General features: G+C 47.9%; 5 protein-coding genes across 18 annotated transcripts; 2 read left to right on the forward strand and 3 right to left on the reverse strand.

Moving 5' to 3' along the window:
• Window positions 1-3,781: 3,781 nt before the first annotated feature.
• Window positions 3,782-43,679, reverse strand: MXRA7 (matrix remodeling associated 7). Of its 5 annotated transcripts, none has more exons than XM_081219303.1 (5): window positions 43,345-43,679; window positions 26,659-26,716; window positions 21,741-21,837; window positions 13,254-13,364; window positions 3,782-3,806 (listed from the first exon to the last, which is right to left on the reverse strand). In XM_081219303.1, exons 1-5 carry the CDS (start codon window positions 43,651-43,653, stop codon window positions 3,797-3,799), a joined length of 585 nt encoding a protein of 194 aa, XP_081075429.1. In that variant the 5' UTR covers window positions 43,654-43,679; the 3' UTR covers window positions 3,782-3,796. The 5 variants fall into 5 exon arrangements, with proteins under 5 accessions (XP_081075429.1, XP_081075428.1, XP_081075430.1 ...); XM_081219302.1 differs by lacking the exon at window positions 3,782-3,806 and adding an exon at window positions 12,057-12,195; XM_081219305.1 differs by lacking the exons at window positions 3,782-3,806; window positions 13,254-13,364 and adding exons at window positions 15,603-16,883; window positions 20,615-20,695.
• Window positions 43,680-45,221: 1,542 nt separating this feature from the next.
• On the reverse strand, window positions 45,222-55,848 carry JMJD6 (jumonji domain containing 6, arginine demethylase and lysine hydroxylase). Of its 4 annotated transcripts, none has more exons than XM_081218333.1 (7): window positions 55,474-55,810; window positions 54,575-54,963; window positions 53,839-54,125; window positions 52,821-52,956; window positions 51,416-51,554; window positions 50,506-50,633; window positions 45,222-48,855 (listed from the first exon to the last, which is right to left on the reverse strand). In XM_081218333.1, exons 1-7 carry the CDS (start codon window positions 55,600-55,602, stop codon window positions 48,819-48,821), a joined length of 1,245 nt encoding a protein of 414 aa, XP_081074459.1. In that variant the 5' UTR covers window positions 55,603-55,810; the 3' UTR covers window positions 45,222-48,818. The 4 variants fall into 4 exon arrangements, 3 of the variants coding, with proteins under 3 accessions (XP_081074459.1, XP_081074461.1, XP_081074460.1); XM_081218335.1 differs by lacking the exon at window positions 45,222-48,855 and adding an exon at window positions 52,262-52,350 and having other exon boundaries at window positions 50,216-50,633; window positions 52,859-52,956; window positions 55,474-55,848; XR_014013914.1 differs by lacking the exon at window positions 45,222-48,855 and adding an exon at window positions 52,262-52,355 and having other exon boundaries at window positions 50,516-50,633; window positions 55,474-55,815.
• Window positions 55,849-55,993: 145 nt separating this feature from the next.
• METTL23 (methyltransferase 23, arginine) lies at window positions 55,994-61,794 on the forward strand. Of its 2 annotated transcripts, none has more exons than XM_081218338.1 (5): window positions 55,994-56,091; window positions 59,654-59,758; window positions 60,767-61,004; window positions 61,090-61,174; window positions 61,335-61,794. In XM_081218338.1, the coding sequence occupies exons 2-5, from the start codon at window positions 59,675-59,677 to the stop codon at window positions 61,498-61,500; spliced, it is 573 nt and encodes a 190-aa protein (XP_081074464.1). In that variant the 5' UTR covers window positions 55,994-56,091; window positions 59,654-59,674; the 3' UTR covers window positions 61,501-61,794. The 2 variants fall into 2 exon arrangements, with proteins under 2 accessions (XP_081074464.1, XP_081074463.1); XM_081218337.1 differs by lacking the exon at window positions 55,994-56,091 and adding an exon at window positions 56,260-56,351.
• A 156-nt stretch (window positions 61,795-61,950) lies between these two features.
• SRSF2 (serine and arginine rich splicing factor 2) lies at window positions 61,951-65,125 on the reverse strand. 4 transcript variants are annotated; one of them, XR_014013915.1, is made up of 5 exons: window positions 64,546-65,125; window positions 64,017-64,327; window positions 63,635-63,738; window positions 62,897-63,005; window positions 61,951-62,390 (listed from the first exon to the last, which is right to left on the reverse strand). XR_014013915.1 is itself a non-coding variant. In XM_081218336.1 (3 exons), exons 1-2 carry the CDS (start codon window positions 64,905-64,907, stop codon window positions 64,024-64,026), a joined length of 666 nt encoding a protein of 221 aa, XP_081074462.1. In that variant the 5' UTR covers window positions 64,908-65,123; the 3' UTR covers window positions 61,951-63,005; window positions 64,017-64,023. The 4 variants fall into 4 exon arrangements, 1 of the variants encoding a protein (XP_081074462.1); XR_014013916.1 differs by having other exon boundaries at window positions 61,951-63,005; XR_014013917.1 differs by lacking the exon at window positions 63,635-63,738 and having other exon boundaries at window positions 64,546-65,123.
• Window positions 65,126-65,254: 129 nt separating this feature from the next.
• MFSD11 (major facilitator superfamily domain containing 11) lies at window positions 65,255-92,533 on the forward strand. 3 transcript variants are annotated; one of them, XM_081218330.1, is made up of 14 exons: window positions 65,255-65,772; window positions 66,057-66,227; window positions 66,720-66,775; window positions 68,273-68,380; window positions 69,290-69,369; window positions 69,491-69,587; window positions 70,641-70,699; window positions 71,246-71,390; window positions 75,513-75,553; window positions 80,984-81,049; window positions 82,533-82,658; window positions 87,686-87,860; window positions 88,587-88,722; window positions 89,633-92,533. In XM_081218330.1, the coding sequence occupies exons 2-14, from the start codon at window positions 66,132-66,134 to the stop codon at window positions 89,795-89,797; spliced, it is 1,350 nt and encodes a 449-aa protein (XP_081074456.1). In that variant the 5' UTR covers window positions 65,255-65,772; window positions 66,057-66,131; the 3' UTR covers window positions 89,798-92,533. The 3 variants fall into 3 exon arrangements, with proteins under 3 accessions (XP_081074456.1, XP_081074457.1, XP_081074458.1); XM_081218331.1 differs by lacking the exons at window positions 65,255-65,772; window positions 66,720-66,775 and having other exon boundaries at window positions 66,142-66,227; XM_081218332.1 differs by lacking the exons at window positions 65,255-65,772; window positions 66,057-66,227; window positions 66,720-66,775; window positions 68,273-68,380; window positions 70,641-70,699.
• Window positions 92,534-139,993: the final 47,460 nt, after the last annotated feature.

The following is a 139,993-nucleotide window of genomic DNA, read 5'->3' on the forward strand; positions in this document are numbered from 1 at the left end:
AACCCTAGTTCGTTTTCTAAGATCACAGCTTACCGTTCCTCAGGGCTTGGGAGGTCATCTACCATCCCACTGCCTCTCCTTTTGGAGGAATTACTGTCTGAGGGAAAGGTAGATGTACACCTTGGCCCACCGTCATGGTAACAAGTGCCGTCTAAAAGCAACATGACACAAGATCAAAGTTTTTGCTGGTGAATTCATTTACTTTACATTTATTGAGAAATTACTATATGCTGTACTCCTGGAGTGGGAACTGGAAACTGGTGTGTGACCGTGTGTCAGAAGACACGGGAGTCCACTGGAGGCACACAGGAGGGGGGTCTAACCAGCATGAGTGCAGAAAGGTTCCCCATGCCTTGTTCCCATCATGGCCAGCGAGACCCACAGAATAACATGGGACACAGACCCACAAAAGGCAGCACCAGGAAGGCTGAGGATGAGACTCAAGCAGAAAAACTCTACCCTGGCCACATCTAGCCCAGATGTCCACCAGTACCCAGAGAGGAAGGGTTGAAAATTAATGGCCAAATTGCAGGACACCTGCAATGTTAAAAATTGTTGTGTTGAAGGTGCCTTGTGGAGAGGTTTTCAGGGTTGAAGGAGACTTTTTTTTTTTTGGCCGTACCGTGTGGCTTGTAGGATCTTAGTTCCCTGACCAGGGATCGAACCCGGGCCCCCTGCATTGGGAGCACGGAGTCTTAACCACTGGACCACCAGGGAATTCCCAGGAGACTTATTTTAAACTGTATTTCCTCTACATCAAGCACCTTCGGCAGGTACAGTGATGAGCAGCACAGACCAAGTCCTGACCTCATGCTGGTTAACCTCCTGCAGCAGAGACTAGAGTCCATGAACAGATAGTGATCAGTGCTGTAAGGAAAAATGAAGGGCGTTGAGAGCTGTGATCAGGGACGGGCTCTCTGAGGAATAACCAGGTAAAAGAAGGAAGCAAGTCACGAGAAATCTATGGGCAGAAACTGGGCTGAGCCAGAAGAACAAAAATACAGGGCCCTGAGTCAGAAGCGCGCTCAGCACTTTTTAAGATGCATACAAAGGCCAGGGTGGCTGGAGCTGAGTACAAAGGGAAGGAGGGGGAAGGGTAGCTAAAAACAAAATCTCCTCCTGACCCAGAAAATCTCTCCACAAAGGCAGAAGAGAAAGAAAACAATTTCATTGTTGAATAAGCATTAAACCAGAATTTGACGTGCATCATAGGCAATCCACTAAGAGGTGGCAAAGACAGGAAGACATCCCACCCTTTTCTAGAGCCAAGCGGATACAACTTATTGCAAACATGTTCGCGAGAGAAACAGTAACTGGTCCTCAAGTAAGAGGACTAAGCAGCATCCTGTGTCACAGCACGCATCCTAACTTCCCTTGGTGGTTGGGGAGGCCATCTGTGTTCACTAATTGGCTTTATCCAAAGGTAAACAGGCGTAGGCTCCTGAGCTCCCGGAGAAGTTGGGAGGTGGGGTGCTCTCTTCCTTGATGGTGGCATTTCAAAGGGAGGCTTCCCAAGTCCTTGAGAAGGACATTCCCAGATCTGGCGAGAGGATTCTTTAGCTTTAAACAGATTCACATACATTTCAAAGAGACAGGGAAAGAACGTACAGGTTTTCTAAAGTAAATGCTCTAAGAAAAGGAAGGGGGAAGGACATCTCTTCCCTTACTTTCAACAGGAGAATTAAGCCTCTTATTCTTTCCTTGTATTTGCCCTTACCCTAGAAAACCAGAGTATACAGTTTATTCTAATTGTGATGAGAAGCCACAGGAGGTCTTGAGCTGGAGAGAGTTCTAAAGGTGCAGGGGGGTTGCTGGGTGGAGACTCAGCCCCCAGGTTTGGCCAGGGGGGGATGATGGGGGCTCCAGGAAGTTGAGGATGGTGCTGATTTCCTTCATGGTTTGTGCCATATAACCCGAGGGTCTGCTAAACACAGCACCTGTGGTGATAAGCATGTGTGTTTCTTTTCCTTGTTTGGCTGGAGCCCCCAACTGCTGTACAATGAGTGTCACGTGGTCATTAGAGAACACATCTGTCCTTCTTCCACGGTTCTGATTTTTCGGTTCTGATTTTTTCTCCAGGACAACCTCTCTCACACATCTCAAACTTCTCATAAAAGGTAGAAGTGGGGAGTTCCCTGGTGGTCCAGTGGTTAAGACTCTGTGCTCTCACTGCTGAGGGCCTGGGTTCAATCCCTGGTCAGGGAACTGAGATCCTGCAAGCTGAGTGGCGTGGCCAAAAGAAAAAAAAAAAAAAAGGTGGAAATGAAGTAAAGCTTTGGGAAACAAATTCTGAGGAGCTATTTTGTCGATGTCAAAAAAAATCACAAGCTCAGGGCCGGCAGAATAGGGAAATGCTAATAGGACTGTTGTGCAGCAAAGTCAAGCCAAGGCAGACTGTAACACCTGCTGTTGGCGACCAGGGGACAAGGCTTTGACTGTGCCCAGTGCCTGAAAAAGCAGGCAAACAGGTAGAGAGGACACTACCCAGATCAGAGGTTTTTTTTCCAGTTTCCCACCTGGGTCTTTTGTGCTGCATCGTCCTTTACATAACCGCTTCCCAGTAGAATACTCCATTTAAACAGCTCTCTGCAAAGAAGCAAACTAATTACATACAGTTTCTTTCACGCTTGTGGCATTGACTCACACATAGAATTAAAATTGACAGCACTTCCTTCCAGGCCAGGAGCTCATTCCTACCAGTTGAGATCCACCTGCTCCCGGAATTCAAGCTCCACTTGGGTGTGTCATTTGCTCTTGCTTGTTTTTGGCCATTTGGTAGGAGTGTTGGTGTTTATTTTAGAGCACTGCCCCTATCTCTGAGCAGTAGGCTGTTCAGAAACAAGAAGTTAATGGAATCTTTTCTCTGCATCTAAAGGAAGATTTATTATTTTTATTTATTTATTTATTTATTTGCAGTATGTGGGCCTCTCACTGTTGTGGCCTCTCCCGTTGCGGAGCACAGGCTCCGGACGCGCAGGCTCAGCAGCCATGGCTCACGGGCCCAGCCGCTCCACGGCATGTGGGATCTTCCTGGACCAGGGCATGAACCCGCGTCCCCTGCATCAGCAGGCGGACTCTCAACCACTGCGCCACCAGGGAAGCCCCTCCAATTCACTTTTTATTCCCATAATCTCCCAATCTCTCAATCGTGTGTGCCCTGTCTTTCTCTCTGTCTCTTTTTTTTAAATTAACGTATAGTTGATTTACAACGTTGTGTTAGTTTCTGCTGTATGGCAAAGTGATTCAGTTATACATATATATATATACATTCTTTTTTATATTCTTTTCCATTATGGTTTGTCACAGGATATTGAATATAGCTCCCTGTTCTCTACAGTAGGACCTTGCCATTTATCCATCCTATATACACTGTAATACTTTGCATCTGCTAACCCCAAACTCCCAATCCATCCCTCCTCCACCCCTATGACCCCGCTGGCAACCACAAGTCTGTTCTCTATGTCTGTGATTCTGTTTCTGTTTTGTAGATAGGTTCATTTGTGTCTTTTTTTTAGATTCCACATATAAGTGATCATATGGTATTTGTTTTTCATTTCTGACTTACTTCACTTAGTATGATAATCTCTAAGTCCATCCATGTTGCTGCAAATGGCACTATTTCATTCTATTTTATTGCTGCGTAGTATTCCACTGTATATATATACACCACATCTTTATCCATTCACCTGTTGATGGGCATTGAGGCTGTTTCCATGTCTTGGCAGTTTTAAGTGTAGAAGAGGAATGTTCCATGTCAGCTCTGTTCATCCCTCAGAACTTTCACCAGCATACAAGTTCAGAAACCACTAAAGATAGGAGAAACCAAGTAGGACTCATCTTCATGAATAAGTCATTTATGGAGCTGTACTATGTCTGAAACAGTTTTGCCCTATATCATCATTCATGTACTAGATGAAGCTCTTGTATCAGATAGGGCTCCTAAAGCTTCTGGAATCCACTAGTTCTTGGGTTGTTTATGAAACTAAAGCAGGTTAAGTCCCTCTACACCCCAATTAGAATTGACCTCTCTGTCCTTTGCACTCACATGTACCCTACCAAGATTTGATCAATAACACTTATCACATGTCTTATGTAATCTTTGCATCTATGCAGAGTCCACCCTGTCATCAGAGACCAGTAGTAGTAGATAGAACTAAACCCGGCCAGACCTGGGGCCCTCCCTGTCTTGGACACACAGCAGGTTAAATTAAGGGATCTGTTCCCCCTTAATTCCCCCTTAATTCCCACCCCAGCGGTTTCCATTTCAATTTGTTGCTCTCTACACCAGGGAAGCTAAGAAGTTGGGCCTTGAAAAGAGAGGGTGTGGGAGGTATCACAGAACCAGACCACACCCACCCGCAGTCTCCCGCATTCTCCCAGCAACCAGGGTCAGTGCCCCAGCTTGTTTCAGGGAGAGGAGCTGACGAAGCTCTGAGTCACGTGTGCAAGTGAAGTTTGAAACAGAGCTGACATGAGTCTTAACAGCCTAAAGTGTCTGAACCTGCCCAAGACATTGCAAGGGACAGGAAAGGCAGTTAGCCTAGAATGGTGGGAAGTGGTGCTTAGAAAATAGAGAACTGAGTTGAGGCTCAATGAAATGGCTGCACTTAGATTCTTGTCTGGACCACAGTTTCTGACCCCCAGCCTCCCCCCAGCCCACCCCCACCCGCTGCTCCTTTGATGCCCCCAATCTCCCTTCTCTCTGACACTTGCAGTTCTGTCCTGAGACAACCCTGGAGCATTTTCTGCTACCCTTCATTATGGGAAACATATAAGGCAAATGTGCAGGCTCCTTAGCATCCCAAGGGTAGGCAGCCTCTTCTTGTGTTTTTACTTCAGCCTTCCCGTTTCCCTGGGAGCTGTGGCCCCTGGGACAGTGGAATGGTAGGAACCCAGGACCCAGGACTGCGTATCACTTAAGAAGTTTGTTCTTTTAGATAATTCATAAGAACAAGATACAGGATTGCTGATAGTAGAACAGCCATATTCCCAATGAGTCAGAAGCCTGTCTAAGCACAAAGGGAAGGACTTTGCTAAGAACAATGACCTCCAGAGATGCACAGGTGGCCGGCCTGGGGCAAATTGACTCCTCTGTGCCACTGTGTGTATATATGGCTGCACTTCTGCTTTGCTCAATCACCTAATGTTTATGCAGGTGTTCTGACCCTTCCTTGACAGCCACCTGATGTTCCAGTTCTGCGTTTGCACCTCCAATAAATCAATAATGTTAGATAAGAAAAGACAAGTAAATCTCACAAGTCGTAAAATGAAAAAGGAGAAGGAAAGCAACTCAGGGATTATACTGGGTGAACCATACCCAAAGCCACGTCAGTGGAGAAGGGCCATACATTCCCCCTGATTTTCCCAGTCAGAAAAACTGATCCACAAAGGCCAGCCTGAAAATGCTGTTCCCCCAGACGCGGGGTCTGGGGCACAGTTGGGGGGCCAGTCCTGCCTCAGAGGGCACTACTCATCTACCCGTTACCCTCACTCACGCCTCGTCCCCATTAATGGTGTCATCAGAATTCAGTTCCCATCTCTGTGTCCCGTTTCCCACTGAAAGAAACCAGGGATCTTTAGAGAAATGGCCGTTAGGATACGGAATAGGGAAGGTACAGGTGAACTTGGGACATCTTGTTATGCCAGAAAGCAAGGAAGCTATCAAAGCCTGATCGCGTTAGAAGTTCACAGAGTCTACTAAATAACTGGTCTGTACTCTTCAAAAATGTCAAGGTTATGAAAGACCAGGAGACTTAGAAGCCATTCCAGACTGGGGAGACTAAAGAAAAAAGAGATTAAATGCAATGCTGAATCCTGGCCTTGATCCTGGAATAGAATTTTTTTTTTAAATAAAAGATTTGTTGGGACAACTGGCAAACCATGAATAAGGTCATAGATTAAATAATAGCATTGTATCAATGTTAACTTTCTGATATCAACCATTGTTCATGATTATTTAAGAGTACATCCTTGTTCTTAGGAAATACACACCATTGTATTTGTAGGTAAAGGAGCATTATGTGTGCACTTCACTCTCCAGTAGTTAAAAGGTTGTATATATGAAAGAGAAAATGAGTCAGCAAAAGGGGTGAAATGCAAACAACTGGGGAATCTGGATGAAGGGTCTATGAGAGTTCTTTGTCCTATTCTTGTAACTATTCTGTAAGTCAAACATTATTTCAAAATTTAAAAAATTACCAAAGGGAAAAAAGGCTCACAGGAGTCGATGTAAAAAATTTTCTTTCCTATTCAAACTATTTTAGTGAAATCATAGAACTGGTAAAGGAAAGTTCTTTACAGAATTCCAGTAATAAGTGCAGGAGAAATAATAGAATTAGAAAACCACCATCTTAGCAAACCCTAAGGCAATGCTCATCAATGAATGCTAAAACCATGAGGTGGGACCCTGGAGGGATCAGGCTGACACCACATGACTCCTCTGGCCAATCCTGGCACCACTAAACATGGCACTGGGACTTCCCTGGTGGTGCAGTGGTTAAGAATCCACCTGCCTGCCAATGCAGGGGACATGGGTTCCATCCCTGGTCCGGGAAGATCCCACATGCCGCGGAGCAGCTAAGCCCGGGTGCCACAACTACTGAGCCTGTGCGCTAGAGCCCACGAGCCACAACTACTGAGGCCTTGTGCCACAACTACTGAAGCCCGAGTGCCTAGAGCCCATGCTCCGCAACAAGAGAAACCACTGCAATGAGAAGCCCGCGCACCACAACAAAGAGTAGCTCCCGCTCGCCACAACTAGAGAAAGCCTGCATGCAGCCAAAAATAAATAAATAAATAAAATTATAAAATAATAATAATAAAAATAAACGTGGCACCACCTGTGAAGAGTTCTGGCCCAAACCAATGCAAATGAATATGATCAAGCCTTTGGAGCTAACCACCAGTTCACAGGAAACACAGCGTATAAAGGACTAGGGAAAACTATACCATGAGGACCCCACCTGCCAAATCCAGAAAGTGGAAGATTTTATAAAACATATGAACGACCTGGTTTCTCTATCAAATCAATGTCATTTTTTTAAAAATGGAGGGAAGACTATTATGTAATAAAAGAGACTTTGAGGCAAAATCACATGTGGTGTATAGCTCTTGTTTGGATTCTGATCTGAAAAAACCAACTACTTTAGATAATCAGAGATTAGATGATATTGAGGAATTATTAATTTTATTAAGGGGACAATGGCATGTGATTATTTTTTTTTCAAATGCTCTTATTAAAGATGCATATTGATGTACTTATGGGTAAAATGACATAATGTCTGTGTTTGGCTGAAAAAGACTGGCCAGGGGTGAGGGGAGGCAGTGAAATAAGATTGGCAAAACGTGGGTAATTGTTGAAACTGAGTGATAAGTACGGAGGGTTTTTTCTTTTTGTAATCTGTTTTGTTGAAGTATAGTTGATTTACAATGTTGTGTTAGTTTCTGGTGTACAGCAAGGTGATTCAGTTATACATATATATATATTTTTCATATTCTTTCCCATCATGGTTTATTACAGGATATTGAATATAGTTCCCCTTGCTAAACAAGTAGGACCTTGTTTATACTGAGGGTTTTATGACATGATTTACTCTACATTTGTATATGTTTGAAATTTTCCATAAAGAGCCTTAAAGAAAAAAAGCCTTTAAATCAAATCCTAGAAATCTATTACTAAGTTCTATAACTTGCTCACATAAAACAATAAATAAAGAAAAACTTAAAAACCTTAAGTGAAAAATTTGGGAAGTGCCGAGTCTTACTATTCCTCTGTCCATTCACCCGCAGTTGGGTTGTATTTAGATTATCATACACATGGGTCAGACCCTTTATAACCTGGGTTCAGTCTTCCACTGAACCTCAAATTAGAACCACACACAGAACCAGTCGACAGCCAAAAATCCCACAGTAATCACGAAATCATTTATAATAATTTGTATGCCTGCAAATTAAATTGGCTACATAAAATGAGTCCCTAATAATTAAAATAATTGTTCTGCAATTGCTTGTATTTCTTTTTTTTTTTTTTTTTTTTTTTTTTTTTTGCGGTACACGGGTCTCTCACTATTGTGGCCTCTCCCGTTGTGGAGCACAGGCCCCGGACGCGCAGGCTTAGCGGCCGTGGCTCACGGGCCTAGCCGCTCCGCGGCATGTGGGATCTTCCCAGACCGGGACACGAACCCACGTCCCCTGCATCGGCAGGTGGACTCTCAACCACTGCGCCACTAGGGAAGCCCTCCATGGGGTTTTGATTTACATTTCATTTGCCTGCTGAACATCTTTTCATGTGCTTATTGGCCATTTGTATGTCTTCTTTGCAGAAAAGTCTATTAAGATCCTTTCCACGTTTTTTTTTTAAATTGGATCATCAGTATTTTTTGAATCTTGTTTTCTTCTTCTGTAGGAGAACGTTATGTCCTTCACAGAGTTGTTGTGAAGATTCATGAGAGAGCGTTGGCAAGGCACACAGTTCTCTGCATTTAGCACTTGCTCCAAAAAGTTAGTGAACCTTCCTCTCATCTAGGCATTTAGCATTACATCATCCAGCATAGCGTTTTTGCTTGAAGACAGACTCAATAAATGTCTGAAAGGGTAAATGTGCCAATTCACACCATTCAATATTCAAATCTGAATCCTATGTGTTTTGTCCCTTTGCTCCCATTTCCTTCATTAAACCTTTTCATCCTGGAACAATTTTCTTAATTTCATTCCTCTTGCCAGCTGTCTCCTCTCCTGAAACTCAACTTACGGTATCATTGAAGCTGATTACAAGGGAACCAAAGACACCGCCTAACACTGTTCTGAGGTGAATATGATCAACCTTTGAAGAAGCTAAATAACTGACAACCTGTCAATATAACCTGTCCTCTGTTGGAGCGCTCAACAAAAAGTAATTAAGGTACATAAAGAGATGAGAGAAATGAAATTTACCAAAAAAACCCTGATTGCAGATGGATGGTTTTTAACAGTTCAGTAACCCCTGATGACCCAACCTGCTGTGGGGCATGGCTCTCTTTTTCATTTGTAGAGGACCCAGGCCACCATCAGGCCCAAAGACTCGATGTTGGTGGGAACCCTCTAAGGCTGTGGAGCCTCCAGTGGGCCGGATTTGGGTGTCGGAATGGAAACGATTTGATCACTCAGGCCAGGTGGTAGGTAAGTCCAACTTGATCTTCACACTTATTCAGCAGCTGCTTTAGCAAACCTCAGCTTAAGCGCCTCGGGCATAACGTGAAAGGGTGAGCACAGGTGTGGGAAAGTGTGACTCATTTCTCCTTGCACCTTCTTGAAGATCAGCCCAATACCAAAGACACCTTGGTGAGAATATATGGGTGCGTGCAGTTGCCTGATCAGAAGGATCTCCTGGATTTTGCCTTGGGTGCGGTGATAAGGGGAACGTGAATAACGGGGGTTTGGGGGTGTGTTGGATTCGGAGGTGGGACAGTGGTCTGGGAGTCTAGGGTGGGCTTGGGGAGTGCTGGGGGGAAGGTAGTGGTGGTGGTGGTTGGCTCCTGGGGTGCAGGGACCGGCTCGAATTCGTCTTCATATCTTGGGTCTAGCTCGGTGGGCGGCTCAGGCTTTGCTGTTTGCTAAGCTGTGGGAACCCGGCCTCGGTAGGGAAGTCAGAGACGGCCCCAGTCAAGACAGCTCGCCAGGCCGCACCCGGCTGCGGCGGGGAACTCGATTCGAGGAGAGACCTTTTGACTTGTGCCCAGAGGGGCTGGCAGCCGGCAGGGTCTGGGCTCCAAGGAAGCCCTGGGAGTTCGCACCCGGCCGAGAGCCCTACCCCCAACCAGCCCGCGGCTGCGTCCGCCGCGGAGGATCTAGGCAAGGCCGCGTGTGGGCGGGATGAGCCAGCTTGCACTCCTTATTGGACAAAGGCTCTTGTCAATCACTGAGGAAACCTGTCTGGACGCGACCGGACATCCGGAATTCCCACCTCAGAGGGAAGCGGGCTCGGGTGGAGGCGGGGAGCGATGGGAGGATGCGGTACCCAATGGCAATCAAGAGCTCCGCCTTCGCAATAGATTGGCAGGTGCTGGAACCACTGAGGTGCCGCTAAGGATATTGACAGTGGAGAATGATTGGTCCAATCTGCGGGTGCGTGGTTCTTCAGAGTATATAAAGTAGGCAATTAACACTTGGTTGAAATCGTGCTGCTGACGGAGGTCTACTTTTGTTGGCCTTTTGACTTCCACTAAGGCTCCTGAATTTGGTGAGCTTTCCCTGGAATTATCTAGGTTCCCTTCTCAATTCAGGATCAAGGGCTTGAGGATGACGGGTGCTGTACCCCAAATTATGGCCAGATAATCGGAAATGGGTGCTGTTCGGTGAATTAAACCTGAGATTAAATGTTTGGTGGTCAATAGAAAACAGGAAGAGACAGGAAGGGGCAGTTTACAGGGGGAAAAAAAATGCAAGGAGCCCCTAAACATTTGAATGGTTGTGCAAACTTTTACATAATAAGAAAAATGCAAATTAAAGTTTCATTGAGCTAACATTTTTGACCTATCAAATTGACAAAAATCCAAAATTTGACAAGGTTCTCTGTTAAGGACGATGCAGTGGCCCAGATGGTATCAATTTTTCTTCCTCCCGACACTTGTGAGCAAATGTTTCCTCTTGCTTTCAGCTTGCAGGGTAGGCTGTTATCTTATGGTCATCTGTTAAGTTCTCACATTGACTCCCGGGAACTTTTAAGAACAAGTTCTGAGCCTGCAGGTACATTTTTTTCGAAGGTGCTTTGATTTTCCTGACTAGTAGCAATACTGAGATCTGGTGGGACATACGGGTGTCAGTTGGAAATGGGTTTTGTTTTAAGAGGGCTCTTCTGGCCACTGGTGTGCCAGTGAAGCAGATGAAGTGACAGAAATCATATAAACAGAAGATGGAGCTTATCTGGAAATGGCATCAGAGCCGCCCAACAATTGTAGCAAGCCAGCAGTGCTTCCACAGAGCATCAAAGGCCCAGAACCTGGGCAACAGAACCACCACCCAGGAAGAGTGTCACATATTCTGGGCACTCCAGACACTGGCTTCCAAGTCCCCACCAGGTGACAGGTCCTGTCTACCCAGTACCCATCCCTCCCACCCCTTTCTCACAGAGCCCCAGTGAGGTCCAGTGGCCCCCTCCTCTGGATGGCTTAAGTGTTCAGGGGATGCCGGCCCCAGCCCCAGGCATCTCAGCCAACCATGGTGGTCCCATCTCCTTGCTAGTGATTGGTGAAGGCATGGACACATGACATTCTGGCCAATTGGGACCCAAAAGGGGAGGGTGCACCTGAATTGGTTCCCTCACTCCTAGGACACAAAGAAGAGATGGCCCTTTTCCTGCTCCTAGTTGTGATATCTGAACTCCTGCAGCCATCTTGCAACCCTGAGGAGAGCTGGTCTGTGACAAAAGCCCACAGTGCAAGGAAGACCAAGTTAAGAGAAATATAGCTTGGGCCCTGACCCTAATGGACCTACAGGCATTCTGCCTTTGGACTCCTCCCGTGCCCTAATTCTCCTTTTGTTTAAGACAATTGGAGTTTTCAGCTCTTTGCAGTTGGAACATCTTAGCTGAACCAAGTATAGAAAAGTTCCTTCAGTTTACTTTTCCCATAGCCATGAGAATTTTGACTCACATACCCACGAGTCATTCCTGTTTGTTTGGTATAATCAGAGAAGAAGAACTGGAAGAAGGAGGTGGAGAAAGAGATATAAAGTGGCTACAGGGCAGTGCATATTCTGCTGACATGCATTTAGGGGGCAGGGAGATAAAAAACAACCCGGGGGGTCCTTGGGACCTGAGAGAGGGAACAAACAATACTTAAATCATAACATTTTTAAAAAGCAGTAACAAAAAAGATAAAAATATTTTTTTAAAAAAGAAAAAAGAACTGACATTTGGATATAACAACAGACACACAGATCAGACCCTCCTGCTATGGATTGTCAGCAAAGAAGTGATGGGGGGAGGCCTGGGAAGAACCCTAACAAGCAAGAGACGATGAAAGGTTCACTGTGATCCCGTGATAATTATTAAATTGTGGTACGTAAAACACCACTGCTGCTTTTAATTTCGTGTGTTTAGTTTTATTTCAGCAAATAAAAAATATTCTCAAGAACTTTCTTAGGTTGTCCCTTTAGCGCAACCTCCTAAATTCAGCTTGCTATGAATTTTTCTGCCAGTGGGGTGATCAGATACAGGACCTGGGCAGAACGGAAGAATCGCTGTTATTTCCGTCGTCATGCACTCACTGACTCACTGAACTTTACTGATGTGCTAAGGTGGCCCAGACTCTCTGTGAGGTCATTTTGGCATTTTACTGAATGCTGACTTGTGAGGTTCTCTTTTCCTGCACACATGCCTGGCTTCTCCAAAGGACTTTATTTTTATGTATTTATTTTTGGCCGCACCACGGCTTGCAGCTTCTTAGTTTCCCGGCCAGGGATTGAACCCGCACCCTCAGCAGTGAAAGCGCCGAGTCCTAGCCACTGGACCACCAGGGAATTCCCCTCCACACGACTTTAATCTCTCTAAAGGTAGGACTGTGTTGTGTATTTTATTTCCATTGACAGTGTCTAGCACAGGTCTAGGTGTGTGATAAGCACTCATAGAAGTCTTAATTATATATAAAGTAAGTCTCACGCTTAAATAAGAGAAACTTAGAGGGTCTTAACTCTGATACTGTTGCTTTGGTCCAGGATCGAAGGTGAGTCTTTGAATCAGACTTTTTGCTTTTTAGGGATGCTCCCCTACTGCTTGCTTCCATACAGTTACAGAAGTGTCCAGAAATCCTTCTAAGGAAGAAGAAGGTGTAGTGTTATTAGACTGGATGCTCGGGCAGTGGGACCTGATACTCATCCCACAGCACCCCTAAATCCTTTCAACACCATGTGCTGGGGCTTCTGAGGCTTCGAGCCAGCCCTTCTGGGCTGCTGCCTGCTCAGGGTCTGCACGGAAGGTCTAATTTGGATCAGATGACAGCCTCGGAGGGGAGCCCATGTGACAGCTGGAAGCTCACCAGCAGGCAGAAGCCAAACAAGTCAGGGATTTTTCTTCTCTGAAGACAACAGTCCTGATTCCTATGACATGATATCTAAATTGCAAGAACCGAGCAACTCTGTATATGATCTACCTCTACATCTATGTATATGAGATAAACTGAAGCCTACAGAAGTCTGAGAATGGCGCGGGGTTGGGTCCCGGGGCCGGGGCAGAGTCACGGCCCCACCGTGGCGGCGTCTTGCCAGGCGGACGCACCTACATGTCGTAGAGCCGGAGCTGGTCTTGCACGTCGCCATCCGACATCTCGCCAAACGTCTCCTTGTTGTCCTTCATGAGCTTGAAGATGGCAGCCAGCTGTTCTTTCTGAACTCTGTCAAGAAGAAAGGATAAAGAGGAAAAAGATGCTCCCAAACCAGGGGAGAGAGAGAGAGAGAGAGGCCGTGCACATCCCGTGGAGTTGGGACACTCCTCACTCCTGTATTACTGCTTTGCTTTCCAGAATAAGAAGAAAATGAAACTAAAACAAAACCCACTCTTAACACAGGAGCTGATTTGGTCTAAAAAAAACTCAACTTGAGACTTCTACAAACTGGGGTTCTAAGTCTTGGGTTTACCCTGGAGATTTGGGGATCCCAAGTTATCATTCAGGTTCTCGGTGCTACAGTTTCCCTGTGGGCCTCCCTTTTTTTTTGGTCGTGCCGCACGGCCTGCAGGATCTTAGTTCCCGGACCAGAGATCAAACCCGGCTCCTCGGCAGTGAGAGCTTGGAGTCCTAACCACTGGACCGCCGGGGAATTCCCGGGCCTCTGTTTAATGTTGGACTACACACCTCCCAGGAGGCTACGAGGAAGCAGAGGTGCTCCATTGGGCGGCTAGAGAGCCTATGAAGAGACATGTTAGAAACAGCCTTCGTTTAGAGGGATGAGCCAAAAGTGGAGGAAGAAAAACACAATTGGCTGGGAAACGGGAGCATACAGATGTGTGCACAGGGTGCTTGGCCCAGGGGCAAGGGTGGGTGTGGGGTCTCGCTGCCCAGAGGAAGGGGCGCCTTTCCAGTTTGCACAAAGACACCTTATAGCCAGCAGGGGCCCTGGCCCTTTTACCAGGGAACAGGCTTGGCTGGAGATTGGCTTTATGTTCACACATGGGCCAGGGGGCCGGGGGGATGCTGGGAGTGATGTTCTGTTATCTCTCTGTGGCTGGACCACACCATCTAATCAGCACGGGACACCTCTCACAAGTGCAAACATGAAAGGGTGGGGTGAGGGCTTCCCTGGTGGCGCAGTGGTTGAGAATCTGCCTGCTAATGCACGGGACACGGGTTCGAGCCCTGGTCTGGGAGGATCCCACATGCCATGGAGCAACTAGGCCCGTGAGCCACAACTACTGAGCCTGCGCGTCTGGAGCCTGTGCTCCGCAACAAGAGAGGCCGCAACAGTGAGAGGCCCGTGCACCGCGATGAAGAGTGGCCCCCGCTTGCCACAACTAGAAAAAGCCCTCGCACAGGAACGAAGACCCAACACAGCAAAAATAAATAAATTGGGGCTTCCCTGGTGGCGCAGTGGTTGAGAGTCCGCCTGCCGATGCAGGGGACACGGGTTCGTGCCCCAGTCCAGGAGGATCCCACATGCCGCGGAGCAGCTAGGCCCGTGAGCCATGGCCACTGAGCCTGCGCGTCCGGAGCCTGTGCTCCACAACGGGAGAGGCCACAGCAGTGAGAGGCCCGCATACAGCAAAAAAATAAAAAATAAAAAAAATAAATTAATAAAACATCTTAAAAAAAAAAAAGAAAGGGTGGGGTGAGATTCTGCAGCCACGGTTTGCTTCTTGTTTGTTCTGTTGTGCTGTGCTCATCAGCGAGGCTGGGCGCTGTGTGCTGGCATGGGCTCCCCATTCGGTTTCAGGCTTCTGCAGTTCCCCCCTCCACACCGCCCTACTGGCTCGGCACGGGCCACCTTCAGAGGATGTAAACCAAATGGCAGGGTCTGCTCTGGTCCCTGCAGACCCACCAGGAGGCAGAGCTTCAGCACAGCCTCTGGCCACCCTGGCCCTGCAAGGCACAGCACTGCCCAACCAGCACCCCAACCCTGCCTAGAGGGGGATCCGATCGATGTCTGGTCTTACGCTTGTCCTAACATATTCCTTCTGCAGTAACCCCATATCTCCCAAACAGCAAGCAGTTGGTTTTCTGACTACAGCAGCATCTAGAAGCTGAAATACTGAAGTCTCAAATCCAACCCTCTCTTAGTCATGCTGGGAAAGTTATTTCTACAGTCTGCTTTCCTGTCCGGAGAAGGAGCCTGTGAGAAGTACGCGATACCCTACCACCTGAAGAAAGGAGTACTGTGAAATGACAGTCTGTGTGTTTAGCTCTTTGGAAGGAATCACAGTCCAGGTGTATGAGTGGGCACCCCCCCAAAGGAACACAAATCCTCTTGCGCGTCTCTTAATGGCCGTGGCGCTTGCATATTTTTACGAGGGTGGGCCTAGGACTTCGCACTCTGCTGGGGAGTAACAGGCACAAATTGAGAGAGAGCTCAAATTTTAATGGGTTCAAAAAGATGATTTTTTAAAAAAACAAAGCAAAACTGAAATAAACACACAGTAATCAAGACCATCTACTCAAAGTTTATTGGACCGAACAAAGGCTGAATACACAGATCCCAGCCATTGGGAGTATGTGAGGCGCCTCTAAGCCATGTTCAGAAAGTGTCCCGACAAACTTAATAACCTGGAAGGAGTCACCTATTTTTCAATCAGACCCCGGCGTGGACAAGGACATTGCTGTTGCTACTGCTGTGTGGGTCAGGCTACACAGCTCTGTGTGGCTGTTGCTTTGTTGCCTGTTCTGTCCTAAACCCGTGAACCTAAGGTATTAGACCCAGAGGAGAAGGTCCCTGGGAATGTACCATGCCCTAGGCTGACAGTGGACATTTCCCGGCCTTCCACTAAATAGAGGAAAAAAAATTTTTTTTCTATAAACTTACTGCTTTCAAAAAATGTTTTAACCAACACATCTAAAAACTGCAGGTTAGTTTGGTATAGTATAAATATTGTCAAATATAAAATTCCAAGAAATGAATCTGGGACTGATCTGATTATCTGGAGAAGTTCTAACTCATCTATGAAACCTAGGAAAAGGCAGAATCGAGACAGCTGTTTTAAGCGAACACTATCATTATTGCTTCTGCGAAAGCGAAGGTGGAGATTCCGCTGAGCTGGTAGGAACATCAATGAAAAGGCCTCTTAGCAACAAGCGGGCTGGATCCGAGCCTGCTCTCAACGGAGGGTAAGGGCAAGAGGAAGTCAACAGCTGGTTCTGGTTCTTTGTTGCCCACTCATCAATCATCGGGCTCTCACCCCACAGCCGAGCCAGCCGAAGACAGAGAGGGGAGCGGGCCCCAAGGGGAAGGAGGGCAGTCGACCAGCCAGCGAGCACAGGCAGCTCTCCCTCATTTGTCCATCACACCTCAAAGTCTTTCCTGGTTTGGCTTTGGTAATGAAAAGCAGGAGGGCTGGAATGAAACTATACCGATTTTAAAATGATGGCATTGCTGACACTGGTGATATCTCAGGTGCAAAGCGTGTGTGGACAGGAAGGTTGAGTAATAAGGAAAATAAAAGTCCAGGAAAACCCTTCAGCTTAACAAAGCAATCCAGGCAAACGGGGAGGAATGCCTCTACAGGGGAGCGCCACGGGCATTCGGGATCCTCCCAGCCAAGGAAAGTCCTGGATGGGGGCCTAGTCCCGGCAGATTTATGTAGGAAAATGTGCCCCAGGAGCCTGCTGGCTCCTCTCTGGGGGTTCCACTTTATCTCTCAAGTTTTAAGATGCCAAAAGGAAAAGCCTTTAGGAGGAGGCTAAGGATAACTTCATTATTCCTCGGTTCTGTAAAGAGAAATAAGGAGAAAAGATAATTTATTTCACTCATGCCATCTTACCAGTACTGCAGGAAAGGAAAGGGGGAAACGGGGTGAGGAAGGGGAACATCTGGAATTGCAGAAGCCAGCCCAGACGCTGGGATCCAGACCCAGGGGAGTTTGCCTCTCATCACCTGCTGCAGGAGAGCCCACTAACCAAAGCCAGCCCAAGACCCCGTTCCAAGTCTGCAAGGCCTACAGGGGCAGGTCAGGGCCCACCTGTAGGTAGTTTAGCAGGTAGGGTGGCATTGTAGGTAGTTGGACAGGGAGGGTCCTACACGGTGGTAGTTGAGCAGGTCAGGGCCCTCATTTAGGTAGTTGTACAGGTTGGGTCCCACATGTAGGAGCGAGGCAGGTCAGGTCCCACTTGCAGGTTGTTGGTCAGGGAGCATCCTCAGTAAGATAGCTGGGCAGGTCAGGGCCCACTTGTACATAGTTTAACAGGTAGGGTCCCACTGTAGGTAGTTAGGCAGGGGGTGTCAGACTTCAGGTAGTTGGGCAGGTAGGGTCCCAGAGTAAATACTTGGGTAGGGCAGGTCTCTCGTTTAGGTATCTGGGCAGTTCGGGTGCCCGTGCGGGTAGTTGAGCAGGTTGAAGCCCACCTGTAGGTAGTTGGCAGGGAGGGTCCCACTTACAGGTATTTGGGCAGTTCGAGTCTCACATGTGGGTGGTTAGGCAGGGAGGGTCCTCAATTAGGTAGTTGGGCAGGGAGGGTCCCACAGTAGGTAGCTGGGCAGGGAGGGTACTACATGTTGGTATATGGGCAGTTTGGGTCCCACATGTAGGTGGTTGAGCAAGGCGGGTCCCACACATGGGTAGTTAGACAGGGAGCATCCTCAGGTAGGTAGTTGGGCAGGTTGGGGCCCACTTGTGCACAGTTTAAAACGGAGGGTCCTCAATTAGGTAGTTGGGCAGGGAGGGTACCACAGGTGTGTTGTTGGGCATGGGGTCCACATGTAGGTCGGTGGGCAGGTAGGGTGCCACAGATACTTAGTTGGCAGGTCAGACCGAGGGTCAGATCCTCAGCTTTGTGGCCACTCTGGGCTGGTCCTCTCTGGGCCGGTCCTCTCACCACAGATTATTTCTTATCCTTGCTGGGTAGGTTTTGTCCCTTCTGGGGACAGTGGCTTCCAAGGAAATGTGCTCCCCAGATGACACAAATGGTGTGCCCACCTTTTGTAAGGGACATGCAGAAGCACTGGTTTACCCAGGTGAGCACTGAGGGAAACCGGTGGGGTTCCATTTTATCCCTCTGGCGCCCTCATGTGGAGGTGAGTCAGCACGCGTTCCTAGAAATTCACACTGGTGGATGGTTTGTGGACCCATCAGAGGGCAGAAAGCAGAATATCCATTCACCCTTGCCAGTTATGCATTTCAAAACACCATCCACTAGAGTGGTGTCCACTTCCAAAAACGTCAGGCCAGTCCTGGGGACCTTCAGAATGGAATGGGTGCTGGGGTCCTGGGTCCTCACTCTCAGAGCCAACCTAGTCTACCTCGTGGGTTCCACTTTTCCCCTGGACCAGAAGATGGGAAGAAGGGACGGTGTACAAGGAAAGGAGTAGCCGATGGTGCCGCTTCTTTTTGCTGCCAAGCTAGAAGTCAGCCAAGCTCACCAGCTTCACTGGCCCTGGGGGTGAGGGGGTGGCATCTTGCTGCGGGGAGCAGTCATAACCTGCAAGCCCAGTGTCCCAGCCACACTGAGGCTGGATATGGCACCTCCCAGAAAAGCTGCGGGGAGAACGCAGGGGCACCCCCATCCCGGCAGAGGCAGTGCTGAGGGAGCTTGTGAGCTCCAGCCCCAGGGGAGACCCAGCAGGAGGTGGGCAGAAGGGAGAGGAAGCAGGGTCTTTCTTAAGCAGCATGTCTCTGGATTTACAAACCTTACACTTTCTGCCCCTTGGGCAGAAGGAATCTCATCTGTGAGCTGCTCCAAGGATGGGAACGCCCAGGTGTTAACCACGTGGAGGAACGAATTTGGGGTGTCTTTCTCTGGGTCCTGCTTACCAAGTGCCATGCCCTGAAAACTTGTGAACTGCAGCTTCTGAGGAACTCTGGGTCTTGTGACTACTAAAGATTTAGGGTCTAGATACTGCTATGCTGGCTGAGGTAAAGAATTTAAAGTCAAGGGTTTGCAGCATGGGTTTTTAACCAGCTTGCAACTTGACGGGGACCCTGAATGCCAGGAAGGGAATTAGGAACAAGCAGAGTTTGGTCCAGAAGAATTTGACAGGCAAAGAAGAGCACACACTTTTCACTGGCCTGTGGTTTTAGTGGTTTGACAATATTTTTCATACTGACAATCCCAAGGCAGTTTCCTAGACTCAGCTGGGACCGGAGCTGTCTCACACCCGTCAGCTTTCCCGGTCCCCACTGGAACTATCGTGCTGTAGATGAAAACGCAAAGCCACACTTGCCAGCCTCTGCAACCCCAAGCGTCACTGTGCGGGGAACATGCGAGAGGGGTGGGTGTCAGGGGCCCCATGCAGTGCTGAGTGGGCTGACCACGTGCAGGGGCAGGAGGGAGCAAGCGCACCTCACAGGCAGACGTGTCGGACAGCCACAGGAGCATGCTGGGAGGGGCAGTAATGAGAGTGAACATGAACTCCAGCCCCACCCTGGGAGGACCGTGTTCACCATGAAGTCCACCAGTCCCTCCTTCTCAGCTCAAGCACGATTGTGATAACCAAGCCTGCAGGTGAGGAGGTGAGAAACCCTCACCCCGAGAGCAGCGCTTGGGCAGTCTCGACCCCGCAGAATAGCTCAGCGTGAACCACTCATCTAGAGACCCCCAAAGATCCACTAGGGAAAGACCCTCCTGGGCAACGCAGAGCCTGTCTGAACACGATGGAAGAAGGACTTTCCCTGTCCCTCCCCGAGGTCCCAGCACTAAACCCAGGGACGGTGGCAGTCTGACCCCGGCCCGAGACCTGCCACTGAGTCGGCTAACTGGCCTCTCCTATTCTAATGGCCCCTCATCTCCACAGAGCACACAGAATAGGGCCAGGGTCCCAGTCACAGCCTCTGTCCACAGGGCCCTTTGAGGGACCACAGGCACGTCAAGCCCCCTCCATCCTTAACTCTGGGGCTGCACACCTTTTCTGGAAAGGGCCACATGCTGACTCTTTTCAGCTTTGTGGGCCATGCGGTCCCTCTGCAGCTACTCAGCTCAGCCACTGCAGTGCAAAAGCTGCCACAGACCACAGAAAAACAGTGACCGCAGCCCTGTTCCAGTCACACTGGATTTACAAAAACAGGGCTGCAGTCCACCAGCCCTTGCTCTGATCATAACACCCTGCCTGAACCACAACTTGAGGGCACAGGGTTTCTGCCGGGCACCGTTCTACCTTCTCAGGGAAAGATGAAAACTGCAGGCGTGACACCACGCAGTCCAGCGGAAGACAGTTCCCCCCCAGCCTCACAAGGGGGCGCTGGCCCTCCAACCAGCTGGCCCATTAGGCCCAGGAGGGACTTGCATTAACTGGGCCTCCAAGAACCCTGCAGCCCTGGGAGGGGAGCCTGTTCACCCAGGAGCCCTGCGCTGGAGAAGAATGAGCAGGCCCGGGTGCACAGAAATGAATTAATTGGTTACGAAGGCAGCGGAGGAGGAGAGGTTTGGACCACATTCAGTCGTGATGGGGACACAGTAACAGACAGGATGAGGGAGGCACCACTAATCTAAGAAGTCAGTCTCCTTACCAAAAGGATTTGCAAGGATATTTGTGGCTCAGGACCTAAGGAACTTGCTACAGGGAAGTGAGGTCAGAGGTCAGCTCAATCCTGAAATATAAAGGCAGCAAACCGGATCACACCCAGAGGCAGCGGCTGGGCACCGAGGAGTGGGGGGCTTCCCCGGGCTGGGCTCACCCTGCCACCCCTCCGCCCCCAGTGAAGAGTCTTCCAGGCCAGGTTTGGAGGGACTGGCGGCGGCTCCAGGAGGGGAAAGGGGTTCTCGTGGGCACAGGGCCTTCTGACTTGAGGGACGCAGGGTGGCTTGGTAATAAAGGGTAGTTGAGATCTGCATCCTGGAATAATAAAGCCTCCATTTCTGACCCTAGAACCCAGCTTATGCTAGCTAGGAAGTAGGGGGTGATCACCCAGCCCCTCTGGGTTGCTGGGCTCAGAAAACACAGGCCCCCATTTAGCTCTGTGCTTAAACCAGAGGACCCCAGGCCACAGGCTGGCCCGTGTCAGACCACTGGTTCTCCCCCATGGCCTGTCCCTACTGCTCCTTATGAGGGAAGCCCAGGGGTGTGCATGGGTGCCCGGCTGGGGGCTGGTGGGGGAAGAGCCCAATTCTAAAGATGAGGAGCTGCGTGGCTGCAACTGCTTCAGAGCTCCGTGGAGCAGAACAGATAAAAAACGACTGCTGGCCCTGGGCTGGGGGGTTTGGGGGGTGCTGAGGGGGGCTGGTGGCCAAGCGGATGAGCAGGAAGAATCATGCTCTGTCCTGCAGTGATGGATTGGTTTTGTCATGAACCCTCCGTGTAAGTGAACAGCCGATCTGCTCCAGGCTCTTCCCAGGCATCTGCTTTTTCCCTTTTGGTGGGGGAGGGGTGGGGTGCAAGAAGGGGCTCGGCCACCCTCCCCCCCATCACCTTCACACGCTCCTCCCGAGGGCCCCAAGGGGACTGTCGGGGGAAATCGAGCCTGGCCGAATATTGCCAGGACATGGGGGAGAAAACCCTAAAATGGAAATGGAAGAGTGGGGGGCTGGCGAAGCTTACAGGAGGCCCTCCTCCTCTCCCGCCTGCAACGAAGGGGGCTCACGGCGGTACCGGTACTGTAGAAAGCTGAGCGACCCCGAAGAGGGTGGGCGGCCTACCTCTGTTCCTCCTCCAGTTCCTCCTTGGTCATCATCTTCTTGTACTGGTTTCCCCTCAGCTTCCCGGGACTGTATTTGAAGGAGAAGGCCTCTCCCCCTGCAGAGAGGACACCCAGTAAGAGCCAGTTAGGGTGCTGCGCCCGCCTGCAACTTCAGGCCCCTTTCCCTTCCGAAGAAGGGTTTCCAAAGAACCACCTGGGCCAGAGAAGGTGCCCCCGCTTCAAAGAGGGGCAGACGGGCCCCATGCCCACCCGGGGCCAGCTCACCTAAGCCTCAGAGAGGGCTGGACGCCCACAACATCTGCTCACCCTCCCCTGGGCCTGGCAGGTCCTCCCCCCACACCCCTTCCACTTAGAAACTCTTTTGGGAACTTGAACCGGGGATGAGGCAGCCGGAGTGAAGGGAGCATCGCCGCCCCACCCCCGCCCATGCTATTCAGTTCCATCCACCAAAGGCCAGTTCCCTTCCAAGACCAGGTTGAGCCATCCACAGAGCTGCCTGTGGGCCCCTCTCCAGCAAGGGCTCTGGCCCAGCAGCTGCCCGCAAGGCTTTTCTCCCCCTCAGCCTGAACCACCCCCTTCCCCATGACTGCTGTGCTCGTTACACAGTCGGAGGGCCCTTATCTCTGGGAAACAGCCTGTGCTAAGGCGATGGGTGCCCTGCCTCTCCTCGGGTCCCAGGTCCGGAAGGCTCCAGGGACCCCCGACCCTCCTGCCAAGGTCCTCGGGTCTCCCAGGCTTGGGGGTGCCCGCCCTGCCGTCCAGGGGCATCATGTCGGCAGGCCCCTTCTATGCCCCTCCCCGCAACCAGTTATTAAAAATCTGAAACAACGCATCCGGCCCACAATGGGATATGGGAATGATGTGGCTTGTTCACACAGTGTTCAAATCGGTCATTAAAACCAGCACTTAGGGCTTCCCTGGTGGCGCAGTGGTTGAGAGTCCGCCTGCCGATGCAGGGGACACGGGTTCGTGCCCCGGTCTGGGGGGATCCCACATGCCGCGGAGAGGCTGGGCCCATGAGCCATGGCCGCTGGGCCTGTGCGTCCGGAGCCTGTGCTCCGCAATGGGGGAGGCCGCAACAGTGAGAGGCCCGCGTACAGCAAAAAAAAAAAAAAAAACAAAAACCCAGCACTTAGGGAACTGCCTGGCGGTCCAGTGGTTAGGACTCGGTGCTTTTCACTCGAGGGCAGGGTTCAATCCCTGCTCAGGGAGCTAAGATCCTGCAAGCCACGTGGCGTGGTCAAAAACTTAAAAACCGGAAAAACCAAACCAAAAATCCCCAGTACTTATTGCTGAACAGGTGTACCCGGCTTTGCCAGTCCCAGAGCAGACCCCGTAGCTGCTTTGGAACAAATGAAAGGGCAGCTCTAGAGGCCTGAAGAAGGCACACCAGGGGATGTGGACAGAGGAAGACAGGGACGTGTGACGTAGGGAAGCCAGGCCAGAGGAGGCAGCATGTACAGGTGAAGGCTGCAAGGGAAGAAAAGGAAAGAGCTCTAGAGCATTCCCCTGGCTGAGTGTCCAGGTGGAGAGAGTTCCCTTAGGAAGCAATGCCCTTATGTGGTCCTTCAGCCCAGCAGGTGGAGGGTAGGTGGCCTCCGGTCAGCCTCGGGGATAGAGGCTCAGTGCCTGTCTTATCTAATTTCAGTTAATGTATAAAGAATTGAGCATGGGAAATGCAAGACCAGCAAATCACCCTCCCACACGGATGTATTCTTTTTCACTTCTGTTCTACAGACCAGCAAATCACCCTCCCACATGGACGTATTCTTTTTCACTTCTGTTCTGTGTCACTCCACTGTCAGGGATCTCAAACACCTCCACATCCTGCCCTGGGGCCACCCAGCTGGCAGCTGTCCCGAGTGATCAGACAGGCTGATGTGGGCTCCAGGGAGGAAAAGGCTGCAGCCTCTGAGATTCGAGTTCTCTCTGGGCTAAAAGAAGGTTCTGGATGCAAATTCAGAACCCAGGCATTGTAGCTGGGGGGGTGGTTGCTCTCACCACAGCCTGACTTTGCAGGAGAATCTGGCCGCCAGGGCTGAGCCCTTGCCTTAGGAAGCAGTTACGGTGTTTGTACCAGGATTAATTCGCTCTTCATTCATTCAGCAAATACTTAGCGAGCACTCTGCTCGGTGCTGGGGACTTAGCAGCGAAGCAAACATACAGCAAGCAAAGATTAGTAATTAAAATACAGAGTTTGGGACTTCCCTGGCGGTCCAGTAGTTAAGACTTCGCCTTCAATTGCAGGGGGTGCAGGTTTGATCCCTGGTCGGGGAGCTAAGATCCCACATGCCTCGTGGCCAAAAAAAGACTTAAAAAAGGTCCATGTTAAAAAAAAATCTTATAAAATAAATAAATAAGTAAAATAAAATAAGATACAGAGTTTGCAGTAGGTCCTGAGAGCTCTTCAGAAAAGCACAGCAGGAGGGGAGAGAGAGGCAGGGAGGGGGCTGCTTGGAAGTTTAAGGGGCGGGGGGTGTCAGGAAGGGCTCTACAGGTGATGCTGCAGGTCTGGGGAGACAGATCCAGCAAAGCAAGGAAGCCAGTGAGGCGGGGGGCAGGAAGCAAGGGGACAGGAGGACACGGGGTGAGAAGCCAGGCTGCCAGGGCAGGCCTTGGCTCTTCCTCCTGGTGAGCTGGGGCTGGGGCTCAGCACAGACAGGATGACTCCCCCCGACCCCCCAGCCCCGGAGACCCCGCTCCCGTCAGCTTCTCTTCCCTCCAGGCTGAGCTCAGCTCAGGCTGATGAGCAAAGGGCCCGCAGCATCAGGAGCTTCTAAAGGCTCAGGGCTTGGACTGCGGCGTCCGGGCATCTGGGAACTATGCTGAGTAATTTGGGGCTGCCCTTTAAGGGGCCTGGGTCTTTGGTTGTCAGGAAAGAACCTGCCATGGGACAGAATCACACGGAGCTAGTCTCAGAGTGAGCTCACAACCATGCTGGCTTCTGGACCTCAGAAAAAGGCAACGGACAAAGACGATGGATTAACTTCGACTTCAAGGTCATTGTGTTGCTATGTTTTAGAAAAATAAAACATAAAAAATGCTGCCAGCTGGGTACTACTCAAGGTTTCAATCTGTGGGGCCTGATTATGCTGCTTCGAGCCAGAGAGAACAAGGCTTGAAAAGGCTTTCACTTAATCACATATGGTGTGACGAGGGTTCCACAGCAGCCTCCAATTTTGCTAGACCAGGAGGGTTCAACGTGAGAGACCCCTGGGAGGGGGGGACTTCCTCTTGCAGTCTTCTGAATCCACTCAGCTGCTTAGGGAAGGCACCTTAGTGGACACTGAGCGGCTCACTGCAGAGGGGCCAGGGGCCTCTCACATTTTCTTCTGACAGCTGAGGCCCTAAATCTCTCCTGCCTCCGCCTTGTCAGGGCTGGGAGGAGGCGGCTGGGGGATGGGCAAGGTCCAGGAGCAGCAGTCAGATGAGGACGGAGGGCCCGGAGACACTGCCCACGGCTGGGTGTGGGGCTGCACATCTATGGGGTCTGACGGTGTTTCAGAAGAGGGGTCTGCTGAGCCTCCCCTTGTCCTGGCCGAGGGGCCTCCAGCAGCCTTGGCGCTTGCCTCCTGTGTCCCCAGATCACTACCGGGATCCAATAACGTGGCAGGGACAGAACCCAGGCCCACGGTTCCCGCAGAGGATCTGGAGAGTCAACAGCTGGAGGGAGAGCCCCTGGCAAGGGGCTGATGTCCACCCTACCCAACTCCCGCCCCCCTGCAGCCTCCTGCCCCTCCCTCTTCCTCTAAGGCTCTATTGATAGAAACTGAAGGCCCATCCCTGCTGGGCCTCAGGGAAAGCTTCCCCACCCCCCATCCCAGCCCTGCCTGCCTGGCCCACACCAGCCTTGGTTACTGCATTCCTGCAACCTTCTCTTTCCAGGGCTCCAGCCAGTTGTTGACTTAAAATCACAGCAACAGACTCCCTTTTTAAAAAACCATGAAATATTTCGAACGTACACAAAAGTACAGCAAGTAATAAGTCCTCCCTGTACTTGCCATACAGATTTGACAAATGTTGACATTTTGCTATTTTTGCTTCAGCTTCTTCTTTTTTTTTTTTTTTCTTTAAAGAAATAAAACATGACAGAACCAGCAGAAGCCCCACACCGTGTCTGGTCCTGTCTGTCTGTCTGGGGCATGGTCCCCGTGGGTGGCCAGAGCAAACACACTGCCTTCTAGCTGGTCAAGTCCAAATTGCTCAATGCTCCCGGTCACTCCCTTTCTCTTCCCCTAGCTGCCTGGAACCTGATGGCCACGCTAGTCAGCTGGAGCTGCTTGGGAATCAGGCGTTTCTTCTCTGAGGGACTTTAACCTGCAGAACCCTGGGAGGCGGCCCTGTAAGTGGCTTTAGTCTCCATAAAATAGGTCCGAGATGTTTGGAGAGAAATGTGAAATGTACAAATCGGGGACGAGAAAGGAGTTAAGAGGCACTGCAGGAAACAGAAGGTCAGTGGTAGGCCACCTGTATTTGGAGACAACTCACATTGTATAAATGGAAAAGTAAAGGCCAAAAGAGCAAAGCAGCGACTTCCCTGGTGGTCCAGTGGTTAAGACTCCAGGCTTCCACTGCAGGGGGCACTGATTCGGGTTAGATCCCTGGTCAGGGAACTAAGATCCTGCATGCCACACAGTGCAGCCAAAAAAAAAAGAGCAAAGTAGGTGGTCAGGGAGATGCGTGCAGGAAAGCAGGGGGTCAGAGAGGAGTGGGCTCCAGCCTCAGTGTCCTCTGGGTTGCAGCAGACACGGCTTCGCAGCCCCTCTCCTCTATCCTCTCCCCCTCCATCCTCTCTCCTCCTCCTGCCACTCAAATCCTCAGCTGGGGAATCCAAAGGGCCGTGGCACAGCCTAGCCTCCACAGCCAGACACGATCCGGCTGGCCTCGGTGGGCAGTGGTGCGCGGGTCCCACTCACCGTTGTCTTCCTCAGGCCCTGCCAGGGGTGGGCCCTCCACGCCATCCAGCTCCTCTTCCTGCAAGACAAGGGGAGGGCTCAGTGCCTGCGCACCTGATTTACATTTTTGATACTGTCATTCAGGGTTTGACCCCTCGGTCAAAGCTACCTGACCCCTGGGTCTGCTCTTAGGATAGATGTGCTTGGGGACCGGAAGCGGGTGACCGCCTCGGGGAGAGGGGGCATTGGTGGACAGGACGTCGCGGGGAGAGGAGGGGGCCGCCCAGGGCCAGCGTGACCACTCACAGCACCTGCGCTGTCCTTAGAGTGTGGCCAGGAGGTCCTGAGTGGGGGCCACGGTCAACAGCAGGTGGAAACAGGGACATCAGCGGGAATTCCCTGGTGGTCCAGTGGTTAGGACTCGGCACTTTCACTGCTGTGGGCTCAGATTCAAGCCCTGGTCAGGGAACTAAGATCCCGCAAGCCATGCGGTGTGGCCAAAACACACCAACAAGCAAAAAAGGAAACAGGGACATCAGTGTCTGAATTTTTGACCTCGGTCCCTTTGCCTTTTCCAGGTGGGTGCTGGTCAAGTGGTGGGTGCCACTTCGATAAGTGGACTGGGCGACTCCCACTCCTGGCTATAGTGAGTAGAACAAAAGGCACGAGAGGAAAGCTGGCGGGTTCTCTGGGGTCCGGGCTGGGCTGGGTGTCACAGAGAAGCTGCGTTTGTGGTCAGAGGCTCCATCTCTGTTTCCTTTAACATTGTTTCCATCCCTGACCATTTCAGGCTCCATTTTTCCCAAAATGGGAGCTCCACCTCCCTCAGCCTGGTTCTCTCCCACGCACACAGACAAATTAAACAGAAGGCTGGAAGGAATGTCCCGGGATGGCCTCGGAGGAAGGCAGGAGTGACTTCAACTTGCAGGAATGTTGGAGGATGACAGGGAGGTGCCGGTGCTGCGGCTCTGAGGGACTGAAGAGCCAGGGGACCTGCGGCCCGAGGAAGCCCAACAGCAGACAAGGCAGAGCCGGCAGGTTTAGGAGAGGGGAGCCCAGACGTGAATGAGCTGCCCCACGGGGGCCGAGACAGCGCGGCGGACTAATCCAAACCCAGGCCTTCAGGCTCCCGGCCCGGGGGTCCAGCGGCTTGCAGCCTCAGCAAGCCGGGCAGGCAGTCCCCCCAACAAATCAGAGAGTGCTAAGCTGGGAGGCAAAGTTTGCACAAAAGCCCAAGAGCCGGTCATCTTAGGCAAACCCAAAGGGCCTCGAGTCTCTTGTGACTTTCTCTCTCACTGGACCCCACAAGATGCCGCCGGGAGGAGCAGGGCCGGAGGCAGGAGCTGGCTCTTCTCCAGTTAGCAGTTTACATCAGGCTCAGCACCATCTGATGTGAGGCACGCTGCCCTGAGCGCTGGCCAGCACCTGGGGCTCGGGTGTCCAGACGCCTCTGGGATTTTGCCCAGCAGAGCGTCTTTGTGGCTGCAGGGGAAGGCAGGCCTCTTTGGGGGACAAAGGAGACACCCCTTTGACTCAGCAAACCCAGTTCTAGAGATCTGCTCTGGGCTGGAAAACCATCTATCCGGGTTTTTATACAAGGACTCTGGGTGCAGGGGAGAACAAGACAAAACTGGGAACAACTAAATGTTCATCCATGGAGTTAAATATAGTATAGTTAAATATATTATAGTTAAACAGTTTGGTCGATATGTTCACCAAAATATTAACAGCTTAAATATATTACAGTGCACGCATATACTGTGCAACACTGCCTTAAAAAGGAGGCGACTGGGGACTTCCCTGGCGGTCCAGTGGTTAGGACTCCAAGCTTCCACTGCAGGGGGCACGGGTTCGATCCCCGGTCAGGGAACTAAGATCCCACATGCCACGCGGCACAGCCAGAAAATTAAAATTTTTTAAATTAAAAAAAAATTAAAAAAGGAGGCGACCATACGTACCGATGTGAAAAGCACACTGAGATACATTACCAAAGGGAGAAGCAAGAAGCAGCACAGGGTGAAGAGTGCAACATTCTTGGTGTGCATGTCAAAACAGAAGTGCACATATACATTCATAAATGCGGAGAAAACGTTTTCTGGAAGGACACACAAAGACACCGGTAACAGCGACCGCCTTTGGGGAGAAGAGCTGGTTGGGGGCGGCCTTTCCTCTCCATCTTACACATTTCAGTATAATTTGGATTTTCTAACAATAGGCATGAATTGCATTTTTAAAATGCTACACAGGGATCTCTGAACAGTGAGCTTGGGGCTACTATATATTTTTTTCTTTAAAAAAAGGAAGAGAAAAAACACAGAAAGAAAAACAGATTGATTAATCTAATCAGGGCTGGAGCCCAGAAATAAGCCCAATATCAAGACTAGAGGGTAGGCCAATTCTCCTACTGTGTTCGAGGGACACAAAGGCTAAAGGAAAAACAACAGAAAAAGCAAGCACAGCCCCTTCGTGAAGGAACTCACAGTCCGGTAGGAAAGACACATACCCAGATAATTGCTACCCAGGATGGTAAATTCAAGAACCAAGGCAGACCTCTTTATCCCAAAGAGACAAGGTGTCAGTTGACCTGCCAACACCCCCCTGGGGAGAGGCTGGTCTACATTTGGATTTTGCACTTGACTTTTGAAGTGTGGTACTTTTTTTTTTTTTTTTTGCGGTACGTGGGCCTCTCACTGTTGCGGCCCCTCCCGTTGCGGAGCACAGGCTCCGGACGCGCAGGCCCAGCAGCCATGGCCCACGGGCCCAGCCACTCCGCGGCACGCGGGATCCTCCCAGACCGGGGCACGAACCCGCGTCGCCTGCATTGGCAGGCAGACTCTCAACCACTGCGCCACCAGGGAAGCCCCTGAAGTGTGGTACTTTTTAAACTGGTTATGACCCGTTGGTGAGTCACGAAAGCAACTTAGAGGTTGCTACTAGTATTTAAAAATTGTGCAGCCAACATCTTAGTGTGATTTTTTAAGATTTAATAACTTCAGAAGCATAAATGCTCCCAACATACCAAAAAATGACATTTGAAAGGTTGTTATCTACATTTCAAATATGTTGATGTTTCCTATCCAGATCATATAATACCCCCGTCTAGTGGCTCTAGCTGATTTTCAGACTTTGGAAAACCATTCATGGGCGGATGGTCAGTGACTAAAGGGACTGCCTTTGTGAGTCCAGCCTTGTGATCTTATGAGGATTGGAGGCACACGTGACAGTCTGGACATGACCTCAAGGGAGGTCGACCAGGTATCTGAGGTGCCCACAGGAGAGGACCCCTCTACCTGCTCGCCCGTCCAGATTCCAGCACTCACAAAGACTTAAAATGAAAAACACAACATTCAAATGTCAGGAAACTAAGTATATAAGGAATTTAAATAAGTAAATACTCAACTGATGTATTTTGTAGGTTTGTAGCATTTACACTTCTTCAGTTATTAAGACTTAAAACTACACTAAGACTTCGGGGGCGACCCTGTATCCCAATATGAAATTAAAGATAAATAGTGGTGTGTGTGTGGTTGATGTAGATACCGTTTTATAAAACTTCTGTGACTTTATAGACAGGGATGCAATTCAAATAGATTTCTTATTTGAGACTTAATGAAGTTTAGAAAACATTGCTGAATCGGCCATTTACTGTTTTCTGTCTGCACAGAAACCCCCTTCTTTCAGAAGATGCCCTTTGAAGCCTGTGGTCCTGGTGGGAACTGCCAGATGGGCAATCAGACCCCACCCCACCTTGCACACCACGATGGGCAGGGCAGGCAGATGTGACCCGGGGCCCAACTTCTGCTTGGGCACAAGGGACCTCTGGTTCCAGAACTGGGAGCTCGGGAGCTGCCCAGGGTCACCGGGGCGGGGAGTCCCTGGCTGTTCCACCCCTGCCTCCCCTGTATGTGAGCGACTCAAATCCTGGTTCTGCGAAAGCTCACCTGAACCCAGTTTCTGTCACCGACAGCCAGAGTCCTGACCACGGCCACTGTCCACTCACATCCCACTCTGCAAGCCCAGAACATCTCACGTTCTGCCAGGAGGCTCTTGCCTCTGTCAAATACCAGCTGCACAGCAGAGGGGGTGGGTAGGGGGTGCTGCTCCAGGGTGGTGCCCAAGGCCTCACATTTATCTGGGTTACTTACTGGTCTTCTAGACAACATCATCATAATGGAAAGCCTTCCATTATTTAAAAAAAAAAAAAGTTTAAAAATCACTCTTTATTGCATTTTGCCCTTATTTTATAAAAAATGTGTAACAGCGACTGAGACAAGGATGGAAACCCTTCTGGAGGTTGGGACTCTTTAGCCTCAGTCCAGTGCTCTTTGCTTCAAGATGGTGAGCTGTGTGCACGGCAGCAAAGGAAAAGAATAAAGGGAGAGGGGCTTCCCTGGTGGCGCAGTGGTTGAGAGTCCACCTGCCGATGCAGGGGACATGGGTTCGTGCACCGGTCCGGGAGGATCCCACATGCCGCAGAGTGGCAGGGCCCGTGAGCCATGGCTGCTGAGCCTGTGCGTCCGGAGCCTGTGCTCCACAACGGGAGAGGCCACAACAGTGAGAGGCCCGCGTACGGCGCAAAAAAAAAAAAAAAAAAAAAAAAAAAAAAAAAAAAAAGAATAAAGGGAGACCGACCGTGTGCAAAATGCTGGAACTGCTCTGTCGAAGCCTTTGTCTGGAAGAGCAGTCAGTAAGGACTTTACTGGGAATTCCCTGGTGGTCCAGTGGTTAGGACTTGGCGCTTTCACTGCTGGGGCCCAGGTTCCATCCCTGGTCGGGGAACTAAGATCCTGCAAGCTGCATAGTGCGGCCAAAAGATAAAGATTTCACCTGCCTGCGTACCTGCTCGCAACACATCCCATCTTTAAGTTCTGCTTTGGCAGGTACATACCTTATGCATTCAAGCAACACGATGGTGGGGGGCCCTAAGGAGGGGAGCTCAGCTAAGCCTGAGGGGCGCAGGGGAAGCCTTGGAAGAGACGAGGATCCTGAGCTGGGTCCGAGAAGAGCTGGGCAGGCCTGGAACATCCCGGCTTTTCCAGTGACTCCTTGGAGTTTGGTGTGACTGCGGGGGTGGGGGGGAGGAGGCCAGGAATGCAGGGCCCGGACTAGAGAGCTTATATAGGACAAGGCCCTGAGGAGCCACCAGAAGCTTCAAAGTGCCGAGAAACGGGATGAGAGCTGCATTTGGGAACAGTATGTGGGGATGCACTGGCAAGACAGGAGGCAGGACGGTTCAAAGCACAGGTGAGTGGGATGTTCAAAGCACAGCTGAGAGATGTAAGGGCCTGAACCGAGAGGCTAAAGGAATTGGGCCCTCATCTCTGTCTTTGCTGAATGAGTCTCGAAGGCCCAAGACGACCCCTCAGGGCTCTCAGGGTCTGAGTCCCACGCTGGGTCTTGCTCTCCTGTGGCTGGTGGGGCAGCCGTGCCCCACAGCTCGGCCAGGACCAGGCCTGGAGGCAGGATGCACCCAGCAGCTGCTCAGAGCGCTGACTGCAGATCTCACAAGAGGCCATCACCACTGTTGATTTCTGGCCCATGCCCTTGGTCCTGAGACTGTTGCATGGTACCCATGCCTTAAGGGCTGCATTGTGTCCTTCCCCAAATTCATATGTTGAGGTCTGAACCCTCAGTACCCCAGACTATGACTGTATCTGGAGAGAGGGTCTACAAAGAGGTAAGTTCAGTCAGGTTATTCGGGTAGGTCCTAATCCAGTCTGACTGGTGTCCTTATAAGAGGAAATGTGGACACACGGAGAGACGGCAGGAAGCTTGCACACAGAGGAAAAACCACGTGAGGACCCAGCAAGAAGGCAGCATGTGCAACCAAGGAGAGAGGCCTCAGGAGAGACCAGACCCCTGACACCTTGACCTTACAGTTCTGGAGAAAATACATTTCTGTTGTTTAAGCCACCCAGTCTGTGGTACTTTGTTATGGCAGCCCTAGCAGACGAATACCCCAAGTGCAAATGAAAGTAAATCAATTTAATGAAAACTGTAAGTTGGTGACACCCTCTGAGACTGACAGCTGGTGTCATCCTGGCTGCTTCCCAGAGCAGGCGTGGGACTGAGACCCTGCCCCGGTCTGCTCAGTGACCAGCGTCTCAGCAGGTTAGAGACTAGTTCTAACTTCACACGTTCTGGGCTACTTCTCTTTTTTTTTTTTTTTTATAATTGGGAAAGATATATTTTGTTCCTATACAAATTAAATTCATTTTTTTAAAAAGATACGGCAATATCTACTAAAATTAGTATTGACTATAGCCTGCCATATGGGCTACTTTTCTAATTCAGCTTTTCCACCAATGGAGGCAGGTGGAGGGAGGGCCTCCTGACAGCCTTGCCAAGGCCAGGAGCCCGAGACCAGAGTCCCCCAGAGGCCAAGAGGGGTGGGTGGCGGGGGGGATGGGAGGGGGCTGTAGGGCACACAGGGGCTTGGAAGGAGGCTTCTCAGAGCCCCCAGGGGCCACATGCATAGCTGACAGGCAGCACATCACCATTTATGGCTGCCCTGGCTGATCCAGGCCCGATACACAGGCTGAAGTAGAGCAGAGATGGGGGGAGATAGAGGCAGAGAGACAGCTGTCTGTCTGTCTGTCTGTCTGTCTGCCTAAGGAGATGGGTCTGCCCTGGAGTCCTGCAAATAGGGTCTGTTGGACCCTGTGACCAGCCACCTGAGCTGCCTTCTGCTGTGGCTGCACCAACGCCCCTGCCCCCCAGTTAGTCCGGACTGGTTTTAGACAGGGAGGACCATGGCTCCACCAGGCAGGCAGAGGGGGAGGCCAGCCTGTCCCTCCCTCCCTGCATAGGAGGCAACGACAGAGATAACAGGAAGCTCTCCAGGGGCCGCAGCATCCCCTATGCGCCGCCCCGCAGCCTGGGTCGGGCCAACTGACCCCTCCTTCTCCGGAGAGGGTTTCCTGGCGCAAGGGCTGCTTCCAGGCTCCCACTCAGGCGGGAGCGGGCGGGACATGGCTGGCACTCCTTCCAGAAGGATTCCATCAGGCAGTCAGGCTGTTCATCCTCCGCATTCAGAGGGGAGCGTCGGCTGTGGGACGAGCAGAGAGAGCAGAGCCGGCGCCAGTCCCCGGGGTGCCGGCTCTGGGTGGGGAGGACGGGCCAGCAGAGGTCACGACCAGGCTGCGCTCTCTGCCCGCACCATCAAAACAACTCAGCCACCGTCGCTCCAGGCTGAGGCCGCTCAGGCCAGCTCTCTAAATCCACACGTGCAGCTGGACAAGGCACGTGCCCCGTGACAAGAAACTGAAGTCTTCTTGTCCCAAACTGGCCCCCTCAACGTGTCCATTTTATCCCTGCAGTCACAGCATCTTGACACTTTATCACGGCTTGGGAATGCTGATTTTCTTTTGTCCATGCCACACGGCATGCGGGATCTTAGGTCCCTGACCTGGGACTGAACCCGAGCCCCCTGCAGTGGAAGTGTGGAGGCCTAACCACTGGACCGCCAGGGAATTTCCTGCTGTTTCCTTTCTATTCTGACTTCTAGACTCTCCCTGCCTTTGAGAGCCGTCTGGGATCCGCCCCCTCATTCTCCCCACTCCTGTCTCAATCACTCAGTGCCTTCACAGGCACGGTGTCCTCCACTCCACTCTCCTCCAGTCATCTGCTCTGAGGACAGCTTAAAACGCAGACTTCATGACGCTCTTCCTGCCAAAGCCCCATAATGACGGTTGCCACGTTCAATCCAAACAACCCCTGGCTTTCAAAGCTCTCCTGCTTCCAGACTCAGGGAGGTCACTCTCTAAGGGCTTACTGGCAAGTGCCGTCCTCTCCCACCCACCATGTGTGCCATGGGGTGCGGGGGTGGGCTGGAACGTAGGGTCATCCTTGGGACCACAGCCTCGGGCACAGGATCTGTCCTTGGCTGTTCACCCCTGAGCCCCTCTCCTTCCTCTGTCTGGATGGGGTCCTCTGAGATCACAGGATCTGACCTGGACGGTCTTGAGCTGATGTTATTATTCTACCCGCGGTCGGCAGAGCCCTGGAGCCGAGTGGAGGGGCTGCGGGGACCACTGCGAGGAGGAGGGGGAGGGGCAGAAGGGCGGAGACCCTCGCCCAGAGCAGCTCCACTTTTCCTCTGTGCACTGGGCTTCCTCCCGTGTAAGATTAAAGAGGGAAAAAGGTATCGGGGCATTAAAAAATGTTAGAAAGCCACTGATCTAACATGGCTTCTACCCAGTACAAAACTCCAGTGGATAAAACCTTTGATGAATTGCCAGTTATCCAGTCTGTTTGAACACGTCTCACACTGGGGGGGTGACTACCTTGCAGAGCCGTCTGCCTCGCTGGGGCATAATACACAGCTCTAGGGTGCACTGCAGGCAGGCGACACGCAAGGCCCTGGGGCCCTGGGCTAGAGGCTGCGGCGTGAAGGGAAATAAGACCCCTGCTGCCCAGGGCAGTCCTACCAGGAGGCAGCGCCTGCCTTTCGGCAGGAACCAGCAGAGTTTTCTTTCCTTTTTGTTGTCATTGCAGCTTTTATTCATTCAGCAAGTTCTTTCTGAGTGCCGCTTGTCTGCCGGGCCTGTTGTAGGAGCTGGGGACGTGGCCATGAACGTGGCACGCAAAGACTCTGTTCTCATGGGCTGACATTCCACTGCGGCAGACAATGCAGGCTAAAATAAAAGATGATCTCAGCCCGTACTGAGTGCTGAGAAGGAAGCCAGCCGGATGGGACGATGTACTGTGGGGGAATTTATATCCGCCAAGGTGGCCAAGGACACAGAGACTTGAAAGGGGAGGATGAGCAATCTGTGAAGATCTAGGCTGGGGAGAGTCTGCCAGGCAAGGGAGGGGCGGCGCCAGGCCTGGTGTGTGTGTGTGTGTGTGTGTGTGTGTGTGTGTGCACTGAGCAAGCGGAGGGGGCGGGGCAGCTGGGAGAAGCGGCAGAGGGGCAGGGTCCTGCTGGGCCTCAGGGGCCCTGGTAAGAGCCCGGAGTTTACTCTGTGGGCGATGGAAGCCACTGGGGGCTGTAAGCAGGAGAACAGGAGATGAGGTTTCTATGTTGGTTGCGGGGTGGGGCTTGGGTGGGGTACACACTAGAGGCAGGGACACCGCTTGGGAGGTTACTGAACAGCCGGATAAGCCCTGGACTGGAGCAGTGGCCAGAAAGATGGGCAGACGTGGCAGCAGGCAGGAGGCCTTCTGGAGACACAGGTGACAGGACTGGCTGATGGAGTGACTGCAGGTGGGCGGGAGAGGGAAAAGAAGAAACCAGGAAGACACATGGGCGCTTGGTCTGAGCAGCTGTGGGAGTGGTGCTGGACTCTCAATGGGCTGAAGATCACTGGGCTTGGGGAGGAGGTGCAGGGCATGCCAGGGGGACAGAAATGAGGCACGCTTATCAGACATGACTGTCTGCGGTGCTCATTAGACAACAGAGGGGAGGTGTCCGGAGGCAGCTGGGACGGTGCTGGGCTGGGCATATACATTTGGGCACCATCAACCACAGACCAGGAGGCCGATCGTCGCCAGTGTATTCTGGGAGATGGCGATGGTGGTCCAGGCCCTGATGTAAGTGCTCCAGTTGATATTATGGGCAGGAGCTTTTCTAGCAAAGAGCAAAGGAGAGTACCTGCTAAGCCACTGACTCAAGGGGCAGGGCTGTGGGGAGAGGAAGAGAGAGAGATTTCGGAGCTGCACACTGCCCCAGGGCATGAGGAGCCAGCCTGTAGGGCGCTGTATCCAAACGTCCAGACCAAAGGGACCATCCCAGACTCCGACCTCAGATCCCAATCAGGGCACATTCACAAGCCCCAAACACACTCTGTCTGGCTCAGACATCAGCCTGCCAGATTCAATCCTATCAGATTAACAGTTTTTGGCACTGTTCCTATAAATCGGATTTAGAGGACATCCAAAGCTTCATTAAAAAAAATACCCTGAAGCAGCAATCAGGCATCTACCAGACCCTCAATCAGTGAGTATTACATTGAATTCTAGTCTCTACATTTTGGGATTAATAGAGAAGGTCAAGGACAGGGAAGAAAACTAAGGGACTCACCAAATCAGATCTGAGAGGGTCAGAAGAAGTGAAATCATTGTGTTGGGGAAAGCCAGGCTGAAGAATTTTGACCATGACTGACTCCAAGGGCAATAACAGAATGTAGGGGGCCAGCATTTAAGATCTCTTGAGGAGGCCTCCACCCGAGGAAGGGAAACCAGCTTTAGATCATGAGGAATAAAGACAAAGAATGGTCTGACCCTGGAGTAGGTTTACAGATCTTCATAGGAGGCCACTGGGCCAGAGGTATTTTCTTGTCTTGAGATTGATCTCAGACTGTGAGACTTCAGCAAGGAAGAATCTGGCCGGGAGAAAGAGTATTAATACCAAGGTCACAGAATTAGGCCCTTGCTGAGACCAAGCCCAGGATTGTCTCAACCAGACTGTCCAGAGGGTTAGCAATGTCTGCAAGGATTTCTAACTTGGAAATATTAAACACGAGCACGGACTTCCCTGGCGGCGCAGTGGTTACGAATCCGCCTGCCAGTGCAGGGGACACAGGTTCTATCCCTGGTCCGGGAAGATCCTACATGCCGTGGAGCAACTAAGCTCATGTGCCACAACTACCGAGCCTGCGGTCTAGGGCCCACGAGCCACAACTACTGAGCCCGTGTGCCACAACTACTGAAGCCCACAAGCCTAGAGCCGTGCTCCGAAACAAGAGAAGCCACCACAATGATAAACCCATGCACCGAAACAAAGAGTAGCCCCCACTCGCCAGAGCTAGAGAAAGCCTGTGCGCAGCAATGAAGACCCAATGCAGCCAAAACAAACACACAAACAAAGAAAAAAACCATGCATGCGCACGCAGACACACGCTCTACCCAGGCCATGGAACAAGAGCTGATGGCTAGAAAGCGGACAATCCCAGATTGTTACAGAGGTATCAGACATCATTTTAGTTCACCCCCTTCATTTTGTAGATGGGAAATCTATAAGGTTAAGTGACTTCCCCAAGCCCTAAGGCTATTCTGAGGCAAAAAAATTAGATAAGCAAGTTCCATGAATTCTTGCACTGGGTTTCCTTCAGGCTATTTAATCTCATTAGCTATTCTTTAGCCACCTTGGCCAGGGGAAAGTGACCCATGCACCCACCTCCCTGGCAGGAGAGAAGGAATGATTGCTGTTAGCATCCCAGGCTTCCTTTTTTGGTTCTGATCAGGCAGCAGGCAATCAGAATGGCAGCCAACAGCTCTGTCTGTGCATCAGGGCCTGACAGGAGGAGGTTTCTGGACCCTTCTTCGATTTATCTGTCCTTAACAGGGGCAAACCAAGTGCGCTCAGACTCAGGTTGTTCCAGAAATGCTCTGGCTACCAGGGACTTGGCATTTCTCAAAAAGAACGTCCACCAAGGGTCTAAGTTGGTCTCACCCCTCCCACACTGTGGTTTGGGCCGATGGTCTGGGAAGGAAAAGACTACCAAAAAGAAACTGTGTAAAAGTGAACACGCTCAGTGTTTTATTTCTAACTCTCTGAAGGCAGACAGCTTTCTTCTTAAGGTATGTTCTTTAGGAGTTCACGTCTTCCCACTAAGTAGAAAAATTCTGACAGCTACAATTTCTATGTGCAAACAAGACTCTATCTCTGAAAGAATGAACGAAATTTAGCTATTAGGAAAGCCCCAACTTCTTTCTCATATGAAAAAAAAATTATGAGCTTAAAGAACTTTACAAAACACACCCTCTTGCAGGTCTAAACTTTGAACTCTGCTTCCAACCGTCTGCGCCATCTTGTTTAGTTGATGTACATCATGGTGATGACTGGGAAGACATTATTCCTGTTTTGTGTTCAGCTTTTTTCCTTACTTATTGCTACCAATTTGCTTACTAATCTAACGTCCTAATTAATGGACATTTGGATTATTTCTGTTTCCCACCCCCCCAGAAAATCACTAGATCTGATACAGACTGCTTGTATCCTCCAGCATTCATATGCTGAACCCCCAATGTGATGGTACTTGGAGGTAGGACCTAGGGGAGGCAATTAGGTTTAATGAGGTCATGACAGTGGGGGCCCCCGTGATGAGGTTAGGGCCCTCGTAAGAAGAAGAAGACACCAGAGTGTCCTCTGTGCTGTGTGAGGACACAGCAAAAAGGCAGCTGTCAGCTGGCTGGGAAGTGGGTTCTCACCAGGAACCGAATCTGCCAGTACCTTGATCTTGGACTCTCAGCCTCCAGAACTGGGAGAAATAAATGTCTGTTGTTTCAACCAGTCAATGTACAGTACTTTGTTACAGCAGCCCGAGCGGACTCAAAGTGCTGTGAACAACTGCCAGATATCTGTTAGCCTCCACTAAACTGGCTTCTGTTAAGAGAACAGAAAAGTGGAGTCATGCTGACATCACGAAGGTCAGGACATGAAAAAGAAAAAATGAAAATAAAATACAATAAAGAAAAAAAAATAAATGAAGCTCAGGCAGATGATGGGGGATGGGATTTACCTGCTTCTTGATCATTCTGGGAGGGCTAGGGGCTCTGCAGCTCCCGGGGGGCAGGCCTGCGGTGACAAGGCTGGTGACAAGATGGACCTAACAGCAAGATAACTTCAGAAAAGGTGGACCAGGGCCCAGCTGCATGGCAAGGACAGACAGAGGAGGCTCTGCAGCTCCATCAGACCAGCACCCCTAGAGTGCCCGAAAAACCAAGCCGTTTCCCGAGAAATTCCGCACTGGGCTCCTTTTTCCCGACATTGTATGTTGGAAAATTCCAAACCTACAGAGAAGTTGACAGAATAATACAATGGACACTCATATACCCTTTCACCTAGATTCACCAATCCTTAACATTTTTCCATCCATCTTTGTACTCTCTCTCCATACACACCCATGATCTGTGTGTGCGACTATTTGAATCATGACATGTTTACCCCTAAACGTTTCAGCATGCATCTTCCTAAGGACAAGGACATTTTTCTACATGATCACAATGCCGGCATCACCCTCAAGAAAGTGAGCATTGATACAATAAAATGATCTAATAAACCATTCATTTGACACATGATCCAGTTATCTCCAAAATATTCTTTTTTTTTTTTTAAAGTCTTATTAAGTTTGTTACAATATTGCTCCTGTTTTATGTTTTGGTTTTTTGGCCGCCAGGCATGTGGGATCTTAGCTCCCCGACCAGGGATGGAACCTGCACCCCCTGCATTGGAAGGCGAAGTCTTAACCACTGGACCACCTGGGAAGTCCCCCAAATATTCTTTATAGCTCCCCACACCCCCGCTCCACACCCCCCACCCCAAATCCAGAATCCAATCAATGATCAGGCATTTCATCTGTCTTTCCTGTCTCTTTAGTCTCCTTCAATCTCGAACAGTCTCCCTGCCTGTGACATTGGCCAGCTGCCTTATAGGAAGTCCCTACTCCGTTTCTGAGTAGACTGAGGGCCCGAGCACCAGGATGTCTGAGTCCTGGCACAGACAGAGTTATCTGACTCTGGTACTATTGAAGGACACTTGACCCTTTGCCCATGACCACTGTTTGGTATCCTACAATACAGCCTTGCTAGAATCCACATCTCCATTAGGTAAGAGGCCTGCAAATCCTAAAATCCTAACCTATACCTCAGCACCCAAAAAGCACTGTTTCCTGGGCTTAAAAGGGACCAGCTCCTGTTCTTGACGTTGTTCTCCATAATTCTCTGTGAGGGTGGGGCACGCCCACCCCCTCCCCTGCCCGCTCCCACACTAATCCCTCAGAGAGAAATGACTACAGGTTTCACAATACAACTCTGCCCTCTGCTCGGCCTCCCTGCCCTGGCTGCTCTGCCTGCATTTCTTCACTCCCAGTTCAGCCTCCCAGCCCGGGGAGGCCCTTCATGCGACTTGGTTCTCCTGCACCGAGGGGACGCTTCCCCATGGCCCACAGCCGCAGCTGCTTCCCTGGGCTCTGGACCCTTCTCAATCATCAGCTTTGTGAGTGTGGGCAGCAGCTGCCTCAGGCCTCCCAGGCCTCCAAGAAGGAAGGCGATTGGATTAGAATGGAAAATGCAGGGGGGAGGGGAGAGGTGAGTTAAGTGCCACTCTCCGGGGGCTGGGGCTGGGGCTGGGCCTTCCCGCTCGAATGGAAAATGCAGGGGGGAGGGGAGAGGTGAGTTAAGTGCCACTCTCCGGGGGCTGGGGCTGGGGCTGGGCCTTCCCGCTCTCAGCAGCCGGGGCTGCCCTCCCTCCACTCCCACAGCCTCTGCCGCTGCTCACTTAGGGAGAGGCTGGCTGAGGGCGTCCCTGCTGCTTTCCCAAACCCTGACTTGAGTTATTTTTCCCCAGTGGGCCTTCCGGTCTGCTCTCCAGGATTGGGCAGTGTGATCATCAGAAGAAAGCGGTGGGACCTGCTCTCGCAAATGCCCAAGTCCATTTCCAGACAACTTCTAGCGGCTCCTTTCAGGGTAACCCCACCACCGGGAAGGCGGGGGAGTGGGTAACAGTGGATATTTGTGTCCCCCAGCACCTGGCCCAGGGCCTTGTGCACAGCTGGAGTCGACGGGGGCTTGCTAGCTCAGAGAGGGCTGGAGACCTGAACCCAAAAGGGAAGGGCGAGACCTCCAAAGGAGGAAATGGACTTAAACTTAATTCTCCCGTTGGGTGGATCACGTCAGGCCGTGGAGAAGAAGGAGGGACGCACAAGCCTCAACACTGTCACAGTCATCTGCTCTGGCAGCACACCAGCTCCGAGGCTGTGTCCACCACACTAGCCTCCGTAAGGTGCCTTGTCCTTTGAAGCCCCCACTCGCCCTCACAGGACTGCTTTCTCCCAGCCAGAGGCAAACCAGGGCTGCTTTTTTTTTTTTTTTTTTTTTTTTTTGCGGTACGCGGGCCTCTCACTGTAGTGGCCATGGCTCACGGGCCCAGCCGCTCCGCGGTACGTGGGATCCTCCCAGACCGGGGCACGAACCCATGTCCCCTGCATCGGCAGGCAGACTCTCAACCACTGCGCCACCACGGAAGCCCTCAGGGCTGCTTTTTAAAGAACCACTAAACCCATTACATAGATATCATATTGCCGAGAGCCTAGAGGCCTTGTAGAAAGTTCTTTGAGGAGTGCTGTAACCCAGAGGATCGAGATGACTGAGCACCACTAAAGGACATTTTATTTATTTATTTATTCATTCATTCATTTATTTTTGGCCGCGACATGTGGCATGCGGATTTTAGTTCCCCGACCAGGGATCGAACCTGGGCCCCCTGCAGTAGGAGCGTGGAGTCTTAACCACTGGACCGCCAGGGAATTCCCTACAGAACATTTTAAACTTCAGTCCAGAAGCCGCCTCTGGGTGAAAAGGGGCCACTGTGTTAACTCTAGGAGTAGGGCTGACTGAGAGCAAGTGGCAGCCTGGGAACAGCCCCTATACCTCCCCTGTTCCCAAGAGAATCCTAAATATGGGAGCAAACCTAACACATCAGCACACGTCCAAACCCCACCTGCCATCACCACAGGTGAGGTCAGCAAGAACCACAGGGCCTCGGTGCTCCCTGGCATGAATACAACAGCTCTCCTCAGGCTGGTCAGAATACACTCTAATGACACAATTAGTCACCCTCTTGTCAAGCAAAGCGCCTGCTCACAGGGGATCTGGAACAATTACTCAGCAAAGAGAAATGCCTCCGCCCCGCCTCGCTGCTTCCTCCTCCCCGGAAGGGTTCTCTCCAGTATAAACCATTGTGTCCAGCAAAATTCAGAGTGGGCGCTGCAGACATGCTCACAACGTACCAAAGCAGCTGGCTCACAGTTTTGACCGTCCTGGCCATCCTCCCTTCCAAGAAAGGGACCTCAGGAGTCAGAACAAGGCCTTCTGATCAGGCTCTGGACCCTTGCTGGTGGCCTGGAAGGGCCAAGGGTGCTGAAGTCCTGGGAAGGCGCATGGCTTCACTCCTGGCAACTAGGTTTCCAATCTAAAGAGATACGTCGGAAAAAGTGTATCGGGCTGGGCAGAGGAGTGCCCACAAGCCATAAGACGCTCATCTGGATATCCTGAAGCAAGACGGCAGCCGCGGGGTCAGGACAGAGCTGCTGGACTGCAGAAGCAGGAGGGAGGCTTTGGGGGGCTCAGCTGTGCCGCAGGAGGGCCTTATCCTGCTTCCTCACTGCACGCTGGCCCGACTGATCTGCAGCCCCTGGGGGAGTGTGCAAAGCACCGTGCAGTTTGGAAACGGCAATAAAAAGGATTGCAATTGTCCGGTGCCTTTCTTTCAGTCCCACCCAATGGGTTTCACACATAAATGACTCAGGAATCTGGATTTCAAATTAGCCCATAAAGAAAAGGCAGCTCTCCTTGTTTTCTTTCTTTTCTTTAAGTATTATATTTGCCACTATCAAGACAACTGTCATTGCAGCCCTTGAAATAAGCCACATGCACGTGGATTTGGGAACCTGTGGGCTGGAGGGTGAGGGGTGGGGAGTGGGGTATGACCCGTGCCGGGGGAGGAGAGACCAAGAAGAGGAAAGCCAGCCAGGCGACAAAACACGACTCCGACAGGCTCGGCGACACTTCGGGGGGGAGGGCGTTGAGTCTGCACGCCGGGACCTTCCCTTCCTGCCGTCCGCGGGCTCCTGCCCTCCCTGAGGCAGCCCGGCTCAAGACTGGGGGCGCGGTTCTCGGCTCCGCCGGGGACGCCAGGGGGCGCCGAGCCGCGGAGGGTACCTGGCCCCAGAGTGGGAAGGGGCGCCCGGGAGGGCGGGTCCGTACCTGCCTCTCCTCGGCGGCCTGCTCCTCCGCCTCCACCGGCGCCGCCGCGGACTCTTCCGGCGGCACGGACTCGTCCGGCGGCGTGGGCTCCCCCGGCCCCTCGGGCGCGGCTGCCGGCTCCGCCGCGCAGGGGCCGAGCGGCGCGGGCGTCCCGCTGGCCTCGGCCGGGGTCGCGGACTCCGGGGGCGCGGGCTCCGGAGGGTCGGGGCTCGCGGCCGCCCCGCGCCTCACCAGCAGCCAGGCAAGCAGCAGCGCCAGCGCGGTGGCCAGCGCGGGCAGCGCGGCCAGCAGCTCGGCCGGCGCCTCCATCGCGCCGCGGCCGCCCGAGTGCCCGCCCGCTGGGACCCCGAGGGAGCGTGCTGCGCCGCGCCCCGCCTCGGGGCGGAGCCCCCGCCTCGCCCCGCCCCCTGCCCGTCCCCGACCTCCCAGGACCCGGGGTGGGGGTGGGGGTGACTCAAGATGCTGGGGACCAGAGCCCTGGCCCCTTGGGAAGTGCTCCTGAGGCCTGAGAAGGGCCGAGCCCTCCCTGCCCGGGCAGGCCCGACGCTTTGGGCTTAGGATCCTTTTGAAAAGCAGTTTGAAATACCCAGTACTCCGGGGCCCTTTCGGCATCATTTTAGACCCGCGCAGGTCATCTTAGAGCACTTTGGAATTGCTAGTTGGGGAATGCTAAGGGCCAAGTAAAGACAGGAAGGTTCACTAGACGGTAGCTCTGGACTGCCTGTAAGACAATGAAAACACCAACTCTGCTTACTTTTAGCCACTTTATAGACCCGTCACCAGCTGCTTTTACTCCTTGGGGTTGCTTTGATACGTTTTCACAAAGAGGACGTTTCTAGGTGCTGGCCGGTGAAGGCTCCTTCCCGGTCTGGACCCAACAGCCTTCCACATAGGCCTCAGGGTATGGAGGCTGCCCCCAAGGACGGGCTTCAGGAATTCAGCACCAGGTGCTGTGGGTCAACTCTATTTCCCCTACCGTCTTTCTTCTTCGCATAATTCTGGAATGTAGGATGGTGGAATGAAGGAAAAGCCTACTGTTTTTGTTTCTCCAGACCCTTCCAGGGCTCTGTCACTGAACAGTGTATGCTGAAGACAAACGCACTGTAACCGAAAACTTTATTTCCTACCACTCCCAAACCCTGCTCTAGTTATTTTTAAAAACCAAAGAGTGGACAAAGTTTGTAAGGTATCATGCCAAACACAGGCCTAATATTGAAAAACCAGGGTTCCAAGATTTTGTTTAGGATGCATTTAATACTTTTTTAGAAAACGTACAGTGATATCTGATGAAAGCCAAGATGCTGGAAGGAGTGTTTTTTTTTTTTTTTTGAATTGCTTATTTCTTCTTTCTTTGGCCGCGCCACACAGGGTGAGCTTAATCCTGCTGCATCACATAGTACTGGGGGGACACGCAAAAGGAATTTTAGCCGCAGTTAATGAAAAATGCCCCACAGCTATAAAATGTGGAGTGAGGTTTATCTCTTGGCTACTAGGTTTTGACCAGGGGGCACTTTCAGCCAAAGTGTTTGGGCCTTATTTTTGTCACCTGTCCACCTTGTTTTAAAATATACAGTTGACGTTTGAACAACATGGATTTGAAGTGCATGGGTCCACTTAGATGCGGGTTTTTTTCAATAAACGAATACTGTGGTACTACACAATCCGAGGCTGGCTGCAGAAACCAGAACCACAGATATAGAGGGCTGACTATATGTTTTTCTTGAATTTTCCACTGTGTGTAGGGAGGGTTGTTACCCCTAAACCCTGAGTTGTTCAGGATCAAGTGTATATCTAAGAGGTCCTATTGTGCAGACAAACTCAGTACACTTTATTGACTTTCAGATGAGTAAGAATGAAAACAAGGACAAGACAATGCAAACAACCCAACCCCAAATCAAGTTGCTTTATTTAAAATGATGAACAAGTTTCATCCCAGTGAAAAGTTAAAAATGCCAATCCAGTTGCGGCCCCACCGGCATTTGGTGGCGGACCCCACGGGAAAGACCCAAGCAGAACTAGGAGGCGCTCAGGGTGCTCTACGTGACCCTGGAGGAGGCACCAGGCGCTCAGCAGACAGTCCCAGTTCCTCTGTAGTGTCCAGTCCCCGCGGGGAAAGCAGGCAGGCGGGGCCAGTTCTCCTGCTCCCAGGAGAGCAGAGGATGGGGCCAGATGCTCCAAGTTTTTGAACTTGAATCATGAGACAAAGTTGAGAGCCACCTCTGCAGTTTTGCTCTGTACAATGTAACATCCGTGTAACATCACGACAGAAGCCGGGGAGGGGTGGAGTATAAGGAGAAACCAGACTCCACATGGAACCATCAGCGGGACCCAGTACACAGCAGGAACGACTTATCTGTGGAAATGCTACATACAATTCAAGAAACCTACAGCTGCGTGCTTATACGCCTACTTCCTAGACAGTGCTTTTTACAACATTTACTGCAAAACCCCCGTCCCACCCCACACTCTTTTCTGGAGTCCTAAAGCATATCAAGGCGGAAACTCTAATAAATGTGTAAAGCACTTGCACCAGCAACCTTCTTGCTGATCCTTTGTTTAAATACCTTTAGCTGATTCACAAAGAAGCTGTGTCCTAAGTTAAAAATACAGCTATAATTGTAATTATGTTCTTTTATGAAGATCTCATAAACTTGCATTTAGTAAGGACTGAACTTGCTTTTCTGGTCACGGAGATGGACGTGCACGGCTCTACCAGCTCTGACCTGTGGCCCTTGTGAACAACAGCCAAGTTCACTGTCTGTGAAGCTCCACGAGGTCAGGGAGCTGGGTTTGTCACTGTGGCGTCTACAGCACCTAGAACAGTGTCTGGTGCTGAAACATTTGTTGACTGTTTTAATAATTAACAAACGGGCATCTGCAAGCGCGAGCAAAACGTGAATAATGTCGCTGCTTTTGGTGGCTCTCCCCTCAAAGGCATCACCCTCAACACAACAGCACTACTGACCCCAGAGGCGTCTGTGTGCAGCACTGGCCAGCTCGGGCTGACAGTAAAGCCTTTGGTACCTCCCTCATCCCCAAAGACCCAGAGCCCTCCTGAAGTCCTGGGTCCCCCGCTCTTGTCTCGCCCATCCCACTCCTCCTCTACAGTAGTTATTAGTCCAGATCCTTTCTTCCAGGACCCAGCTTGTTGGTTTTAAGATCTGCTGTCGTTTCAGAAAATAATCTCTAAAAATAGTTTAATGTTGTATCTTTCTCCTTACCATCCTTGACACCACTCAAAGGAGTAGCTCATGCCAGGTGGGTAGAAAGGTTAACTTCAGAACAGATGGACCCTTGGTTCCTGCTTCCTACCTCACCGTGATCACCCAGCCACACTCCACTGCTTTGTTTCCCCACCTCGGCCCTGCTCTGCTTCCACATGGTGTGTTTGCCTGGCCCACAGTGACAGCAAAAGGGGGGCTGCTGAATCTCTGGCCTGGCCAAGCCAACGAAAGAGTGTCCCACAGTCATTCGTGTGGGGTGGCGAGACCCAAACGTAATCCGTGCTACCCAGGCACTTTCAGGAGCGGTGACTGCGGGCCTGTCAGACGGGCTGGATCCCTTATATCTGGGTATTGTTTTTCAAACAGGAATCACTTTTGGCATCTGGGGAAGTAAAACTGGGTGGCTTAGTCTCTCAAACCAAACTTCCACTTTACCATCCCTCCAGCTGCAAATGCATCCCACCACGCCCCCTGGTGGCAAGAAGCCTGTTTGGTGGCTTCATCGTTTAAACTGAAGTGGAGGGAGGCGCAGTTGGTATGGATTTTAGAGGAAAGGGAGTGAGTGTGACAGCCCGGTAGCAACACTGGGAAAAGGAAAAAACTATTTTGAAGATGTCAAGAAAAGCTTTTTAAAAACGAGGAGGAATGCCATTCAAATATGAATAAAATCTCTCAGGGTTTGGATCTGCTCACAACCACAGACACTGGAGCCAGAGGGCCAGGGAGGGGGAGTGGCAGGTAGAGCGATGCTAGGAAATGAGCAGACGGTCCATCCAACCCAGACGCGTGTTTTGGTTGGCATTTCAGAATGCAGAAAACTGGACGAAGACAAAATAGGGGACCAGCCTTCTAGAGTAAAAGCCACACGACCGACCCAGAGAGTCAGGAAGTGATAACTGGTCTATCAAACATGGAACATGTGGCAAAGAAGCGACCAGGGTTCCCCTGATCATACCCGCTTGAAGGGAGGATTTTTTTTTTTTTTTTTTGCGGTACGCGGGCCTCTCACTGCTGTGGCCTCTCCCGTTGCGGAGCATAGGCTCCGGATGCGCAGGCTCAGCGGCCATGGCTCACGGGCCCAGCCGCTCCGCGGCATGTGGGATCTTCCCGGACTGGGGCACGAACCCGTGTCCCCTGCATCGGCAGGCAGACTCTCAACCACTGCGCCACCAGGGAAGCCCTGAAGGGAGGATTTTGAGAGACAACACCATACAACTCCAGCCACCTGCCCACACACCTCTGCACCAGTGAAGCTCCTTGGCTCCAAGCTGCTGGTGCCCTTCCCTTCTTCATTCCAGCCCAGAAAATGCTTTTCACGGGGGCACGCCCTCAACAACCCCCTCTTAGGGTGAATTTAGGGACAGATGAAGGCAAGCAGGTGAACTGACAGGGCAGGAGATGGAACCCGCTGGGCAGTGCCTACCAGAGTTAGTTAGAAGCCTAAACAGATCCCAAAGGCCAGAGGTACCACCTCAGCATTTATTCCCAGCAGGTGACACGATCCCCACCTAATGTCTGCAGGTCCAAGAAGTGGGGACACTATCATGAACCCTCTTACAGAGAGAGAGCTTCTGACTCATGGATCACGTGGTGGGAATGATGGCGACACATCTTTAAGAACTTGGCCCTGTTTATAATTTAAGTTCTGTGATGACAAAATTATCCCTGGACTCTAACAGCCTCTCTCATTGTGGAGAAAAAGCAATGAATCCTAAGATAGCACTAGGCAGTGGTGAGTGGCCGGGTTACTGCCACCGAATGCGTTTCTGGACGGACGACAGCATACAGGAAGGCGGCACACTCGTGGTCCTTCTTACACGTAATTGCTTCACACAGAACTCACCGCTCACCCCTCTCGGCGTCTCTGCTTGCGTGCAGCTGGCCACGTGGACAGCTGGAGTCCCTCACCAACACCAGCGAGGCAACAGATGCAACAGGCATTCAAAGGACCAAAACCCTCCAGCCTTGCGGTCGACCAGCTTGGTTTTAAAGGAGAAGCACGGCACCTTCTCGCCTGACATCACGGAGGCCTTCGGTGCTTCACTAAGCATGCGGAGTTTTTTAACTTCTTGACAATCTAGTCTCAGTAAGCAGAAAAAAACAGCATTTGACCGGAGACAGGAGCTTGGGCCAGAGAGGATTATCCAAATTCAAAGAAGACAAAGGAGAAGGTAGGAGCAGAAGGCAGGAAAACTGAGTTGGGTGGCTGCCAACAGCTCACGTGGGAGCCACTTCAGGGAGAACTTCTGCTCAGGGGTGAGCACGGCCTCCACAAGTGTCCCTAATCCTGCCAAGGAAAGTACAACTGCCTGTAATCAGCATGTAGACAGCACAGCTTCGGCAAAGCTGGAAGGACGTGTTAAAAGCAGGACCCCCAGGACCCCAGGTTGATGTAATGGCAGGGCTTTCTCTAAAAACTTTTCTTACAAAGTCACACCCCAAGGGCAGATATAAGTTTACAATATAGAAAAAACTTAAAAAAGCAAGAAGAGAAATCTAAGTATGCCTGGGAAAAGGACAATTTGTGTTGAGAAATGCACAATCTAGTCTGATAAATCCACTTGATTAATGAGACACCCGAATTTCCCCCACGGAATTCCAGCCAGACCCCAGAGAATGAGGAAAAGATGACAGAAAGGAACGTAGGTCCTGTTCATCACATTTAAGCAAGCGCTAGGCTGCTTGGAGATACAAAGAACATAACAGGAACGTCAGCTGCAGCAGTCAGGGACGTCAGACAGAATCCCACAGGCTTCAGTATTTCACTATCTTTGAAACCTCACTTTTTTTTTTTTTTTTTTTTTTTTTTGTGGGCCTTGCTGGGCGGCATGCGGAACTTCCCCAACCAGGGATCGAACTCGTGCCCCCTGCATTGGAAGCTCGGAGTCTTAACCACTGGACCACCAGGGAAGTCCAAAACCTCACCTCTTAATGCTACCTGTAGTTGACACTTCAACTAGCAGCACATGGACGACAGGGTTCTGGGGTTTAAAGACCCTGGGTGCACGCAGAGTCACCAAACTTCAGTGGGAGCCTGTCGTGTGCCCAGCACCAGAGCAGGTGCTTGCCAAAAGATTAGCTTATGGGGCTTCCCTGGTGGCGCAGTGGTTGAGAGTCTGCCTGCCGATGCAGGGGACACAGGTTCGTGCCCCGGTCCGGGAAGATCCCACATGCCGCGGAGCGGCTGGGCCCGTGAGCCATGGCCGCTGAGCCTGTGCGTCCGGAGCCTGTGCTCCGCAACGGGAGAGGCCACAGCAGTGAGAGGCCCGCGTACCGCAAAAAAAAAAAAAAAAAAAAAAAAAAAAAAGATTAGCTTATGGATTTTTACCTCAAGTTTTAATTTATTTAGATCCTATAGGGTTTAAAACAAAAACAAAAACCCATTGGAGACATGATTAAGATTTTATAAGGAATTTGCAAGCACTCAAAGCAGCAGTGGCAAACTGGGAGAATAAGCAGGAGGCCACGCCTCAGGCTCTTCAGAAGATATGGGGTAACTTCTCAGCATTCTCTTCCTTTACTGCGGTAACTATCATTTCCCCATCAAGGGCACCCACCAAAGGAATCACCATCTCCTCCCAAGATCATGACAAGAAGAGCAACAAGGGGAGATTCTGGTATTCTCCAGGAAAAGTATTTCCAAGATATAAAATGAATTTAACTTTTATTATTAAATAATGTAAAGGGTTCCCTTGGCACCATCCACGTAGATTCTCGCCCTTATGCATAAAACAAGCCACGTTCACTTGCATCGGTAGCGGAGAAAAAAGCTACTGTGGCAAATGCTAAGTGACTGGACTCCCATTCCCAGAGCATCCTCATTCTCTGGCTTGCGCTGGCCCTCCCGGGTCTGCAGGATCCACAAGGCTGCCCCCCAGGGCCCCGCCGCAGGCTGCAGGCACGTCCTTGCACACAGACGACAGCCACGCGCAGTCACCTGGAGGAGCTGCGCTCTTTGCTCACACAGTCGTCCTGGGAGGTGGTGTCCCCGTTTCCCACTGCGCTGCACGTCCTCCTCTTCTTCCTGCGGTGCATTGTCCCCTCGCCTTCAGAGCCGGACTCACACTGGACACGGGAGGAGAAAAACAGGGGTTCGGTCGGATGCAGCCCAGTTCTTCGCTAAACGAACCTCTGCCCTCAGGAGACGGCACGATACTGTCCGCTCCTCCCCGAGGCAAAAGGGCCATTTAGGACACAGTTGGGATATCCGTCTCCTCAGACCCCAAGGGTCCCCCCAGTGCTCTCTAACAGAAGGGTTGTTTGTTTGAAATCAAGATCCCCCTCTAAGACTGTGTGAGAGCCAGCACTTTGCGATGGCATCATGGAATTTCACCGCACAGCACTTAACACTCATAAAACACATGGCCTCCTCCAAAGAGGAGGCAGGATCAGTGGATCACAGTCACGAGACAGGCATTTCATCTGCTAAAAGCACAGATGCTCTTACCCAGTGTTGTGTTAGCTTAAACAAAGTGACTGAATTTGCTGAGTTTCTAGGCTTATAATTTACTATCCACGGGGTAGATTCCTAATGTGGGCTTTGAGTTTGGAGAATTCTTGGAGGTTGAATCCCGACACCACTGTCCGCTAGCTGTGTGATCCCGGGTCATTTACAGAATCCCCAGACACTCCTCTCACCTCTAGAGATTATTGTAACGATTCACTAATATGCGCAAAGCTATAAAATGGGCAAAATTCACCCCACAGCAAGAATGTTGGCAGCTGCAGTTCTTGGAAAAAGCGGAACACGTTCCCATCGTCCTCCCTCCCGGGTAGGAGGCAGGAAAGTCACAGCTGGTTTTCAGGGCGACCGGTCCCGGAGGCCCGGGCCGCGAGCACGGACTCACCTCTGAGTCCGAGTCAGATGAGCTGGAGCTGGAGGAGCTGGACGAGTCGCTGGAGCTGTCGGAGGCGATCCCCGTGGACTCCTGCAGGTCGACGGAGTCAGCCAGCACTGCCAACTCAGGGTGCTCCTGCCTCAAGATCCTGAGAGACAAGACCCGGGTCCTCAGTGCTGGGACAGGCAGCGACGCCCTCACGCAGTACCCCAGACTCAGAGCTGAGCCCTGTCTCTCCTAGACGCGCCTGTACAGCGGTGAGGACACGCGGATCCACAGGCTGGGGACGAAACCCCCCAGGCTGCTCAGGCTTTCCTGAAAGGAAAACTAGCCACACACAACTTGCTACCCACTGTGCAGACGAGACAGACGTGCTGCTGAGACGTGAGGCAAATCTTCCTTGAGTTAGTCTTAGTTCTCCCCTCGGGAGAAACAATCTCTCTCGCTCGTAGTTTTCCCTGAACCTTTCCTAGCTGCTGTTTTTTAACCTCTCCTTTCCACAGCACAGTACTTAATGATGGGAGCTGGGCTTGGTGACATTGGTTTGTAAGAGACAAGAAGTATCAAGCAACAGAGAGGGTCCCCCCTCACTGGAAGATGAAGCTGAACGGGACTGTCGGGGCAGCAGGCAGCCCTCCCCTTTGGAACCTATTCTGGCGGCCACTGCAGCCAGGGACAAAAGACCTGCTGTTCAGGACGGCCTTCAGCATGACCAAGTGGCAGCACGCAGCAGCCTGCTGGACAGAGTCAGTGGGCCTCGGATGCCCGAGAGTCTGGGGAGAACAAAGCCACCACCCTTGCTGGCCCTCTCAGCAGGGAGGCTGAGCACTGAACAAGCCAGAATCCCTCTCTTACCCCGAGAGCTGGTCCCTCCAGGTCAGGGTTGGGACACAGTGGCACGGGGTGGCTGGGGGTGGCTTGCACTGCCGCTGCCCGTGCTGTATCTGTTCTGTGGATAAACAGAGGAGCTAAGTCTCCAGGGCAGTCACCTCGCTCACAAGAACTGAAGGTCATAAGTTCAAATGGGAATAATGCTTTGCGGTAAGAAAAAGAAATAACCAAAATAAAACCCAAACAAAATGGCTTCCTTTGCTAGTGCTAGCTTTGGGAAACAAAACACAAAAACAAAAACGAAAACAAAACAGAAAACGAGGAACAATCCCAATTATGACCATGTTTTGACTGACTGGCTTCAATCAAACATGCAGTCTTACCCTGTCACCTCAAGGCTGACAAATATTCTGAGGACTAGCCCTGACCTTGGACCCACTCTCCTCTACCCGTGAGGTTTTGCGGCCCCAGCTTTTCCCAGGCCTGTCTAAAATCAGCGCATGTTATGGCACCAGTGGACTCTTTCCATTTTATCTCTGGGGTAGAAGTTGGAACAAAGCAAAAATAAGAAAAAGTCTCTCACCTATACCATTTCCTCGATAACTTTGGTCTCCCTCTTACCGTCTTGTGCCAGACAACAGGGAAGTTGGTGCTGCTGGCAAAATTCTGGGTAATGGCAATGGTGGTGTCAAGGTTGAGGACAACGTGCCACCAGCCTCCTGAAATCCAACAAGTAAACAGTTAAACAGGATTGGTTCTACACACAGTCGCTCCATGACATAAACTTCACATAACAAATAACACAGACTTCAGAACCTGGGGATTCCTGTCCACAAGGGACAGCTTTAGAGACACAGGACCCAGCGAGGTAAATGCTCCTCCTGAGGGCAGGACTCACCAATGACCTGTTTGTATAAAGTTTTACTGGAGCGTGGCTGCACCTGTTCATTTATGGATTGTACATGGCTGCTTTCCTGCCACTTGGGCAGAGCTGAGCAGTTACAACACAGACTATCCAGCCCGCAGTGCCTAAAATATCTGTTCTCTGGCCCTTTTACAGAATAAACGTGTCAAACCCTGTTAATCCAAAGCTGTGACCAAAACTGTAAAGGCAGCAAGTTCTTCAGTTTCTAGATGGAGGATGCCCATCTTAAACACCCTTACTTCCAACCCTCAACCTATCAAAACAAAGTGTAGTTTTCAGGTGTAGGATTTCCTGCCTCTTGGCTCTTAAGTCACTATTTCCTGACTCAATCCACCCAGTGCTACACTGATCAAAAACCCCATTTCTAGAAATAAGCACAAGTCACTGAACATATTCAATAAACAAAGACACGAAGTATCTACTAGGAATAAACACGAATAGGCTCTCTACATACAGGAAGTTTATCAATAGTCATTATACATTCAGGTTACAAGAAACGTGGACAGCAGCCCCCTGAGCACGTGACCACACAGCAACACATCACGGTCAGAGGCGGGAACCAGTCGGTTCACCCAGAGTCAGCGTGCAGAGGGATTTCTTTGACGCTCCCTACATAGTTGTGTTCCAAAACTACAAACTACTGAAATCAAAGAATGTACTTCCAGTTCATCTGTACCTGGTACAAAGACAGTCTCTCCTGGTTTTTGTAAGATTTCCAGGGGTTTGAATTCGGGTGGCCAGGTTGGAAGCTGTGTCCGGGGATAGATGATATTAAACCAAGTAATAGCTTCATCTTGCTGGTTCCCTCCTTCTTCTCGGGTCACCTTGATGAGTTCCCTGGGCGTGCTGGTAGGGAACAGGCACCAGCGCTTGTGGCCCTGGACTAAGGCATTCCAGGCACTGGTTCCCAGAGGGTCGATGTGAATTCCGGTTCCAGAGCGTGGTGGCCCCATCACAAACCACCTAAAGGATGGAAACATCCAAGATGTGAAGTGTAATTTAACCACACATACACACCACAAAAGAAGCTTTAATTTTACACAAACATGTTATCATTATTTCAAAGACTACACAAATTCTGGTACACACAAATGCTGAGGGAATTGTGCATGGACTGACCCCTAACAGAAAAAGGAAAAATCACCGACATGTCTTACTGCTGGACTTGAACTATAAAAACGTCCCTTAGAGATCACTGGTTCAACTCTGGTTGCACGTTTGAATCACCTGGGGAGCTTTCAGAAATCCTCATGCCCAGGCAGGAGGCCCTGGGCAGGCACCAGAAGCCCTCTAAGTGCCATGTGCAGCCAAGAGAGAACCACTCACTGTTTTGCAAATAGATTAGCTGACTGCGCTCAGCTGCCCCTGCTGCTGTAGACAAGATTATAACCACATCACTGCCCAGCATTTACCTGTAAGGGGGCCTGCGCTTCTCCCCCGCATACTGGAAAAGGTCATCGGTGAAGAACTTCGGCACCTTGTAGTCTTCCAAAAGTTTCCTTCTTTTGGGGTGCTCCCCATAGCTGCTGTCAAAGATGTAAAGGGGGCTGTCATCTCGGGTGCTCTCCATGTACTCGATGTAGTATTTCATCTTCATCTTCACGGAATAGCCGTCGTTATCCTCACCACACTTGAATTTTTGGTTCCGGTATTTCCTTTTGAGGCGCTCCAGAGTCCATTTCTCCTGCGCGGACCAGCCCTCTTGGGCATTCAGCAGAACCACGGGCTTGTATGGTCTTTCGTAACGTTCCACAAATTCACCCACCGACAACTGTAAGGCGTCTGCCCTTTCCACATTGTCCTGAGGGAATCAGAAAAGACCTATCGCATTAAAGAAAAAAAAAAAAGTCCGGCGGCAGTTAGGGGTGTCCCCCAAGGCCAGTTAGCAATCACATACCCAAGGAGCCAGATTCTATTTCCGGCTCCTCTTAGGGAGGGGAAAAGGACCTGCGTGCGTTCGGGCACTGCGCACCCAGCGCCATCAGGGAAGGGGGGCTTCGCGTCTTCCACTCGTGGCTTTTGACAGCCAGGGTCCCAAGGGCCCCGCCGCCCAAAGGGATGCAGGGGTGACAGGCGTCGCGAAGGGCATCAGGGGCGTGGAACTCCAGCTGCCTCGGCAGGCGCGTTTGCGGCGCATAGAAGGAGGCCCACCCTGGGATCTGGGCCCCGATGACCCCGACCTCCGCGGGGGTGCGGACGAGCCCATCGTAACTCCAGGGGCCGTGCTGGGCGCGGACCCCGGCCCCGGTAGAGGTGCGCAGCTCCCGGGGATGCCCGTGCCCCGCCCGGCCCGCGATCGCGGCCCGCTCACCGCCACGGCCGCCGGGTTCAGCGAGAAGCTCTCGTAGTAGTTGTGCCGGATCCAGTCCAGCGAGTCCTTCAGCTCCGGCCGCGCACTCCGCTTGGCCTCGCGGATCCGCTTCTTGCTCTTGTGGTTCATTCTGCAGGGTCACCAGCTGGTTCCGCGACGACCCCGGCGCAGCTCGCTTCCTGCCACCAGTGCGTCCCCCTCCCCGACCCGGGCGGCGGCGGCGGCACCAAAACGTCCTTCCCTCCAGCCCGGCGCCTTTAAAGTCTCCTTCCAGAAAATTCACTCCCTAACCACCTCCCGAGCCTCGGGTTGGGCCTGCGTCGGCCGTCTTCTCCGCCCCCCACGGCCTCTTGCGATAAGCTATTGGCCTCCGAGCCTCTGGGGTCCGCCCTCACACACGCCGGGTCTCCGCCATGTTGGGAAGGTCAAGATGGTCGAAGCACCACCTCGCTGCGGCCCCGCCTCTCCCGCACCCCCTTGCGGTTCGCGTCACTTCCGGCAGCCAGCAGTTCCTTCGTGGCAGGTTTCCGTCCGGCTCACAGCCGGGGCCTCCTGCACTGTGTGTCGTTGGTTGGGTTTCGGGTCTGTTCTCGCCACGTGGCCATTTCGTCGCCCGAGGTGTGCTTACCCCCTTTTGCCGTCGGGTAGTAGCGACCCGACGTGGCGCCGGGAGACGGCCCTAGCCGGTCTGAGAGCACCCGCGCGTGCAGCTTGGCAGCCTGGCGACCCGGCGCACTCCCCTGTGCCCGGGGGCCACCGACTCCCCTCCGACCGAGCGTGGCCTCCGAGGGCATGTGGTCCGGGCCAAGCGTTTTCGGTTCTCGGAGGAGCCGGGCTTGGGAGCTGAGGGGGCCGTGCTGGAAGTCTGCGTCCCGCAGGTGCGTGCGGAGGCACTCGCCGGGAAGCGCAGTGGGGCTGGAGCGGTTCTCAGCCGACCAGGAGCTATAGGGAGGGGGGTCCGCGGCTTCCCGCCTTAGGGTGGACCACAGAGCGAAACGGTTTGGTATGAAGACGTTTGGCAGATTAAATGTCTTTCAGTAAGAAATTTGAAGACCCTGCTAGGAAGGAGGCCTTTCCATACCTAATATTTCTTGCCAGAAAAGTGGCATTCTTGACACCTAATATTTTTTTGATCTTGTTGAAGGGCTTCTTAATTCAGTTTCTGGGGGGGAGGGGAAGGGATTTCCAGCCCTCACTAACCAAATAAAGTTTATCAGGCTGGCATTGCTTCCTTTCAGCTCATGGCTGCCCCCGAACTCTCTCAAGAGCAATTATATTTTATATACCTCCAGTTTTTCAAAGCACTTTCACATTGCAGTATTTCATTTTTTTTTAACATCTTTGGAGTATAATTGCTTTACAATGTTGTGTTAGCTTCTGCTGTATAACAAAGTGAATCAGCTATATGCATACATATATCCCCATATTCCCTCCTCTTGAGTCTCCCTCCCACCCTCCTTTTCCCACCCCTCTAGGTGGTCGCAAAGCACAGAGCTGATCTCCGTGTGCTATGCGGCTGCTTCCCACTAGCTAGCTATTTTACATTTGGTAGTGTATATATGACAATGCTGTTCTTTCGCTTCGTCCCAGCTTACGCTTACCCCTCCCCGTGTCCTCAAGTCCATTCTCTACATCCGTGGCTTTATTCCTGTCCTGCCCCTAGGTTCATCAGAACCTTTTTCTCTTTTTTTTTTAGATTCCATATATATGTGTTAGCATAAGGTATTTGTTTTTCTCTTTCTGACTTACTTCACTCTGTATGACAGACTTGGTCCATCCACCTCACTACAGATAACTCAATTTCATTTCTTTTTATGGCTGAGTAATATTCCATTGTATATATGTGCTACATCTTCTTTATCCATTCATCTGTCGATGGACACTTAGGTTGCTTCCTGGCTATTGTAAATAGTGCTGCAATGAACATTGTGGTACATGACTCTTTTTGAATTATGGTTTTCTCAGGGTATGTATATGCCCAGTAGTGGGATTGCAGGGTCATATGGTAGTGTTCTATTCTTAGTGTTTTAAGGAACCTCCATATTGTTCTCCATAGTGGCTGTATCAATTTACATTCCCACCAACAGTGCAAGAGGGTTCCCTTTTGTCCACACCCTCTCCAGCATTTATTGTTTGTAGATTTTTTGATGATGGCCATTCTGACCAGTGTGAAGTGATACCTCATTGTAGTTTTGGTTTGCTTTTCTCTAATGATTAGTGATGTTGAGCATCTTTTCATGTATAACAGCAGCTGGTGGTGTAGGTATTGGCAGTAGCAGTTTAAATATGAGAAACAGCTTAAAAGGAGTTGAAGGCTGGAGTGGAACCCATTTCTGGCAGTTTCTAAATGCCTGCACGTTGAAATACCCCTTTGGATTTTTTTTTTGCCGCGCCACGCGGTGTATGGGATCTTAGTTCCCTGACCAAGGATCCAACCTGTGCCCCTTGCAGTGGAAGTGTGGAGTCTTAACCACTGGACTGCCAGGAAAGCCCTCCTGACCTCCTTTGGATTTCTTCCCAAATTTAGGGAGTGGGTGAAGATACGCCTTGTGAAAACAGATAGACTTTTTTTTTTTTTTTTTAAACACCTAAATCTGCATAACTCACTCCTCAGGTCAGAAATCCTTCACTGTACTCCTGGGTAAAATCCACCAGGGCAGGCATTTTAATCATGCCTAGCGTATTTTAGGCACCAATATTTTTGTTGAGTGTATTGAATGATTAGGTTCAGACCTTCAGTTCCTTCACCTTTCATATTTTTACCTCTTTAGCCTCCTTTCCTACCTCCCCAGGAGGGGCACCCTTTGCTCTAGCAAACAAAGTCTTGCGATTTTGCAGTTTAGCAATCACTAACTTTGTATACTTACTTTGCACTAGGTAGTTTTCATTGAATCTTCCTAACCTTTCTATGAAGATAGTATTTTGCAGTTGAGGAAACTGAAGCACAGAGGTTAAATAACTTGAGTGAGGTCACACAGCTAGTAAATTATAGATCTCAAGTTGGAATTCAGGCAGGCTCATTCCAGAGTCCTGAGCTATGTTACCCTGCCTCCCTAAATACCATGCTCTCATCATTCAGTGCCTCCCCAAAGGCTTTGTAAGTTGCCTACCCTCCTAACTGCAGGATTCAGCTCTTACTCAAACCTCTTCTAGGATGTCATCCTAGAACCCCACTGTTCCTCCTTAGCATTACCAGGTTATGCCTGTGCTTAAACCCCTCCAGTATCTTCTCACTGCACTTAAATAAAAGCAAAGCTTCCCGTGCCCTACAAGACCTCACAAGTCTGGCCTCTGCCTTCCCTCTGACCTGTGCTTGTACTACGCAGCCCTGCCTCCAGCCCTCAGGCCCACACTGCCAGGGCTCTCTGTGCCCAGCGAGAGGCTTTTCAGTTCCTGCTTCAGGGCCTTTGCCTGAATCATTCTCTCTCCCTATCTTGAGGAGACACCTTGTGGTCACTGCCCACTCCCATTTCTCTCACATTACCCTGTTGTATTGGGCTTGTTGCAACCAAAAATATCCACTTGCTTACTTGTTGCTTGTCTCTCCCCAGTAGGAGATAAATATATGTGTATGTAGTTCATATTCCAAGAGAGTTACATCCTCAGCCTATAATAGCCACTAAGCCACTCAGGCCCTGGATAAACTCTTGTTGAGTAAATGAAGGTATGAAGAATGCTTATCACATGGTATTGCAATTTTATATCCCGACCCTCCCTCCACCATAGGATGCAAACTGGAGAGAGGGAACTGTTGTTTTTGTTATAGATGCCAGGGCCAAGCGCTCAGTAATTGTTGTATAAATATTCTTTTTAAAAAAACAAATTTATTTATTTCTGGCTGCATTGGGTTGTCATTGCTGCGCATGGGCTTTCTCTAGTTGCGGCAAGTGCGGGCTACTCTTTGTTGCGGTGCTCAGGCTTCTCATTGCGGTGACTTCTTGTTGCGGAGCACGGACTCTAGGCTTGTGGGCTTCAGTAGTTGCAGCACACAGGCTCAGTAGTTGTGGTGCACAGGCTTAGTTGCTCCACATCATGTGGGATCTTCCTGGGCCAGGGCTTGAACCCGTGTCCCCTGCCCTGGCAGGCGGATTCTTAACCACTGCACCACCAGGGAAGCCGTGTATAAATATTCTGACTTCCAGCATGAGTTATTTATGGCATACAAAAAAATTCTTTTCAGGTCCTGCACCTTCAATATGGAATGTATGTTTGGCCCTGTGCTGTGGTCCTGGCCCAGTACCTGTGGTTTCACAGAGGATCTCTGCCAGGAAAGGCTGTCTTAGAGGTACAAGTGCCCTTGAGGTTTGCGAAAATCCTAGATTTTCCAGTTTAAGTCTATATGCTGGTTATTGGGTTTTGTTAGGTATTTTTAAGTCAGGGATGATCTGGCCAGCTTGTGAGGCAGGTGAGCTAAGAATGTTTTTAAACGTGCTTAAAAAGAAAGTATGCACCAGACCATATGTGGTCCACAAACACTAATATTTACTGTCTAGCCTTTTAGTTTTAAAATGTATCCCATGCTCTTTCTCACCACTCCATCTGGCTCGACTGCTGAAGGCTTACAGAAATACTATGCTTAAACCCAAAGACTAAATACAGAAGCTTAAGAACACCTCTTAACTTTTGCAAAACCATGTAAATGAAATGAAGGCATTTGGTGCTTACTTCTGGCCAAAAGTAGTGATGATTGTCAGCAATTCGGTAAAGGTCGGGAATCTCTATGCCCATCCCCAAACAGGAAGCGTGTGTTTCAACTGATATGAATAGTAATATTTATGAAGGCACCCCTTGGTATTATTCCTTAGTATGTTTAAGCTCCTTGCTGCTCTCAAGACCCAACTGGAAAATCCCATTAAACATGAGAAAGTCATGTTGCAGACCTGTCAGGTTTTAGCCACATGAAAGCTCTTTGTAATTGGTAGTAACAACTGAATGGCTGGTTGTGCATCCACATCACCCACTGAGATTTTAGAGACCTGGTGTCATTTATATTAGCTCCTTATAGATCACAGACCCTCAGTTCAAACCCGTTTAAGGGTTAACTTGTCAGTTGCAGAATTGAGGGCCCTTTAATATGCAGAAACAGACTATAACTCCTTTGACCCAATTAGAACTGCCATGACAAATTTGGAGGAAGCTCCACATAGTAAAGCAGTGTTCAATTATGGCATGTTTTATAGATATGGCAAACCATCTTTACACATTGACCAATGCAAGCATGAAATGAGAAATCATTTGCCAAGATCCATTAATTCTTTGCAGTTCTAAGCAAAACCTTTAACTTTGTCATTAGATTGGAGCTGGAGTGAGCCTTCCAGGAATCATGGCTGCAAAATGTGGTGCTGAAGTAATACTGTCAGACAGTGCAGAGCTGCCTCACTGTCTAGAGATCTGTCGGCAAAGCTGCCAAATGAATAACCTCCCTCAGGTGCATGTTGTGGGACTCACATGGGGTCATGTATCTCGGGATCTTCTGGCTCTACCACCACAAGACATTATTCTTGCATCCGATGTGTTCTTTGAACCAGAAGGTAAACCTTTTTTGCTCTTCTCAGTAGTAAATTTAGTCAGAGATACAATGGAATTAAAGTCTATTAAGAAGTTTTTTCTTCCCAGACTTTGAAGACATTTTAACTACAGTTTACTTTTTGATGCAGAAGAACCCCAAGGTCCAATTGTGGTCTACTTACCAGGTAAGAAGGTAAGCCTGAACAATCCTGCTTTACTCCCAATTTTATTAAAAGTTAACCCAAGCCTTATTACTATACTCATTCAGTGTGTAGTTTAAGGATATAATGAGAATATATCTAAAGCAAAACAGGAAAAAGCTTGGTTTTTAAAAAATAATTTATTTTTTTCAGTGCTGACTGGTCACTTGAAGCTTTGCTCTACAAATGGGACATGAAATGTGTCCACATTCCTCTGGAGTCTTTTGGTGCAGACAAAGAAGATATAGCAGAATCTGCCCTTCCAGGAAGACATACTGTTGAAATGCTGGTCATCTCCTTTGCAAAGGACAGTCTCTGAATTATACCTAAAAGCTGTTTTGGGACAATGTCAATACTGATTAGCAACCTGGCAAGCCAACCGTGTGACTCAGACCACTTCAGCTTGAGTACAGTGGATCTGAAGATGGTCAGATCTGTTGGCTTTAGATTGTGATGGGTCACATAACCATTAAAACAAAAATTAAAACTCCTATAAGAAAAAGAACTTCGATTGTTCCTAAGTCATTAAAATAGGGCATAAATTAGGTTATGAGAAGAGGGTTACTCAAAACCTTAACAAAGTGCTACCTTAGAGCATTGAGGATAGTAGGTACTGAACTGGCATTTCCACTTTATAACTTAGGGGGAAAAAAATCAACTACTAAACATTTCACTTTCATTCTATACAGTCAGTAACATTCACAAGGTAATTGCACAGGTCTTTCAAATAAACGGGGGAAAAAAGACCAAGACATATTCTGAGAAAAGCTAACACCAAGAAAACGTTTTAATTAAACTACAGAAACAATGGTTATAGTACAGAATATTCATGAGCAAAAAGATACACCATGTTATAAGTACTTACAAAGTTACAAACCATTTGTTTCCTTAACATTTTCCACATTTTAAGTTCATACATGAAGATGATCGGATTTACCATTTTTGGGGGGAAGAGGAAGAAAAAAAAAAGGTGTATTTATCATCGCTAGATGTGCTCACTGTATGCTCCGTTATTTATATGCAAGGCCCGGGTGACTGGAAGTGCAGTTGTCAGGCATTTTAATAAACTGGACAGCCATTTGTTTCTGCACGACAAGGCATCTTTACACAGGAGCAATCAGGAGAAAACAGGAAACAGCCAAGCACTCTGCACTGCAACACGCCACCTTAACAGCTAACCAGCATTACTCAACTGCTACACAACTGCGCCTAGTGCACAAAAATACATAAGAGAAGAGATTAGAATTGTGTTTGGTAAACAATCCTTTAAAAAAAAAAATCAAGTCTTTTCACCTGAAAAGTCTTTATACAAATTTGGGTTCAGTTTACCATTTAGACCTGAAGGTAAATAACATATACAAACAATTTACACCAACTTTCGTAGGTTTTTAATTTTAAGGTATGAAGGCAATGTTGAGTCAATCTCTTGACAGCTTTAGGCTGTGTGTAATGGCTGCACACGTTTCCTTAAAAGTCAGGAGGCCACAAATTAGGTTACCAATCTGTTTAATTTCAAACAAAAAAAGTCAGCACTATATAAACAAAAAGGAAATTTTACCTCAAATATCCAAGCCAATAATGAAATCTGAAGTCGTTCACCTCACTAAATTACAAGAAATTTGAATAACAGCAACAAAATGGCACATAAAATGAGTTTGCCACCTGAGGCAAAGCTTAAAACAAGTAAAAAGTTAGACAAAATGTTACAAAATAACCTTTTCAATAGCCAGTTGCTTGTTCCAAGGACTCTTCAGTGGACTGAGTACTACTGAGTACGTGGGTCCTTTTCCCCCAAGTCTTCCTTTATGTTGCTTGTCGACACATCTAGGTTTGAAAAAAAATAAGTTCAGTTCACCTTCCATTATTATGAAATCACCAAAGGTGCACATGGTTTTAATTTCAGTACTTACTAAGGGTCTGGTGAAACCAGTAGGTTACAGAAAGGTTCCAACCAGCCACTAATCACAGTTTTTTAAAGGCCCAATTAGGAAAATTTCACAAAGGCTACCATCAGCATTTAAAGTTTGTGTTTATGTATTCTTGGCCAAATAACCCAGATGAAAAATGGTAAGGGGGGAAAAAAGAAAAGAAAAAAAAAAGAGGGCTGTATCCAAACAAAAGCAACTCGAGATCAGACAATTAGTCTACATTTTAAGTTTTTAGTTTTCAAATGAAACATTTGGCATTTCAGAATGCTTTAACATCTGAGCTACTTAGGGCCCTTTCCTTTTAAAAAATAGGACCAAACAATTTGAGAGTTAAAGACACACTATCCTTTCCCCACCCAGTGCAATCAATACCTGTAAACTTTTGGTTCCAAAAGTTCATTGCTTCGTTTTTGCAATTCGTTTGCGCCACATCCATTAGAATATGAAGTCCCAGTCAGCACAACAATAGTTGAACTGATTGTTTTCTCTAAGAGGATAGTGCATCTTTAACATTTAAAGACAAACCTGCTCCAATACACGCCCACAGAAACTGGTCCCTGGAGGATCAGCCAAATCAGTTAAAATCTGCAATACTGGCCAATATTCTTTTATCAAACAGGAGACCGCAGCTTTAAAGGGGAAAATGCAGACGTTGGATAAAAACAGCAAGAAATAGTCATTTTCATTAATAGGTCTCAAAACAGTTTATGAAACAGCCATTATTATCTAAGCTTCATACACATCCTTTCTGCAGACCCCTCTCTTCAGTTTTACTCCCAAAGCTGAGTTAGCTCAGAGCAGCACTCCTAACACGAGGAGTCACTTTTATATTAATCGGATCAAAACAACTACTCCAAACCCCATTTCTGAATTCGGGCCATGAGCCTCGGAGCCCCGCAGACATTACCATTTGCTTAAGAGGACACCGCTCCTTCCTCTTCAGGAGACTTGGGAGGACTCTTGGATCGCGACCTGGACTTGGACTCCCTCTTGGACACGGGTGGAGGACTCCTGGACCTAGACCTGGACCTGGACCGCGAGCGAGATCTGGAGACAGACGAGGACTTCGACTTGGACCTTCGCGCCGATCTGGACTTGGAGGTTGATCGCGATCTTGAGCGAGTACGGGACCGAGACTTGGAGCGGCTGTAGCGAGATCGACTCCGGGACCTGGACCGGCTCCGACTCCGGGATCGGCTGCGGCGACGCCGTCTAGGGCTGCGGACAGGGACGGCGGCGCGTCAGGGTTGCGCGGCCCCGCCCGCCCAGACCGCCATTATCTCGCCGCCAGACGCCATTTCCCTGGTCGCGAGAAGAGGGCCCCCGCCCTCTCGCAGCTCGCCGGCTCTGCCCAGCCGCCACCACGTGTCCCCGGCAGGCCTTTGTGAGTCACCCAGGCCCTCCTGGAGCCCCGGCCGCGACGCCCACCCGCTTACCTGCGGCTCCGACGTCCGTAGCCACCGCCGCCGTACCTGCGGGGCGGGGGTCCCCGGCGGCTATGGTGCGAGTCCGGGGGGCGGCCGTAGCGCGCCATCTGCACCCGCAACTCGCGACCGTCCAGCACGGCCCCGTCCATGGCGTCCATGGCGTCCTCAGCGTCGCGCTTGTCGTGGAAGCGGACGAAGGCAAAGCCGCGAGACTCCTTGGTGTAGCGGTCCCGCGGGATGTACACGTCGCCGACACGTCCGTACTTCTCGAACACGCGCCTCAGGGTGTCTGGCGAGGTGCGGTAGGTCAGGTTGTCCACCTTGAGGGAGGTCATGCCCTCCACATCGGGAGGCGGGCGGCCGTAACTCATGGCTCTGAAGAGTCGGGCCGGGGCCCGTGACTGCGCGCCGACGGACTAACGCCCCAGCGGGCTCGCGCGCTCGGCTACGGCGGCGGTTTCGTCAGACTACCTCGGCTCGACGCCGCGCCTCTCCCCTGCCGGTTGGTTTCCGCGTGGAAATGTTTGGAAAGGCCTGACCAGGACAACAACTGAAAAAGCGCTCCGCACCTGCCTCTACCAGAGAAGCAACTGGGCCGGCGGCCGGCTCCAGTGCCCGTTTATAGCCCTCCTCACAAAATGGCGCCCGCGCCACCCGGAAATGAATCCTCTGATTGGCTCGTCTCGCCCCGCCCCGTAACGTCCCTGCCGTGCGCCCCGCCCCTGTCCGGTGCGCCTGCGCAGAGCCCCGCGGGCGGGTCGAAAAGCGCGCAGTCACTGCCGATGGGAGGGGGAGCGGGATTCGCCGGCAGTTGGAAAGCCCGCGAAACGCTCCTTCCGGCTGCGAAGCGCGCTGTGACGGCAGGAAAGGGAGGTGCTCCCCTACTGGGCTCCGCCTTCTTTTCATGCCAATTTCTAAGCTCCACGCAGGTTTTCTGCTCGGACGTCCGCCCCGCCTCTGTCGGGAGGCGTGCTCCTTCGCCTTGTCCCTCTGTGTTTCCGGCCTCAGACCGCGTCTCCAGGCCCCCTTCCGCAGTTCCTGTCTCCTTCACTGGGTTCCGCTTTTTAGCAACCGCCCCTTGCCGGAGCCCACGAGGTCGGCCCCGCTCCCCCGGAGCGGGTGAGGGAGCCCTAGCGGCGCGCTTGCACGTCCCGGGTCGCCCAGGACTACATTTCCCAGCAGGCCCAGCGGCCGGCGCCGCGGCTGCGGTCAGGTGACCGGGTCGCCTGACCTGCGGTGAGTCAGGGCAGGGAGGGCGGGGCTGTGCTGGCCGCTGCCTCTGGCCCTTGGCCCTAATCCCCCTCTCCGGCCCCTTAAATTGCAGCTACAACGTTCTTGGCGCTTCTTCGGGGGTTGGGCTCTTCCCTACTCGGATCGTGTCCTAGGAATGTCCTAACTATACCCGTGGGGAGAACTTCACCCTAAGCCCGGGATTCCACTCCAAGATCTGGAAGTTGACACCTTGGCTTCCCCGCTCCTGGATTTGCCTCCTTCTCTCACCATATCATTTCTTCTCCCAGGATTGCAGTGGGTCCCCCCCGAGGAGAGCTGACTGCCCTCTGCTGCTGCCGACCTTTTGGCAGAGTTAAGCCAAAATGTCCCCGGAATCTAAAAAGCTTTTCAACGTCATTATTTTAGGAATTGCCTTTATGTTTATGTTCACCGCCTTTCAAACTTGTGGAAATGTAGCGGTGAGTTGGAATTTGATCTTCCTCCTTTGAAGTGCTTATCATGATGCATTCCAGAAATGATAATCAACGTTATGTCTAATGCGCTTAAGTTGCACCTTTTATTTTGTCACCTACGCTTCCTCGTTTTCCATGATTAGGTTTGATTTCATGTGGCAGACGTTTCTTGTTGGGGTCGTTTATTTCTCTTGATTTGGGGTTTGTATGCTGACCCATTTATTTTATTTTTTATTTATATTAAGGACTACATTAGTACTTGGAGAGTTGAGGAAATAAACCTAAGGCCTAGTTATAGATGGTCTTCACCCCGCCCCACACGCCCCTCATTGGTTTGCCTTCTGTTCTGTAGTCCATTCTCTTCTCTCGTGTTAGAATTTCAGTGTTAAGTATTCAGCATCTTGAATTTTTACTTTGTTCCAAGTATTTGGAGAGCGACTTTCTGGGGTGAGGGCAATTACAAAAAGTTTTCATTGATTAGTTTTATCTTCCACACAGCAAACTGTCATCAGGAGCTTAAATAGCACAGATTTTCACGGCAGTGGCTATACCAGGTATTGTACTGTATGATTGGTTTTACTTTGTATATCACAGATGTTGCTTAATTTCATCAAAATCACAGACGTATTGTAATTAGATTATTAGTGATTTTTTTCTTTATCTAGACTATTTAGGAGAACATAATAGGATGAAGGTGATGAGTTTAGGTTTCATACAGAATTAGACACTGGGTTTGAAATACTGGCTTCAAAACTTAATTACTGCGATATCTTAGGAAGTTGCTTCTATGAGCCCAGTTTCCTTGCTTAGATCAATGCGTGTAAAGCGCTTGGCACAGTGGCTGGCATTTAATAAGCACTCAGGTATTGTCATAATTACATCTTCCAAATCCTAAACAGAGGATGTTTTATATGACTCTCGAAATATTTGGTCTTCCTGTTTTTGTGATTTCGTAATTATTAATATATTGTCATCAGGAGCTTTTAGCTTTTTGTTAAGGTGTTTAGTGCCAATTTTACAGGTGGAGAAAATGAAGTGAAAAGATCTTCATAAGTCACTAGTACGTTGTGGTTGAAGTTGGGAATGTAAAACATACCTGTATGTAAACACTAACAGATTTCTTACTTTCTCTATGGTTAAATACTAGATTGTGGCCAACCCCTTACCCCCTTCCTCCCCAACTGTTCTTATTTGGTTCTGTGTTACCTAACCTAAATCTGACCTTATGTATGATAATTGAGAGTAAAAGGATGCTAATGTCCATTTTTTCAAGTGATTAATAATAATAGCACATTTTTTTGTAATGTTTTGTCTTCATGTATACTGTAAAGAACAAATGAAAGAACATTTGATATTTGAGAGATTCATAAAAGCCAAAGAATAATTTACTCAGATTTATAAATAGTGGCTTATAAATGACTCTTGAAATGATTTTATTCACACTTTGCTACAAGACATATATACTGGGGCCAGGTCTACAGTAGCTGAATAATGTTCAAGTGAGACCGTTAGGTTGAGTTAAATAAATTCTGGTTTAAGCAAGTTATAACTATGTGATTATTTATAGCAGTGAAATTTCATGCTGTTGCCAGGAGTTGTAGGCTAAATTTGTAGAGCAGATTGGTTGACTAGGGCCTCTGGAGTCAGATTCCCAGGGATGGGATTCTGGCTCCACCACTGACTAGCTATCCAGCTGGACTTTTGACAAGTTACTTACCCCTCTGTGTTTCAGTTCTCTTTTCCATAAAATGAGGATAATAATACGTTTTTCATAGAGCTGTGTTAGCTGCTATTATAATTTACTGGTACATTAAAAATCATATTGTCTAAGGCAGACTGATTCAAAGAAACATTTGACAAGACTTCAATGTTTTCTACAAGTGAAAACTTTAATATGACATTCAGTGTAAGGATATAATTATAAATTCTGACTAAAGAATATGAGTGCTTATTGCAAAATAAACTATAGACTAAGTGGGTTTGAAAAAGTGATCTTTTGAGACAATGTTTCAAGAGTGTTGTTTTTTTCCTTTTGTGTGTTATGTGTGCAGCATGGCAATTATTTATGGAGTGTTCTCTGCTTCAAATTTGATTACACCGTCAGTGGTTGCCATTGTAGGACCTCAACTCTCTATGTTTGCTAGTGGTTTATTTTACAGGTGAGTAGTCCAATTTTCTTTCATTTAATTAGAACACCTTCAGCTTCTTTCAAGCACACAGTAAACTTTTAACAAGAACTTGCTGACTCGGATCGAATAGATTATAGGAGGTATTTTAGGGATTTGGTTCTCTACTTGATGCTCAGGGATACCATTGTTTTAATGTGATGGAATTTGTGTATATTTGCTTTCATTTTACCACCAATAAAAATAGCATCCAAAAACCTTTTTCTACAAGAGTTGAAAAGAACTCATGAAATAATCTTATTTTGTATCAAGTTGACTAATGGGAATTAAAATGAAATAACTGAACTTTTCTTCTGGGCTATAGAACTGCAGTCCCACTGTGTACTGAGCTGTTGGCAGAGGCCAATTGCAGACCTTTATTCAATGTCTCAGTTCACAAATTCGAAATAGTACGTAAGAAATGGATAGGTCACATTTGTCCCCTTTTTTCCAGTACCAGAGAAGCCCTTTACAGGTTGAATTCTTTTCTCTTCTTTTTTTTTTTTTGGCTGCGTTGGGTCTTCCTTGCTGCACGCAGGCTTTCTCTAGTTGTGGCGAGCAGAGGCTACTCTTCATCGTGGTGCACGGGCTTCTCATCACGGTGGCTTCTCTTGTTGCAGAGCACGGGCTCTAGGCACGCGGGCTTCAGTAGTTGCGGCGCGTGGGCTCAGTAGTTGTGGCTCACGGGCTTAGTTGCTCCGTGGCATGTGGGATCTTCCTGGACCAGGAGTTGAACCCGTGTCCCCTGCATTGGCAGGTAGATTCTTAACCACTGTGCCACCAGGGAAGTCCTACAGGCTGAATTTTAAAAGGAGATCCCTCAGAATTGATTCCTAGAAGGCATAATTGGCATTCTGTTTCAGGTATTGTTTGACTATAATACATTGACCTGTTATATTTTAGCATGTACATTGCCGTTTTTATCCAGCCTTTCCCGTGGTCCTTCTACACAGCCTCTGTTTTCATTGGAATTGCAGCTGCTGGTAAGTATTTTGATGTTTATTTTCCCTATTTTCCAGGTCTTATCTAAGAGTATTATTTATATGTTTAATATATAAAGCTAAAAGATTTCATTCCCTTGATAAACTTTTGGTTTGATTTTAGTACTTTGGACAGCACAAGGAAACTGCCTGACAATAAATTCAGATGAGCACACTATTGGGAGAAACAGTGGAATTTTCTGGGCACTCCTACAATCCAGGTAATAATCCTTATTGCTCAGTCTTTCCTATAATTTTTTTTGTCACACCATTTTTTAGACCCTGGTTGTGTTGAAAACTCAGATCTTCTTGTTACATGAGTTAAGTTTGTAGGTACATGTGACAGAGATTTAAAATTTTATGGGATTACTTAAAAATGCATGGACCTACCTCACTGGAATTTATGACTAGTAAATGGAAAATAATATTAACCATAATGTATTTAGCACCTGCTATATTTTAGGTACTACTGGGCTCTTGAATTTCAATAATCCTCACAACCCCCTACGATAAGAAGGTATTAGCTCCATTCTACAGATGAGATAACAAAGGCTTAGTTAAAAGTTAACTGATCCAATCATCTGGATTCCAAAGGCCATGTCCTTCCCACCCAGCTATGCCACCTGATAGCTGTTAACTATTAAATTTCTAAAGTGAGACTGACTATATAACGATACAGCATATTATATATTTCCAAAGTAAAAAGCAACAACAGTCATTCTGTCATGGAATCTGTCCTGACGATTTACCCTCATGAATCCTAAACGCCTAAAATTTTGGCCATGATAAGTCTTAACAAATGCAGACGTTGTTTTAAGAGATTGTATATTCTGAAACTGGAGTGTAAGTGAATGATTTCTTCCCTAGGAAAATACTAAATAAAGTATCTCATTAGATGCAGATAACTGAATCATGGATTTTTTTTTTTCACCGATTCTTTAAAATATAGGATTTTAGAGGTAGGGTAAACTTGTTTCCAAGGAGTCATTTCCAGAGCTTCAATAAGTCACATGTTTCACAGTGAATCAGGTCTTTGGAGGACGGTCTGAATCAGGCTTCTCTCATGTGGAAGGAGATAGTTCCATCTGGCTCAGTTGAGTTTTTCAGAAAGAGGGTGAAGTTGATGTTTTTAAATGACTTAGGGCAGGTAGGTAACTTCTTTAATTATGTAGGCCTCTCTTTCTCTTCTTTTACAGGTAATGGAAAAATTGTTTCAAAACCCATAAATATGAAAATAACTTCCCAATATCCTCTCCCTCCTTTTCTTCCCCCAGCTTGTTCTTTGGAAATCTCTACATATATTTTGCTTGGCAAGGGAAAACTCAAATATCAGGTTTGTTTTATTCACTGTGCTTTATTCAGATAAGTTCAAAGCAAAATAGCTGTTCCACGAAAATACCCCATATTGCTTTGTTCACATTGTTCTAGTGAACCGTGGTACCCTAAGTCCTCTCAGATTTTAGCTTTTAGTAATCTTTTCCCTTGGATTATGTTATTATACTAAGACTACAGTTTATGACTGCACTTCAAGCAGCATCTCAAAGTGTGGGAGAAGGTTATGCTCTGTGTGAGGAGACTAGTCAGCTGTCAGAAGACTTTTTAATTCAGTTGTTTTGTCTGTTCCCTTCTTTGATTAAAAGAATATGATTAAGTTCTTGTGCTGTTTTTCTTTTGGCTTATTAGTATTTCTCTGACTGAAAGAAAAGGGAGATGTATCCTATTTTTCTCCTTGTCCTAGGTTTTTACTGATGCAGTAAAGTAAGATTTAATGACAAAGTGTGTTGATGGCTGTAAACAAACATAGTACTGAACACAATACTAACTCTGGAATTGTTTGTATGGCCAGTACTATCTACTTTTGTCTTTTTTTTCTCCCTAGAGAGTGACCGAAGAACAGTGTTTATTGCCCTGACAGTGATTAGTCTTGTGGGGACAGTTCTCTTCTTTCTCATTCGGAAACCAGATTCTGAAAATGTCCTGGGAGAAGATGAATCTTCTGATGACCAGGACCTGGATGTCAACGAGTAAGAAGTTGGAAACATTCCTTTCTATTTTAAACTATATTTTGAGTAGGTCTAGTCTAGGAATTACCAGCCTTTTGTAGCCCTAAGTGATAATCCAGTGCTGGGCAGACATGAGGGAAAAGCTTTAAAGCAAATAAGCAGAGAAAGAAGATAAAGGGGAGCTGTCAGGGAGGAGGAAGGGAAAGGAAGGTAGCCAGAGGCGGGGAAGGTAGTGAAAAGGTTTGTGGGGGATTTAAGTCTAATCCCAGGTCACCAGCTGTGTGACTGTGGACAGTAGCAATGTTCCCCTGTGTTTCTCTAGGTCTCAGTTTCCTCATTCAATTCAGCAGACATCTCAACGTGTTTTTTGTTTGTTTGTTTGTTTTTTTGCGGTACGCGGGCCTCTCACTGTTGTGGCCTCTCCCGTTGCGGAGCACAGGCTCCGGACGCGCAGGCTCAGCGGCCATGGCTCACGGGCCCAGCCGCTCTGCGGCATATGGGATCCTCCCAGACCGGGGCACGAACCCGCATCCCCTGCATCAGCAGGCGGACTCTCAACCACTGCGCCACCAGGGAGGCCCCCTCTCAACGTGTTTTAATGTGTGAGGATATAGGCTCATAAATTTATATAGAAAATAATCCTCAGTTACCGTTTCTTGGATCCAGCCCTAAAATTTTCCGATCATGTGGTACAGTGAGTGGCAGGGCCATCAGCAGTCATTATAGATGAGCCGTGGTTACACCCATGCACTGGATTTTTTTTTTTTTTTTCCGGCACGCGGGCCTCTCACTGTTGTGGCCTCTCCCGTTGCGGAGCACAGGCTCCGGACGCACAGGCTCAGTGTCCATGGCTCACGGGCCCAGCCGCTCCGCGGCATGTGGGATCTTCCCGGACCGGGGCACGAAGCCGTGTCCCCCGCATCGGCAGGCAGACTCTCAACCACTGTGCCACCAGGGCAGCCCCATGCTCTGGATTTTGCACTAACCTGTGCAGGTAGTTTTCCCCGATGTAGTCCCTACTGGGAAACAGTTACATAGTCCTGTTTTTCTAAAAATTGTGAATTACCTTGAGCATATTCCTTTTATTTTATTTCTTTTATTTTTTTTTTAACAAAACTTTTTGTTGTTGTTGTTGTTATTTTGTTTTGGCTGAGCTGCACGGCACACAGGATCTTAGTTCCCCGACCAGGGATGGAACCCGCGCCCCCTGCAGTGGAAGCGCAGAGTCTTAACCACTGGACCGCCAGGGAGGTCCCAACAAAAGTTTATTTTTAAGTGTACAATAGGCTCCAAAACAACACTTCATTCTAGCTGTAGCTGGCAACAGATGTTATGACTGGGAAATCCAGATGGTTAAACAGGAATGGAATTAAGGACCATCATTGCCTCAGGCACAAAGAACAGCTTACTTTTGGCCATATTTCTTCTTTTTTTTTTTTTTTTTTGTGGTACGCGGGCCTCTCACTGTTGTGGCCTCTCCCATTGCGGAGCACAGGCTCCGGACGCTCAGGTTCAGCGGCCATGGCTCACGGGCCCAGCCGCTCCGTGGCATGTGGGATCTTCCCAGACCGGGGCACAAACCCGTGTCCCCTGCATCGGCAGGCGGACCCTCAACCACTGCGCCACCAGGGAAGCCCTGGCCATATTTCTTAATTCCACCTCTGTCCAGGGGCCCTTCTCTGAGGCCTCCTCTTTCTGTTTCTGCTTAAATGTCTTATCTTCCTCATCCATCTCCTTGTCCTGGTCCTTGGGCTGCTTCAGGGGCTGCTTCTTGCCACCTTCGAGGCAAGACATGGCTCCTTCCTCCCCTTCCCCAGACCCTGCTGCTGGAAGTAGGGACCTATTTCAATTATAAGTAAAACTGTTTGAAACATCACAGATGATTTCTCTGCAGGTTATCATCTAGATTTGAAGAAAGGAGAATGAGAAGTCTTTGCCACTCTTGTTTTGCTTTGTGAATTGATAAAATTATGAAGCTTGCCTTATAAGCATTTTACCTATTGTTAAAAATTTTGCATCGGACTTTCTGTGCTGCCTTTTTAAAGCCCAAAAAGGGCATAAAATTCTCCAGTCATAGGATCATTAAGCATTCAAAATTTGCACTGTTCAGAGCAAAAAAGACATGTTTATATAAGTATACAAATATTTATGTGTATATGTACCACATACATATTTTTTTAAGCACAAACCAATGGATGTTGGAGAAGGGGTCTATGAAGATGAATGCCACAAATTCAACAAAAATTAAACACCCATTCATTCAGCAAATGTTAGGTGTTGGTGCTGTGAAGACAAATAAAACCTGTCCCTGTTTTCAAGGAACTTTTCTGATAGACAAGGGATCATGTAACTGTCATAAGGTGTAATGCTGAGGCGTACCACTTAGCCTTTCTTAGCATTCTCTGTTTCTGAATTGTCTTCCAAACTTGAAACTTGTGTCTTTATTCTGTAAATAGCACCATGTGCCAGCCATCTTCTAAAGGGGAGGGAAGGAGTAATGAACAAGACAGAGAATTCCCTGTTTTTATGTAACTTAATTGTAGAGGGGCTGGTAGACGATACCCCATAAGAAAATAGCAGAGTAAGTGCTAGAAGGTGGTGAGAAAGGGGGAGGTGGTGGAGAGCTGGGAGGTGAGAAGGTGTGAAGATCTACTGATGGCCGTTGCAGCAGATGCCAGGGGTGGAAAGGGGTGTGGTGGGCACCAGGAATGCCAGAGGCCCCTGGGCCTCTCACAGTGCAAGTAGGAGTGCACTGTGAGAGTAGTGCAGCAGACAGAGAGTTGATTACATAAGGATACAGCAGGAGTTTGGATTTTATTCTTGGTGTGATTAGAAGCCACTGAGGAAGTAAGTAGGATCTGATTTTAAAGGATTCCACTTTGTGGAATCCACTTTGAATGATTTGCAGCTGATAGTAGCTGAGTTGATTATATTTTAATAGTCTATAGAGTACAAATCAGTTTCTACTTATTTGGGGCCTTGAGTGTGAAATAGTATAATCCACACCTGATCCTGTCCAAGTACTAGATGAGGGTACTGTCATTAAATGGCATTTACATAGTATTTGCTTCCAGGGAAGGCATGAATTTTTATGGTGGGGGAAAAAGTTTTCCTGTTGGTCAGAAGATACTACCATTTTTGTGTTATTAATTTATTTAAGTCAACTAGATCTCCTTTAGGTTTGTTTTTTGTTGTTCTTGCTTTTTTCGGTTTGTTTGTTTGTAAATGATATCCTTTAAAGATCTAGGAGGAGTAGACTTGGCTGGTAGGGTAAGAAATGTAATTTCTTAAAAACTTTCTTACCCTAACCTTATAACTAATTACACTTAAGTTACTTTATCTCAGTTAATTCTCACAGGTAAGTGATAGTGTCCCTGTTTTGTAAATGAGGAAATGAAAGTTAGAGAAATGAAGTCATTAGTCTAAAACCACACAATAAGTGGCAAAGCAGGACTCAGCCTCAAAGCCCACGTTTTTAACCCATAGATGATATCGCACCCAACCCCCTACCGCCAATGATGGCGATGCTTTTCAAGAGTTCTCACACTGAATAACCACAGACTAGTTTTTTTTTTTTTTTGTACATGGGCCTCTCACTGTTGTGGCCTCTCCCGTTGCGGAGCGCAGGCTCCGGACGCGCAGGCTCAGCGGCCATGGCTCACGGACCCAGCCGCTCCGCGGCATGTGGGATCTTCCCGGACCGGGGCACGAACCCGTGTCCCCTATATCGGCAGGCGGACTCTCAACCACTGCGCCACCGGGGAAGCCCCACAGACTAGTTTTTACATAGTTGGAGTGGTGGAAGATTGAGCCCTCACAAATTGTTTTTACAGTTTGGAAACAGTGTAGAGGAGATTTCTGTCCTGCCTGAAGTATCATTTGTGAAAAAGACGTGCAAGACTCCGTGCCATAAATTTAATGTGAGGGAATCATGCTCCACGGTGGCACTTTAACCACATCATTCTCTGAAGCAAGGACCTGAGTCATGAAGGGACACCCTGGAGCAGGGAGCATTGAGGCCACTGAAAGTGTTTGCCAGACCACGTAGAGGACAGAGCTTTTACAGATTTAAGTGAAAATGTGATAGTATTTTTGTTCTCCTCCATTTTCAGGGGAAAAACTTTTTTCTTTTTATCTTTTCAGGTCTGCCCAGAACAATATGACAAAGGCAGTAGATGCATTTAGTAAGTATTTTCTGTGTCTGAAATGCAGGAACTGTTCAGGAACAACTTCAGCATTTGCCTTTCCCCCTTTCCCTGGTAACTTTGGATTGACGATACCCCAGTATTTTCATGTTTCCAGGTATGCCGCTCTGAAATATGCTAGTCTTCTCAGTAAGTATCTCTGTAACGTGGGGGATGTGAGGGATGGAGGATAATTCCGTGCCCTGCCTGAGCACGTGTGTGAGGGGGTCCTGAGGAGGAGGAGGCAGGGGGTTAGGAGTTTCCCCGAGGAAGTGAGGACACAAGACCACTTCTTCATGTGCATCGCTTGTCACTCCTCAGAGCAGTGCAGGAGCTTGGGTGACTCAGTAGCGTGTAAGGCCAATCACGCTCATCTGTTGAGGGTTCTTCCTGACTAAACCTCTCGATGTGCTTTATTTTCTTTTGTTCTCACAACAATTCTGTGAGTATCATATAACACCCACATATTATTATCTCCATTTTATAGAAGAGAAAACTGAGGCTTAGAGAAATCGTTTACCTAAGGTCAAACAGGGCATTCCTTTCTTGTTATCAGAGGCCTAGAAAGCCACGTTGGCTTCTTTGGTGAACATGGAGTCAGGCAGAGGGAGGCTGATGACCTTCAGGCTTATGGGATGGTTCGTCCAGCCTTAGTGAGGCTTGATGCGGCCCCCCTGCTCTATTACTGAACCCCTCTCTGGATGTCTCTTGATATTAACCAGTGTCAGGATGTCCTTCCTAGGCAGTTGTACAAACTTTGCCTCAACTTCTCTGTAAAATGAGACACTAACACAGTTAGGGCCTCATGCCTTTTATCACGGAGCTGGTTGGTTACTTGGTGTAGGGTTCAGTAGTAATAAGAAACTGGGCTGTCAGGTTTGAATGGGGAGAAAGAAGGCAGCGGCCAAAAAAGACAAGACATATGAGGTGCTATAGGGCAAGAAAATTTAAATTTAGGTGATGATTCCTGGCAGCTAGGGAGAATGTGACGTTATGAGGTGGCAAGGAAGCTGAAGGCAAAGAGAGAAAGGAAAAAGAATGTCCAAGCTTTTTTGTCTGTGAGCCGGTGGTTCATTTATTATTTAATCATGGCATTCCTTCAGTTGGTGCCATAGCAGGTATTGTACAGAAAGGGTTCTTGCTTATCTAAAAGGCACTTAATTCCTCAGCTGAATGTATATGTTTAATGCGATTCTAGAAAATTTCAGTAAAATTTTCTTAAATTTATTTTTTGGTCCTGATGAAAGGTTATTAAAGTTCACCTGAAAGAATAAACGTTTGTCAATAGCCAATATAATTTTTAAAAAGAACTTTCCCTAATATCAAAACCTGTTATGAATCCATTTGAAAACATTGGGATACAAAGAGCAATGGAACTGAAGTCTAGACCCACAATAGAATATGGAATACGGTAAAATAGTCTTAAAAAGCAAGGCCAGACAGCTGACTGCATGGAAAAAAATGTAGTCTTACACTAAAATTCCAGGTAGATTAAATGTAAAAATGAAGCCATAATAGTAACTGTAAGAAATTAATTTGGGGGCTTCCCTGGTGGCGCAGTGGTTGGGAGTCCGCCTGCCGATGTAGGGGACATGGGTTTGTGCCACGGTCCGGGAGGATCCCACGTGCCGCGGAGCAGCTAGGCCTGTGAGCTATGGCCGCTGAGCCTACGCGTCTGGAGCCTGTGCTCTGCGGCGGGAGAGGCCCCGACAGTGAGAGGCCCGCGTACCACAAACAAACAAACAAACAAAAAAATTAATTTGGTAGAGGAAAGTCTTTCACGCAGGTCTGTCAAACAGTAAGGGAAAAGAATGCTCTTTGAGGGACTTCCCTGGTGGCACAGTGGTTAAGAATCCACTTGCCAGGGACTTCCCTGGTGGCGCAGTGGTTAAGAATCCACCTGCCAATGCAGGGGACACGGGTTCGAACCCTGGTCCGGGAAGATCCCACATGCCACGGGAGCAACTAAGCCCATGCGCCACAACTACTGAGCCTGTGCTCTAGAGCCCGTGAGCCACAACTACCGAAGCTTGCACGCCTTGAGCCCGTGCTCTGCAACAAGAGAAGCCACCGCAATGAGAAGCCTGTGCACCACAACGAAGAGTAGACCTCGCTCACCGCAACTAGAGAAAGCCCACGCACAGCAACGAAGACCCAATGCAGCCAAAGAGAAATAAACTAATAAGTAAAATTTTAAAATAATATTAAATTTAAAAAAAAGAATGCTCTCTGGTTACCTAAAATATAAAATTTCAGTCTCTCAAAATGTAATGAGTTAAAATGACAGGGAAAATATTTACAGTATATGATAGTTATGAACCAATAAGAAAAGCATAAGCACTCCAGTAGAAAATATTTATTTTATAAACAAAGGAGAATTATTATAAGCTAAGTATAAGAAATGCAAATTAAGTTTTCTATCAAATTTCAAAAGATAAAAAATAATTCTAAAAAAAAATAATAATAATTCTCAGTATATGGGGCATAGGTACATGCGTAAGACCACAACGCTAAAAATGTACACTTGTATTACTTTCTGTGATTTGTCAATAAGTATCAAAAGCCTTAAAAATGTTTTATACCTTTACCCCAGCAATTCCACTAATAGGATTATCCTCAGGAAATAATTAAGAATTTTGGCCAAGATTTAACTACTGTTTATATTAGTGAGAAATGGAAATAATTTAAATATTCAACTACAAGCCATCTATCCAATAGATTACTGTAGCCATTAAAATGATCACTACGAATATTAGAAAATGTTTGCTCTGTTATGTGAAAATAAATTATAAAATAGTATAAATAGTGGAATTTCTTTTTAATTAAAAAAAGCATAGAGAAAGTCTGGGAAGAGACCCATTAAGGTGTTAGATTATAGTTATTTTCCTTAATAGAATAACTTTATTGAGGTGTGGTTCATAGTAATATACAGTTCACCCATTTAAAGTGTGTAATTCAGTGGTTTTTAGTATATTCACAGAGTTGTGCAACTGTCGCCACAATCAGTTTTAGAACCTCTTCAGGGAGTTCCCTGGTGGTCTAGTGGTTAGGATTTGGTGCTTTCACTGCCATGGCCCAGGTTCAGTCCCTGTGCGTGTGGCCAAAATTAAGTTAAAAAAATAATTATTATTATTTTGGCCATGCCATGCTGCTCATGGGATCTTAGTTCCCCGACTTTGGGTTGATTTTTCATTTTCTTGATGGTATCTTTTGAATCACAGAAGTTTTAAATTTTTGATGAAGTCTGATTTAGCTATTTTATCTTTTGTTCTGTGTGCTTTTGGTGTCCTAGAAGGCTTTGCCTAACTCCAGGTCACAAAGATTTACTCCTGTATTTTTTTCTAAGTCTTTTATAGTTTTAGCTTTTACGTTTTGGTCTGTGATCCATTTTGAGTTAATTTTTATGGATATTGGGATGTAGGAGTCCAACTTCATTCTTTTGCACGTGGAGATCAGTTGTCCTAGCACCATTTGCTGGAAAGACTCTTCTTTCTCCCATTGAATTGTGTTGGCACCCTTGTTGAAAATCAATTGACTGTGAATGTAAGAGTTTATTTCTAGATATATGTCTATCCTTATGCCAGTACAATGCTGTGTTGATTATTGTAAATTTTGAAATTGGAAAGCATGAATTTTCAGCTTTGTCCTTTTTCAGTATTGTTTTGGCTATTATTGGTCCCTTGAATTTGCATATGAATTTTAGGATCAGTTTGTTGATTTCTGCAAATAGATTATATTGGGTTTTTGTTTTTTGTTTTTTTTTTGATAAACGATTTTTTTTTGCATTACACGGGCCTCTCACTGTTGTGGCCTCTCCGGCCGCGGAGCACAGGCTTCGGACGCGCAGGCCCAGCTGCCATGGCTCACGGGCCCAGCCGCTCCGCGGCATGTGGGATCTTCCTGGACGGGGGCATGAACCCGCGTCCCCTGCATCGGCAGGCGGACTCTCAACCACTGCGCCACCAGGGAAGCCCCTGATAAACGATTTTTTAGAGAAGTTTTAGGTCCACAGCAAAATTGAGAAGAAGATACAGAGATTTCCCATATATGCCCTGCCCTCACCCACGCATAACCTTCCCCATTATCATTGTCCCTCACCATAGTGGTACATTTGTTACAATCAGTGGACCTACAATGACACATCATTATCACCTAGAGTCCATAGATTACATACATTAGGGTTCACTCTTGGTGTTGTACATTTTATGGATTTGGACAAATGTATAATGACATGAATTCACCATTATAGGATCATACTAGATTATGTTTTAAAATTTCTGTTCGTTAGCTAAATCTTCTTATTAGTCAAAAGCAGATATGCTTTGCGAATGTAATGTTTTTAATTAAAAATATTGTTTTAAACTTTATTGATCATGTATTTTTTTCCTGGAAGTATGTGAAAATGGTGAAAATATCTTATTGCTTTTAGTTTCACTTTATTTTCGTGAAATTGGAGAAGAAAAAAAAAACTATCTTCTTTTGTATACGGAGAAATTCAGGACAGAGTGTTTGTGATTTATGTGAGTTTCCTAGTCAACCGTTGAATAGGAACTAAAATCTGGATCCTCAGGCCAAGGAGGAGCTGTAGGGGCCACACCACCGCCTCCAGGGCTGAACTGAGGCCTGAGCGCTCCTGCTGCATAATGTCTCTGTGAGACTGGAGAACTTTCATTTATTTCCAGGCTGGTTCTGATTTGGGGTGGATTTTGGTTTTGTTTCCCCCGCCACCTTTTAAAAAAATCTGCATCTGCTATTAGTTTAGGATCCTAGATAAGTGGCCTTAAATTATGAAATGTGAGCAGGTTCAAAAAAGTTAAAATGTGCAGTTTTTAGAAATGCATTTTCCATTGCAGATTTCAACTAAGTTGAACAACATAAAAATAAATATTAAGGGGATCAGAAACAAATAGGCAGAACTGAAGTTTCAGTCCTCAGATCCAGAGAGAGAATCTCAGGAAGCGGCATCCCAGCTTCTGGTGGTCAAAGAGCTCCGCTGCTGATTCTGACCTAGAGTCCAGTGTTAAATCTGCCCTGTGACAGTTCCTTAGGGAAGTCAGCACTTTGCCAACTGCTGACTCTCTTAATAGCCTAGGCTTTAATCAAGTCTGTTGGAATATTCTGTTGTTTTGTTTGGTTCTATTTCTTTTCTCTGTTTCATGTTTTGTTCGTTTTCATGAGAGCTGGAGAATGTGTTAGAGAAAACACAACTCTAGACTATATTTACACAGTTGAAATCAACATTTTTTTATAGGGCAGATTTAGTTCATACCTTAACCATTTTAATCTGAATCATTAACCTCTGTCCCAATGTATTTGTTTATTGGCATTATTGACAAGAGGTGTTTTGGTTGAATGAATGTTTTAGAATTTTTGTTTGATTGATTAAAATCTAGTTAAGTACTCCTAAATTTTTTTTTTCCTTTTTTATAGAAAAGTCTCTTAAGTTATGTGTCACCAAGGAGATGCTCCTTCTTAGCATTACAACTGCTTATACAGGTAATGGGATTAATTATGGTTTTGGTTTTCTGTGGCTGCATGATTACAGTAAGGGTTGAAAACAGCAACTGTGTTACTTTCTCACAATTCTGTGCATTGACTGGTCTCAGCTAAATGGTTTTTCTGATGGTCTCAGGGTCTCTTGTGGTTGCTGTTAAAGGGTGGCTGAGGCTAACACTTCCAAGAAGTTTCATTTGCATGTCTGAAGGGGTCTGATGCTAGCTGGGTCTCAGATTTCTCCTGGTGTCTCAGCAGCTATGTGACCCCCTCCCACATTGGTGAAAGCAGATCATAGGGCCAGCCCAAATTCAGTGTGGGAGGATTCTACACAAGAATTTGCAAACTGGGAGGCCTGGTTCATCCCAACCAGTGATTTTAGGGCAAGATAGAACACTACAGAAAATAATCATGAGTAAATCTGTGTAACTTGGCATGAATTAAGATAATTTTTAATGAAATGGAATGAGTTCTGTGGCTTACAGTGATAATGTGATGTGATAATAGGTGGAATACTCTTAGGTCTTAAGGAAATCAGTTTCCTTGTAAAAATTGCTCTAACGTGCCAATTATTACTTTTGCCATTACAGTTGACCCTTGAACAATGAAGGGATGGATTAGGAGTGCTGACCTCCCCCGCAGTTAAAATCTTCAATAACTTTAGTCAGCCCTTTGTGTCCGTGCTTCCTCATCTGCAGATTGAACTAGCTGTGGATCCTGTAGTCTATATGGACCCACACAGTTTAAACCCGTGTTGTCCAGTGTTCAGCTGTATGTGCCTCATCGGTATAAACGTCTTATTTTTAGGTCAAACAATAAATATTAAACATCCTCAAAATTCAGTTAAGGTTTTGTAGCATTAAGGAATCAAGTCTTCTACGCATTTGCTCTAATTTTCTACCCGAATTTTTTGAATTTCTTTTCCTAGGACAGTGTGTTTAATTAAAACTTTTGACTTTAAGCAAAAGTGGATAGTAGATATTGGTCTTACAAATGTATATCCCTGTTCCCTTGGGAAGCTATTAATAAGGATAATGAGCACTTTAGTTTCACTGTTCCAAGTTTATGTTAATTATGTTCTCTGTTCATCCCCTGTCTGCCCACAGAGTGACCATTTTTAACATAGGATGTCTTCGCTTATTTGAGTTGTATGCTTTTATCTGAAATATGTGACAATTGCCATCTTGTGGCTAATTCCATGTCATCAGTTAGGTCACGTAAAATTATGCTGTGCTTGGGGAGTAGCATTTCAGCCTGTGTGAATTTTGTTTTATGCGTGTATGGCTCAAATACTACTAGTCATGAAGAAAAACCAGGAAAGGGAGACTGCATTTTTTCAATACTAAATCCAGTGCTTCCCAATCCATGGCTGGTTGAATCTGAGGCTGCAGAGTCCTGGATATGGAGGGCTGACTATGGGACTTGAGCATCTGTGGATTTTTATACCTAGGGACAACTGTAATTTAAATCTCATTTTTTTCTGAAGGTCTGGAATTGACTTTCTTCTCCGGTGTATATGGAACCTGTATCGGCGCTATAAATAAATTTGGAACAGAAGAGAAAAGCCTCATTGGACTTTCTGGCATTTTCATTGGCATTGGAGAAATTTTAGGTTGGTTTAAAAAAAAAAAGTTTTTGCACTAAATCAGTTTGTTATAGAAATTTTAAATGTACTTCACCTCTCTGTCCTTGAATTTCTGTTTCCTTGCTTTTATACAAATGGGTATGTCTTTTTTTTTTATCACTGTTCTAAAACTAAATTACAAAACATTTGCCAAATAATTCAAGACAAAACCATAAGTAAGAAAACATATGGTCTCTCCCAGCTTTTCCTCTTAAAATACTTAGGGAAGGTGTATTAGAATTCCTGAATTTTTTTTTTTTTTTTTTAGTGTGTTAGTTTCTGCTTTATAACAAAGTGAATCAGCTATACATATATCCCCATATCTCCTCCCTCTTGCGTCTCTCTCCCACCCTCCCTATCCCACCCCTCTAGGTGGTCACAAAGCACTGAGCTGACCTCCCTGTGCTATGCGGTTGCTTCCCACTAGCTATCTGTTTTACATTTGGTAGTGTATATATTATATATGTCCATGCCACTCTCTCACTTCATCCCAGCTTACCCTTCCCACTCCCCGTGTCCTCAAGTCCATTCTCTACATCTGCATCTTTAGAATTCCTGAATTTCTTATTCTCTGAATCTCTGACACCAGTTGGATGTGCAACAATACAGTTCAATTCTGACACTCCTAGAGTTAGTATCGGACTCCACAGGTTCAAGGGTATAGTCCTGTAAGATCAACCTTACTTGAGACATCAGTTGTTAAGTCCTGGGTCCCAGGCTACCTTCCCTTCTGTCCAGCTTGGCTACACATTCAAGGATTCCCACAACACCCCTGGAAAATGCTATACTTACTGTTAAAGTTTATTATAAAGGATGCAAATGAACAGCCGGATGAAGAGGTACGTAGGGCAAAGTCCAGAAGGGCCCCTAGTGTAGGAAGCTCTGTCCCCATGGAGTCTGGGTGTGGCACCCTCCCATCATGTGGATGCAGTCATCACCAGGAAGCTCTCCCAAACCTGTTTTGTAGGGATTTAGGGAGATCTCATTATGTCACACGGTTGATTAAATCATCCACCATTGGTGATTGGACTCAGTTTCTACCCCCTCTCCCCTCCCCTGCGATTGGGAGGTGGGGCTGAAAGTTCCAACCCTCTAATCAAGGCTGGGTTCTTCTGACAACCAGCCCCCATCCTGACTATCTAGGGCCACCTCCAGACCCCCTCAAGGATCACCTCATCATCATAAACTCTGGTGTCGTTGGAAGGGATTAGTTAAGATAACTAGAGACATTCCTTTCACTGAGAAATTCCTAGGGTTTTAAGAGCTCCATGCCAGAAAGTGGAGAGGAGAAGAGGATGAGGCAAAGACCAAATCTCTTTTTATTATACCACCAGGTATTCCTTATTCAGCAATGATCCGTTCAATACTTGCAGTATATTGGGTGTTTTGTCACATATGAGGAACTTACCAATTCAACAAATATTTGTTGTGAATCCATTGTATGACCAAAACATGGAGCTTATATTCTTGGGGAAGAACACAGACAATAAAAAACATTGGAAACTTAGAATGTCAGACAGTGATAAGCACTATGGAGAAAGCAGACTTTGGTGTATTTTTGTTCCCTAATTCAGCGGTCCCCAACCTTTTTGGCACCAAGAACCAGTTTCGTGGAAGACAATTTTTCCATGGACGGGGCGGGGGGGATGGTTTCGGGATAACTCAAGCACATTACATTTACCATGCACTTTATTTCTATTATTATTACATTGTAATATATAATGAAATTATTATACAACTCACCATAATGCAGAATCAATGGGAGCCCTGAGCTTGTTTTCCTGCAACTCGATGGTCCCGTTGGGGGTGATGGGAGACAGTGGCACCTGACGTGTGTTGCTTATGTCCAGTCTACTCCATAAGATGCAGCTTAATTGTCACGTGCCACTCACTGATAGGGTTGGTTTGTTTGTTTTTTTCAGCAATTGATATTGTCATATTTTTGGAGTTTAGCAGTCCTAATAGGTGTGCTGTGATATCTCATGATTTTAATTTGTAATTCCCTAATAGTATATGATATTTTTGTATGATTTTTACTATCTGTATATCTTTTTTGACCAAGTATCTTGTTCAAATCCTAACCCATTATTTATTTATTTATTTATTTATTTTTGGCTGTGTTGGGTCTTCGTTTCTGCGCATGGGCTTTCTCTAGTTGCGGCCAGCGGGGGCCACTCTTCATCGCCGTGCGCAGGCCTCTCACTGTCGCGGCCTCTCTTGTTGCAGAGCACAAGCTCCAGACGTGCAGGCTCAGTAGTTGGGGCTCACGGGCCTAGTTGCTCCGCGGCATGTGGGATCTTCCCAGACCAGGGCTCGAACCCGTGTCCCCTCCATTGGCAGGCAGATTCTCAACCATTGCGCCACCAGGGAAGCCCCACTGATAGGGTTTTGATATGAGTCTTCAAGCAACTGATTTATTATGGTCTCTGTGCAGACAAACCTCTCTACTAGTGATAACCTGTATTTGCAGCCGCTCCCCAGCGCTAGCATCAGCGCCTCAGCTCCCCCTCAGATCATCAGGCGTTAGATTCTCAAAAGGAGCAACAACCAGATCCCTTGCATGCACGGTTCACAATAGGGCTCATGCTCCTATGAGAATCTGATGCTGCCGCTGACCTGATGAGGTGGAGCTCAGGCGGTAATGCGAGCTCTGGGGAGCGGCTGTAAATATAGATGAAGCGGCTGGCCTGCTGCTCCCCTCCTGCTGTGGGGCCCGGTTCCTAACAGGGCACTGGTACCCCTCCCCTAATTTATTGCCAACACCTGGCGTGTGTGTGTGTGTGTGTGTGTGTGTGTGTGTGTGTGTGTGTGTGAACATGTTAATACAGTTACAGTAATTGTTTTAATGTCTTTGCTCATTCTAACATCTGCAACAGTTCTGGGGTAGTGTTATTGTTGTTGTTTTCTTTACAACTTTATCGAGATATAATTCACATGACATATAGTTCACCCATTTAAAGTATACAGATCAGTGTTTTTTAGTATGTTCACAGGGTTGTACAGCCATCACTGTAATCTAATTATAGAACATTTTCATCACCCTTCTCCAGGAAACTACTAATCTGCTTTCTCTATAGATTTGTTTATTCTGGACATCTTGTGTAAATGGAATCATACAATATATATGGTCTCTTGTGTCTGGCTTCTTTCACTTAGTACAATGTTTTCAAGATTTTTCCATGGTGTAGCATGTATCAGTACTTCATTTCTTTTTCCTTTTCTTTATTTCTTTATTACTTCATTCCTTTTTATTACCAAATAATATTTAGTTGTATGGATCTACTACATTTTATTTATCCACTTATCATGTCACAGACATCTGGGTTGTTTTCGCTTTTCTTTTTTTTTTTTTTTTTTTTTTTTTTTGCGGTATGCAGGCCTCTCATTGTTGTGGCCTCTCCCGTTGCGGAGCACAGGCTCCGGACACGCAGGCTCAGCAGCCATGGCTCGCGGGCCCAGCCGCTCCGCGGCATGTGGGATCTTCCCAGACCGGGGCACGAACCCGTGTCCCCTGCATCGGCAAGCGGACTCTCAACCACTGCGCCACCATGGAAGCCCCAATTTTCTTTTTTTTCTTTTTTTTTTTTTTTGCGGTACATGAGCCTCTCACTATTGTGGCCTCTCCCATTGCGGAGCACAGGCTCTGGACACGCAGGCTCAGCGGCCATGGCTCACGGGCCCAGCCGCTCCGCGGCATGTGGGACCTTCCCAGACCGGGGCACGAACCCGCGTCTCCTGCATCAGCAGGCGGACGGACTCTCAACCACTGCGCCACCAGGGAAGCCCTGTTTTTGCTTTTTGGCTGTTATGAATAATGCTGCTGTGAACATTTTTGTATACTTTTTGTGTGAGCTTATGTTTTCATTTCTCTTGCATGTAAACCCAGCACTAGAATTGCTGGGTCATGTGGTAACTCTGTGTTTGACTAATTTGTCTACTTATGATGGGTCCTATTTTCCTGTTTCTTTGCATGCCTGGTAATGTGGATGCTAGCCATTGTGAACTGTACCTTGTTGGGTGCAGGATGTTTTTTATATTCCTGTTAATGGTCTTGAGCTTTGTTCTTGGATGTGGTTCATTTACTTGGAAACAGTATGATTTTTTTTAGGTCTTGCTTTTAAAATTTGTTGGATGGGATCAGAGTACTGCTCAGACTAGGGCTAATTATCCCTCACCCCTGATGGAAGATCCTTCTGTGTACACCCAGTGCCTGTGAATAATAAGATTTCCAGTCTGGCTGGTGGGACCAGGCACTCTTCCCTGCCCAGGGCAGGGCACTAATACCTCGAATCCTCTTGGAAGTTTGTTTCCAGGCCTCTGTTAATTTACTCACATCCTGTGCTGATCAGCTGCCCTTTCTTATACTCTGTCTTGGGGACTCAGGCACCTTATCTCCCCAGACTCTCAGCTCTGTCTCCTCAACTCAGGGAGGCTGCGGGCCTCCACCTGCCTTCCCTCCTCTTCTCCCTCTCCCTCCCTGCAGCCCACAGCCTCTCAGTCAGCTGGGGCAGATGTGGGCGTCACCTCATTTGTTTCCTGTCTCTCAAAGATCACTGCCCGTTGTCACCTGATAATCTGGCGTCTTCAAAACCATTGTGTCATATTTTTGGTACTTTTTTTTGGCGTGTGGGGATGTGGGTCACCTGTGTGCATTTTGTGATCTGTCTTGTCTTGTTTATTTTTAGTCCATTTGCGCAGCCGTGGCATTTTTCTACAGTAACTACCTTCTCCTTCATTGGCAACTCCTGGTCATGGTGATGTTTGGGTTTTTTGGAACTGTTTCCTTCTTCACTGTGGAGTGGGAAGCTGCTGCCATTGTAGCCCGGGGCTCTGTTAATAAACTCTGTTTCAACAGTTATTTCTTATTTTCTATATTGGTGCCTTCTTTCTTTCTTTCTTTTTTGATTAAATTAGCTATTGGTTTGTCCGTTTAATTTATTTTTTCAAAGAACTAAGATTTTGATATATTAACTTGGCCTTGGGTTTTTCTGTTCTCTACTTCACTGATTTTATAGGTGGAAGCCTCTTTGGCCTGCTGAGCAAGAATAATCGTTTTGGTAGGAATCCAGTTGTGCTGTTGGGCATCCTGGTGCATTTTATAGCTTTTTATTTAATATTTCTCAACATGCCAGGGGATGCCCCTATTGCTCCTGTTGAAGGAACCAATAGCAGTGCTTACATCAAACCCAGGTACAGTGACTCTCCTTTTTCTAGTAATTTAAGGAAGGGCGGGAGGTAGAGGATGGCTAGGAATTTAGAATGGAGCAGTTAATCCTTTTCTGCAAGTCTGTTATCTTTATAAGGTCATCTGTCAAGTGTTACTGGAGCCAGACTGAGTTTAAATAGGAATCCATAGAGAACCCCAAGTTATTTTTCTAATTGCTCGTTTTAACCTTTCTCCCCACTAAATCTTTTTCTTGATCTGTGAAGGAGCACATAAGTACCTGATTTGAACTTTATATCTCTGCCTTTCAACCAGTGAAATCTCTAGAAGTTTGGGCCCCGAGGAAGAGCAATGAGGAGCGAGGGGGTGATCTGCCAGCTGGGCCGGCCACCCCATTCTCTCACAGTGTCCACAGGAGTTTTGAGGGTGTCATTTTTTTGCACTCAACTCTCAGAGTCATTGTAGATGTGAGTGTTTATGTCTAGATCCACAATCCAAGAGCAGCTCTGCCCCAAACACAGTGTTTGCTTCCCCAATAGTTAGTAGACCAGAGTTTGCTAGACTGCGAAGGTGAGTGCGTTTGAGCATAAATTCTGACTTTGTAAATTCCAGTATTCATACTTGTTCATACTTGTTTCATAGTGTTTAAAACTTGAAAGTAAAATGCTTTTGTGGGTGAGTTGTTTTTACATTTTAATCAACTCTAACAAATATTGTTAATGCTCACTCTAAATTAATTTTGTTTTATTCAGCAAAGAAGTTGCCATCTTCTGCAGCTTCCTGTTGGGTCTTGGAGACAGCTGCTTCAATACCCAGCTGCTTAGTATTCTAGGTTTTCTCTATTCTGAAGACAGTGCACCAGCTTTTGCAGTCTTTAAATTTGTGCAGGTAACCTCTTCTTCAGATTGTGTTTAAAGCAGGGTCTATTTTTTTTAGTGCTTTAACTTTGTTTTCTTAATGTTTCTTAAATGAAAGTCAAGGACGACCTTTAAAAGGATTTGTGGGACTTCCCTGGAGGTCCAGTGGTTAAGACTCTGCACTTCCAATGCAGGGGGCGCAGGTTTGATCCCTGGTCAAGGAACTAAGGCCCCACATGCTGCATGGCACGGCCAAAAAAAAAAAATTTTTTTTTTTAAAAATAGGGCTTCCCCGGTGGCCCAGTGGTTGAGAGTCCACCTGCCGATGCAGGGGACGCAGGTTCGTGCCCCAGTCCGGGAGGATCCCCCATGCCGCGGAGTGGCTGGGCCCGTGGGCCATGGTCGCTGAGCCTGCGCGTCCGGAGCCTGTGCTCCGCAGCGGGAGAGGCCACAGCAGTGAGGGGCCCGCGTACCACAAAAAAAAAAAAAAAAAATTAAAAAAAAAAAATAATAATAATAAAAGGATTTGTGATTAGAGTTAGGAAGTAATGAGTAGTGTGATCTTTTTTGCCCTGTCACTTGTATAAGAGATTTTATGTTCTGGTCTCTCTGTGGCTCAGACTTCCTTAGATACCAGAATTCATAGTATACACATATAACAAGAGTGTTTCTCACTGTTCATGCACATCATTTTATAACTCCTGTTTTTTACAAAATACTATTTTAAATAATAGCTTACTTGATTGTTCCCAGCTCTCAGCAGGAGTTTGTGGTGCATGTTTGTGAGCTAGTGACCAAGGAAGATGCCATGTAGATGCAGAAAGACCAGGGAGCACTGCAAGGCACAAGAAGCCTTGGGTCAGAGAGCGGTGGGGCTCCTTGTGGAGTGGCTGGGTCACCTGTGTGCATTTTGTGATCTGTTTTGTCTTGTTTATTTTTAGTCCATTTGCGCAGCCGTGGCATTTTTCTACAGTAACTACCTTCTCCTTCATTGGCAACTCCTGGTCATGGTGATGTTTGGGTTTTTTGGAACTGTTTCCTTCTTCACTGTGGAGTGGGAAGCTGCTGCCATTGTAGCCCGGGGCTCTGACTACCGAAGTATTTGATGAAGGGTGCCCACGAGAGGAGGCTGCCTCTTCAGACAGCTCGGCTGGGCGGTAGGGCTCGGTGCAGGAGGCCCGCTCTCATCTTCACAGTACATTGAAGGATGTTTAGGATGGAAAATCAGAGATTTAAGACTGCTAAATCTGCCAGAGTTGGTATTCAAGTTTACAGATGTTAGTTGTTTAAAACTAATGGAATAAGGGAGACTTGTACTGTCGATTATGATTGTTCAAAGATGTTTTTTCAGTTCATCTGTCTCGCGTTCCTTTTGATCATGTTATAAATGTGTAGGTGTTTTCTTCTCCCCCTGTTCTCTTTGAACGGTCATGCTTTGATTGAAGCTACTAGGCCATATGTCATATAAAGACTCCTGCTGGGTATGGCGTATGTGTTACGTATATGTAATAAAAGGGAGCATATGCCACCCCACATGTGTCTGGCAATGACATTTAAATAAATCATGTGATGCTGAAATGGAATCTTTGAAAAGATTTGCACATTCTTTCTCTTTAAATGTTTTTGTTAAAGTTTTCTTACCTTGTAGTTCATAGCAAGGGGGGGCGCTAATCAAGTATTATGAAATGAGGTAAAAATTGTCTTAAGTTTTAAAAACAGGAATCTAACATTTGTAAATGAACAAAAACACATTTACTGGGGGAGGATTTTGCTAGTAATTTTCCTGGAGGATGCAATGCATTAAAAAACAAACAAACCCCAAAACATGTAGTGAGGTCTAAGCTATGGTGGCAGGCTGCCGTCACTTATATATCTTCTTACAGCAGACACCATTCCATAAGCGTGTCTGGGAATGGAATGTAACTATCTGGGGAGATGTTTAAATGGAAATGTTAACTTTAATCCATAAGAGCTTAGAACAATTATTTTAATTGAGGTATAATTCAGACACCATAAAATTCACCATTATAAAGTATACAATTTAGTGTTTTTTTAGTACATTCACAGGGTTGTACAACTGTCACCATTATCTTTTTTTGTTGTTGTTGCGGTACGCGGGCCTCTCACCGTTGTGGCCTCTCCCGTTGTGGAGCACAGGCTCCGGACGCGCAGGCTCAGCGGCCATGGCTCACAGGCCCAGCCGCTCCGCGGCATGTGGGATCTTCCCGGACCGGGGCACGAACCCGTGTCCCCTGCATCGGCAGGCGGACTCTCAACCACTGCGCCACCAGGGAAGCCTCTGTCACCATTATCTTTTCCGAACATTTTCATCATCCCAAAAAGAAGCCCCGTGCCTGTTAGTAGTCATTCCCCATTCTCTGGCCTGGCACTGGCAGTTACTAATCTACTTTCTATCTCTATGGATTTTTCTATCCTGGACGTTTCATATAAATGGGAAAGCTCACTTTTAAAAGTCATGCTTAACTGTACAAATAAAGACTTTTATGGCAAAGTAAATTTAACCAAGAAGACAGACACTATTTTGTTTTCCATTGTTTTTAAAAACCTGCTTAGAAATTTAGAAATTTTATGGAGTGTGATTTTCAGACTTGATGGCAATTGCAGGGAGTTGGAAAACTCTGCAGTTAGCTGGAACCCTTAGAGAAATTTCATTTGTATGGAACACTAAACAATTTTGCCCCAAGTTGTAAAGTTTTGGTTTTCTTTCTTGAAGTTGAGATAAACTCAGTTGTTAGTTGATTTTATATAAATAATTTGTAAGTGCTATTTCAGAATTAATAACAAATGATTTTATTATCTCCTTAAGCACATTATTGTTTACCCAGGTGTGTTAGTTTTCTATCACCACCATATGACAAATCACCCCAAAACTTAGCCACTTAAAACAGCACCTATGTACTTTCTCACAGTTTCTGTGGGTCTGGAATCTGGGCGTGGCTGAGCCAAGTCCTCCGGCTCAGGGTCTGTCACAAGGCTGAGGTCAAGGTGTTGGCTGGGTGCCCCTGGGGGAGGGCCTGCTTCTCAGCTCACTCGTGTGGTCCTGGACAGGAGGCAGTTCCTCGCAGCCTGTTGGACTAAGGGTCTTAGTTTCTCATGGCTGTCCTCAGGCAGCTGTCCTCAACAAAGAAAGCAAGTGAGGAAAGCCAAAGGCAAGTGCCAGCAAGTCAGAAGTCACCATCTTTTATAACTTAATCTTGAAAGTGACATCTCATCACTTTTGCTGTATTCTCTTTACTAGATGCAAGTCACTAGTTCCTGGCCACACTCCAGGGAGGGGGCGGGGGTTACACCAGGGAGTGAGTAGGGCCAGTAGTGGATCCCCAGCACCATCTCACAAGGCTGCCTGTCTCACGTGTCAGCTGGGACCTGGGTCCTGCACTCCCATGTTGCTCATTCTCCCAGGCTCGGGCTCCCTTTGCTCATGATGGATCTGCAAAACTAGGCGGCGGAGGTTAAATAGCCTCTGTTAATGCCACTGAGTACATTCACCCAAGGCAGCTGTAGCCTCTTATCACCACTGGTAGGATTCCTGGTAACTTGTCAAAAGGGAAATGAAATGGAGTGATGTAAGTCAGTCAGAAACACAACTTCCGGGCTGCCTCCCTCCCATGGCTGTGTGATGGTATTCACTTTAAGTTCTGTACTCACATTTTGTGTTTTGAGGGTTTCGTTTTGTTTTTTACTCAGTTTTTGTGCCTATAAATAGTGTTGACCTTGGTGAGCTCTTTATTTGGTAACAGTAAGCTCATCTTTTAAATTTGTATCATTATTTGAGTTTAAAATGAAATATGATGAAATAAAGAGTTTAATTTTTATGCTCATCTTATGTACTCTGTCAAATAATTTATCTTCATGCCTCTAGGTAAGTAAAAGTCTTCACTTTGTCTCACATGGGGGTGTGTGTGTGTGTAAATATGAGTGTGCTGCTCTTTTACTGCAAATTTCATATGGTATGTATTGAAATTTGGCTTTTATCCCTTGAGCAACCTTTATTGAGCCACGGATGTTTTTCTCTGTGTGAAGAGGTTCCCCTCCCACCCCCTATTTTCTTCCCATACCCAAAGGCTTGAAAACCTTAAAACCTAGGCTTTGGCTGTTTATACCGAGGGTTTCTTTCCTCTGGGAGTTTTGGCTGGTTGGTTGGTTGTTGATTTATAATACAGAAAAATCCCTTGGAAATTTTTAAGTTCTCAAAATACAGAAAAGTTGCCAATTAAACAGAAAAAAAAGTGTTGGTGAGGATATAGAGAAATTATAATCCTTGGTAGGTAGGAATATAAAATGGTGCAGCCTTTATGGAAAACAGTATAGTAGTTCCTCAAAAAACTAAAACTAGAATCACCATATGATCCATCAATTCCATGTTTGGGTGTATACCCCAAAGAATGAAAACGGACTTGAAGAGATATTTGTACAATCATGCTTGTAGCAGCATTATTCACAATGGCCAAAAGGTGGAAACAACCCAAGTGTCCATCAGTAGATGAATGGGTAAACAAGGTGTGGTCCATACATACAATAGTATCCTGCATGCTACTTAATAGGGGCAGAGCATGCGCACGCTTATCACGGGGCAGTTAGCGCGAGACGCTGAGTGCGAGACCAGGGTTAGAGGTCCCGCTCGGTCCCGCTCAGTCAGCCTCGTTGGGGTCCTCAAGCAGGGAGTACGATGAGAGCTGATGGAGGCCTTCTCCCTGGGGCCCTCCAGCCTTGGGATGGGCGCATGAGGTGGGGTCCCACATAGCTCCAGAGCCCTCCCCTCGGCTGGCTGGGACCAGGCCTTGAAGCAGCAGCGAATCTTTCCCCATCTCTACCTCGGCAACCTGATGGCGGCGGCAGTCTCCATGCGTCACAGACCATGGAGGCCTCAGCACCTGGAGTATACGGACATTGCCATTAAGGTAACAGCTTCAGGGAATTCCCTGGTGGTCCAGTGGTTAGGACTTGGCGCTTTCACGGCGGTGGCCCAGGTTGGATCCCTGGTTGGGGAACTAAGATCCCGCAAGCCGCGCCAGAAAAAAAAAAAAGTAACAGCTTCAACCAGCTTCAGTCTCTCAGTTCAAGTTTCAAAAATTGGTCCAGCTTAGATCCGTTGTCTCCCGCTAGGAGGTGGCCAGAGGTCAGGGTTAAGTTGCAAGGACACTGCACATCATTACTTCAGGTCCACTTCTGTGGCTGGGGCTATTCTCAAGGACAATTGTTTGTGACCTGGGACTTCACCTGATGGGTATTTGCTACAACATGTATTCCTATCGATCCTATACAACTGATTCCCTCCAGTTTAAATGAGAAGCCTGAGTCCAGCTGGGTCCTGGGCCCCTGGCTCCCTCAGTGATGACGGCTGGGCAGGGTCTGGGGACCTGGTCCCGAGGGCACTGCCAGACCTGTCTCCTCAGCCGGGCCTGGGCACTGACGGGAGGACCCAGACTGGGGTGCTGGACGAACGCTCCCAGGCAGGGTGACCGGCCTGTGCAGGGACCCCCTACTTTTAGCCAGGGCCTGGACCTCAGAGGGTGAAAGTTGAGCCTTGGGACCTTGCCCTTTCTTGTCAGAACAGAGAATAACATTTGTTTTGGTGGAGGGTTACAGGAACATGTGATCTGACCATGACCTGACCTCAGGAACAAAGGATCTGACACCAAGATGTCTGCAACAACTAACCACGCCCCTCCCTCACCTTTCCTATAAAAGGGCTTTGCTGAAAGCTTTTGGGAAGTTGGGGTGGTTTTGTTTGTTTGTTTTTGCCCACCCCACACGGCTTGCAGCATCTTAGTTCCTTGACCAGGGATCCAACCTGGGCCACCGCAGTGAAAGCACCGAGTCCTAACCACTGGACTGCCAGGGAACTCCCAAGTTGGGAGTTTTTTAAGGCATGATTCACTCATCTCCTTTCTCTGCTCGAAACTCCAGCGTTTTGGTATTGTTTGGCTTCACCGTGCGTTGGGCACATGGACTTGGTTTGATAACACTATAACATGGATGAGCCTTGAGGACATTATGCTAAGTGAAATCAGCCAGTCACAAAAGGACAAATACTGTATGATTTCACTTATGTGAGATCCCTAGAAGAGCCAAACTCATAGAGACAGAAAGTAGAATGGTGGTTGCCAGGGCCTGGGGGGCTGGGGGGAAACAGAAGTATTGTTTAGTAGGAGTAGAGTGTCAGTTTTGGAAGATGAAAGAGTTCTGGAGATGGATGGTGGTGATGGTCGCACGACAATGTAAACGTACTCAATGCCACTGAACCATACACTTAAAAATGGTTAAGGTGGGGCTTCCCTGGTGGTGCAGTGGTTGAGAGTCCGCCTGCCGATGCAGGGGACACGGGTTCGTGCCCCGGTCCGGGAAGATATCCCACATGCAGCAGAGCGGCTGGGTCCGTGAGCCATGGCCGCTGAGCCTGCGCGTCCGGAGCCTGTGCTCCGCAACGGGAGAGGCCACAACAGTGAGAGGCCCATGTACAGCAAAAGAAAAAAAAATAATAATAATAAAATAAATAAATAAATAATAAAGGTTTCTATTAAAAAAATGGTTAAGGTGGTAAATTTTATGGATAAAATTTTCATGTATTTTACCACATAAAAATAACAATGAAATTTTGTGGCGCTGCATGGTATGTCTCAGGGGACCCCAGGACTTTGCCTAAATTGAAAGATTTGCTAGCAGGAATCAGGGTACTCCCAGCTAGGGTTCACTACAGTGACATGGTGAGGATATACAACCAGGTCATCAGGGACAGAGACCCGGGGGGAGTCTAGAGGAATCCAGGTGCAGGCTACCTTATGCTCCCTCCCTTCCCTGAGGGGTCACCTAGAGCTTCCTCTTCCCCCAGCATTGAAGATGCAGCAACACCTGCGATGTTTCTATCCAGGAAAGCCCACTAAAGACACAGCACCCAAGGGTTTTACAGGGGCTGGTTGCAGGCACCCTCTGCCTGGCATTTACCAAGATTCTAGACTTGCAGAGAGAAAACAGGCAATTATTTAGCACAAACCACATTTTTTGCACAGTCTAGACACAGTGAGCTACCCTTGCCCGTTAACTGTTGACTAGAACTGATGATCAACCCTGCCTGCTGTGTTTACCCTTTCATGCACAAGGCCAAGGCAGTGTTAAAGTAGCATCTTACAAACAAGGTTAGAATATTTCTTCCGCATCACCAATGACACAGAAAATCCTGTAGAGGGAAAGGCCTTGAAGTGAACTAGCCCTGGGTTTATCGTTGTCAGGCATTTCCTTCAGGGCCACAATCCTTGGAATTGTTCTGGCTTGTTCTTGTGAGCTAGATGTATGTGACTTTCACAGATGGGAATCTCCAGTTTCCCCCATTCTGAGGCTTCCCTGGGGTGCTTTGTATCAGGGAATCTTAGAACTGTTCTCAAGGATGATGGTATTTCCTAAGCCTCTGTTGTTAGGTGTGACTCCTGTACCAGTGTCAAAGACCAGGATAGCAAGTGATTCTAGAAACTGTCATTGCTGTTCTTGGGACAAATTTTATGAAATTTTAAGTGAATTAAGTCATCTAAATAGAATATGTGTATATCCTTATTTTCTCAAATTGAGAGACTAATTGAAAGCAAACATTCTTTGCAATATGGCCTAAGTGTCCACTTCTGTTACTTTTTTTAAATAAATACTTATTTAATTATTTGGTTGCTCTGGATCTTAGTTGTGGCAGGCGGGCTCCTTAGTCGTGGCATGTGAACTCTTTAGTTGCGGCATGCATGTAGGATCTAGTTCCCTGACCAGGGATTGAACCCGGGCCCCCTGCGTGGGGAGCGTGGAGTCTTAACCACTGCACCACCAGGGAAGTCCCCCACTTCTGTTACTTTTGGTCTTTCAAGAAAATAGAAGTCTTGGGAAGATTGGATAAAATTCCAGCCATATAAGGGGATAAATGTGATACTGTGAGCCTTTGTTTTGTAATCAGCAGTGAAATTGTTATGAATATGGATTATGGATATTGATTAGGAGACAGATTTGATTAAAAAAAAAGCTGGAGAGGGTCTGGAGAAAAGGAAACCCTCCTACACTGTTGGTGGGAGTGTAAATTGATGCAGCCACTATGGAGAACAGTATGGAGTTTCCTTAAAAAAAACTAAAAATAGGGCTTCCCGGGTGGCGCAGTGGTTGAGAGTCCGCCTGCTGATGCAGGGGACGCGGGTTCGTGCCCCGGTCCGGGAAAATCCCACATGCTGCAGAGCAGCTGGGCCCGTGAGCCATGGCCGCTGAGCCTGCGCGTCCGGAGCCTGTGCTCCGCAATGGGAGAGGCCACAGCGGTGAGAGGCCCGCGTACCACAAAAAAAAAAAAAAAAAAAAAAAAACCTAAAAATAGAGTTGCTGTATGATCCAGCAATCCCACTCCTGGGCATATATCTGGAGAAAACTTTAATTCGAAAAGATTACATGCACCCCAGTGTTCATAGCCGCACTACTTACTATAGCTAAGACACGGAAGCAACCTAAATGTCCATCAACAGATGAATGGGTAAAGAAGATATGGTGTGTATATATATATATATATATATATATACATATATATATATACCATATATATATATATATAAATACACACACAGTGGATTACTACTCAGCCATAAAAAAGAATGAAATAAAGCCATTTGCAGCAACATAGATGGACCTAGAGATTATCATACTAAGTGAAGTAAGTCAGAGAAAGACAAGTACCATATGATATCACTTATATGTGGAATCTAAAATATGACACAAGGGACTTCCCTGGTGGCACAGTGGTTAAGAATCCGCCTGCCAATGCAGGGGACAAGGGTTCGAGCCCTGGTCTGGGAAGATCCCACATGCCGCGGAGCAGCAAAGCCTGTGTGCCTCAATTCCTGAGCCTATACTCTAGAGCTCACGAGCCACAATTACTGAGCCCATGAGCCACAACTACTGAGCCCACGTGCCACAACTACTGAAGCCCGTGCACCTACTGTATAGCATATATTCAATATCTTGTAATAAACCACAATGGAAAAGAATATAAAAAAGAATGATATATTATAACTGAATCACTTTGCTGTACACCAGAAAGTTAACACACCATTGTAGGGACTTCCATTGTGGTGCAGTGGTTAAGAATCCACCTGCCAATGCGGGGGACACGGGTTCGAGCCCTGGTCTGGGAAGATCTCACATGCCTTGGAGCACCCGTGCGCCACAACTACTGATCCTGTGCTTTAGAGCCCGTGAGTTACAACTGCTGAGCCCGTGTGCCACAACTACTGAAGCCCGCGCACCTAGAGCCCATGCTCTGCAACAAGAGAAGCCACTGCAATGAGAAGCCCACACACCGCAACGAAGACTAGACCCTGCTCACCGCAACTAGAGAAAGCCCGTGCGCAGCAATGAAGACCCAACACAGCCAAAACTAAATAAATTAAAAAAAAAAACCCAACATTGTAAATCAACTATACTTCAAAATTTTTTTTTATCTTTAAAAAAAGATAATTAGATTTGAAAAGTTAATGTCTCATTAAATTGTAATGTCTCATTACATAATTAGTCAAAATGTCTTATTAACATAACTATTTTGGCTTGTTTGGTTGGCTTCTTTTGGTTTGGTTTCCAGCAAGTAAAACGCAGTTAAACAACTTATAACTCATACTTCTTAAGAAAAGAATTGTCTATATTTTCTTAAGAAATAAGGAAATGTAGCCCATGGAAATAGTCTGACTCTTGAAATTTTGTGTGATATATTTTTTTGTTTGTTTCTTTAGAAACTTTTTATTTTATTGAATTTTTTAAAAGCAGACTTTTTTTGGCCATGCCACATGGCTTGCGGGATCTTAGTTCCCCAACCAGGGATTGAACCTGAGCCCTCAGCAGTGAAAGTGCCGAGTCCTAACCACTGGACCGCCAGGGAATTCCCAAGTCTTTCATTTTATACAGCTCCTCAGACCTCCTTTCTATCTGCTAGATTGGATGCTGCCTGATTCGAATCAATGTTTGCTCAAACATTTAAGCATTTTAATATGTCTTAGTTTACCTTTTAACAGGGTGTACACAGTTTATCCATTCACCAATTGAAGGACATCTTGGTTGCTTCCAGGTTTTGACAATTATGAATAAAGGTGCTATAAACATCTGTGTGCAAGGTTTTGTGTGGACATAAGTTTCATCTCCCTCGGATAAGTACCAAAGAGCACAATTGCTGCATTGTATGGTAAGAGTATGCTTAGTTTTGCAAGAAACTGCCAAACTATCTTCCACAGCAGCCCTACCGTTTGCCTTCCCGCCAGCAATGAATGAGAGAGCTCCCCTTCTCCACTTCCTAGCCAGCATTTGGTGTTGTCAGTGTTCCAGATTCGGGTCATTTTAATAGGTGTGTATTGGTATCTCATTGTTTTAAGTTATGTCAACAAAAAATTCGTCAATCTAAGAAAGAAAATGGCAAATTTTATTCAAGCCCAATTTGAAGATTTTATAAAAGCTGGGAAGAGCATCTCAGAAAGCCCTGAGAACAATTCTGCCTGTTAGAAGTCAAGGCACAGCTATGAGTTTTTTGAGACAAGAGAGCTGTACATTTAATGACGTATTGTTGACAGTTTACACAATCCAGATCTGAGTGTCATCATGGCGGTGGGTCATGTGGCCTCATACAAGATAAAGATGGAATGTTATCTTTTAAGAAATTGCCTTGTTGAGGCTAGAAGAATGCTGCTTTTTTTTTTTTTTTTTTAATTGAGCAGGTATTTCTGCTGCTGGGGGAGGTTTGCTCGATGCCTAAGGCAGATACACAATGCAAAGTAGTGGGGAGAGAGGAGGCCCAAGGGCAGAGGAAATTTTTTCTGTTTAAATTTTTCTTGTCTTGCCATAAAATATGAATTTTATTTCACAGTTGCATTTCCTTGATGACATATGATGTGGAGCATCTTTTTATGTGCTTCTTTGCCATCTGTATACCTTCACTGGTGAGGTGTCTATTAAATTCCTTATTCTTTTTATATTTTGGATAACAGTCCTTTATCAGATGTACCTTTTGCAAATATTTTCTCCCAGCCCATGGCTTATCTTGTCACTCTCTTGAGTGTGATTTCTTTTTGTTGATCCATAATATACTAAATTTTAATTACTAAGTACATTACAAAGTATATTTTTGTTAATCTGGTAAGCCAAGAAACTACGTTTCATAGTGGCTTTCGAACTTGAGACTATTTTCAACTTTGTGTACAAATGGTCTGAATATGCCATCAGCTCTTCCCTGGTGCATCTGGTTGTGACTGTTGGTTTTCTGAACTGCTATTAAATCTGGAAGGTTTGATGTTTTTATCGCGAGTAATTCTGCCCTAATTCTGTGTGAACTGAGATGGATAATTTAAAGGAGAACCTGATTGCCATTTTAGAGACGTCACATCCCAAAGAGGCTCATTTGGGCATTTCTTTTTTGACTTCATTTCAATTCATTGATCTTCCTTAAAACATTGTCAGATATTCCCAGTTCTTCAGTCTTCTTTGTTTATATTCTAAGCCTGTTTGACTTCTTTTTAAAATTGGTTTCGTTCTATTTTACATTTTAAAAGGGATCTTTTGGGATAACTGTCACGTGAACTGAAAAGCAGAGCCTTTGGATGACTCATCTCACAGACACGGAGGAAAAAAGCAGATTTTTTTTCCCTCTACTTATTTTGTGTGGTTAGAACCATTCAAATAAGAGAGGAGCCAGTAAATCTTTTCAGTCAGTGTGTTGGGTAAGGGGACTGTCGGATAGATGCTGCTGACAGAGAGAGCCGAGCTGGGGGTCTGCGCTGGATCTCCTCCTGCAGGTGGGTCTGCTCCTGCAGCTGGTTGCACCTATAACTACGCTGTGTGTGTCCGACTCTGCAGGAAATGATTTGTTTTGTGTCCAGAACTTTATTTGTCTTTTAAATTCATTCATTCATTCATTTTTGGCTGCATTGGGTCTCTTGCTGCGCGCAGGCTTTCTCTAGTTGCGGCGAGCGGGGGCTACTCTTCATTGTGGTGTGTGGACTTCTCATTGCGGTGGCTTCTCTTGTTATGGAGCACGGGCTCTAGGCTGCAGGCTTCAGTAATTGTGGCGTGCGGGCTTCAGTAGTTGTGGCTTGCGGGCTCTAGAGTGCAGGCTCAGTGGTTGTGGCACACGGGCTTAGTTGCTCCGCGGCATGTGGGATCTTCCCGGACCAGGGCTCGAACCCGTGTCCCCTGCATTGGCAGGCATATTCTTAACCACTGTGCCCACCAGGGAAACCCCTGAGCTATTGTTTCATGACTGCTTTTCCTTTATTCCTGCATTTCCTCACTTCCCTAATTAGTAAATGCTTGAATCTGCTCTTTGGAACTTGGGAAAGGCCCAGGAGACTAAAGCCTTTTTCTACAAATAAGAAACGGGAGACACAGAAAGGCCTTTGTACCCAGAAGGGCCCTGCAGGGTCCCGCTCCATTTCACTTTGACTTAGTGTTGGCTGAAAAAAAAATGTACAACCTAAAAGTTGAGAATTATGTTTTATTTGGTGGACTTACTCAGGTCTTAAGCCTGGGATGCAGCCTCTCAGACAGAACTGAGGGACGGTTCTGAAGAGGTCAGGGAGGAGCCAGGATACAGGGGAGTTTTTGCAAAAAAATGCAGGTAGTCAGAACATCAAAAGATTACTGTTAATTAAAGAAAACCAGACATCTCAAGTTAATGAATGTAGCACTTTTCTATGTATGGGAAGATGCAAGAGTCTGGGGCTTATTGCAGTTTTTCCTTTGATAGACACCTTAACTATCTGGGCCAGTATCCTGTTTATCTCCATCCTGAGTTCCCCTCAGGGTGCACTATGGGGTGTCTGTCGTGGCTGATGGCTTGATGGCCACATTCTTTGTCCATTTTTTTTGGCCTGTCCCATAATTTTGCAGGATAAGGTAGGTTGTGTTTGGTATACAGTTTTGGTATACAGCTCCGCGGCATGTGGGATCTTCCCAGACCAGGGATCGAACCCGTGTCCCCTGCATTGGTAGGTGGATTCTTATCCACTGCGCCACCAGGGAAGCCCTATATTTCTTATTATATCACAACCAGTATAAATCTGAGCTACATGGTGACCCTTGGGAAGTAGGTAGCAAGTAAATAATTATTGCTCTGTTATGATTTTTAAAATATGAAAACATAATAGATTCAGACTGGCAGCCCTGAGATCTTAAGGTTTGGACATGGAAGGAACCTCAGAGAATATTTAAAACCTAGAACACAGATACAGAATATAAAAGTCTTCTTCATTTCCAGTTAGTGCACAGAACCACACCTCTGTGTCCTAAATTTTGGTATAAACTTATCCCACCTCAAACCTGTCTGTCCAAAGCTTAAAAATCACCAAAATCTTCCCCCATGATTTTTCTTGCTTTCCTTCTTGCTTTTCTAGCCACTCTTGTAGCCTTAAGTTTTGTTTTCTCTTTTTAATAAATATCTGGCTAAAAGGCTTTTCTTGGAGTCAAAGCACTGAGGTAGTATCCTTAAAGGAGGTAAAAAGTTCAAAAGCTGGCTTATGTGTCCAGTAAGTAATCACTTATTCTGGCATAGAGAGGGAAGAATTGCCTTAATAATGCCATAAATGCCATAAATGGTCTTTATGAAATTCTCTCCAATTAAACAGCCTTCTCCTCTGTGCTGTGGTCTTTAAATTGGCCAGGTCATTCATCTGTGGGTAATAGCCAGCTCGCAATGGATTGCTGCTGCTATTAATCTTTTTTTTAAGAAAGAAAATCACACACATAATAACCTGTTTGAAAAAGCCGCTTACTGGGACATCATCATTTGTTTTCTGGCTGCAGAACAATGAATGCAGTGCACAGCTGTCTGTATGCTTCCCTTAATGCTACCGGACTGATTGGCTGCAGTGAAAGAACCTGAGATGTGTTCTATGCGTCAGAGCAGAAGGTACTCATACTTAGAATCTCCTGCATTTGTACGTGTATAAATACCATCCCCACCTCAAATGTATGATAGGATGATGGGTATGGTCATGCTGTGCAACGACCAATGAGAATTATGAGTTTAAATTTAGTGGTGAGCGAGAATAAATAAGGAAATGTTGCCTCTTCCAATATTAAATACATTCCATATTAGTGAAAGTTAATCTCAAAGGGAAGAGAATTAAACTACTCAGGTGAAAATGACAGGAAGACACTGTTCTAGGAAGACACTGAAACTGACTCAAGAAGAAATAGGGGGCTTCCCTGGTGGCGCAGTGTTTGAGAGTCCGCCTGCCGATGCAGGGGACGCGGGTTCGCGCCCCGGTCCGGGAAGATCCCACATGCCACGGAGCAGCTCTGGGCCCGTGAGCCATGGCCGCTGAGCCTGCGCGTCCGGAGCATGTGCTCCGCAACGGGAGAGGCCACAGCAGTGAGAGGCCCGCATACCACAAAAAAAAAAAAAAAAGAAGAAATAGGAAATCTGGAAAGACTTATAACAAATAAAAAATTTAATTAGTAATTTAAAATCTTCCCTCCCCCCACAAACAAATCCAGGCCCAAATGGCTTTACTGGTGAATTTTATCAAATATTTAAAGAAGAAATAATACTTATCCTTTACAAATTCTTTCAGAAAATAGAGAAGGAGAGAAACACTTTCCAACTCATTCCATGAGAACAGTATGACTCTGATACCAAAGTCAAAGACATCACAGAAAAGAAAACCACAGTCAACATAGAGGCCAAAATATTAGGAAACTGAATCCAGAGAAAACAAACATATAAAAAGGATGGTACACCATGACCCAGCAGGATTTATCCCAGGAATTCAAGATCAGTTTTGTCAACCAAAAAATTATGCAGGAGGCTGCAAATAAGAAAAGAGTTTATTTGGGGGAGGGGTGTTAAGAATTGCATTTCGGGGGCTTTCCTGGTGGCGCAGTGATTAAGAATCCGCCTGCCAATGCAGGGGACACGGGTTCGAGCCCTGGTCCGGGAAGATCCTACATGCCATGGAGCAACTAAGCCCGTGTGCCACAACTACTGAGCTTGTGCTCTAGAGCCCGCGAGCCACAACTACTAAAGCCCTTTAGCCTAGAGCCTGTGTTCCGCAACAAGAGAATCCACCTCAGTGAGAAGCCCATGCACCGCAACAAAGAGTAGCCCCTGCTCACCACCACTAGAGAAAGCCCACACGCAACAATGAAGGCCCAAAGCAGCCAAAAATAAAATAAATAAATTTATTAAAAAAAAAAAAAAGAATTGCAGTTCCGGAGACAGATTCGGGTAATCCGGAAAGAGTGTTCCAGGGAACAGAAGGAGTCAGGGACTTATGAAGACAAAAAGCCATGAAGTTGTTAAAAGTTGCCTGGTGAGAATTGTGATTCACTCTGACCGAGTCAGAAAATATTTGTCCTTAAGGAATCACAAGTTGTTTTAGGGTAGGGGTCTAATTAGTAGATACGCTGTCGTGAGTTATTTTAGGGTAAGTGTCCGATAAGTATTTTGAGTTTCTGGCAGGCATTCTGGATGACTCCATCAGGTCAAAGTTTACATTCCATCCAGCCTGAGACGTGCATAAGTCACACTTCCTTAATAGTCTCCAGGCTCCATTTAAGAGTGCTCTCTTAGCAATACCAACTGAATTTTGATTTTCCTTTCATGGTTTAGCATCTAAAAATCAATTAATGTAATTGTGTCATTTTCCAGCACCAGTAATTCTTCAACACCCACTGGTTGTCCTACAAGTAAATTCAATTCTGACACTAATTACCCAGAGTTAGCGTAGACCCCTTAATTTGACGGCTGTCTCACAAGACAGCCCTCAGTTCTGTTGCCAGCCACAAATCTCAGCTCTCCCCAAGGCTCTGGCACTTCTGACTGGCTGACCACAAATTCAGGGGCTCCCACATTCCTCCTTCAGATTTGATAATTCTCTAGAACAACTCACAGAATCAGAAAAGCACTATACATACTTTAACAGCTTTATTATAAAGGATGCAACTCAGGAACAGCCAAATGGAAGAGATGCACAGGGCAAGGTGGGGTGGGGCACAGAGCTTCCATGTCCCATCTGAATATGCCACTCTCCTAGCACATTGAGGTGTTCACCGCCATGGAAGCTCCCTGAACCCTGTTCAAGAGTTTTTTTTATCAAGATTAGTTATGTAGGACTTCCCTCATGGCACAGTGGTTAAGAATCCGCCTGCGAATGCAGGGGACACGGTTTCGAGCCCGTGTCCGGGAAGATCCCACGTGCCGCGGAGCAACTAAGCTCGCGAGCCACAACTACTGAGCCCACGTGCCACAACTACTGAAGCCCGTGTGCCTAGAGCCTGTGTGCCACAACAAGAGAAGCCACTGTAATGAGAAGCCTGCACACAGTGATGAAGAGCAGCCCCCGCGCGCTGCAACTAGAAAAAGCCTGCGCGCAGCAACAAAGACCCAACGCAGCCAAAAATAAATAAATAGATTAAAAAAAAAAAAGATTTAGTTATGTAAGCATAGTTGATCAAATCACTGGCATTAGTGATTGATTCAATGTCCAGTTCCTTACCCCTCCTGGAGCGGGGGCTGAAGTTCTAACTGTCTAATTACATGCTTGGTTCCTCTGGCAACCAGCCCCCATCCTGAAGCTATTTAGGGGCCCCAAGAATCACCTCATTAGCATAAACTCAGGTAGGGTCCAAAGGGACTCATTAAGAATAAAGACACTCCTAGCATTCAGGAAATTCCAAGGATTTTTAGGAGCTCTGTGCCAGGAATCCAGGACAAAGACCAGGTGTGTATATATTTTATTATAACACAATAATGCATCATATTAATAGAATAAAGGACAAAGCTACATGATCACTCACGTCACAGAAAAAGCCCCTGACAAAATCCAGCACCATTCATGATTGAAAACAAACAGAATTCCCTGGTGGTCCAGTGGTTAGGACTCTATGCTTTCACTGCAGGGGCCTCCGGTTCGATCCCTGGTCGGGGAACTAAGATCCCACAAGCTGAGTGGTAAGGCAAAAAAAAAAAAAAAAGAAAAAGAAAAAGAAGAAAAACAAACAAAAATATAAACACCTCTCATTAAAGTAGGAACAGAGAACTTCTTCAACGTAACAGGAGCATCTATGGAAAAGCCCACAGCTAACGTGCTTAGTGGTGAAAAAATGAATGTTCTTTCCCTCAGATCAGGAGCAAAAGAAAGGCAAAACGTACACTTTCACCACTTCTGTAGTAAGACAAAAAAAAAAAAAGTCATCCAGATTGATAAAAAATAAAACTGTCAATCACAGATGACATGATCTTGTATGTAAATAATCCCAAGAATACACACACAAAAACCTACTAGAACTAACAGGTTAAGCAAAGTGGCAAGACGCAAGCTCAACATACAGAAATCAATTGTATTTCTATATACTAGTACTGAGTAATCTGCAAATAAAATTAATACAATTCCATTCACAATAGCATCAAAAGGAATAAAAGATTTAGTAATAGATTTAACCAAAAAATGCAATTTTTGTTTGCTGGAAAGTACAAAGCGTTGCTGAGAGAAATTAAAGTTCTAAATAAATGGAGGGAAGTTCCATGGTCATGGATTGGAAGACTCAATATTGTCAAGATGGCAATTCTCACCTCATTGATTATAAAATCAATGCAATCTCTATCAAAATCCCAGCTGGATCATTTTGTGTGTGGGGAAATCGACAAGTTGACTTTAAAACCTATAGGGAAATACAAAGGACCTGGAATTGGCAAAACAATTTTGAAAAAGAAAAAGCTGGAGGTACTTTCACTTTTTTATTTCAAACTTACTGTGATGAAACAGTCATCAAGATGGAGACTGTTGGCATGAGGCTAGATCAGTGGAAAGTAATTGAGAGTCCAGAAATCCTTACATTTTTATGGTCATCAGATTTTTTACAAAGGTTCCAAGACAGTTCAATAATCTTTTCAACGAGTGGTGCTGGGACAATTGGATATCCATGTGCAAAAGAAATGAACTTAGATACTTTGAGATACTTCTCACGATTGCCTCCGATAGATGGCTCTACACAAGTACTCATCTGTCCTTTTGGTTAGAATATTTATGGGAAATGGGATTCAGGGGACCAAGAGATCTGTTTCTCGCAGAGCACAGTGGGGAGTGAATGAACACGGTATCTATTGATGGAATTCGGGCTGGGCCATTAAGTATTTATCTCAGTATGCAGATTGGACTTGTTTGCAAGATCTTGGGTCTCTCCTGCCTTTGTTGATATCTTCAGGCTTATTTTCCTTTCTTTGCCCAGGCCTGTAAGCATGCATCAATTCCTGATCTAAACCAAGAGTAACCTGGGGAAAACTTGGGCGTCAAGTCTGATTCAGGTCACATTGGTAATGAAGGGATATTTAGGCAGTGCTCACATTTACAGAGTGAGCATCACACACCCACAGGACAGGGTCAAGCAGGACTTGGTTTTAACTAGGTCAGATCTGAGGGAGGTACATTGACACAGCGTTTCACCCTTGCTGAAACTCAAGTGCCTCACCCCAAGTGCAAGGAGCAAATCTTATTCCTGTTATCATGTGAGGATGCAAATACTCAACCACTCAAGAGCCAGTCAGCAAAACTGCAGTTAGGACTCAGGCCAGCTCTGTCAAGTTCAGGTGTGGGCTATATCCTTTCCCTCAAATTCTGTGTGAGTCAGGCCCTGAAGCCATTTCTGTTGCCTGTGCTTTTCTGTTTGTTTTTGTTTTTTTGGCCGCGCCTCACAGCTTGTGGGATCTTAGTTCTCCAACCAGGGATTGAACCCCGGGCCCACTACAGTGGAATCGCGGAGTTTTAACCACTGGACCGCCAGGGAGTTCCCACTGCCTGTGCTTTGGAATGAAAATAATTCTCCTCCTGCAGCCTTACCTCTAGAATAAGACTTCACATTTGTATAACCTGATTTCACAGAGCACTTGCAAGGACTTCTTTTATTTATTTAGCTATTAAAATTTTTTTTAAATTGAGGTATACTTGATTCACAATGTTGTGTTAGTTTCTGCTGTATAGCAAAGTGATTCCGTTATACATATGTATACATTCTTTTTTATATTCTTCTCCATTTTTTATCACAGGATATTGAATATAGTTCCCTGCACTATACAGTAGGACCTTGTTGTTTATTCATCCTATGTATAATAGTTTGCATCTGCTAACCCCAAAGTCCCAATCCATCCCTCCCCCACCCCACCCTCCTTGGCAACCATAAGTCTGTTCTTTATGTCTGTGAATCTGTTTCTCTTTTGTTGATAAGTTCATTTATATCATTTTTTTAGATGCCACCTATAAGTGATATATGATATTTGTCTTTCTCCATCTGACTTCACTTAGTATGATAATCTCTAAGTCCATCAAGTACTTCTTATTGGAGACTCCCAAGAACTCAGTACAGAAGTTAGGAGAGAGGGGTCAACATCGCCATATTGTGGATCACAACTGAACTCAGAACTGCCCTCCCAGAAGGGCAGGGACGTGGCATGGCCAGCTCAGAACAGGCTTCTTACAACTGCACTTGACCCCACTGCCTCTCAACAGAGCCTTTGCCCAGTTGCTCACTAAATTCTAGTTGTGTTAGGGGAACCATTGCTCTGGCCAGGTACCATAGTAACCACTTGCATGAATTATCTTAAAAAGGAGGTCCTGGGCTTCCCTGGTGGCGCAGTGGTTGAGAGTCCACCTGCCGATGCAGGGGACATGGGTTCGTGCCCTGGTCCGGGAGGATCCCACATGCCACCGAGTGGCTGGGCCCGTGAGCCATGACCACTAAGCCTGCGCGTCCGGAGCCTGTGCTCCCCAACGGGAGAGGCCACAACAGTGAGAGGCCCGCGTACTGCAAAAAAAAAAAAAGGAGGTCTTGGTAAGGAATACGGAACTAATAAGCTACCACCAACCAGAAGAATTCGGGAAAGGTCAAAAGGAGAGAGGAGACTCCAGTCCATATGTCCTACCAACCTCCCAGAATCCTTCTCGCTAGAATCCATCTTGGCTGAGTGATGCACATGCCACCAGGAAGGACCCTGAGTCAGACTATGGGCCAAGCAAGATGATTGGCCAGAGACAACCCAGAAACTAACCCCATCACCATAAAACCCGAGACTGCGAGCCACGTGGCAGAGCAGTTCTCCTGGGTTCCCTGACCCTCCTGCCCTTCGCCTGGGCGCCCCTTCCCACTAAAGTTTCTTGCTTGGTCAGCACGTGTGTCTCCTCGCACAATTCATTTCTGAGTGTTAGACAAGAACCCACTCTTGGGCCCTGGAAGGGGTCCCCCTTCCTGCAACACTTGGATTAACTAGAATTCTACAAACTGAATTAAGAGCATATGGCATCTTTTTTCTTTGATCCAGTCTAAGAGAATTTAGTTAGTGCATCGGAGCAGCTTGTGGAAGCATTGCTTTATCAGGACATAGGGAATGTGTCCCATTGTGCAGCCTGGGTTTATTGAAGTTCCAGTAGTGTTTGGGATATTTATTACCAGGTGAGGAGAGTGGGTTAGGAAGATCTCAGAAGCCTCTAGGAGGGAGTAAATTGTTTAAATATCCCGTGTGCCTCTGAAATTGAAGCGCAGGGCTGAGATGCTAAGTGGGTAAAGTGGGCCTGCGGGTCCCAGCTCTTGCTGACTCCGTCTCATTTGTCTCTCTCGCCAATATTATGCTCCTCCGTGCAGATTTCTCACCACTTGTCTCTCTGTGTTATTGGAAACGGCATGGTATCCACAGTAAAGCCAATTTAAACCCAGTAGAGTCTGCAAGCATTAACACTTATGCTCGAAAACGGGGAAAATGATAGAGCCTGCTGCAGGAAGGTCTCATAGCACTGTTTACCAGTGTCACCGGGGGTGAAGAGATGAAAAATGGCCTGGAGGGCGGCAGAGTGAATTTCATTCCATGCAAAGGAAAACGAGATTTAAAATATTTCAAGGCGGGCTTCCCTGGTGGCGCAGTGGTTAAGAGTCCGCCTGCCGATGCAGGGGACACGGGTTCGTGCCCCGGTCCGGGAAGATCCCACATGCCGCGGAGTGGCTGGGCCCGTGAGCCATAGCCGCTGAGCCTGCGCCTCCGGAGCCTGTGCTCCGCAACGGGAGAGGCCACGACAGTGAGAGGCCCGCGTACCACACACACACACACAAAAAAATCCAAGGCAATAAAGTACCTTCAAGTGCCTGCACTGGGCAAATAAACCAGGGTCACAGGGGTTGGGAAAATTCAGAGAATGGAACAGGGTCTGTGCAATGTGGAGGACTTCAGTGACCGGCCATTTGTGAGGTGGGAGTCATAGGGATTCACTGTCTTCCGGGTGGGGGAGGAGGGAGTGCCTTGGAGTCACTGGGGGCCTCGGCCCTGTGTGTCCCTGTCACCATGGTTTCCAGTCCCCTGGGTGACCTGAAAGCATGTCTCCTTTATTGCCTATTTCCCTCTTTTGTGGCCCAGCTTGCTCTCGACCTTACCCGTTCTTAGCTTTCTAGAGTGGGTTTCTTAGTCCACTGCAGGGGGCGAAGGTTCGATCCCTGATCAGGGAACTAAGATCCCACATGCCATCCTGTGTGGCGCAGCCAAAACGAACAAACAAAACAAACAACAACAGAAATCTCCAGACATTGCCATATGTCCCTGAGGGGGCAAAATCGTCCCCACCCACTCCTGTAGAGAATCTCTGTTCTAGGAGGTGGCAAAAATTAGCTGAGTCTGAAGACTTCTGAGGCATTGAAAGGGACTGCCTTGCTCAGAATGGGTCAAATCGACCTCTTGGAGTAAAATCATCTCCCTATAAATGACCACTTAATGGTGTGGTTGGTGCGGTAGACAGAATAATGGCCACTCAAAGATGTCCCCATCCTAATCCCCCGAATTTGTGAAAATGTCACCTCGCACAGCAAGAGGGATTCTGCAGCTGTAATGGAGTTAAGGACCTTGAGAGGGGAGATTTTCCCTGATGCTCTGTGTGGCTCCCGTGTAATCACAGGGTCCTTGTGAGCGGGAGGCAGGAGGGTCAGAGACAGGGAAGGAGAGGTGATGTCAGCAGCAGAGGTGGGATAGAGATTGAAGACGCTGGCCTTGAAGGTGCAGGAAGGGGCCACGAGCCAAGACCTGCCTCTAGAAACTGGAAAAGGCAAAGAAATGGACTCTCCCCAGAGCCTCCAGAAGGAACACAGCCCTGTTACTGCCTCGGGTCCTTGGACTCTTTAATCAATAGAAACTGATAAGAAACCTGACAAGGAATTCAGGCAAAGCTTTACTGGGACTTGTGCTGCAGCACGAGAGAGTGAAAACAAGTAACAGGTGCCCTTGCGTGCTCCTGCGGGTGGGGGGTGAGCTGCCCCCTTAAATGGGGGGAGGGCAGGGGTGGATCGGTGGGTCGGGCTGGAGGGGGGCTTATGTCCACCCCCTTGGTGGTGCCATGTGCAGGGGTCATGCACAGGATCCTGCTTTTGCACCCGGCACCTCAGAAATGGCAGTGGGTTTGTGGCCTTTTTGTATCTTTTTTTAAAAAAAATAAATTTATTTATTTATTAATTTATTTTTATTTTTGGCGGCGTTGGGTCTTCGTTGCTGCACGCGGGCTTTCTCTAGTTGTGGCGAGCAGGGGCTACTCTTTATTGTGGTGCGCAGGCTTCTCATTGCAGTGGCCTCTCCTGTTACGGAGCACAGGCTCTAGGTGCTTGGGCCTCAGCAGCCGTGGCATGTGGGCTCAGCAGTTGTGGCTCGTGGGCTGAGAGCGCAGGCTCAGTAGTTGTGGCGCACGGGCCCAGCCGCTCGGCATGTGGGATCTTCCCCGACCAGGGTCCAAACCCTCGTCCCCTGCATTGGCAGGCTGACTTCCAACCACTGCGCCACCAGGGAAGTCCCAACCTTTTTGTATCTTATTGTTCCTAATTGCCCCAACTGCACATGCACCGCAGTTGTTTTTAGCCCCTTGTAGTTTCTTTGTATTCTGTTGTTGTGGAGACGTTTGTTCAGGTGTAAGCAATGCAGCCAAGGGTCTCGGGTCCCAGCCTGTCTCAGCCCTGTTGACACGCAGTGAGACCCGTTTCGGACTTCTGACCTCCAGAGCTGTAAAATAATAAATGTATGGTGTTTGAAGGGACTAAGAAATGAATGCAGCGGGCATTGGTTGTTTTTCCTCAGCTAGACAAGGCTCCAGAGAGGGGGTGCGTCGCCTGGTTTCCTGCACTCCCACAGCACAGTGCTGTTTGCTGGTGAGGGGAAGTTGGAAGCAGTGTCTTCCATAAACTTTGAGATGAGGTTAAGTCCTCCTCTTTCCTGCAGGGGCTCGCGGGAGCTGATGGCCTGGGCATTGAGGCAACCTCTAACCCATCAGCTGGGATGATTGCCTGCTGGAAGTCAAGCGGGGAAGTAGTGCAGACCCGGCCTGGACCCGGGAAGTTCGTCTTGAACCCTCATCTCTCCGTGGCACCTCAGTCACGCACATCCATCAGCCAGCGTCCCACTGGGAGCCCCATGGACTTTTCTTCTTGAGAGTTGGCACCCGGGGGGTGTCTGTGAAATGCAGATTGAACAGTGCAAATTTGGGGGTCTTTTTCCCATTTACCGTGGGAGTCGGGTTGTGCAAAAACTGACTGATTTCATAAATTCATTCTTTCACTTAGAAATTTTTTTTTTTTTTTGCGGTACGCGGGCCTCTCACCGTTGTGGCCTCTCCCGTTGCGGAGCACAGGCTCCGGACGCGCAGGCTCAGCGGCCATGGCTCGCAGGCTCAGCCGCCATGGCTCACAGGCCCAGCCGCTCCGCGGCATGTGGGATCTTCCCGGACCGGGGCACGAACCCATGTCCCCTGCATCGGCAGGCGGACTCTCAACCACTGCGCCACCAGGGAAGCCCTAGAAATTTTTTTTTTAGAAAATTTTTAAAAGATTTTTTAATAGACCTAATTTTGTAGAGCAGTTTTAGTTGACAGCAAAGTTGAGTGGAAACTACAGAGATTTCCCATATTCCCTCTGCCTCTTCACACGTACAACCTTCCTCACGATCAGCATCCCCACCAGAGTGGGACATTTGTTACAACTAATGAACCGACGCTGACACATCATTATCCCCCAAAGTCCACGGTTTACATCAGGGTTCACTCTTGGTGGTGTACCTTCTATGGATTTGGACAAATGTACAGTGGCATGTGTCCACCACTACAGTAACACACAGAGCAGTTTTGCGGTTTTCCTTTTAATGCAGATTGCAGACCATGGGAAATACTTTGCGTATCAGGATCAGCTTGCTCAGTAGATACTCAGTGTAATTCCCATGTAGCTTCACCCGGCACTTATAACTTTGGCCAGTTATCTATTAAACGTATATTCTTTGTTATGAGGAAGAGCAGGTGAGAGAGTGCAGCCAGGTCAGTGTAAAATCCTCCCAACTGCATGGAAAATGTTTAAGTCATGCTCACTTACTGAGATACATTCAGCAAATACCAAGCACCCACTAGCATACATTAGGGAGCAAAAGCCACAGAGCTTGGTCCTCCTACAGTTTCCAGCCTACACAGGGTTGTTTAGGGAGCTTGGCAAACCTGTTAACTACAGATGAGGAATAAGACAGGATTTGCCCAGATAATACAAGAGAACTTTCTTAGGAAAGGATGGAGTTGGCTTGTAGGTCCTAGCAGGCCCTACAACAAGCCAGTCCAGGCAAAGCTTCAGATGCCAGAGCACGGGGTAAATGACCCTTCCCAAGCTTCCTTCTGTCCTCCTGGGATTTCTGCTCACTCCTATGGGTGGGTGAGGAAGTGGACAAATGAGAAACCCAGGTTCTGGTCCCTGCTGCGGGTCTTTGGGTTGGCCATGGGCTCTCTCAAATTGAGTTTGCTCATCTGAAAAGAAAGGTTTGGACATGACGGCCTCTGGGATTTCTATTAGCCAGGACAGACTGATTCTCACATGGATGGGGACCCTGCTAGACCAGGTCCACCTCTGTTTGTTTCTATGCCCTGGTCAGTCAAATACCACCAGTCCTTAGCTAGAGCTTCAGATGAATGCCAAATGCTTGGGCAGAAGTTTCAGCCACGGCCCTGTGGCCCTCTAGTCCTGCACTGCTTGCCAGATCAACAAGGTCCAGGCGGAATGCATCTCTTTCTATCCAGGGGGTGAGTAGGAATTAACTGTGCTGGTTTTGGAGTCTTGCAGGAAAGAAACGTCCAGGAAATCGGACTCTGTCCTCTTGTGCCCTGCAGAGGGCGTCCTGCTCTTGCAGTTGGCCTGCGTGCATCCTGTAGGTAGTTGCCTCCTTTTCGTGTGGCTGAGGCCCAGGGCTGGGTTGGAAGAGGAATGGAACTGACATAGTAACTTCCGATGCCATTTAAACTTGGACTCGGCCCCTCAAACGAAGCTTCTGCTGCACTGTTCTGACTTCCACACTTGTGCCTTTCTCCTCTGGCTGATGTGGAGACATCTGTCCTTGTCCCGTGGCCTACATTCTGATGTTCCTATTTAAACCCCCGAGTTCATAAATTGTCCCTATCTTTCATTTCCTCTTTGAAAGACACTGAGAACTCAATTTGTGGAAAATGAGGTCCACTCCTCCTGGACCTTGTATGTTATGTTTTTAGGCAAAACCACTTTACAGATACTACTCTTTTGAAAGTGGTTTTGCCTAAAAACATAACTTACAAGGTCCAGGAGGAGTGATTCATTTGGTTCCCGTTGCCCTTGACCTAAGAAGAAAACACAAACAGGAAAACTGTGAAGTAACAGTTAAAACCAATGTATAAATTCATTTCTAACCAAGCTCTAGAATTCCTAGAAAGTACAGTAGAGGGACTTCCCTGGCGGTCCAGTGGTTAAGACTCTGTGCTTCCACTGCAGGGGGCATGGGTTCGATCCCTGGTGGGGGAACTAAGATCCCGCATGCCATGTGACGTGGCCAAAAAAAAAAAAAAAAAAGTACAGTAGAATATATGTATAATATATATATATATATGTATGTATGTATATATATGTATGTATGTATAGCCTTAGAGCCATTTAATACCGCTGCAGGTTGCCATGAGGAGGGTAGGGGCCGAATGGTGGCACAGAGGAGGGGCCCTAACCTGTTGTCACAGGACTTCCTTACTGCGGAGCAGTTACAGCTGTGGGGGAGAGGAGGGCGGATGCAGTGCCGCTTTCCCAGCCCTCTGTGCTCTCTGTGGTCCCCTGTGCCTTCCTCCATGAGCACAGTATGGAACTCTTAGGCTGGCTCCAGGGGTCATTTGTCCCTACCTCCCACATCCAGGGGACACCTGTCATAGCATCCCTCAACACTTGCTGTCAGAAACACACAGCTGCTGTCTAACATCCGCTGCCCTTACTGGGACTTAGATGAATTTCCCTGTTTTTTTTTTTCAGGATGAGCTAGTTACCCGTCTGTAGTGGGTTAAATAGTGTCCATATCCTAACCCCTGGGGGCTGTGGATGTGACCTTACTTGGAAATAGAGTCTTTGCAGATGTGATTAAGGTGAGGATCTCGAGATCTTCCTGGATTTGGGATGGGCCCTGAATCCAAAGGCTGGTGTCCTGATAAGAGAAAGGAGAGGTGGAATGGAGGCTCACAGAAGGAAAGGTGATGGGAAGACGGAGGCGGAGACGAGTGATACAGCCGCAAACCAAGGACACCAAGGAGTGCAAGAAACTCCCAGAAACTAGGAGACAGGCCTGGGAGAGCTCCTCCCTCAGAGGCTCCGAAGGAACCAACTCTGCCGATACCTTGATTTCAGACTTCCAGCCTCCAGAACTGGGAGAGTAGAAATTTCTGTCGTTTTAAACCCTGGGGTTTAGGGTAACTCGTTATGGTGGCCCCAGGAGATTAATACACCTCCTCCCCAAGCCCTGACCATTTCAACAAGGGTGTGTGATGGCTGCCTCTTATTTTTTAATTAATTAATTAATTAATTAATGGGGTTGTGCTGGGTCTTTAGTTGTGGCAGGCGGGCTCCTTAGTTGCAGCTGCCCCTCATTTTTGATTCTCAGTTAAGCCATCCCATGTTTTTGAATAATTTACATTTCAGGACTTCTCTTCTGGGCCCCTCTGCCTTGGGCCATGGTAAACCTCATGGGTACAGTCTCCTCCCTGACTTCAGCCGGCTTTCCCACCAGGTTCGCTCTGCTGACCACCAGTGGGGCCGACTGGGTGCCTTTTCTCTCACCTTCACTTGGGCGGGCTGCTTATGCTCTGAGGCCCAGTGACCGCAGCTAATATGTCATTAGCTGAAAAGAGTCTCAGAAGGCTAATGATGTTTTCTCCTGCTTTGTCCTCTCTGCTCTGTTGATTTCCTGAAAATAGACTACCTATTTTTTTTTTTTAATATTTATTTATTTATTTGCAGTACGCGGGCCTCTCACTGATGTGGCCTCTCCCGTTGCGAAGCACAGGCTCCGGACGTGTAGGCTCAACGGCCGGCCATGGCTCACGGGCCCAGCCGCTCCGCGGCATGTGGGATCTTCCAGACCGGGGCACAAACCCGTGTCCCCTGCATCGGCAGGGGGACTCCCAACCACTGCACCACCAGGGAAGCCCTATTTTATTTATTTTTATTTTTGGCTGCGTTGGGTCTTCGTTGCTGTATGTGGGCTTTCTCTAGTTGTGACGAGTAGGGGCTGCTCTTTGTTGCGGTGTGCGGGCTCCTCATTGCGGTGGCTTCTCTTGTTGTGGAGCACGGGCTCTAGGCGCGTGGGCTTCAGTAGTTGTGGCACGCGGGTTCAGTAATTGTGGCTCACGGGCTCTAGAGCGCAGGCTCAGTAGTTGTGGCTCACAGGCTTAGTTGCTCCGTGGCATGTGGGATCTTCCCCAACCAGGGCTCGAACCCATGTGCCCTGCATTGGCAGGTGGATTCTTAACCACTGCACCACCAGGGAAGTCCCAGTGAGTCTGTTTCTTTTTTGTTATATTCACTAGTTTGTTGTATTTTTAGATTCCATATATAAATGAGATCATACAGTATTTGTCTTTCTCTGTCTGACTTATTTCACTTACCATAATACCCTCCAAGTCCATCCACGTTGCTGCAAATGGCAAAATTTCATTCCCCTTTGTGGCTGAGTCGTATTCCATTGTGTGTAGGTATAAAACGACAGAAGTTTATCTGCTCGCTGCTCTGGAAGGAAGACATCAAAATCAAGGTGTCAGCAGAGCATGCTCCTTCTGAGGACTCTAGGGAAAGGTCCTTCCTCACCTCCTCCAGCTTCTGGGGCTCCAGGTGTTTCTTGGCTTGTGGCCACATCACTCAATCTCTGCCTCCCAAATCTCCCTCTGCCTTTCTCTCTCTCTTTCTTTTTTTTTTTTTTTGGCTGCACTGCAGGCTGGCGGGACCTTAGTTCCCTGACCAGGGTTTGAACCCACATCCTTGGCAGTGAAAGCGCGGGAGTCCTAACCACTGCACCGCCAGGGAATTCCCCTGCCTTTCCCTTATAAGGACAGTTGTCATTGGATTTAAGCCCAACCTCATAATTCAGGATAATCTTATCATGAGACCCTTGATTTAATGACATCTGCATAGAGTCTTTTTCCAAATAAGGTCACTTGCTCAGGATCCGGGAAGTGGACAAATATTTTTTTGGGGGGCCACCGTTTGGAGAGTGAGTGTGCTTTGGGGTGCAGCTGCAGCTGTGTTTCTGAGCTGTCCTTCCCCCCCAGGACTCTCTGAAAGGTGGACTGTCTCACGGCCTCTCTCTCACATCTGCAGGCTCTCCCTCCACCCCCAGCACATTTTCCTCACCTTGTAAACCACTCCCAGTCTTGAACACAAAACAAACTGAAGACCCGTTTTCTTAAGACCACTGTCCCTGGAACTCCATTCATCCCATTTTTCCTCAGCTCCCGGACGGCCCATAAAGACAGTCCATGTTCCAGGTCTCACACCGTGGGCCTCCCACTGGGCTCTGGACATTCTGAATCTGGGCCTGCCTCCCGAGGGGCTCCTGTGACCGTGACCGTGGCTGCTGGATGGAGCCCCTGGGATCCTCCATCTCTTTACCACGTTTCCTGGGTTGGAGCCTTACCCTCCCGCTGGCTCTGTAACAGCTCCCAGCTGGGGACACGTGGGCCAACCAGGGGTCTGTGCCAGTGGAGAGTGGGTCTCAGCTCAACCCCTCACTAGCTGCCTGTTGATTTTGAGCAAGGCACCTCTGCTCTGGTTCTCGGGGGCTTAGCTGGCCGTGGAGGCCATCGGATGGTGGAGGTTGAACAGGACCAATCAGCAGGCGCGCTGTGACTTCCATGGCTAAGGGCTCCTCCAGGGGAAGGTGATTAGGACTTCCCTTTTCTCCCAACTCTGCTCTGAGGGTGAGACAACGGGGTGGGGGATGAGGCCCAGGGTTTCTGAAGCCCCGGCACCTCTTGCTCAGCGCAGCCTCGTCCTTTCAGTATGGCTGAGGTTTCTTCCTGGGAATCTCTGTCAGCAACCTGGAAGGACCTGGCTGGCAAGCGCTGGGGAACGAGGCTCCACACCTGCTGTTTCCTGGCTGGAGAGAGGGCGCAGCTCTGCTGATGAAATTCTACGTGGATTAATTAAAATGGGGGAAAGCATTTCATTGTTGGATCTTGTTACGGAGGTACCAGAGCCTCTTTTTTGGTGGTGGTGGTGGGGAACATGCTCCAAGCCTAGTTTTTTTTTTTTTTTTTTTTTGGCCAGCCTGCACGGCTTTCGGGATCTTAGTTCCCTGCCAGGGATCGAACCCGGGCCCTGGGCATTGGAAGCTCAGAGTCCTAACCACTGGACCACCAGGGAAGTCCCAGCCTGGGGGTTTATTGTAGGGGAGAAGCCGGTTGCCTCAAAGGCTTTGATTGGCTTCATCTCAGGAAGACTCTGGGATACTCCCTGTCTCACTAGAGGTGCACTTTTGTGTTTTCTACTCGTTAGAAGCAGGTCCTTCGGTCCAGCCCACACTCCAGCAAAGAAGATTCCACAGGGACACAGAGGTGAGGATCATGGGGCCATCGTGGAAGCTGCCTACCAGTTCACTGCCTATGGGAACGAATATGTGTCAGGGGAGTGTGATTTTGGTTCCATGGGAGCTATTAACACCCACAGATTTATAGGTCAGGAGCATCCTCTTCCTGGCTATCTGGAAGAGATAGGCCCACTCGGTGGCCCATTAATTTATTTGACTTATCATATTGTACACTTTGCACACCACTTTGCTTCTGTCTATGATAGAGCATCTAGTTAAAATCCACAAATTACAGATCTGTATAAGAGCAGGTAGCTGCATGTATAAGAAAATGCCAGGGACTTCCCTGGTGGTCCAGTGGTTAAGACTCTGAGCTCACAATGCAAGGGGCCCAGGTTCAATCCCTATTCAGGGAACTAGATCCCACATGCTGCAACTAAGACCCGGTGCAGCCAAATAAATAAGTAAATAAATATTAAAGAAAAGAAAAAGAAAATGCCCGCTCTCAAATGTCAGCATGAAAAGTTGTTTGTCAATAGTTGTAGGTTTGCAGATTGGGGCTCTGCCTGAAAAATGGCAGAGTGAGACTTCATCCTCTAGGGGAACTCGGCCAGACCCATGTTAATGCAGCCACAGGATTGTGCTTACCCTGGAGAAATCAAGGTCCTAAGACAGTGGTTTCTCTCCATTGCCACTTCTGGTAGAAATGACTCGGCAAGGCTCAGCTCTGGCTAGAGGGGACCACCCCACCGAATGGGCCAGGCCAGCTCCTTAGGCCACTGGGCAGAGAACTGGGGGAGGGTGAGCAGGAATCAGGACACTCTCTTCCTTTCCTGAACAGGGACATATTTTAAAGCAGCTTAGAATCCTAGGAAATTACAGGGCCTGTGGTCCCATTCCATTCAACTAAAGGGGGCCCTGGAATGACTACTTTTGATCGGGAACTTCGGCCAGGTCCTACTTCTGCTTCGTTATCTCTTCCTCCTCCCATGATCTACTGCCCTTTGTGGGGAGCCCCACTCCACCTGGCTCTTCCGGGCGTGTGATGTATTAGCAAGTGCATGGATGTGGCACAGGACAGACCCTTCAGGATCCTGGCCTCACGACTTCCCAGCTGTCAGACCTCGGTTTTCCCGTCTATAAAGTGGGGATAGTACCACCTACTTCGTAAGGTGGTATGAGGATTAAATCATCTAAGCAAGAGGTTGGCAGAATTACAGACATATCACAGTCACGTGAAGTACTGGGCTCCTCCTCTCTCCTCCCATCCCCCACGACAAAACAAGACAACCAGAGCTTTTCTTCTGATATGGAATGCTGACTGTTTATGTGGGCTTGCTGTGGAGGGGCATTCCTTTTGTGCGGCAAGTGTGGGGAATGGAAGAATGTGTATGCGTTGGCGAGGTTGGGAGGGTAGCTCACAGAGATGGAAAGGACAGAGTGCTGCTCTGATTCTCATTTCATTCCAGGAGGGTCTCCTTGTAAGTGATGATGCTAGGGGTGCAGGGCATTGATGGAGCCCCCTCCCTGGTGGCGGCCCCAAGCAGCCTCCCTGGTCCCTTGTCGGGGGACAGTGGCGAAGGAGCCTTACAGAGTGTTACGGACTGAACATCCCTGTCCCCAAACTCACAGGTTGAAGCCCCAGCCCCCAGTGTGATGATAATGGGAGAGGGGGCCTTTGGGAGGTAATTAGGGTTAGATGAAGTCACGTATCTGGAGTCCTCATGATGGAATTGGTGCTCTTACAGGCAGAGACATCAGAGCTCTCTCTCTCTCCACCATGTGAAGACACAGCAAGAAGGCAGCTGTCTACAAGCCAGGAAGGGAGCTCTCACCAGACCCCAACCATGCTGGCACCCTGATCTTGGACTTCCAGCCTCCAGGTCTGTGAGAATATAAATTTCTGTTGTTTAAGCCCCCAAGTCTATGACGTTGAAGAGAGAGCCTTCCAAACTGCCCCTCTGGAAGCTTCTGCCTTGGCCGGTGGCAGCTCAGTGTAGTTACAGGATGTCATCTGTTGGAGGCTGGGCCCCTTGGATGGATGAGAATGCATCCTTCTTAGCGAGAGGTTGCTTGTCATTCAGCAGAGGTCAGGGGTGAAGGACAGTATCTGATTGGGTCGTAGCCCCTGACATTTGGTGGCCTCCCATGATTGAGAGAAAGGCACAAAGGTTGATTCTGAGCCAGGGCAAGGCTAAATAGGAGTCTTTGGGCAGTGATTGGATTATGTTCTTCCAACGGCCACCTGCAAGTTCTGTTCCTGCAGAGAACTTGAGAGCCTCTTGAGGGCTCAGTCAGGGAGGCCAGCCGCCCGTCTTGGATTGAAGAGGAGTCCTCCCCATCCTGGGGGGCTGCCCTCATCACTGATCCCTGTGGCTTCAGCAAAGACCCCCAGAGAGTGGTCTCTCTGTCCAGCCCCTGTCATCCAGGGCCTCAGCCTGCTGAGCCCCGGGGGACATCGCTCCCCACCTCCACACGGCCACATCAGCTCTGCACCTCCCCCAGAGATGTTCCCTTTGTTGCTAAATTTATTTTTGCCTTGTCTGTGCCCAATTATGCTTATTTTCTTCCACCGCTTGCCTCTGAGCAGGGGCGGAGAAGGGAACAAAAAAGGGAAACTGATTTGCGCTCATTGTGTCCACGGAATGCTCATTTTCTTTGTGAGATTGAAACGTCTGGGGGTCTGAGCTTTGAAAGTTTGTCTTAAATGGTCTAATTGCTTGATCTCAATCCTGGCTTGGTGTCTTGCATTTGGCATTTCCTGGATTTGAATCTGGAGAGACAGTGGGGGGGCGGGGCCGGGGGGTTGCCTAACTGATGGATATTTTTAGCACATCAAAGTTTGCTTTTCTGGGTCAATTCTATCCTGTCTCATCACCACCTTCCAACCTGTGGTATCCAATCTTGTCACTTCCCATTGCCTCTAGGACCTGGTACGAGGCCACCCCGGTGCTGCTGAATTAACTACAGGATCAATGGCACCAGCCTGACAGTGTCCCCAGAGAACCCAGGGGCACCGCCCAGCCCTGTGCCCAGGGAAGGGGATGCACGTTTATCGAGCTCCTGTTTGTACCAGAGACTAGGGACCAGGGGCTTCATTTAAGTCACCCATTCTCAAAGTGGGGTCTTCACAAAGCTCCAGGAATTTTTCTTTACACAAGTTGACCAAATGCAGAAACAGACATGAGAATCCAGCTGGCTTCGGTTAAGCCAGACCTTAAAGAGATCTGCACTATTGTAAAACGATGCCTTTCTTTGCACAGAAATTGTGTTGTTTTGGAAACTGGAGTTTTTTTTCATTAAAAAGTGTTATTTAGGGCTTCCCTGGTGGCGCAGTGGTTGAGAGTTCGCCTGCCGATGCAGGGGACACGGGTTCGTGCCCCGGTTTGGGAGGATCCCACGTGCCGCGGAGCGGCTGGGCCTGTGAGCCATGGCCGCTGAGCCTGCGCGTACGGAGCCTGTGCTCTGCAACGGGAGAGGCCACAACAGTGAGAGGCCTGCGTACTGCAAAAAAAAAAAAAAAAAAAAAATGTTATTTATGCTAACATGTCATTGCTTTTTTTTTCTTGGCCACGCTGCATGGTTTTCAGGATCCTAGTTCCCTGACCAGGAATTGAACGCGGGTCCCCTGCAGTGAAAGCACAGAGTCCCAACCACTGGACCGCCAGGGAATTCCCTTTTTTTTTTTTTTTTGGTTGCCCCTCCCCACATGCAGGGATCTTAGTTCCCTGAACAGGGCTCGAACTTGCAGCCCCTGCATTGGAAACACAGAGTCTTTTTTTTTTTTTTTAAATAAATTCATTTATTTTATTTATTTATTTTTTGGCTGTGTTGGGTCTTTGTTGCTGTGCATGAGCTTTCTCTAACTGAGGTGAGCGGGGGCTACTCTTCGTTGCGGTGTGCAGGCTTCTCATTGCGGTGGCTTCTCTTGTTGCAGAGCATGGACTCTAGGCGCGCAGGCTTCAGTAGTTGTGGCACGTGGGCTCAGTAGTTGCAGCTCACTGGCTCTAGAGCACAGGCTCAGTAGTTGTGGCACACGGGCTTAGTTACTCTGCGGCATGTGGGATCTTCCTGGAGCAGGGCTGGAACCCGTGTGCCATGCATTGCAGGCGGATTCTTAACCACTGAGACACCAGGGAAGCCCTGGAAGCACGGAGTCTTAACCACTGGACTGCCAGGAAAGTCCCCACCCTATTGCTATTTTTTAAGTGAGTTAATAGGTTAAAATTGAGATTTCTCAGTTTTAATTTCTAATATTATAAATATTGATCAACCATGCATGTAAACAAAAGTTCTCTGGGATCTTCAGTAATTTTTAAGAGGGTAAAGGAATTCTGGGACAAAAAAATTGGGAACCACTGACGTAAGTAACATCATTTAATTCTCCAACCACTCTTAAGGGAAGCAGTATTATCCCCATTTCACAGATGGAGAAGTTAAGCCTCTGACAAGTTATTTACCCAAGGTTTCACAGTAAAGTGGCTGAATTAGGACTGGAAAAAAATACTTCATTAAAAACAATAGTTAATACATACTAATTGGAAAAAAAACTGGAAGATTAAAAAATTTAACCCATCATAAGTCTGCCATTCAATATTTTGGAATACTTCCTTTGTCCCCAAACTTTAAAAAATAAATAAATTTATTTATTTTTTTAAAATTTATTTTTGGCTGCGTTGGGTCTTCATTGTGGTGCACGGGCTTTCTCTAGTTGCGGCGAGTGGGAGGCTACTTTTTGTTGACGTGTGCAGGCTTCTCATTGCAGTGGCTTCTCTTGTTGTGGAGCACGGGCTCTAGGCGTGTGGGCTTCAGTAGTTGTGGCACGTGGACTCAGTGGTTGTGGCTTGTGGGCTCTAGAGCGCAGGCTCAGTAGTTGTGGCGCATGGGCTTTGTTGCTCCGCGGCATGTGGGATCTTCCCAGACCAGGGATCGAACCCGTGTACCTGCATTGGCAGGTGAATTCTTAATCACTGTGCCACCGGGGAAGTCCCTGTCCCCAAACTTAATTTACATAATTTGGATCGTTACCATCGGTGCAGGATTTGAACCCAGAGGTGGGTCATAGCGACAAGCTGAGATTGTGTCTCTTGGAGGCAGTGGCGGGCAGCTGCGGTGAGGAGATGGCTTCTGCCTTTGTTTCCTCCTGTTTTGAGAGTGTCTAGGGAATTCCCTGGAAGTCCAGTGGTTAGGACTCAGTGCTTTCACTGTTGAGGGCCTGGGTTCAATCCCTGGTTGGGGAACTAAGATTCCCAGAAGCTGTGCAGCAAGGCCAAAAATAAATAAATAAATAAATAGAGTGTCCAGGAATAGGTCCTGTAGACTGTATGTTACAGGCTGAATTGTGTCCCTTCAACCCCAGGGCCTCAGGCTGTGACTGTGTTTGGAGACAGGGCCTTTAGGAGGTGAGTAAGTTAAAACGAGGCCATTAGAATGGGCCCAGATCTAGTGTGACTGTGCCCTCACAGGAAGAGGAAGTGTGGACATGGAGAGACGCCAGGGATGTGTGTGCTCGGAGGAGACCCTGTAAGGACCCAGCAAGAAGGCAACATGTGCAGCCAAGGAGAGAGGCCTCAGGAGAGACCAGACCCCCGACACCTTGACCTTGGACTTTCAGCCTCCAGAACTGTGAGGAAACCCATTTCTGTAGTTTAAGCCCACCGTCTGCGGTACTTTGTTGTGGCAGCCTGAGCAAACTACCACACGGTGTCTTATTCTCTCTTTGGGAACAGGAGCACGAGTGGGGTGGGGCCTTCAGACGACCCAGGCTGTTTCCCACGAGGGGGATCTGCAGGGTGAGGGGCACAAACCCACGAGAAGCAGCAGAGACTGGGCCTGTGAGCCCCTCCCAGGCCCGGCATCCTGGGGCCCCACTTGGCCTGCCTCAGGCTGGGGCCACCACCTTCACCCCGAGCTCACGGGGTGGGGAAGCAGCTCAGACCCTTCCAGGCACAGACGTCTGCTTCCGTGGATCTGACCCTGCAGAAAGGACCCCGCTGGCCCGGACCCACCGAAGAAGAGCTCAGGCCCGGCCTTGGAGGTGGGCCAGTGCCAGTGAAACCTGTACCGAGAAGAAGAAGCAAGACAGCAAAGTGCCGCTCAGCACACCATCCAGGGAGTGAGCGCAGAGGTGGGACAGGGTGCCCCCTCCCCTTGCTGACTCCCGGCCTGCGCTCTGTCCTCTGGGCTCCACGTCTCAGGGACACCCTGGAGAAGGTGCAGCCAGGCAGCTCCGTGAGAGGCCGCCGAGCATTCCCAGTGGTGCCCAGGCCTGAAGGCCCCGTCCCTCCTCCTTAACGAGGACATGGACCTGAGCGTCCTTCCCACCTCCTGGTGTCACCCTTGAGCTTGTGGCCAAATCTAGCTCCCTGTGCACCTGTGCCGAAGAACAATACGGAGACAGAGAACTGGAAGATAAGACATAGAGAGGCTTTTTATTTTCTTTGCCAGGCAAAGGGAAGACACAGTAGGCTAACACCTCAAGAACTGTGTCCCCTCCTTGGGGAATTGGAGAAGATTTTATATGTGGGGCTCGTAGTCTGGGGCATGTGATAAAGGATCAAAAGTAGTGAAGATCTTGCATTTCTTTTCTTCTGTAAATTCATGGCCAAAGCTGGCATCAGGTGGCTCATCAACCAGTGTTGATGAGTTATTGGCTGGTGTTCCTGAAGTTATCGGCCTGTGACCTTCTTTCTGAAATGATGAGTGCTACAAGGGAGTGTAGGGGGAGAAGAAATGCCAGGTGCAAAGGGTAATGTGTACGGAGTCAGAGAGTAATCAGCTTTGTGAAGGACAAGTCTAGCTACAAGTGTTTCTTAGTAGTAACAACTAAAGAATAAGCAAGATTGCTAACTCTTTTTTTTTTTTTTTTTTTGCGGTTCACGGGCCTCTCATTGTTGTGGCCTCTCCCGTTGCGGAGCACAGGCTCCGGACACGCAGGCTCAGCGGCCATGGCTCATGGGCCCAGCCGCTCCGCGGCATGTGGGATCTTCCCGGACCAGGGCACGAACCCATGTCCCCTGCATCGGCAGGTGGACTCTCAACCACTGCGCCACCAGGGAAGCCCTGCTTAACTCTTTCAGGCCTGTTTATGTTGTTTCCTCAGCCTATTCATTGTTTCCTTATTTTTCCTGGTTATCAGGAGAGGAAAAAACCTCATTTCTTTTTTTTTCTTTTCTTTTTTTGCTGCGTTGGGTTTTTGTTGCTGTGTGCGGCCTACCTCTAGTTGCGGTGAGCAGGGTCTACTTTTTGTCGTGGTGCGCGGGCTTCTCATTGCGGTGGCTTTTCGTTGTGGAGCACGGGCTCTAGGCATGCGGGTTTCAGTAGCTGTGGCTCACGGGCTTAGTTGCTCCGCGGCATGTGGGATTTTCCCGGACCAGGGCTTGAACCCATGTCCCCTGCATTGGCAGGGGGATTCTTAACCACTGTGCCACCAGGGAAGTCCCCATATGATTTTTATTTATCCTTCATCTGTCGATAGACACTTTGGTTGTTTCCATACCTTAGCTATTGCAAATAAGGCTGCAAGGGACATGGCAGTACAGATAATTCCTCAAGATAGTGATTTCGTTTCCTAAGTGTATATACCCACAAGTGGGATTGCTGGATCACATGGTAATCACATGGAAATTTTTAATTTTTTAAGGAACCTCCATACTGTTTCCCATAGTGGCTGCACTTGCTTACATTCCCACCAACAGTGCACAAAAGCTCTCTTTCTCCACATCCTCACCAACACTATCTCTTGCCTTTTTGATGCTAGACATTCTAACAGGTATGAGGTGATATCTCACTGTGGTTTTGTTTTTCATTTCCCTGATGATTAGTGATGTTGAGCTGCTTTTCATATACCTGTTGGCCATTTGTATGTCTTCTTTGGGAAAATGTCTATTTAGGTCCTTTGCCCATTTTTAAATTGGGTTATTTGGGAGGTTTTTTTGCTATTTTAAAAAATATTTATTTATTTATTTAGGCTGTGCCGGGTCTTAGTTTCAGCACACAGGACCTTAGCTGCAGCATGTTGGATCTAGTTCCCTGACAAGGGACTGAACCCTGGCCCCCTGCATTGCGAGTGCAGAGTTTTAGCCACTGGACCACCAGGGAAGTCCCTTTTTTAGCTATTAAGTTGTATGCATTTCTTGTTTTTTTTGGTTATTAACTCCTTATTGGATACAGGGTTTGTAAATATGTTCTCCTATCCCATAGGTTGCCTTTTCATGCTATTTTTTAAAATATTTATTTATTTATTTGATGGTTGATAGTTTCCTTTGCTGTGTAGAAGCTTTCTTTTTTCTTTACGTAGAAGCTTTTTAGATTAATGTCACCCCACTGTTTATTTGCTCTTTCGTCCCCTTTGCAGCATGCTGTTTCTACAAGGTTGTCAGAATATCAATCAGTGTCCAGTCAGGGCAGGAGCAGCCAAGCTTGGCTCCTGTTTCCTTGAACGTGGCTGTCCTGGATCATCTGTTCTGTGATGAGAGAAACAGGAGCAGCGTTGGTGTGGAGCTGATGGATGGCTTCCAACACCCTCAGGCCAAGGCGCTTGCTGGGATTCTGAGTCATGCTGTTGCCACTGCTCCGCTCCCTGTGTCCCAGTCATGCCTGCCGGCCACTCTCATTGTTGGAGACCTTCTGAAGGTCACTGCCAAATCCTGATGCCCTAACTGCATTGTGGGTCAAGGTGAGAAGCGAGGTGAGTCTTCCCCTTGGACAGTGCACGGCCCAGTAGACACCCTCAGGAGGAATCATGGGTGCCTAAATGTATTACGGGGAAAAAGGATGGGGGGTGGATGTGGAGACAAGTCCCGAGGAAGACCTCCCTTGGGACAGATTGGAATCTACAGCCCTGGAAAAGGGTGTGACATGAGCTGGGAAGGCCTGGAGAGGGTGGGTGTGGTCAGGGCCCCAGGGCCTGGAGCTGCCCAGTTAACTACAGGCAGCGAGCAGCAGGATTTCTGCCCTGGGGCCCCCCTATCCTAACCATTCTGGGTGGCCCATCACCAGCAGACTGTGTAGGCTGCTGCCTGTCTCCTGGGTTGTTGGGCAGTTCTCTGAGGGTTTGACTCCCTGCAATGCCTCTCCAGGATCCCATTCAGCACTGCAACCCTCACCCAGGCCAGCCCCTTCCTGTCTTCCGTGACTGTTATGCTGAAGGAGTTCAAGTTTTCAGATTATTTGTAGCCAAGGTAACCCATCCATATAGCACAAACTGATTCCTGTTTTGGATGGAGACAACTTTTATTGGATTTCCACTTACTCCCCATCTTTCTCTTTGGTTCCCCTGTGTCTGGGGTTCCTGAGGCTGCGGCCATATTTGGTGATTCACTAGGACTCACAGGTCTCAGCATAGAGTTGTACCTACGACTAAGGTTTATTACAGTGAAAGGACACACAGTAGGATCACCAAGGGAAAAAGATGCAGGCGGAGTCAGGAGAAATCTGTGCACAGGCTTCTGATGCCCATCCCCACTTCCTCCCGTGAGAGGGCACGGAGCGTGCTCCTTCCTCCACAATGGAAATGCACTTACACGTGTACTGTGTGTCTGCCCTGGGACACCCATTACAGACTCAGCTCCCAGGGTTTTCAGTGGGGGCTTCTAACGGGGACATCTATGCTGAGCAACCTTCAAAGTTCCAGAGTCCTCTCAGCACGACAGACCCTCATCATAAACCACATCGTTTGGACAAGCAGTGCAGGCACAGCGAAACTGCCTTATTAGCTAGGGAAGGGAGGCATGGTTCAAGTACCAAATGACCAGATGCCAGCTCTGAACCAACTTTTCTTTTTTAGAGTAAAATAAATGGGGTTTTTATTCACTCAAAGTTTTCTTTTTTTTAATTGAAGTATAGTTGATTTACAATGTTGTGTTAGTTTCAATCTATTCTTTTTCAGATTCTTTTCCATTATAGGTTGTTACAAGATACTGAATATAGTTCCTCGTGCTATACAGTAGGCCCTTGTTGGCTATCTATTTTTAATTTCCATTTGCTTGGAATATCTTTTTCCATCCCCTCACTTCAGTCTGTATGTGTCCCTAGATCTGAAGTGGGTCTCTTGTAGACAGCATATATATGGGTCTTGTTTTTGTATCCATTCAGCAAGCCTGTGTCTTTTGGTTGGAGCATTTAATCCATTCACGTTTAAGGTAATTATCGATACGTATGTTCCTATGACCATCTTCTTAATTGTTTTGGGTTTGTTTTTGTAGGTCCTTTTCTTCTCTTGTGTTTCCCACTTAGAGAAGTTCCTTTACCATTTGTTGTAGAGCTGGTTTGGTGGTGCTGAATTCTCTTAGCTTTTGCTTGTCTGTAAAGCTTTTGATTTCTCCATCGAATCTGAATGAGATTCTTACCAGGTAGAGTAATCTTGGTTGTAGTTTCTTTCCTTTCATCACTTTAAGTATATCATGCCACTCCCTTCTGGCTTGTAGAGTTTCTGCTGAGAAATCAGCTGTTAACCTTATGGGAGTTCCCTTGTATGTTATTTGTCATTTTTTCCTTGCTGCTTTCAATATTTTTTCTTTGTCTTTAATTTTTGCCAATATGATTACTATGTGTCTCAGCGTGTTTCTCCTTGGGTTTCTCCTGTATGGTACTCACTGCGCTTCCTGGACTTGGTGGCTATTTCCTTTCCCATGTTAGGGAAATTTTGGACTATAGTCTCTTCAAATATTTTCTCTGGTCCTTTCTCTCTCTCTTCTCCTTCAGGGAACCCTATAATGCGAATGTTGTTGTGTTTAATGTTGTCCCAGAGGTCTCTTAGGCTGTCTTCATTTCTTTTCATTCTTTTTTCTTTAGTCTGTTCCACAGCAGTGAATTCCACCATTCTGTCTTCCAGGTCACTTATCCGTTCTTCTGCCTCAGTTATTCTGCTATTGATTCCTTCTAGTGTAGTTTTCATTTCAGTTATTGTATTGTTCATCTCTGTTTGTTTGTTCTTTAATTCTTCTAGGTCTTTGTTAAACAGTTCTTGCATCTTCTCGATCTTTGCCTCCATTCTTTTTCCGAGGTCCTGGATCATCTTCACTATCATTATTCTGAATTCTTTTTCTGGAAGGTTCCCTACCTCCACTTCATTTAGTTGTTTTTCTGGGCTTTTATCTTGTTCCTTCATCTGGTATATAGCCCTCTGCCTTTTCATCTTGTCTATCTTTCTGTGAATGTGGTTTTTGTTTCACAGGCTGCAGGATTGTAGTTCTTGCTTCTGCTGTCTGCCCACTGGTGCATGAGGCTGTCTAAGAGGCTTGATGGGAGGGACTGGTGGTGGGTAGAGCTGACTGTTGCTCTGGTGGGCAGAGCTCAGTAAAACTTTAATCCACTTGACTGTTGATGGGTGGGGCTGGGTTCCCTCCCTGTTGGTTGTTTGGCCTGAGCCAGCCCAACACTGGAGCCTATCTGGGCTCTTTCGTGGGGCTAATGACAGACTCTGGGAGGGCTCACGCCAAGGAGTACTTCCCAGAACTTCTGCTGCCAGTGTCCTTGTCCCCACGGTGAAACAGAGCCACCCCCGCCTCTGCAGGAGACCTTCCAATACTAGCAGGTAGATCTGATTCAGTCTCCCCCGGGGTCACTGCTCCTTCCCCTGGGTCCTGATGTGCACACTACTTTGTGTGTGCCCTCCAAGAGTGGAGTCTCTGTTTCCCCCAGTCCTGTCGAAGTCCTGCAATCAATTTCCACTAGGCTTCAAAGTCTGATTCTCTAGGAACTCCTCCTCCTGTTGCTGGACCCCCAGGTTAGGAAGCCTGACGTGGGGCTCAGAACCTTCACTCCAGTTGGGTGGACTTCTGTGGTATAAGTGTTCACCAGTCTGTGAGTCACCCACCCACCAGTTATGGGATTTGATTTTACTGTGATTGCGCCCCTCATACCGTCTCACTGTGGCTTCTCCTTTGTCTTTGGATGTGGGGTATCTTTTTTGGTGAGTTCCAGTGTCTTCCTGTCGATGATTGTCCAGAAGTTAGCTGTGATTCTGGTGTTCTCGCAAGAGGGAGTGAGAGCACGTCCTTCTACTCCGCCATCTTGGTTCCTCCTCTATCTAGTTTTAAATTTTATTTATTTATTTATTTATTTATTTATTTAATTTTTTGGCTGCACCGTACCACATGTGGGATCTTTTTAAAAAAAATTTCTAATTAATTAATTTAGTTTTTTTTGGCTGTGTTGGGTCTTCATTGCTGCATGCAGGCTTTTTCTAGTTGCGACAAGCGGGGACTATTCTTCATTGCAGTGCACGGGCTTCTCACTGTGGTGGCTTCTCCTGTTGCAGAGCACGGGCTCTAGGCGCGTGGGCTTCAGTAGTTGTGGCTTGCGGGCTCCAGAGTGCAGGCTCAGTAGTTGTGGCCCACGGGCTTAGTTGCTCCGTGGCATGTGGGATCTTCGAGACCAGGGCTTGAACCCGTGTCCCCTGCATTGGCAGGCAGATTCTTAGCCACTGCGCCACCAGGGAAGTCCCCCACATGTGGGATCTTAGTACCCCTACCAGGGATTGAACCCATGCCCCTTGCATTGAAGGCTTGGAGTCTTAACCACTGGATTTCCAGGGAAGTCGCCAGTTGTCTATTTTGTATATAGTAGTGTGTATATCTTCCTATGCTCCTAATTTATCCCCACCCCCCACCCCCTGCACCAGCACCAATTCCCCTTTAGTAACCATAAGTTTGTTTACTATGTCTGGATCTATTTCTATTTTTTTTTTATTTATACATTTTTTTTTAATTAAGGGTACTTTAATTAATTAATTAATTTATTTATTTTTGACTGTGTTAGGTCTTCGTTTTTGTGCAAGGGCTTTCTCTAGTTGTGGCAAGCGGGGGTCACTCTTCATCGCGGTGCGCGGGCCTCTCATATCGCGGCCTCTCTTGTTGCGGAGCACAGGCTCCAGACGCGCAGGCTCAGTAGTTGTGGCTCACGGGCCTAGTTGCTCCACGGCATGTGGGATCCTCCCAGACCAGGGCTCGAACCCACGTCCCCTGCATTAGCAGGCAGATTCTCAACCACTGCGCCACCAGGGAAGCCCCCTATTTCTATTTTTTATGTAAGTTCATTTGTATCATTTTTTTTAGATTCTACATATATGTGATATCATATGATATTCGTTTTTCTCTGACTTACTTCACTTAGTATGATAATCTCTAGGTCCACCCACGTTGCCGCAAATGGCATTATTTCGTTCCTTTTTATGGCTGAGTAATATTGCATTGTATATATATATATATATATATATACCACATCTTCTTTATCCATTCATCTGCTGATGGATATTTAGGTTGCTTCCATGTCTTCGCTATTGTAAATAGCGCCACTGTGAACATTAGGGTGCATGTATCAGAACCAACTTTGCAAGCAAGCTGTTCTAGAGACAGTGGCTAGGACCTAGTCAGGCCCTCTCAGGTGGCTAACTTCTCCCTGTAAACAAACAATTGTACCTTGGAATGACTGTACTCTCAGCTCCTCTCCTCTGTCATCAGCTGTGACCCCAGTTTCCTGGATCCCTGCCATGGAACCTCCATTGTACATCAGATGTTGAATGGGCATTTCAGCTTCTGCTTTGAAAAGCACCCCCCCCAGCCCAACCCGATACACACTAGTTATTCTTCCATCTTCACTGCCGACTGTTAACTTAGAGCCATATTCACACCATTTCTACCACACTGGATAGATTTTTCTAACTCATGCCTCCATGAGGGGGGGTCTCAACTTTGATGGTTTGGCATCTTCCTTGAGGGTGGTTCTAGCCTGTGAGAGAATGACCTCCTTCTGGCTGAATTCCTCTTCCAGATGCTTTCCACGAACCTTCAGTGGACAGAGCCGGAAGTGCCTGTGTAGTTATCTATGACTGTGTGTTACAAACAGTGCACAAGATGGAAGGAGATGCAAGAAATTGGTGCCCTAGATTGTCTCCATTGGAGTGGACAGGGTAGCTGGGGTGGGGGTAAGAGTGGAAGGGAGACAAGGCACTTTATATCCTTGGATATCCTTTACAATTTTGTACCATATGCAAGGATTACTTTTTCAAGCAAAATTTAACTGCAATGAAAAAGAGGAGGAGGAGGAGAAGGAGAAAAGACCACAGCAGCACTATTCACAAGAGCTGAAAGGTGGAAACAAGCCAAAGGTCCATCGACAGGTGAATGGATAAACACAGTGTGGTCCCTCCATACAGTGGAATATTATTCAGACACAAAAAGGAAGGAAATTCTGATACTATATGCTACAATATGGATGAACCTTGAAAATGTTATACTAAGTGAAAGGAGCCAGACACGAAAGACCACACAGATATTGTATGATTCCACTTGTATAAAATATCCAGACAAGGCAAATCCATAAAGACAGAAAGCAGATCAGTGATTCCCAAGGATGGGAGGGAGGGAAGAATAGGGAACAAGGCTCAGTGGATGTGGGGTTTCTTTGGGGAGATAAAATGTTTTGGAACAAGACAGAGATGGTGATTGCACAATGAATTGAATGTACGAAATGCCACTGAATTGTATATTAGAAAATGGTTAATTTTATATTATGTGAATTTCACTTTGATTAAAAAAAATAGAATATATGCCAGAAAGATTCTGCTCAGCAGGAAGGGCTCTGTCCGTATACTGTGGGCTCTGGAGGGACGGGGTCCTGGGGCCTGGCTGAGTGCACGCTGTGTCCCGTGCCTCTCATTGCCTGTTCTGCATCTGGCTTTCCTGGGTTCCACAGGTGAAGTGGGGGTACGTGCACAGTACATCTCTACTGTGCAGGTTAAGTGTAATGATGCACCACATACAGACCCAGCTAGCAATCAACAAAAATGGCACTTAGGGGCAAATTCCGACCAGTACCCTGCAAATAACTGTGTTTTCAAAATGCACAAGGAAATGACAAAATCTGCTGTTAACCTCAGGCTGCAGCATCGCCAGGCTGGGCAGCTGGCAGATGGAAAGTGCTAATGGAGGAGTCTGTGGTGAGTCCAGTCTACCAGGAGCCCCTGGCTCCGTGCCTGTGTCCTTAGGAGACAGGAAGAAAGATCATGTTCATCTCCATCCGTGAGGCTGGAGGACCACACCGGGCCTGGTTGAGAAACCAACCATATTAGGACAGGGGCATCAGCACCCGGGGACAGGGCCTGCCAGCTGGGGTAAGGTTTCCTGCCATCAGGGTTTGGGTCCTAGCTGTTTGGGGAGAGACGGCACCAGGGCCTTGGGGCCTCCCTGAGATGATAACACTCATTCCCTGAGGACTGACCGGAGGTGCCAGGCCCCGCACTGAGCCCCTGACTCGCATCGACTCTTGACCCCTCTCCCCCAAACCCCTCGCGCCGGCCTCTCAGGACACCCTCTCACGTGGTGGAGGGGACCAGAGCTCAGCTGGGCGGGGGACGTGCTCTGGTCCCCACAGCCAGCAAGTGGCAGTGCCAGGATCTGGACCCAGGGTTTGCTGACTCAGAATCTCAGCTTGACAAACGACATGATGCTGGGAGTTCAGGGTTAGGTCAACGTGAGGATAGTGACCCCTCCCCCAACTATGTGCAGGTGGAATTTCCATACATTTCAAACATCCCACGTGAATCATCAAAAAGCCAGTGAAGGCCTTTTGGGAGAGAATGGTTCTGGGCCAGCAAGGGGTCTTGGGGAGCCAGATGTCAGAGGCTGTCAGAGGCCTGGGTAGCTCAGAATGGGGAGTTCGGGGTCAGCTCCCCTGTGTCTGGGTGGTAGTTACCTGTGTTGGCTCCATTCTTTCTTCAAGTCAAGAGCTGTCTTGAAGGACAGAACTGAAAAATTTCACCATCTGAGTTCGTTGAACTCCCCCCTTTCCACCTGAGGGCAAGTCTAAGATTGGGCGGGCCACACTTGTGGGACAGGTGCCGACAGGTGGGACTGAGTACAGCTCAGGAGCAGGGCAGGATTCTCTGAGACATCTGAGACATCTCAACGTGTTCCTGGAAAGTCACACAAAATACCTCTGACTTCCATGAAGTGAGAGAGTGGGACCAGGAGAGGGCGCACTTCTAGCCCCCCATCTCCCCACGCCCCTCCCCCCTCCCCCTCTACACCCCACCCCACCCCGGCCCCCCAGCCACCCTGGGCAGAAGCAAGAAGGAACAGGCTGAGGGGATGGGGCCCCATGGAGAGATGGAGGCCTGGCCTCACAGGGGGTGGGAGGAGGTGTGTGCCCTCTGGGGTCCTGTGAGAGATTTCATGCAGGGGTGACAAGTCCCTTTTTCCCCAGTGTCACCTCACTGGGCCACAGCTTTCTCGGATATTCCAAACAAGACTCAATTCATTATCATCTTAAAAATGGATTTATTAAAAAAAAAAAGCCCTCAGCTCAGAGAACTGCTGGGATTTGGGATGACTGATGGCTTTATTAGCTTGCTTCAATTTATATTTATGGAATTAAACCAGCAGTCAAGGGGCACTTAATTAAGGTTCTTTCTCATCAGTTGAAGAAGAGAAGATGGCGGGGAGACAGGGCTGGTGACCCATATTCTAGGAGGAAAGTTTTTTTTTTTTTCCCGTATGTGGGCCTCTCACTGTTGTGGCCTCTCCCGTTGCGGAGCACAGGCTCCGGACGCGCAGGCTCAGCAGCCATGGCCCATGGGCCCAGCCGCTCTGCGGCACGTGGGATCTTCCCGGACCGGGGCACGAACCCCGTGTCCCCTGCATCGGCAGGCGGACTCTCAACCACTGTGCCACCAGGGAAGCCCAGGAAAGTTTTAAGTACTTGCAATAACATGCTGGAGACCCTCGGTGGGGGGGCTTGGTGGGTCACAGGCCGGGAACAAGGGCTGTCTTCACGCTGGGAACCCTGGGGCCTGGTCCCGGTCCTTCACTTCTTAAGCATTTGCCGGTCAGAGCAGCATTTATTTGGCGTCTGGTCTACAGCGCCCTCTGTGCTGTGTCTGCATATACACAAGAGCACAGAGCAACCAGGGAGCTCGGGCTTGGAGACGGAATCTGGGTTCAAATCTCGGTTCTCCCCCTTACTAACTGTGTACTTGTGGGCAAACTATTTTATTTATTAAAAATCGAGATATAATTCACATAAAATTCACCCCTTTTAAGGGTACAATTCAGTGGTTTAGTATATTCATAAGACTGTGCAAATATCACCACTATCCAGTCTTATATATTTTCATTACCCCAGAAAGAAACCCCCTACCCATAAGCAACCACTCCCGTTCCCCTCCCCCAAGCCCATAGTAATCATTAATCTACTTTCCATCTCTATAGATTTGCCTGTTCTGTACTTTTCTGATAAATGGGATAACACAATATGTGACTGGCTTGTTTTACTTAGCATAATGTTCTCAAGGTCCATCCATGTTGTAGTGTGTCAGAACTTCCTTCCTTTTCAAGGCTGAAGAATGTTCCATTGAATGGATGGACCACATTTTATTTTTTCCTTCTTCTGTTAGTGGACATTTGGGATGCTTCCACCTTTTGGCAGTTGTGGATAACACTGCTCTTGGGACCCTGCTTTCAGTTCTTTGGGGGTATGTACCCAGAGGTGGAATTGCTGGATCATATGGTGATTCTATTTTAATTTTTTGAGGGTCATTCCTTCTTAAGGCTGAATAAATAGCATTCCATCATAAGGACACACCACAGTTTATGCATTCATCCATCAATGAGCAACTTGGGTTTTTTACACTCCTTGGCTATTCTGAATCATGTTGCTATGAACATTTGTGTACTGGCTTGTGTGTGGCTGTGTGCTCTTGTTTCTCTTGGGAAAAGACCTAGGAATGAAATTACTTCCTCCTTTGAGTCTCAGTGTTTGTTTGTGAAATAGTAGTTGTGACCTTGCAGGCTTAGTGTTAATTGATGCACCACCTGGTGCAACGTGGGTGCTCAAGAAATGGAAGCTAATAATAACAATGATTTTTATCTTTCTCTGTGCCTGAATCTAGTCCTTGAGGAGCTTATAATTTAGTAGGAAAATAAGACAGACAAAAATCAGCACTTACTTTGTATCAGGCCCCGTGAGAAGTCCTTAGGTGCAATCCTCACTCTTTATTTATTTATTTAACCATTTAAAAAATTGAAGTATAGATAACTTACAGTGTTGTGTTAATTTCAAGGTTATAGCAAAGTGATTCAGTTATACATACACACATACTTGGTTGGCCAAAAGTTCATTCGGGTTTTCAGTAGGATCATATATATATATTCTTTTTCAGATTCTTTTTTCTGTTATAGGTTATTACAAGATATTCGGTATATTTCCCTGTGCTGTACAGTAGGTACAATCCTTACTTTAGAGATGAGGAAACTGAGGCTCTGAGAGTAATTTGCCCGATTAAGGCAGGGATGGGGCGGCAGGATTGGAGCACAGGCCCCTCTAACTCCAGACTCCTGCAGTGAGTGAGGCAGTGGCTTGTAGGATCTTAGTTCCCCAACCAGGGATTGAACCCGGGCCACTGAAGGGAAAGAGCTGAGTCCTAACCACTGGACCACCAGGGAATTCCCAGAATGAGGCAGCTTCGATCCGGGGCTGAGAAGACCACCCCCCCCCCATCCTGCAGACACCTGCTGCCCTTCAGGTGCCCAGGTGAGCATGCAGGGCAGGGGCCAGGCCATGCCCTGGGGACTATGTGTATATACACCCCCAAAAGCCAGGAATAGCACAGGGAGGCTGACCTTGGGGGTGATACTCAGAGTGAATGGGGATTTGCACAAAGGAACCAGATTTGGTGACAGTGGGAAGTAGGGAAAGTTTGGGGCAGGAACTCTTTGGATGGCGTGGGAGTGAATACTTCATGAGGGGAGGGGGCTTGCGAAGTAGAAGTGGGGTGCAGAAGGCAAAGTGAGAAATGGCCCCAGCTGACGACGTGTCAGGCTGGGCTTAGAAACTGGGGTCCTTAGAACCAGCCCTTCTACTTTTCCCTGCCCAAACTTCTCTACTGGATGTAGCTTGTGTCAGATACTGTCCAGGACATCTGGGGCACATCGCTAAACAAGAGATAAAAATCCTTCTCCTAGCTGGGGGAGTGCATCTTCACCCTCCCTCATCTGCCTCCTCCTCAAACCTCTCAAGGGACCTAGAAGGGATCATGGTCCCCCCACAACAAGCTGGGGCACGGGAGGCAGAGGCAGAGTGGGATTGATGAAGGGGGGAGGGACCGCTTTCCACACCTGCCGGGTGTTGGGAGGTCCTTGCCTCTCAGTAGGGGACGGTCCCACACGGGGTTGGATGCCAGGAGATCTTGCTAAAAAGGGACAGATTCCAAGGTGGTCTGAGACACAGCCCAGCAAAACTTGAAATCCTGCATCACCCTTGCCTGAATGGAAACCAGAGAGGGGAGCCTTTGTGCAGTTGCTCTTTTGAGATAATCTAGGGGTATTGGGGGAGAAGAAGGGGGAAGCCGAGGCAGCTGGGTGGCTTCCCATGTCCACCAGCAGCTCTTGGAGGGAGGGAGCTTTCTTCCTGGGGGCTGAACTCTTTGGGGGACGCCTGCTCATGCCTGCCCCCCAGGACCCCTGGACCAGAGTTTTGGACACAAGGAGTGACATAGGTTCTGAGGTCTGCTGGGCTTGAGATTGGAGGCTGGATCTGCAGTGATCCCTTGAGCAAGATACTTCACCTCTCTGAACCTCTGTTTCCTCATCTGTGAAGTGGAGATATGAGCTTGTGTGCGGGGAGCATCAACCTTTGCAGTGCCTGGCAGTGGTGGCTCTAAAAGACGGTATGTCCGTTTTCTGTTGCTGCTCTTACAAATAACCACACACGTAGTGACTTACAACCACACAAAGGTATCAATCATTTTGCTGTTCTGGAGGTCAGGAGTCCAAAATGCGTCTCATGGGGCTAACGTCACGGTGACAGCAGGGCTGTTTTCTTCCTGGAGGCTCTGGGGAGAATCAGCTTCCGGAGGCCACCTGCATTCCTTGGCTTGTGGCCTCTTTCTCCATCTTCAAAGTCAGAGGTGGCCGGTCTTTTTCATGCTGCTTCCCTCTTCCATATTTAAGGACCCTTGTGATTACATTAGGCCAACCCAGATAATCCAGGATGATCTCCCTATTTTAAGGTCAGCTGATTTACAACCTTAATTCCACTTGCAGCCTTACTCACCTTTTGCAATGTTACATAACATATTCACAGATTATGGGGATTGGGACATGGTCATCTTTGGGAGACCACGATTCCGCTCACCCCAGATGGCTGCTCCCATACTCCTGCAGTGACCTGTGATGCAACTGGGGAAACTGTCCAGAAAGAAAGGGGGTCTTTTTAAAAAAATTTTTGTTATAATTTTTTGTCTGTGCCATGTGGCATGCAGGATCTTAGTTCCCCGACCAGGGATCGAACCCGTGCCCCCTGACTTGGGAGCACGGAGTCTTAATCACTGGACCACCAGGGGAGTCCTGGGGGTCATTTTTTTTCAAGTTGCCCTGCTAAAGAAAATTTAAATACAATAGCCATATAGCTGTGGTGACATATTTAGAATCCCTGGGTCATTTCTGGGCACCTGGTAGGTGCTCAATAAATGGAGTCTCACGGTCATGTTAAATGAAGAGCTTGCCTTTGTCTCCAGCGCTGGGATGGGGTCCACTTGGGAGGGTCCCCTGTCTAGTCTGTCCTGGGCTTCCCTGCCCATCCACACACACACACAGACACAGACACAGGCATAGCCGCTAACTTCCCTGTAGAACAGGGAAGTACAATGGCTGTGTTCCCTGCTCTCACAAGCTGTGCGGCAGAATGGCCGTCTGTCATAAATAAAAATAAACCCCAGACGCTGCTTTTCAATTGGAGGATTAGCCTAAATGTGAAACAGAAAGCACGAAAGATGAATTGGAGCAATAGCTCTCCTCACTTCTTGGCTGCCCTGCCCGGCTCTAGGCTGCGTGCGGCTGCTTCTTCCCGCCCAGCGAGGTTGCCGATTATTTGTGCACAGTGTCAGTAAACGCTGTTAGGACATTATTAATGCTCCGCTCTCCGGCAAAGGACAATGGCCTGTTGCCTCTTAACGTGCTGTCTGCTGCGGCAGTTGGAGCACATTAAATGGGGATTTCAAACACCGTAAACCACATGTTTCTTTCTCTCCTCTTCCCACCCCAGGCTGCTGTGAGCTCCAGAAGCAACCTTGAAACCTTGGGCTGGTGGGTGTGTAGTCAAAGCTGTGATGCCCCAGGAGACTCCAGGGGGGCCCTCAAGGGGGAAGGGAGGTCCCCAGGGAGCCCCTAGAACCACTAGGAGTCTTGACCTTCCTGGGGGCAGCACTGTGTCTTTGCTGCGGGGAGGGGGACCTGGCCTCAAGGGAAGCTGGACTTGCTGGGCGGGCAGGGCTGGTGGGCTCCCTGCTCTGCCCTTGGGTGACATCTGCAGGAGGACCCAGATGGCAGACCTCCAACAGATTTTATCGGTCTTGCACAATGTTCTAAAAATATTGAGTCTGCATTTTAAAATTGTGTGGCCACACGTGAGAAGCCCAGGTTTCTGACTCCCTTGAAATAACTGGGCCCAGAGT

This window comes from Mesoplodon bidens (assembly GCF_964165515.1).
Source record: "Mesoplodon bidens genome assembly, chromosome: 19".
Taxonomy (NCBI): Eukaryota; Metazoa; Chordata; class Mammalia; order Artiodactyla; family Ziphiidae; genus Mesoplodon; species Mesoplodon bidens.

What these genes read in the sequence shown, in the direction of transcription:
- METTL23 (XM_081218338.1), top strand. Translation starts at nt 59,675, where the DNA reads ATGTATGTTTGGCCCTGTGCTGTGGTCCTGGCCCAGTACCTGTGGTTT. An exon ending in TGTGTTCTTTGAACCAGAAG is followed by an intron (nt 61,005 to 61,089) that starts GTAAACCTTTTT and finishes TTTTCTTCCCAG; the next exon opens with ACTTTGAAGACATTTTAACT. An exon ending in TCTACTTACCAGGTAAGAAG is followed by an intron (nt 61,175 to 61,334) that starts GTAAGCCTGAAC and finishes TATTTTTTTCAG; the next exon opens with TGCTGACTGGTCACTTGAAG.
- MXRA7 (XM_081219302.1), bottom strand. Translation starts at nt 43,653, where the DNA reads ATGGAGGCGCCGGCCGAGCTGCTGGCCGCGCTGCCCGCGCTGGCCACC. An exon ending in AGGGCCTGAGGAAGACAACG is followed by an intron (nt 21,838 to 26,658) that starts GTGAGTGGGACC and finishes TCCTCTCTGCAG; the next exon opens with GGGGAGAGGCCTTCTCCTTC. An exon ending in GAACTGGAGGAGGAACAGAG is followed by an intron (nt 13,365 to 21,740) that starts GTAGGCCGCCCA and finishes TCTTCTTGACAG; the next exon opens with AGTTCAGAAAGAACAGCTGG.
- SRSF2 (XM_081218336.1), bottom strand. Translation starts at nt 64,907, where the DNA reads ATGAGTTACGGCCGCCCGCCTCCCGATGTGGAGGGCATGACCTCCCTC. An exon ending in TACGGACGTCGGAGCCGCAG is followed by an intron (nt 64,328 to 64,545) that starts GTAAGCGGGTGG and finishes CCCTGTCCGCAG; the next exon opens with CCCTAGACGGCGTCGCCGCA.
- MFSD11 (XM_081218330.1), top strand. Translation starts at nt 66,132, where the DNA reads ATGTCCCCGGAATCTAAAAAGCTTTTCAACGTCATTATTTTAGGAATT. An exon ending in AAAGGCAGTAGATGCATTTA is followed by an intron (nt 75,554 to 80,983) that starts GTAAGTATTTTC and finishes CCTTTTTTATAG; the next exon opens with AAAAGTCTCTTAAGTTATGT. An exon ending in CATTACAACTGCTTATACAG is followed by an intron (nt 81,050 to 82,532) that starts GTAATGGGATTA and finishes TTTTTTCTGAAG; the next exon opens with GTCTGGAATTGACTTTCTTC.
- JMJD6 (XM_081218335.1), bottom strand. Translation starts at nt 55,602, where the DNA reads ATGAACCACAAGAGCAAGAAGCGGATCCGCGAGGCCAAGCGGAGTGCG. An exon ending in TGAACCCGGCGGCCGTGGCG is followed by an intron (nt 54,964 to 55,473) that starts GTGAGCGGGCCG and finishes TGATTCCCTCAG; the next exon opens with GACAATGTGGAAAGGGCAGA. An exon ending in AGAGACTGTCTTTGTACCAG is followed by an intron (nt 52,957 to 53,838) that starts GTACAGATGAAC and finishes GTTGGATTTCAG; the next exon opens with GAGGCTGGTGGCACGTTGTC.